The sequence below is a fragment of the Lytechinus pictus genome, chromosome 13 (assembly GCF_037042905.1).
Source record: "Lytechinus pictus isolate F3 Inbred chromosome 13, Lp3.0, whole genome shotgun sequence".
Lineage (NCBI taxonomy): Eukaryota > Metazoa > Echinodermata > Echinoidea > Temnopleuroida > Toxopneustidae > Lytechinus > Lytechinus pictus.
In genome coordinates, this window is record NC_087257.1 from 16,414,309 (window position 1) to 16,551,839 (window position 137,531).

The 137,531-nt window shown below is 36.6% G+C and overlaps 6 protein-coding genes across 9 annotated transcripts in view; 2 read left to right on the forward strand and 4 right to left on the reverse strand.

Moving 5' to 3' along the window:
* LOC129274102 (aladin-like) overlaps positions 1 to 2,893 on the forward strand; it is a 19,332-nt gene extending 16,439 nt beyond the window's left edge. The window contains exon 12 of the mRNA XM_064108972.1: positions 238 to 2,893. Coding sequence (XP_063965042.1) covers positions 238 to 387 — 150 coding nt within the window. The 3' untranslated portion in view covers positions 388 to 2,893. The remainder of the gene's footprint in view (positions 1 to 237) is intronic.
* A 5,621-nt stretch (positions 2,894 to 8,514) lies between these two features.
* On the reverse strand, positions 8,515 to 15,806 carry LOC129274577 (aquaporin-11-like). The gene is made up of 3 exons (XM_054911365.2): positions 15,157 to 15,806; positions 14,532 to 14,667; positions 8,515 to 13,124 (listed from the first exon to the last, which is right to left on the reverse strand). Exons 1-3 carry the CDS (start codon positions 15,610 to 15,612, stop codon positions 12,868 to 12,870), a joined length of 849 nt encoding a protein of 282 aa, XP_054767340.2. The 5' UTR covers positions 15,613 to 15,806; the 3' UTR covers positions 8,515 to 12,867.
* Positions 15,807 to 40,460: 24,654 nt separating this feature from the next.
* On the reverse strand, positions 40,461 to 63,741 carry LOC129274099 (adhesion G protein-coupled receptor A2-like). The gene is made up of 15 exons (XM_064108124.1): positions 62,410 to 63,741; positions 57,601 to 57,911; positions 56,564 to 56,844; positions 53,957 to 54,177; positions 53,196 to 53,366; positions 51,427 to 51,572; positions 50,535 to 50,622; positions 48,743 to 48,867; positions 48,023 to 48,061; positions 47,397 to 47,497; positions 46,526 to 46,788; positions 45,214 to 45,295; positions 44,021 to 44,142; positions 43,220 to 43,371; positions 40,461 to 42,743 (listed from the first exon to the last, which is right to left on the reverse strand). The coding sequence occupies exons 1-15, from the start codon at positions 62,828 to 62,830 to the stop codon at positions 42,546 to 42,548; spliced, it is 2,721 nt and encodes a 906-aa protein (XP_063964194.1). The 5' UTR covers positions 62,831 to 63,741; the 3' UTR covers positions 40,461 to 42,545.
* A 687-nt stretch (positions 63,742 to 64,428) lies between these two features.
* Positions 64,429 to 89,712, reverse strand: LOC129275068 (GATOR2 complex protein WDR24-like). 2 transcript variants are annotated; one of them, XM_064108125.1, is made up of 19 exons: positions 89,469 to 89,577; positions 86,965 to 86,979; positions 82,607 to 82,711; positions 81,833 to 81,946; positions 80,760 to 80,944; positions 80,198 to 80,323; positions 78,773 to 78,904; positions 77,261 to 77,471; positions 75,687 to 75,790; positions 74,898 to 75,098; positions 74,240 to 74,350; positions 73,690 to 73,819; positions 72,187 to 72,562; positions 71,675 to 71,728; positions 71,147 to 71,306; positions 70,278 to 70,380; positions 69,775 to 69,860; positions 68,566 to 68,678; positions 64,429 to 67,090 (listed from the first exon to the last, which is right to left on the reverse strand). In XM_064108125.1, exons 1-19 carry the CDS (start codon positions 89,491 to 89,493, stop codon positions 66,955 to 66,957), a joined length of 2,487 nt encoding a protein of 828 aa, XP_063964195.1. In that variant the 5' UTR covers positions 89,494 to 89,577; the 3' UTR covers positions 64,429 to 66,954. The 2 variants fall into 2 exon arrangements, with proteins under 2 accessions (XP_063964195.1, XP_063964196.1); XM_064108126.1 differs by lacking the exon at positions 86,965 to 86,979 and having other exon boundaries at positions 89,469 to 89,712.
* A 2,543-nt stretch (positions 89,713 to 92,255) lies between these two features.
* On the reverse strand, positions 92,256 to 100,287 carry LOC129276234 (putative nuclease HARBI1). Of its 2 annotated transcripts, XM_064108129.1 has the most exons (6): positions 100,213 to 100,287; positions 98,279 to 98,356; positions 97,797 to 98,013; positions 95,501 to 95,787; positions 94,781 to 94,935; positions 94,214 to 94,303 (listed from the first exon to the last, which is right to left on the reverse strand). In XM_064108129.1, the coding sequence occupies exons 2-5, from the start codon at positions 98,321 to 98,323 to the stop codon at positions 94,828 to 94,830; spliced, it is 657 nt and encodes a 218-aa protein (XP_063964199.1). In that variant the 5' UTR covers positions 98,324 to 98,356; positions 100,213 to 100,287; the 3' UTR covers positions 94,214 to 94,303; positions 94,781 to 94,827. The 2 variants fall into 2 exon arrangements, with proteins under 2 accessions (XP_063964198.1, XP_063964199.1); XM_064108128.1 differs by having other exon boundaries at positions 92,256 to 94,935.
* An 18,930-nt stretch (positions 100,288 to 119,217) lies between these two features.
* On the forward strand, positions 119,218 to 130,634 carry LOC129275069 (cyclin-dependent kinase 12-like). 2 transcript variants are annotated; one of them, XM_054911845.2, is made up of 7 exons: positions 119,218 to 119,941; positions 120,392 to 121,302; positions 121,734 to 121,904; positions 122,224 to 122,414; positions 124,927 to 125,282; positions 126,064 to 126,195; positions 126,850 to 130,634. In XM_054911845.2, exons 1-7 carry the CDS (start codon positions 119,286 to 119,288, stop codon positions 128,222 to 128,224), a joined length of 3,792 nt encoding a protein of 1,263 aa, XP_054767820.2. In that variant the 5' UTR covers positions 119,218 to 119,285; the 3' UTR covers positions 128,225 to 130,634. The 2 variants fall into 2 exon arrangements, with proteins under 2 accessions (XP_054767820.2, XP_054767821.2); XM_054911846.2 differs by having other exon boundaries at positions 120,410 to 121,302.
* Positions 130,635 to 137,531: the final 6,897 nt, after the last annotated feature.

Below are 137,531 nucleotides of genomic sequence, written 5' to 3' on the forward strand. Positions count from 1 at the left end.
AAAATATTTTGAACAAACATGCATAATAGATGTTGACGTTGCTGGCCGTCCATAGTTGTGATTGATCGGATCAATCACAACTCTTTGTAAGACGGGGCACTGTAGTTTTTGAAAAGTTTTTTATTGGAATGTTTCATCACTCAGGTCCTGGATCATAAGAGACTTGTTTCTTTTACTTCAGATTTCTGTAGTTACTTCATCTCATTCACAATCTTTCCTCATTTATATTTCTCACAGTGCTGGCATAGTGGCAAGGTGACCTTCGTCCCGCTGCTCTTCATACCCTCATCTACCATGGCCGAGAATGGAGCAATCCCGGCCCACTTTACACAGAAGAGCACCCCACTTCCCCAAGAACTGTTCTCAGTGTCAAACTCAAATAAGTGAAACTGATTAGCTCGGTCGTATGTGATTTAGCGAGCAATGCAATGCTAGTCTTCCCAGATCAAAGCCAGAGGTACTGTGTATGGAGTATGCATTCTTTCATGATGGACAAGCGACAGAAGTCAACTGTGGCAGTCAGTGTGTCTCCACGAAGGACCATAGGATTTAAAACAACATCTGCGCCAGAGTGAACTTCGTAGTTAATATACATTAGGTTTGGAGGAAAACCCAATAAAATTGGGCAACTGAACCTGTATATTGCTTTATCATGCTGTGTACTACACTTGAAAAATGAGGGGAAAAAAAGTTTTACCATATTGTACCAAATGTTGTACCAAAACATACTTGGGCGATTCCATACGTTTCGTACGGGACATTTTGACAACATTTTCTAGTTTCCTAGCAGAATGCTTGGGCAATAAAATATTGTTTTTTGTCAAAGATAAAGGTATAGTGGGTAGTCATGTGAAAAACTAATAACCAACACAAACAAATTGATTATGGGTAAATTATAGGTGAAAATGTTGTGTGTCGTACGGGACGCAGAAATGTCCCGTACGACACGCAACATTTTAAGCTCTAATTCACCTATGGACAACATATTTTTGTTGGTTGTCAGTTTTTTGCATGTCTACCCAGCAGTACTTTGATATTACCACAAAGCAAATTGAAGTTCTTCATTCGTTTGGACAGCAGGTTGAAAAATGTTGTGAAAATGGCTGATTTTTCTAGCATGGAATCGCCCACTTGATGTCAATGTTATTTGCTGCATCATATTGCCCCCCTCCCCATTAATCATGAAATTAAATGTTTCCATGACAAGCACCTTATGTCACAAGTGTAGGTAAATATGGTGCGATATGCACCCACTTTTGAAAAAAAAAACAGAAATTGTTACACATGTACTGTCCTTTTAGTTAGGTACATGTATTTAACTATAATGCGAACAAGATTTTTTTTTTAGAGTTTTGATGCTTGAACCTGTTTCATAAAACTTGTAATCAATTTACTATTGTAAGTTAACTGAAATCGTGATAGTTTGATTGGCTGAACATATATTTGGCATAGACTTTGAAATTATTCATCACTCAAGGTTTTATGTCACAAGATCCATGTTCGCGGTCCCATATCACAAAAAATTACATTAACGATTCATTGTTACCGAGTTGTAGTATTTGATTGCTGAAGGGGGGTTTCTTCAAACAAATTGCTGCATTTATTAATATCTTAGAAATGTTATAAAATTGGATACAAGTTTTGTTCTTCAGGTAATACGTAACAAGAGACATGGGCCACAACCACTACATTGACAAATTTGGTTTTTGGATTCTGTGATTTGAAACCATGGATTATGTAGACTTTGTGCATGTAGTTACACTCAATTAACTGCATATGTTAAATGAGTCCAGGGCCCCGTCTTACAAAGAGTTACGATCGATCCAATCAATCGTAACTCTATGGAAATCCATCAGTGTCATAATTTTTTCTACAGGATATTGGCAAAATGTCCTTTGTAAACAAAGGAAAACACACCAAATTGTCAAAAAATCAATGACTTTATGGATTTACATTCAAATCTATAATTTTTTTTTAACAAACATGCATTTCATATGTTGACTTTGCTTGCTTTCCATAGTTGCGATTGATCGGATCAATCGTAACTCTTTGTAAGACGGGCCCCAGTTATGTAGGAAAAGTATGCTTTTGTGAAAGCTTGCTAAATTCTTGGTGTTTACTGAGGTTACAGTATTCATAAGGCCGCTGTTCATCTACATGAACATTTGGCTCAGTATTGCAAAAACATTGTAACAAGCATGAATTGAAGATAAAGAAAAGTAGTTACAGTAAAACCAATTTTAAAGAAATCTAGATCAGGGGCCCCGTCTTACGAAGAGTTGCGATTAATCCAATCAATCGCAACTATGGATGGCCCAGCAACGTCAACATCTATTATGCATGTTTATTCAAAATATTTTCTAGCTATGATGTATATTCATGCATTGTTTTCTTGAAATTTCACTGTGCTTCTTTTTGTTTACAAAGGACATTGTGCAAATTTCCTGTAGAAAAAGTTATGACACTGATGGATTTCCATAGAGTTACGATTAATTGGATTGATTGTAACTCTATGTAGACGGGACCCTGGTACAGTAACATAAACAGAACTCTAGGTAATCATGAAATCTAAACTGAAAAAATGATAAATACCCATCTTGCTCAAATTTCATGCTTGTTTTGCTCATTTTTCAGGAGTTATTTCGGGTATGTCTCGATTTTCACTTAACATGGGTTATGGGAAGTGGATGATTCCTGAACAAGGCCTATGGGAATATGAGAACATGAGTAATCAAATGTAATACAATGCCTTTGTTTGTATTGTCATTGTTATTGTTTTCATGGTGTATATTTCTGTATTTGTTCACTTTTTGTCAGAGAGACGAAAAACATCTGTTAACTTACATCAGTTTATAGATGAATCTTTTCAATAAAGTAAACAATGAAAAACTTAAAGAATTGGTTTATGGTTGATTTGGATTGTGAAATTCTTTATTCTATGAAAACCCATACAATCATATCTGATGCACCAGCACTTGGCTGACTTTTTTGTGATAATATCAATTATTCCTGTCATATTTATGTCGACTTGCTGCCCCACCCTCCAATCCCTCCCCCCTGTCATATTAAGGTTGCCTTGCTGCCCCACCACCCCCCCCCCCACCCCCCGTTAAAATACCCTTGTGCTACCCATGTGCCTAAAACAGATGCTACCAGTGTGGTCTAATAGCCATATTGGTCAAGTTATCTACTGGCAAAGATTTCCACCAGTTTGATAATGTTGGGGTTGTGGGGGGATGACACAACACTCCTACATGTACATGTAATTTCAATAACTTTCTTCTCTATTTATTCTTTTAAACAATGAGGTGGTACCTATTGAGATCCCTTGTGAGGGGTGGGTGAGGTCTTGAAAAAAAAAATGTGTTAGAAAATTTTATATTTTACATGGCAACTGTCTAATTATATGTAATATAATTCATTATAATTATGATGATCGAGTCTTTACCTGAAGACTGAAATACAGTCAAGATCTGATCAGACAGAAATGCATCCAATAAACCTTTTACATGTAACCCAGGCCAAGGTCTAGTTAGCCTATAATCTGAGCAGGGGATGTAGCTATATCTTTGCCATTGCACCAACGTTAGCAATATGCCTTAACAGTACAGTGATGCTATATTTGTTGTTTTCTTTATATCAACCAGGAAGTGGTGAATGATTTACGTAAGGAAATCAGACATTAATTGATAAAAAGAAAACATAAATTAAAGCAAGATCAGAGTGTATACACGTCGGTTGTGTCTGCTTCGCAGTCACTTGTAGTAGTTTTCCGCATCAGACGCATTGCCGATGTACAAAATGTATCATGTACATGTAAACAGAATCAGACTTGTATAGGGAAAGACAGATACATTCCTCTACCTAGGTTATAGACTAAAGATAGGTTTTACTTTGACGCCACCCTTTTTTTTCAGATATAGATTTCAAACCATTTGGTACAATTCAGAATCATAGATAAACATGTACTTGCATGCAAATTTATTCAACCCCCTCCCTCATTGCATTTTGGATATTCTTGTGAAATGAGTAATGTAACTACAGTGTTGATCATTCATATGGTGAACTCATTGGACTGATCCGATTACAATTAAATCATTTTACTAATCATCCATCCAAAATCACAAATTTCAGTCCAACAGTAGGCTGCACAATTATGTCCCATATGGGAGGGGGTTGAATAATTTTGCACTCATTGAACTGATCTGATTACAATTAATAAATCATCCATCCAAAATCACAAATTTCAGTCCAACAGTACATGTAGGTTGCACAATATTTTATGGCCAATATGGGAGGGCGTTGAATAATTTTGCACTCAATGAACTGGGGTCTGTTTCATAAAGAGTCACAACTGTTGTAATTTTGTCATTATGGCAACTACAATGGCAATAGGGCTCAGCAGCCAATCAAAATCAAGGTTACCATGGTAGTTGCCATAATGGTAAAGTTACAACAGTTAACGTTGTAACTCTTTATGAAACAGACTCCAGATCATTTAACTAATCATCAATTCAAAATCATAAATTTCAGTCCAAAAGTAGGTTGCACAATTATGTCCAATATGGGAGGGGTTGAATAATTTTGCACTCATTGAACTGATCCGATTACAATTTATAAATCATTTAATAAATCATCCATGCAAATTCACAAATTTCAATCCAGAAGTAGGCTGCACAATTAAATCCAATATGGGAGGGGGTCGAATAATTTTGCACACAATTTGTCCATGTACATGTAGTTCACATCACACCAAACATACCACAGGGAGTCTTGCATGTACCATGTATTGCGTTATCTTTAATTCATATTTATTATTAACCAACATACCAAGTACATTCACAGGTGTACAATATAGTATTCAGAATAAGAAAATAAACATTTGAAATATCAGTCATTGTAAATAATTTAAAAAAGGCAAAGGCATTCACATTACTATGAATGTGGCAACAAATAAGAAAAATATATATTATTACAGTTAAAAAATAACATATTGATACATGTAGATTACTAAACAAAGTAAAGATGTTGTTTTCAATGACACTATGAGACGAAACATATATTAAAAAAATAAATATATACTGCTTCATTATACAATGAAAATTTGAGAGGTAATCTGTAGGCAGGTAATGATCGAAATAGGAATCATTTTATTGATAAAGGCAATCTCCTTATTTTATCAACAATGAATACGTGTACATTTAATAACAGATGGAAAAGAGTACATAAAATGTGTATCAATCTTAAAAAGCATGTCAAGCTATAAGCAACATCGTGGTTGGAATGAATAGGGGGGAAATCTTACAAGTATACTGGTCATGTTGTGCAAAAAACACTGTATTGTGATATAATGTATAACTTCATCACACATTCTATTTTTATATGGTTTTATACTTGTTTGATTTTTCTCATTTAATCAAACTCAACCTGTTATAGAGTTGGACACGACCTTTAAATTAAGTTTCAATCACCCTTGTACTGTTAAGTCGAAAGTATAGGTATGTCTACAGATGTACACTGAAATAACTATATTTCTCATCAATTGGTTTATTAGACAATACGAGGTGAACTCTGACTAATGACCATAACATGTATATCAGGCCTGATGTATATTGCATCAATATCCATTGTATTATGACCAGTCTGTTAAATTACAGGCTCATGAAAATTAATACTCAAACATATGCATACAGTAGATTCTATTCTTAGTTCAATATTCTAAAATACAATGAACGTCTATATTAGCATTCTAGAAAATCTTATACAATAAATATAATATATTTTCAAATTGTCAAATTATAGTTTTGAAGTTAGATCTACTCTACAATAATTTATTTTTAAAAAGATGCTTTACTCCACCTAGGAATTCTTTCATAATAAAAATATGTACAAAATGTAGATGTCCTTTTGATTAAAAAAAGCGATATGATTAAAAGTACTTTTTAAAATGAGAAGAAAATAAAGTACATACATGTATGTGATGAAAAAATGCATATCCATGCTTTCATTATTTACAGTCATGGAATGTTGTCAGTCAATCTACCTTCATTAATAATGTCGGCCTTCTTGAATTTGTTACAAAGTCAGTCTGTATGCCCAATTGAGTATATCCACATAGAAGTTGTGCAATATAAATTTAAAATTATACTATGCTGATATGCCAGATTCGATCAACCAGGAATTGTTCTGGTACTATGGTATTTGACCAAGTAATCAGAAATAGCTTTAACAGTATAAAACCGCCATGACTCACACAACTTTCTCTCATGTTCCCCTGAGCATAGGAGAATGAAACTGTATCAGACACAGGGCTTTGTCTGAAGGCTAGTAACTTGTCACAAAAAAGAAAAAAAGGAAAATTATCATTTTAAAAGGACAAAAATACAATACGTCTATATAAGAAGAAAAGAAAAAAAAATGCAGGGAAAAAAATTGAAACAAGAAAAGAAAAAAGAGAACAAAAGAAAAGAAACGGAAAAAAAAGAAAAAGAAAAGAAATAAAAAGAAAAAAGAGAAAAGAATAGAAAAAAAGAGAAAAAAGAAATATAAGAGGAAAAAAGAAAAATAACAAGAGAAGAAAATAAAAAATAATAAGCTATTGAAAATGAACAAAAGCTGTGGCAAAAATAGTCAATCCTGACTCATTGCCAACCAAGGAAAGAAGAAAAAGAAGGACCTTCTTTTATACCCCCCCCCCTCCCAAATTCTCCTTCAACGTATTGAGAAATTGCCTTCAACTCCATATTACCCTCATTTTTAATAAGGTTCACTTTTAAAAGCTCTCAATGCAAATTTGATCCATGATGGGGTCAGTAATTAAATCTTCAGGATAAGCAAAAATTAATTGGAAGCAGAGGTTACACCAATTAGGAGGTTTAATAACCACAATTTCTGACCAATTAAGTGACCATCATCAATATGCAATACATGGAGTTCTCTAGAGACGTACCAATTGAGTATACTATAATTATACGGGTACGGGTATCTGAAAGGGCAAGGCTACATAGACATATAGGTCTACACATATTATTTTTATTCAACATTACTGAAGCATAAAACTTTTAAGCATACCTACCAACTCTTCCTATTGAATATAAATATTTTTATTAAAGGAAAAGGAAAAATTGCCATTTTAAGCTGTGTGTTCCTATTCCTGTACAAACTTTACGTGGTACTGAATAGGAAATTTAAGAATGCTCCTCTTTAACTGCAAAAAAAATTATGTACTTCATAGGAAATGTATTTAAGCAAAGTTCTTAGTACTTTTTTTCATATTTCTTGGCTCTCAGTGTTGACAGATATGTTGAAGTTAAAGAGCTTATACCTTACATACATGTATGTACTGCAAAATTGTTGATGTTGATATTACACCAAACCAGTATCTATATATAGGAAAACACCACAGATTTTTTTTTGTAACAAAATCAATTTAAAATCAAACCAATGTTGTTTGAATACTGACTTGTGTTGTTTATTAACATCCAAGGTTATGAATAGCCTAAAGACTAATTGGTGATACTTCAATACCATATTGGTAGTAACTTAACATTGGTGTTTTTTGCAGTGTAATCATATAGCATATTGCTTTCACTTCTATTGAACAATCCAAAGAGTCATACATGTACTACATGTGCTTTGATTGAAATATCAATTCAATAATATTTAAATGGATGTAGCAGTAATGATACATGAACGAACCAGCGTAGGAAATAACATGAGGGTGACAGGTGATTTTGCCCTCACAGCAGCCTCGCCCCTAACAAATGTAAAATTGGCAAAAGGGAATGCTTTAGGGTGACCTTCTTTTCTTAAAGTTGCTCAAATATCTGCCACAAACAATATATTCAAGTACATTTAGAAAATAAATTTGCTTCATACCGAATGATGAGGTATGCTTTTTACAGCATAACTGCTCGTTGGGCAAAAATGGCCTTGAAATGAAAAAAGAAATAGCCATCCCCCAAAAATGTAAAATTATCTCGCATCCTGACACATCATCGACTACTAATACTACTACTGTATATGTATATGAGCGTTTTCATTAGAATGAAATTGTTAATAAAGTACATGTACATGGAGTATTGTTAGTCAAATCACAAACTGAATTATCAATAAATCCATATTACCTTTGAAATTCAAATTATGAAAATAAAACAAATCACTGTTCAAAAATAAGAATAACAAAAACATACATTTGTTTAGTTCACACATCAGTCACTTAATGAAAAAAAAACAAGGCGGAAGTATTCTTTGGAAGGCTTGAATGAAGTCCAGAAGAAAATATACATGTATGACAAGGAATGACTTTCCAAAAGCAAAAATGGAATGTAATGAATACCAGTAGCCCTGATTTACAAAGACTTAAAACTGTTGTAACTTTGCCATTATCGCAACTACCATGGTAACAGGGCTGAGCAGCCAATCAGAATTAGTGCTTTCAGCCAAGGTAGCTTAACACAATGGCAATGCTATCATATGTAATTTTAAGTCTATCATTATGAAACTGGCCCTCGATATAAATATGGCAGGTCATGCCAAATTGGCAGGAAGCACAAAAGGCATGATAAAGTGAAAATAATGGGGGACCAATTCATAAAGAGTTATCTTTGCTATTATGGCAACTACCGTTGTGATTGGCTGCTGCGCCGCTACCATGGTAGTTGACATAACGGCAGATTTACAATCGTTGTAACTCTTTATGAAACAGGCCTCAGTACACGTTGCCATTTAATTGGAATTGGTCACCATGATACTGAGAGGTCATCCTGAGTTGATAAACTTGATCTAATAATCACTTAATTGATATCTGATGGCCAAACGGGATTGAGGAAGTAAGCTGATAGGTTGCAACAATTTCTGACAGTATCATTTCAAGCACAGAAGTGATACTGAAATATCTCTCTATGAATTCAACGTAATCACTGCATGCATAAATGATAAAATTGACTACAGCTGTATGTTTTAATAAGCAATGCAACTCTGGCTACATACATTAAGTCCACTTCACAATTCACATCAATAAATCTAATATTAATGACTTATTAATGTCAACCTGCTCATGTACACTTTGGGATGCCGTGAACACAAAGGCATGCAAAAAAATAATTATAGCACATGAATGCAAAGCAAGTGAAATGATCTCACTATTCAATTTCATGATACATATAAACTTTATATATTACAAAACTACAAACATGCACACTTCACTGGATACAGCACATCACTATCGTGCAAGATCGATTAACTTTAAATAAGTGTGAGCGCATAAAGTCCACTGTGAAATAAACATGTACTGTAGATGTAATATACATTCAAGTTCAAGGTTTGTAATCCTGATGATTTGAAAGCTTTGTTTTACAATAAATGCAAACAAGGTCTTCAAAGTACTAGTATAGGGGAATACTAGTCTATACTCGGTACATGTATATTGGGGATGCGCCATTCACAGAAGTCAAGGGGCTGCCCCTTAAGTAGTTTGAAATCATCATTAGTCACGATCCAATTAATTAGTCACCTTACAGTCAATCCAATTTATATTCATATCAAAATCTAGAAAACAAGTTATAAATTATTATTATTAAACATTCTCAGTCAGATTTCTGTGATTATAGGAGCTACACAAAGAATATGAGTGGACCTGTCATTTTAAATGCCAGATCACAAATAGATACATGTAGATATCATGGAATGAACATGAGACAAAATGTCCTCACTACATGTGTACATGTACGCAAGGTGTCACATTTGCAAAGGCACCTAACACCAAAAGTGTGTGTCATGATTCATAAGAGAGGGATGCCGCTTTCACTTTGAAATTTGCCGAATAATAATTTATCATGGAATAAAATCAAAGAGAAAACATCCTCAATATAAATCACAAATTACAACAACTTCATTCATGAAATAAACATTATAAAAATCGTACTTACACATACAAGCCAGATCATATAAGCACATGAACCATTGGGAAAAGGTGTAAAACTGGTTAAAACATTAGACCTGAAGGTGACTGGAATTTCTGTTCAAGTCATGTCAAGTGGAGGCATGATTTCATAAAAAATTAAAATCTACATTCTGTAGATTTTGAGTACTGAGCAAAATATCACTAAAAACCTTTCTCTCTCGCACGCACACACACAATTTTCTATCATTATGTCCTCCCTACTCTCTCTCGATTTCTTTTTTTCTCTCCCTCTCTCCTTCTCTCTCCTCTGATTCTCCATAACTTGTGAGCTTTGTTTTCTAATTCTGTCAATGCTGTAACAATATGAGGCAGTTCCGAAGCACATGGATTACTCTTACATACCCGGTACTATGAGATGATAACTAACATCATGGATTCACTCAATTTAAGTATTAAACATCTAAGATATTCAATAATGTTGTCATGTACAGGTCTACACTACATATCATACATGAATTCCAAAAATCTGAATGATGTTCTGTGCCCTGTTTCATAAAGACTTACATTTATGGTAACTTTGATGTTATTGCAACTACCATGGTAACAGGTCTCCACAGCCAAGCAAAATCAAGGTTTCCATGGAACTTTGCTAAAGGCTTGATCCAACTGCACTTACAGATGCAGAGAGGATGTAAAATGGAAAAGAACCTTGGTATCCATTGGAAAACGTTATGTAGCCGTTGTGTATACTCTTTGCATACGTGTCTCATACGCTCTATATCCATCGAGCATCCACTGTGATTTCATTGTTCGCCCATTTTGTTCGTTGTCTGGAGCGTATGAAAAAGGATGAAGCCCCCCCTGAAATTTTGCTTGTCCGGTGTATCCTTTATGAAGACGTTTTGTGTCTGTCAGCCAGTGGGACCTGGGGCCGTTTCATAAAGCTGTTCGTAAGATAAGAGCGACTTTAAGAACGACTGGTGAACCTTTCTTACGCAATAAACCATCGCCAATGAATATACCATTTACCACAAGAAAGGATCACCAGTCGTTCTTAAAGTCGCTCTTAACTTACGAACAGCTTTATGAAACACCCACCAGGCCTTTAACAACGAAGTTATAATAATTGCAAGTGTTTAACGAAATGAGCCCCTGGAATTAATTTGTATTCAAAATGAAAACAATTCAAAATAATGGAGCACTGTTAGATTACCCGTATCAAAGAACACAGTGAATCATGGCATGCTGTTACACAAAATGTCATCATCAATACTAAAACATGTGGCAAGCCATGAGCTATGGAGGGGTGTTTCATATAGAGTTACATGAAAGTGTGACTTAAACCACATACTGCTGACTCAGTGTTTCCACTCTTCCCGAAATTCAGGATTTTTCAGGAAATTTCTACTTTTTCCAAGGTTCGGGAAATGAAAAAAAATTCCAGGAAATCTAAAAATTACAATTAAACATCGCAACTTTTAATATTCATGTTATATTTAAAGAATTGTTTATCATGATACGTACCTCTAAATTTTCTGCTCGATCTCTACGCTCGCATTTTGTAATTTTGAACCAAAAAAAATGTTTAATTCTAAAAAATTTTGACCATAAAATATGTTAAATCCTTGATTTTGGTCACTTGAACCAAATTTAGGCTTGCTGTATTATTGCCTGATTTTTGTTAAAAATCTCACTTGAAAATTCCTGGAAATTTCTATGAATTTCAGAAAATTTGTTTTGGATCTGTGGAAACATTGTGCTGACATGCAGATAATAAAATTTAATCTCATTGATGACCACACAGTATTCCTTGAGCAGGACTTTCACCAATGCAGTGACATGCTTTATAACGCATGCTAATGGGAATTGACGTTAAATTTTTAGTCACTTTGTGAAACAAGCCCCTGCTCTATTGCATTTTGTCTTGATCAACTTGTTTTCTTTTTTGTTCTTTAAAACATAAAATGCTCACACACGAGGCATAATTTCGTCAAGAAAAAAAAAAGTGAAAGATATTTCTTGGTAAGTATTTCAAGAGATTAACATTAAATTATTATATTAGGTAAAAATGAAGATAAATGAATAAATTAAAAAATAAATAAACCCATCAGCGTATTTCAACATAAGTCTAAAAAAAAGCCGCAGATAATAGAAAACCTTGAAACCTAAAAAATATATGTTTCTAAAACATACATATTTCAACTTTTCAAGAATAATAGAGGATAGAGGAAAGATATGGACTGGAAATTAAAATGCACATGATTCCACAATGATATGTTGAAATTGGGGTTCAGTCTGTTGGAAAAGTCCAAAATTGTGAAGTTTGAAAAGTATGTGATAAAATTATAGGAAGCCAAAAATGTTCAATCTTTACATTGAACCTTTTAACTGTTGAACATTTCATTCTAACATTCTTCAATAGTGAGGAAAACCATGATTGTTCCCAGACAATCATTAATGGTTTAAAAGCCACTTCTGATGATAATTTGAATTTGAATTGATAATTTGAATATGTGTCATATTTTGGCTACCCATAATGAAACAACAACTTTAGACCATTTTTAATTAAACCAGAGTTCAGAATAAGGGTGTTGGTCTCTACATATATGTATGTCTCCTGTAGCTGCCAGTAATGTTGTCAAGGCAGCTAGAGAAAACCTCCCATAGACTTTGTATACATGACTCGGGCCAAGGTCGGCAAAATTTGGCCTCAAGAAAGGCCTCCGCTTCATCCCGGGTGGCTACTACAGTATGTATTTTACGCAAGGTTCTACGAGACAACATCCAAGGTTGCACAAATTTACAATTTGTGCATCCCAGACCACAGCACTTATTACGAGAAACAGCACAACGTTTAGACAATCTCTCCAGCAAAAAAGATAGAGCCATAGAGAAGATAAAGATAAAAGGAGGGAATAAAAAGAGGCACGATTGGGTAGTGACATACAAGTCATATAAAACCTTCAATGAATTTTTTCATGATTTCCATTCTGCTCTAGTACTTCGCCATTCCGCTCTCTGGACTTCGCTGCCGATGTTGTCATCGTCCTCTTGCCATCGACATCCATCAGGTTCTCAACGACCCAGTCACCGATGCTGACACCCAGAAAAGGGCCCAACCAGAAGACAAAGAGGTGGGAGGGGACCCAATGATCCTTGCAACCCCACCCCGATGCGAACCCGAGTATGGGGTTCATGGGAGCTCCAGTGTATTCCAAACCTGTAGGAATTAGAAAAGAATTGTTGGAGATATAATGGAGATGTAAAACATACATACAGTTCAGTCAAAGGGGAGGTTAAAACTTACAAAAATCTTTGCTAATTACATATTTCACTGTAGTTTAAACCAGTGACCACATGGTTCATACATGTATTGCAGGCAAAATTATGCTAATTTTCAATTCGTTTCAGGTTTGAAAAAATTTACACAGATCTCCTTGAGGCGAATTTAAAGGACAAGTCCACTCCAACCAAAAGTTGATAGGATTAAAAGAGAAAAATCCAACAAGCATAACACGGAAAATGTAATAAAAATCAATTGTACATGTAAAATAAGAAAGTTATGACATTTTCAAGTTTTGCTTCATTTCACAAAACAGTTATATGCACATCCTGTTCCGTATACAAATGAGGAGACTGATGACGTCATCCACTCACTATTTCTTTTGTATTTTATTGTATGAAATATAAAATTTTCTCATTGTCAGGTGAAACAACAATTAATTCCTCCCAGAACCTGTGGAATTAGCACTGTCATATATGTAAAAATTTAAATACTGTATAATTCAAACAATAAAAAACAAAAGAAATAATGAGTGAGGGACATCATCGACTGTCTCATATCTCATTTGCATGTCACTAAATTGTTTATATCACTGTTTTGTGAAAAATAAGCGAAATTTTAAAATGTCATAATTTTCTTATTTTACATCCGATTTCGATGAAATTTTCAGCATTATGCTATTTTGATTTTTCTGTAATTATTGAAATCAACATTTTTCTGGGGTGGACTTGACCTTAAAGTATGAATTTAGGACCCCCCTTGGAGGAAAAAAAAATAAAGACATTACTTTATAAATACATGAATACTTTTCTATTATAAATTTTATACAATATACAACAGCATCTTTAATACACTATACATCTGGGCCTAAAAAAAAAACATTACCCCCTTTCCAATGCATGTAATAACGGTGCGGTTAGAGAGAGGACACTTTCTCTGGACTTGCTTCTCATAAAATTACCCTCCTTTTTTGTTAATCCTTATCTACCATGGAGTGGGACTTTTGTTTTACATTAATTTTGAAACATTTTATGATCCCTAGCATGCAGGTGGGGGGCAGGGGTCAGAGCACCCTGACATAATTTTGTTGACCCCATTTTTTTTTTGGGTAAGAAAATATTTGATGGGAAAGTGCATAGTGTGCAAATTACTCCTGACAAGATTTTGTAGGAGCCCATTTCACAAAGAGTTACAACTATGGACATTTGTCATTAGGGCAACTTCCATGGAAAGCTTGATTTTGATTGGCTGCTGAGCCCTGTTACCATGGTAGCTGCCATAGTGTCAGTTTGTAAATCCATAGTTGTGAAACAAGCCCTAGGTCACAATCTTCACTATTCCTACCAAATAGAATGATCGCAACCGAAATGACGCCATTGATGATCCTCCAGAACCTCCTGCCTCCGTGGAAGTATCCTGCAACGAGCTTCAAGAACGCAACAGAAGTCATCTCAAAAGCAAAACCGAGCAGTGGGGAAACCTGCAGAGAAAGATGAAAGATCAGAAAATACCATGTTTTACTTTATAAGAAGAGGAATTGCCTGTCAATTATCATGATTAAGTTGTAATTAGCTCTGATACTTGATTACTGAAATTCTCGCATCTGATTCACCAAGATACAATATATTAATAGCACTTTGACCAGATATTTTTTTAAATGCTATGGCCTATGTACCCACTTCTTCACTTAAACCTTTAATTTATAGGCTTATTCTAACAGTAACAAAGATGTTTATAATCCAGACAACACACATCTGATTATATATGCATAAAAAGCGAGAGAGAGATGTTGGATACTGAAGAACATTTGTAAAAAAATATATGTATATTGGCAATGGCAACATCAACAGTTGGCTTTGCTTATTGTAGGATGGGGCAGTGCCAGCCAGTGATGTTATTTATATATTCATATTCTTTTCAACAATAATGGCAATATAAATGAGGTTGGAATTAGATCTGTTAAACTCACATTTAATCCAGTACTGCAATTTTCCGCTAGCATCTCTACTGTCGCTGCCTGGTAATGCCTGGAAGATGGAGCAAAAGTCTTCCACACGAATGTCGTGTATCGGTAGGCAACTATTGCAGCAATCAATTCCAACATCACACGAAAAACACCTGTCAAAAAGCTCACTTTCCTTCTTAAAACATAATCGAGAACAACTGCTGGATTTGCAAAACCCTCAAATAAAAACGCATAAACGATTGATAAGGTGAAAAGGCACACGGCAAAAGGCAGGAGTCCTAATTTTAGCACCATCCCATTTTCGTAAAGGCAGCAAATCATATGAAAAGTGTCGACGAATTCTGCGGCGTACGGATAGGAAGCCCTCGGGAGAAGTCGGCGGAGGAAGAAACGGAGGACGTGGCAAAGTGCAAATGTCGATGCATAGCACAAAAGGGAAATTCCAAACTCTGTAAACATTTTTTCCGGCTTTGATGAGCTTTAAATCGTTAAAGTGTATTCTCACAGCCTGTCGACTGCACTTGCGATCGATGACACTCACAATTAAGCTGTAGTTTACAACTTCACCCTACCGGAGCTACATTTGAGATTCCTCACAAGTCACAACAACACAGCACTTGTTGATTTCTCAATCATTTGCGCTAGCTATATATAGCACGGCGCGCCGGCCGGGCCGGCCGCGTTCGCCTGTATCGGCCAGCCGGGTGTGGGACGCAGCCAAGCCCATGAAATTGAGTATGATGGAATTGGAAATTTATCTCTTGATAGCAGCTGCGATTCTTAAAAAATTGTTTTATGGCTGTCAGATCTACCAGTTTAATTCCAGCTGTTTGGTGGCCCTCTCCCAGTATAGGCCTATGCAGCCCCCAGAAAAGTTTTGAAAAAAAGAAGGAAAAAAGGGGGGGTAATAGGCCTATTAGAGTCTAACGTATCCGATTACGTCCCAACATTTAATTTTTATTTTGAATTACAACAATTTTGGAATCCATTTTTATATATTTATACGGTATAGTGATCCCCGCCCTCAAACTTTACCACTATATATAGCTCACTCGCTGCACCTTCTTGTATGAAGCATATACCCCCCGCTCCCCCCCCCCCCCCCCCCCAGAAAACGAATGCGGGAAGCAAGCAGGCTGAAGCAAAGAGTATGGAAGCTTTATAGTTAAAAGTGCCACCCAGATGTTCATCATCTCGTCATACATCCCGAGTGAGATGATCAGATGACCAGATCTTATAGATCACGCTCGTCATAGAAGAGATGATGCGATGACTATAGATCTCGTCATGTCTACATCTTAGAAAAGAGATGATCGATGGCAAGATCTAGGATCTCGTCATGTCTACACATCCTGTGGAAGAGATGATCAGATGACAAGATCTTGGATCTCGTCATGTCTACATCCTGTGGGAGAGATGATGAGATGACAAGATCTCAGATCCATATCTGATGATAGTACAAGATATATTGTCATCTCATCATTTCTCCAGCAGGATGCAGACATGACGAGATCACAGATCTTGTCATCTCTCCCACAGAATGTAGACATGGCGAGATCTAAGATCTTGTCATCTGATGATCGTACGCGTCTCCCCCACGGGATGTAGACATTGACGATGATTATATGAACATCTGGGTGGCCCTTTTAAGCTTCCATAAAAGAGTGTCTATTTTCTCGCACGCAGAAATAAGGATTTTTTTCTGGGCCCCGTTGCATATGATAACTTTGCCATAATAATGGTAGCGCTGATCAACAGCCAATCAGAATCTAGGATTCAATGCAATATAATTATTACTGTTATTATTTCATGTTTGATGTTTTTTAACAGTTGTAGTGCTACGAATGTAGGCCTAATTTGTACACAATTCAGCTTTTTTGGTCAGTGCAATAATGATAAAACCTTATCAATAATTCAATTCAAGGATGGCAAAGTTTCTATTATGGTAACTGACGGGGTACAGGGAACAATATTTCAATAGGGGGTGCTGATTTTGAAAGGTAAAAATGGCAAGCCAAAAAAAAAAAAATCCACTCAATTCATCTTCATGGCCTTGGGAAGCGGGGTCGCTTTGCTGAAGCACCCCCCCCCCCCCCCGATTTGCCTGGGGAATGCTTATTATATTCAGCATAGGCAGAACCCCCTGGAAAACAAATGCATGCAGTGTATGCTAAAAATTGAAATTTAACAAAATCACCTTCTTTTTGTAGTTTATAGTATAATGATTTTGGTTAACCTTCTAATTTTTAGCATACCTACGTAGGGCCTGTATTTGATTTCCAGGGGGTGCTTCCAACGGTAAATAACACACACAGGAGCTCCCCAGGGGGGTGTTTCAGCCACGGCTTCGCTTCCCACACTGTAAAAAAAAAAAAAATTTACAGAAAAAAGAAGATTTTCAATTCAATTCAATTCAATCTATTTTTCTCAGTATAAAAACAATATAAATAGTACAAACATGAAATAAATCAGACATCGACATAAATAAAGTATTATACTGAAAGGGTAGCAGCCAAAAAGAAGTTAACCTTATGTACGGCCGACCCAAATAAAATAATACATTATTTGAACACTTAAAGTAGAAAAGGGGAAAGAATTACCTAACTAACCCAAACAAACAATCAGAATAATAATTACATAAAGAATGAATAATGATTTGGTATTTACAATTTCTCCTAAAAACATTAAGAGAGCAACTATCCTTAAGTTCCTTTGATAAAGTATTCCAAATTAATGGTCCCCTATAAAAAATTGAGTTTTGAAATAATTTTGGTCTTACTTTAGGTATGTGAAAATCATTATTGCCCCTGGTTGTATAATTATGTACATTACGATTTAAAACAAAATGATTACATATTGACTGAGGTAAAAGATATTTATAACACTTATACATAAAAATTGCAGTCTCATAATTGTAAAAGTCATAAAATTTCAAAATCCTCTAAGACTTAAAAATTGGTTCTGTATGAGCATAAAAAGACGAATGGTTAACAATTCTTATCGCACGTATTTGAAGTTTAAAAATTATATCCAGGTGTGAATAAGAAGCACTGCCCCAGGCAAGAATACCGTAACTCAAAAAAGGTGCAACAAGTGCGTGATAAATATTTCATAAAACAGTAATTGGAAAATTGCGTAATCTGTACAAAATGCCTATGATTTTGGAAATTCTATTACAAATCAAATCAATATGAGGAACCCATAACAATTTACTATCAATTATAATACCAAGAAATTTGACTTGCGATGCCTTTGCTACATTAAAATTTGCTAATTGCACCTGCAGATTGTCAATGCATATTTTTTTATTTGTAAAAACCATATACTGTGTTTTCGAAATATTTACAGATAATTTATTAATGGTCAACCAAGAAGTCACCTTTTTTAATTCATTATTAAATTGCACTTGCAGAACATCAATATTATCATGTGACATAAAAATATTTGTATCGTCGGCAAATAAAATATATTTCAATTTCGAAGATACATTGCACAGATCATTTATATACAAAGTAAATAAAAGGGGCCCAAGGATAGAACCTTGGGGTACTCCACACCTTAAGTCCTTATAATTAGATTGTTGACTATTTAAAGTTACGAATTGTTGTCTATGACTTAAATAATTGTTTAAAAGATCCAAAAATTTTCCCCTTATTCCATATTTGAATAATTTTTTCATGAGTATTCTATGATCAAGTGTGTCAAACGCTTTCTGTAAATCCAAAAATAAGCCAATTGATACACCTTTCTTTTCAATAACGCTAGTAATACTTTGAATAAAATCAAGTAATGCTGGTGATGTGGAATACCCCACCCGAAATCCATGTTGGTTCGGACTAATAATATTGCAGAAAGCAATAACAGAATCATTCTGTAAATTCATAAAACAGGAATTTTTCTGCAATTTAACTGAACATGTCTGTTAAAAAAGGGGGAAAAGGGTGTTTCATTAAAGGAAATTTGTAAGGTTCCATACACCAAATACCAATTTCCTGTAATTTTACATGATCTGGTAAGATTACAGGTGTTCTCGAGACTCTGCTGCAGGAACTTCTTTTATTTTAAGGATAAATTTTCTAACAGTGCAGGGCCATTAAACTTGTGCGTAGATGATTAATGAAGGGTGCATGGGCAGTGACGAAATTAACGTAAATTTATATTGAACTGCTAAAAAACGAGGCACGGGTGACGGCGACTAAAAAACGGTTTCTATCAGCGAGTCTGACGAGTCAAGTTCCCAAGTTTTCCCTCTTTGTCATTATACCGAGTTTCGGAATTACCCCATCTTCGATATAATGTTCGATTAGATTTCATTTACATTTCCCGCTCCAAAATTTCTCGTCTGTACGAATAGTTTTCTCAACTCTGTCTCCATTTTGCATGTTCCAACTTCTCCTCTTAACAATTTCTCCATGTCAGCCTCTTTTATTTATACTCCCACTCTCGTCAGCCCTGAGTTACCCTTCCTGGTGGAGGACTTCAGGGAATGGAACTACAAGGTACAAGGTAAAAAATAAAATAAAATCTGCGGTTATTATGGGCCTTAATGTTTCAACATAAATTGTGGGTAAAAAGGACGGAGGGATAACGAAAATGCAAATTAATTCAGGTAGCTTTCAATTTCTAAAGAAGCACTAAAGAATACGCAGGTACCCTGGAGCCTTTGATGGCGATCCGTGCCACTGATGCTGCCAGTCATCGGAAAACTGAAAAGTGATATGTGTTGAAAGTACATAATTGGAAATATTTCTAATTTTATTTGACAAAAAAAATGTGGATATTAAACTATGACGAAATATATTTCAAAGCCTTATTTCTAAAATTGGGCGAAATAATGAATAATAACAAACAGTTTCAAAATTTGCAAAACCCTTAGAATTTGAAAATTTTTAAATCTTACAAATTTCCACACACTTCCACATTACAAAATTACTTAGATTAATTTGAGGGAACATAGCTGTTTGTGATGACAAGTGTAAGAGTTGCGGTCACATGCGACAGTCGAGTAATTTTAAATCATATTTCAATAAATATTGCAACATTTATCTTTGCCTTCCCCGTCTACTCATAATATCAGACCAGAGGGCAGCCAAAAGTATCGTATAAGCCAGTATGTCTGTGTAAGGTATGAATCTTTTGTCCACAATCTGCAAAAAAAATCCAATAAAGCATATAAGGCTGACGTATTTTTTTTTCCTTGTGGCATCAAAATTACTTTAAATGAAATATGTTGGATGGTTCTCCATCTCTCAAGCTCCTTGGTTTGAAAAATTTACCAAATTAACTTGTTTCTCTCTGAAATATTGTGTCCGTCGGTGCGACAGGAGACAAGGCCGGAGGGGGGTTGATAATCCCCCTGTGATTTGTCAAGGAGTGGGAAAAGGCAGGACGGGGGAGGGAGAATGACCAGAACGAAGGAGAGCGAAGTTGGCTCATCAGTCGGTAACGCGTCTGCCCGTCTAACCAAAGATCGTGGGTTCGAGTCCACCCCGGGCGGATGACTAAAGCCAGTGCGTTGTGTGTAAATGTCTCTCCCATTTTTCATATATGCATGCTTTGTTATAGTGGAAACCACTCCGTCCCTCGGATAGGACGTTAAATGGATGCCCCGTGTTGAGGAGAGTCACCACTTTTGCACGTTAAGAACCCACTGCACTATTCGTATAAGAGTAGGGGGAAACCCCGGTGTAGTGGTCCACCTGCACCCCCCCCCCCCCCCCATCAGTTATATCGGGAGGAGAAACCTGCGGGTCATAGTGATTCAGTTCGCTTTTCGCCTCCCAGGCACAGGTGACGCCAAAACAAATGATAATGAATAATAATAAAAGAAGGAGAGGAGTAGAGTATAACAAGGAGAGTAATATTATTGCAAATTAGTCAAATTTCCCGTCAGTGGATAATAAAGCTCAATTCAACTAATTCAATATACTTCAATTCGTTTCAACTCTATTCTATATCTCAAAAAAATGACGTCACATTTATGCCAACTTGCCCCTCCCCCATCACTCCCTACCAAAATGCCCTTACATCACCCCTGCTTTTCCCCCAAACTTTTACCTCAGTGAATTGGTTTCTTTCACTCTTTCAATATTTTTTAAACATCCATTAATTAAGTTATTTGTTATTTGTTTACTTCTGTGTGTTTTCATTGCCCTGAGAACCCGTCACCACTTCCATGTCCTACAAACAAATTGCTATAAAAGAAAAGAAAGGGGCTTAGAGAAAATGAGGGATTTAAGAGATGGAGAATCGTGCTTGAAATAGTACGCAAATGCGTGAGATACATAATTGACATATTATTGTGGAATAAGAATACATAGAGATAACCAATCGAGGAGCGGAGGGGATAAAGATGAGCCATAGGGATGTATAATATTACATCTCTATATGTGATGAGCGAAGAAAAGGCAGAGTGAGTGGGAATGTGATGAAGGAAAACGGATAAATGACAGAGTGAATGAAGTTAGAAAGAAGGATTAGCGACATGTATGCTGCTGCTGTTCTTGCTTATTCTTCTACTACGAAAACTGCTACTACTCCTACTACTACTACTACTACTACTACTATACTACTACTGCTGCTGCTACAAATGCTACTATACTACTGCTACTGCTACTACTGCTACTACTACTACTACTACTACTAATAATAATAATAATAATAATACTACTACTACTACTACTACTACTACTTCTACTCTACTACTAGTCTACTACTACCCCCTACTACTACTACTTCTACTACTACTACTACTATACTACTACTACTACTTCTTCTTCTTCTTCTACTACTACTACTACTTAGGTCTACTTCTATAGAGGCATGAAATTACTAAACGAATAATATTCTCTATGCTGCATGCATTGACAATAGATTTATCTAAGAAAAAAAAGACGTAGAATGGATTTATCAACATTATAAAAAATGGTTAACATGGGCTTTCGGCACGACAATGATAATCATGATAATAACGATAATAATGATAATGATTTTCTCCACTAATTACACCACAACCTTCAACATTATTCTCATCAACCTCAATGCTTATGCAACCGTTTCTTTATCTTTGAGTAAGGCTTTGTGAATAATATTCCTCCATGTAGGTAATTCGGCTGAAAATGATTATATCTTGATAAAAACAAAAGTAAAGTGCAATGAGCAAAACGCTATAAGGGTCATCGAAATCTTATCACAAAGTTATTGAATTTACAGATTAGCAATATTTTGTAAAAAAATAAAAAATGCACAAGATAGTTGAGCTGATGATGTATTGTCCCCATTTTCAATTTTCTTATACATGAAATTATTTCATATTTTCATACACATGTGTATGTAACTCTTATAGCAAAATATGTTGCGCCATTGATTATATTACACATTGAATCGGTACTCAATCCAACTTTAGTCATTTGAATATATATATATACACATTATAATTTCATATATATACAAAAGAATAAGTGTGGATGTGACATCATCAGATTGCTCATTGTATATTAATAAAGACATGCGCAGTTAATAACTGTTTCACCCCCAAGAAATGCAATACTTTGAAATCTCGTACTATTCCTTGTCCAATTTTGATGAATTCTCCTGTGTTTTGTTGCTTGTTTGATTTTGCTCTATCTATTCAAATTGTATTATTTCCAGCCAGGAGAACCCTTTGATGTCAACAAGAGCGGGGCATATATATATACGGAGGAATATATCAGAAAAAAAATAGTCTCATGAATAATGTCGTCCATAGAGCTTCATTTTTGAATGCGGGATAGGGATAATAGATATCCTTGCCAAGCATGCGAAGATAAATCCCTGAATACCAATTAATGTATAATAAATTCATTAACATCCTACAGAACCCATAACGATTTGTGAACAATATGACTTGTTTTGCATTCATTGTCCGTTTTAACAGCAAATGAAGACTTACTAAAGTTTAATGTATATAATTAATGACCCCCAAATCCCGACCAAACCTTAATATTTCTATTTTTTTAAAGTAACCGAAGTTACTATCAGCTATAGATTTATTTTTCCATAGGTTAGGATGGGTTCCAATGAAAGAGAGATGGAAATTCTATGTAATCAAAATAAGTCAAAAATATCTTACAGACTAAAATATTATAAGTTATAAACTTCGGTTTCAAGTACTGCCCCCCCCCCCTCCTAGCTATCTTAGATATTATAGGCTTGGAGGCCATAGACCCCTCCCCCAAAATATATAAATATATATATATTAATTAATTAATCAACACAGATAAAAAGAAATAATGTTATATTAAAATATGACACTAAATTAGATTTTTGTATGAAAAATGTTAACATTTGTGCTCGCTTGCTTCGCTCTCTCACAGCTTCAATTTTATACTTTATACCATGTCTGGCTCACACACACAACACGTTACGCCACTGACCCCCCCCCCCCCCCTCCCCCCTCCTAAACAAAAAAAAGAGAAATCTCTCACAAAGAACAATTGTTGTCAGTCATCCGCCCCAACCATGAACACCGATCCTCACCTATGCTTGGTGCCTCCCTTTTAAGTAGTGAGTTCACTTCTTTTTTTTTCCCACTGCGACGCAACCCTTTCTCTCGGTGATCTTCAATTCGAGTGGGTGCCGGCAATTAGAACGGAGCTTTGCTAAATCAGTTCAGCTTTGGCGAGCCATGGATGCAACAACAATTAGCATACTTGTGTTTTTTATTCTGGTGTTTCTCTTAGGTGTGCCCGGGAATATCCTGACGATTCGAATAAAGACGAAGCGCCGTCGGAAAACCAGTACCCAGACCTTCATCATCATCCTGGCTTGCGCTGATCTGTTCCTCTGCGTCTTCGCTTCGACAGCCGTCGTCGGCCTATCAATCACCGACGAGCTCTTCTCGGCCAAAGCTTGCAGAGGAGTGTACACTATTTGCGTTGCCTCGGTAGTGCAGTCGCTGTTGATGATGACGTCCATAGCTGCGGATCGGTGTGCCATCATGTGCTTTCCACATCGGAAGAGACTTGACACAAAGTATACGTGTTTGGTTGCCGGGGGATGTCTTGTGATATCGACGATGTTTGCAATTACCATAGGACTCAACACAACAGTTCAGAGTTACGGCGGCCTTGTGCACCGTTGTTATGTGGTTTCCGGCAGCTGGGGGATGCCTTTCCAGAAGGCCATGGCCGGATTGGCGGCCTTCTGTGTCATCGTCATCATTCTTCTTTATGCGAAGGTCTACTGCGCACTGAGGAAACACCGCCGTGTCCAAGTGGCTCTCGGACCTAACTTGTCTCAAGACAATATATCTATCGCCAATAAGCAGTGTTCTCTAGTTCACCAATGTCAGATGGAGCCATGTAGTGGTAGCAAATCAGATACAGGTACATTCGATCAGAGGAAGGCACCGAATTTCGGTGGCTATGTCGCTACTGTTTCAAGTAAAGTACACAACCAATGCCATGACGAAAGGGTAGTGAGGGAGGCATGCTTTAACGATCAAGAGGAATCTTCAAACGTTCTAGTGCCCGAAAGACCTGAAAGAAATCAGACCCTTGCCTACAGGGAGCAAGGTGGACAACATGGAAACAACATACCCGGTACGTTAGCCCAACACCACGCACATACTTCGAAGGACACTGACGGAACTCACCCTTGGCATGGAGCCAGCAGAGAACGCATGAGAAACGAGTCAGAAGGGATCCGAATGAAACGACTCTGTCGCTCGGAAAGGCAAGCCACCAAAATGATGTTGGTGGTGACAATCATTCTCATAGTATCGTGGTGTCCTTCAGTTGCTTCTTTTGTTGCACCTGTACAGGACATGGTCCACATCGCCAAGAACAAGCCCGCCCTCTACGTCTTGTTATATCTTCTGAAGTTCACGGTGTTCATCTCCAACGCCACAAACCCGCTCGTGTATACGTTAATGAATAAACGGTTTAGAGACGAGGGTTGGCAGGAAATAAGACGATTCTGTTGTTTTTTGAACTGTAGATAAAACTTTTTCAGTTCAAACACTTTAATGTATATTGAAATTATGGTAAATCAACCAATAGGTCCCAGACCCATGGTTCTATGTTTGTTGTACCGTGGCGTCGCCTTTAAGAGCATCGTGACCTTACGATCAAATATAAAAATCTTAGATTTCAAATGTTGGCTAACTGAAATCTATTATTTTAATTGTTTAAACGAACATCCTTTCCTTCATATCTCTTGCCCCAAAAATTGTATTGGCAAGAGATCTACATGTTTATATCCTATAGGGCTACACCATAACCAGATTAAATGGATTAATAATTATCCCACGTGAACTTTTGATAGATATAAGAAAAGCATAATCCACAAAATGCATTCGTGAAATACAATCAATTATATCGAAGGAAAGTTATTTCATTTTACGTTCAAGAATGAGATTGATATGACTGATCTGTAAATGGAACACTGACAGTCACTTATCATCCACAGTTTATTTGAAATATATTGTAATGATTTTTGTGGGGCGCGTTTCGCCTGAAGTATTAAGTATATTATAATTAATGGTCAAGGTATGGTAATGGAATGGTAATGATACTCCGCGGTTGGGGAGTCGTAAAGTGCGTCCTAGAAAAGAAATTCGATATGTATTTGATTTTTATATCAATCAAATCAACTATTAAAAATAAATGACACGTATTCGCCGAGCCTATTTTTTCCTCCCTTTATTAATCTATTTCAATTTTCAGTTTCTTTCTGCCATTTTACGATTTATGCTTCAGCAAAGAACAAGATGAAGGAAGGAAATCAAAAGGTCGGTTAAGCTAACGATATCTGAATTTCGAAGAAATACAATACATCTAAAAATACATTTTTTGCCCGTCTTCGTCTAGTCTATTCATTACCATCATCACGACGAAGGCAACCAGGTTTAAATGAAGAATGTTTTATTAAAGGCTGTTATGGTTAAACTAAAAATCCCTTAACTTACACACTTAAAATGTTGGGCAACATTGCCCGAATACACAAAGGTGGTGTCCTTTAAAACTACGGTTTTTGTAAAACCCACGTTTGAAACCACCTCAAACAGTTGACTGAAAATCATGCCGAAAAACCTCCGGAAAAAACATGGTTTCATTTGAAACCACCTTTGTGAATCGCAAAATCAGTAAAACCCACGGTTTAAACCATGTTTTTGCAAAAACCACCTTTGTGAATTTGGGCCATAGTGTCCACTGTTTTGGGTAATGTATGTTGGTAAAAATATATATAAATTCTGGGCAATTGTTATTTAATTGAACAAATTTATTACCAAATCATTAGTTTTTATACCCAATTCGGACACACAATATTTTAACCAATATTGTGTGGACAGTATGTTGCCCAGCGATTGTTAAATATTGGGCCTTTTTGGCCCAACCTTTGCAATGCTGGTAGCGACAACGAGATTTCATGCGGAGGTTTTTCTTAATCAAGGGTCGGTAGATGTTGGTTCAGGGCCTTAGCCATAGGATGCACGACTGCCTCATCTCCTCTTTGATTTTTGACGTATATACAGTACAAGAATTTTTTAAAAAATGAAGAAAAGGGAAAAGGGGAATTTATTTATTTATTTATTTATTTATTCATGTTTTATTTATAACAAATGATAAAATAAGGTGGAGGGTAGTTCGGTTCAGTTATAAAACTGCTTTACAACGAAGCCCTCCCCCTTTACAAACATAAAATAGAACATAAACATGATAATATATATAAATACAAGTGAAAATCAATACAAAAAGTTATAATCTATAAAATAAACATAAAAAAGAAAACAAATAAACAAAAAGGAAAGAATACTAGAAGATACTTTGTTATAATAAATGTTTGGCCAATAGGTAACCTCGTTTAAAAGAATTTATAGAATTTGTGGATTGAACTGAAAATGGGAGTTTATTAAATAGGGAGCTTGCTTTATAAGAGAATGACTTTCTTTTGAATTCAGTTTTGGGGAATGGAATGTCGAGGAGAGAATTTAGTGCATAGCGGGTACAATATTTAAAGGTGCGATAAGTGATAAGAGATTTTAAATAGTTAGGGGCTTTTACATTAATTATTTTAAATACTTATAAACAGTAGTGATATTTAAGTCTTTGTTCAACGGATTGCCAATTTAGGGTTGTAAGAAGTGTACACTGCGGTGTGTTATAATCCTTATTTAATATTAATCTTGCATATCTATTTTGTAATTTTTGTAGTTTGGAAAGATTTGTTTTTGAACAACTTCCCCATGCAGTGCAGCAATAATCAATATGTGGTAAAATTAAAGCAAAATATAAGGTTACAAGAGTTTTATGGGGTATTAATTGCTTTATGCGGCGAATACATCCAATTGTACGTGATATTTTATTACATATATATCTTACATGGTCAGACCAGGTCAGTTGCGAGTCGAGTATAACCCCAAGATATTTCATTTTATCAACACACTGCAAGTAGTTATCGTATAATTTGATCTTGAATTGGTGATTATCTAGCTTTCTTTTAGTGCCGAAAGGCATGACCATGGTTTTCTGTGGATGAATATACATCTTATTAATATCAAACCACTTGCATATTAAATTAAAGTCATTTTGTAAATTCAATTGAACTTCAGAAAAGTTATGAGAATTGTTAAAAATAACGGTATCATCTGCATAGAGTGAAATCTTTGAATTTTTATGAATTCTTAAGTTGTTAATATCGTTAATATATAGACAAAAGATCAAGGGGCCAAGGATTGACCCCTGGGGCACCCCTGATTTCATAGTTAAAAACTCACTACAATAATCATCTATATTAACACATTGTTGTCTTCCGACCAAGTACGATTTAAACCATTCACGCACCTTATTATTCATACCATAGAAAATTAGTTTATCAAGTATTATTTCGTGTGGAATTACGTCAAATGCCTTTTTTAGATCATAAAATATAGCTCCCGTAATCTGACCATGATTCATATTTTCAAACAGGTAGTCAGTAATTTCTGTAAGGCACGTGGCTGTGGAATGGAGTGGTCTGAATCCAGATTGACGTTCCGATAATAAACTATTTTGGTTAAGATACGAATACAATTGTTTGTGTACTGCTTTCTCAAGGATTTTTGACATAGAGGGCAGTATTGAAATGGGCCTGAAATTGTCAACACTGAGCGAGCCACCCTTGTGAATTGGCGTGATTTTTGCGACTTTGAAATCAGATGGAAATTGAGAAGTTTTTAGTGATAAGTTAAAAAATTTAGAAAGTGGTTCCGCAATTATATCAGCAGATACTTTTAGTAACTTAGGATGTAGACCGTCCATTCCTATAGCCTTTTTACAATCAATATTGCGTAGTTCGTTTTTGACAAATTCAGATTTGATTTCTTGAAATTCAAAAGAATAATTAGTTTGAGTTAACGTGTGTAAATCGTTAAAAGCACCGTCTACTGTGTTGGAACTTGAGCTTGTTTGTAGGTTTGAGCCTACTTTATTAAAAGCTTCATTCAGTAAACCTGCCACCTTTACTTTGTCAGATATCATTTCTTCATCAATCAGGATTGTGTTGTTTATTTCCTGTTTCTTTGATGGTAAAAGCCCTTTGAGAACTTTCCAATTTTTATTCAAATCATTTCCACATTCTGAAAACTTATTCCGGTAATATTCTTTTTTAAGATATTTATTCAAATTATTTGCTCTGTTTCGATAGTACTTAAATTTTTTCCAATAATAATCACTTTTCGTTTTTTTTGAACTTTTTCTTAAAGAAATCACGGTCACGTGCCAAATTTATGTATTCATTTGTAATCCAAGGTATTCCATTTCTTTTTCTTCTGACAGAAATAAAAGGTGCATGTTTATCACTTACAGTAGTAAACAAAGATTTGAAATGTGACCACAGTTCGTCAACTTGAACGTTTTCGTTATTGAAATCATTCCAGTTTTGATTTTTCAAGTCATCTCGAAATCTGTTTTCATCAAAGTTGCGAAAAGACCTAAATTTACTTATTTTAGAATGAAACATTGTGTGCTTGCCTTTCACTACTACAAAAGTCAAACAGTGGTCACTAAAACCAATAGAGATTACACCCGACTTAACACTTTCAATCGAATTTGAGGTAAGTATTAAATCGATGATTGTGCTACTGTGAGGTGTAACTCGTGTGGGGTCATTAATTAACTGGTTAAGCTGATAAGTATGACAAATATCCTTAATTGTTTTAGACAATGCATTATTATTACTCATGTTGCAATTGAAATCACCCATCAAAATGATATTATTTGATAATGATATTACTTTTTCAACATTTGCTTCTAGGGTGGTAAAATAGGTATTTGCTGAGGAAGGCCTCCTGTATAAAATACCAACAAAAATCGAACTGCAATTTTTTCTTTTAATCTCCAGCCACATAACCTCAAGATCTTTGGTTTCCAGATCTATTCTTCTCATGTAATTAAATTTCTCACTGATGTAACATCCTACACCCCCACCAGAACTTTCCCTGTCTCTCCTTTCAATCTTATAACCATCAATGGATATTATATGGTTTGAACAATCATCGTTCAACCATGTTTCTGATAGTCCTAAAATATCAAAAGGATTTGACATAAGAAATTGTTGCACATCTGTAATTTTATTTCTCAAACTTCTGATGTTTAGATGAGCTAACTTAATGCCTTTATCATTTGGAAAATCAGTAAGTATATTGTATGCATGATCTTCAACTTGGGTATTATTTGGAAAATGAGAACAATTCATAGCGTAATTTTCTACAGACGGAATACATTCCTGATCCCAAAAGGGAAATTGTTTAAAAATACACACGGTACACTGCCAGTTTTCGAAAGTTTCGTTTAAATCATCATATTTGGATTTGGGAATTCCCTCGCACACTATATGTGCCCATTTTTCACATGAGGTACATAAAAGGGCCTTTTGGTTACTCTTTACTGGTTTATTACATTTACTACACGGATACTTGACCATAAAGAGGTGATACAAACTCAAAAGTTGTTGATAAAAAAAGTAATACCATGTAAACATAAATTACACAAAAAATACACACAAACAATCTTAAAAGATTGTATATAATAAAATTTGATGAATCAAACAATCAAAGAAAGTCTTCCTAACAGAAAATAGGCGGTCCATATTATCAATGAAGGAGCTGAAAAACAAAACATAGGAGTTCCGCTTATTTGTCAGCTATATAATGAAATGATGATAATTCATTTTATGTCATTTAAATGTTTATGAGAATCGGAGGTCAATTTCGTTACGGATTACTTTATTCATCGGTTTGCCATAAAATGTCATACGAGTACTTAATTGCTTACTTAGCGATTACGGAAACGTGGGCAGTAAGTAGTTCATGCCACATATCTGTCTAATTCATGCAGTGTTCAGTCCTCTGCCATTTTTCCCTTTGCCATTTTTACCTCTGCCATTTTTACCTCTGCCATTTTTACCTCTGCCATTTTTACCTCTGTCATTTTTACCTCTGTCATTTTTACCTCTGCCATTTTTACCTCTGCCATTTTTACCTCTGCCATTTTTACCTCTGTCATTTTTACCTCTGCCATTTTTACCTCTGCCATTTTTACCTCTGCCATTTTTACCTCTGCCATTTTTACCTCTGACATTTTACCTTTGGCGGTGCTACAGGGAGCGGGGAAGGGGGGGTGGGCGATCCCCTTCAAGTCGTATAATCGAAGGAAAATTGATAGTGAATCAAACTTGAATAGGTGAAATAAATGGGGACATATCATTAATGATAATTATAATAATAATAATGATAATGATAAAAATAATGATAATATAATAATGATGATGATTTTGACAAAAATTGTCATTCTTAAAAAATACCGAAGAATGTTAACGAGGATTATTTCTTACTATAACAATACAAACAGAAGAAAATTACTTCACATGCAGATTAAACTTTCTCTTTAACTTTTAATGATGGTAAGGATGATGATGACGACGATGATGATGATGATAAAGATAACAATAATGATAATGATAGTAACACAAATTAAAGTTATAATAAATTATCAACAACAACAATGATTCTGATGAAAATAATAAATATATATGCGCCAAAGCCATTCGGCAGAATTCTCATTATAAAACTGAAGGATGTACTGTACTAAATGATTTTCTGATGTATCTGAATAGATAAGAGTCTTAATTTGAAATTTGATTTAAGGGTATAAAACAAGATCGTTGAAAATTAAAAAGAATGGAAAGAAACGCAATTATTAGCAAACTATAGGCCTACATGTACGTCAAAATGGGTAGATAGGCCTACAAAACAACACAGATTAAAAAATAACAGGTAGTCCGGGTTATAATTGAGCAAGGTGCCACAAGAAAAAGGAGAAATTTTCATATAGTGCTTCTAGACCAGTTTTTTACGCTGAATATGAATATATGAGGTAACCAGGCTGTATCCTGAAAATTAACCCGTGAGGGCGCTTTTTTCAAAATGGCCGCCAAATTTTCAGAACATTTGAATTTTCGCACATAGATTTTGACATAAATATTCCATTGCCACAAAATTAGTGTCATATGAAAGACAAATAAATTTTCTACAATTTGGTACTATTTATAGGGGATAAGTAGGTCATTTGGCTGAGATTTTAAGTAGAAAACTGCATTTTTTGTCATTTTTTCCCAAAAATTGAAAATTTTGCAAATACATGATTTTACATAATTCTAAGAAAAATGAATGAATTACCTTGAAATGTTCCAGAAAACTTTATTGATATACTATTATCATGTGGATGAAATTCCAACTCTGTATCATTCTTCTTAGCAAATTTATAAGGTATCAAACTTGAATACTTCAATTTCAGAAATGTCGCTTTTTGTATGCATTTCCATAGACTAATACGTATAACATGTACTGTACATGTATAATGTATAGTTTAAAATAGTTTAAAATTTAAATGCAATTATCTCCGCTTTTTAACCACTTGGAGAGTTAAGAGTAGGCTTTTCTCTATCAGCTACATAAAACAAAATGTTGGCACATCAAGGCCTGACCCTCTCATGGGGTGGGGGTGTCGAAGTCACCCCCCCCCCCCTTGCCCTTGGCTATATCATGTTGTTGTATATTGCCTATTTGTTGGAAAAATCTGTTTTTTGGAGCACCCATTGAAGCAAAAACAGGCATTTCTGCTATACAGTACAGTCACTTTGATTGCTTTGAAACCACTTGGAGAGGAAAGAGTATATAGGCTTTGTTCTACCAGCTTCATACAAAGTGGCACATCGAAGCCTACCCCTCTCGGGGGGGGGGGTTTGCTTAATATTGCCAATTTATTTGAAAATTCACAATTTTGGACCCAACATTGAGGCCAAAAATCGTTCGTGCTTTGTTGTACACCCCATTTTATTGATTTGAAACCACTTAGAGAGGAAAGAGTAAAGTTTGTTCTACCAGCTACATATAAATAAGCACTAGCACATTGAACCCTAGCCCTCTCATGGGCTGTCTAAGTCACCCCCCCCCCCCCCCTCTATATCATGTATATTGCCGATTTATTGGATATTTCACCATTTTGGATCACCCATTCAGGCAAAAGCGCGTTCCTACTATATAGTACAGCCAATTTTATTTTCTTGCAATGACTTGGAGAGGAAAGATTAGGCTTTGCTCTATCAGCTACATATCAAGAAGTGTTGGCAAATCAAAGCCTATCCCCTTCAGAATGTTCAGGGGGGCTGTAGAATTTACCCCACCAATTTTCGGTAATTGACTATCTATTGGACAGTCACAATTTGCATCACCCATTGAGGCAAAGGGCGTTTCTACTACATAGCACAGCAAATTTCTTTTCTAGCAATGACTTGGAGAGGAAAGAGTAGGCTTTGCTCTATCAGCTACATATAAAGAAGTGTTGGCAAATCAAAGCGTATCTCCTTCAAGCGGCTGTAGAAGTTACCCCACTAATTTTCGGTTTTTGGCTATTTGTTGAAAATTCACCATTTTGGAGCCCCCATTGAAGCAAAAAGGCGTCTCTGATATATAGTTCTGCCACTTTTATTGCCTTGAAACCACTTAGAGAGGAAAGAATAGGCTTTGCTCTATCAGCTACACAATTTTGTGCTGGCAAATAAAAGCCTACCCCCTTCTGGGGGCTGTCAAAATCACCCCCTCACCCCTTTGCGTTATTACCTATTTATTGGAAATTCACCTTTTTTGAGCCCCCATTGAGGTAAAAAGACATCTCTGATATAAAGTTCTGCCACTTTTACTGCCTTGAAACCAATCAAGGAGGAAAGAATATGCTTTGCTCTACAAAGAAGTGCTGGCACATTGAAGCTTACCTATCTTGGCGGCTGTCAAATCACCCCACCCCTCTTGCATTATTGCCTAATTATTTGAAAATTCACAATTTTTGAGCCCCCATTGAGGCGATATGCACTTCTGCTGTATAAAACACCCAATTTCATTTTCTTGAAACCACTTGGAGAGGAAAGAGTAGGTTCCCATCTTTCAGCTATATATAACGAATTGCTGCCATATCGAAACCTGACCCACTTCAGGGGACTATATAGATGTTACCCCACCTTTTTTACGATTTTTTCCAATTCATTGGAAAACTCGCCATTTTGGAGCCCCATTGAGGCAAAAAAGTGTTTCTGGTATATAGTAGAGCCACTTCTTTATATGTAGCTGTTAGAGGAAAGCCTACTCTTTCCTCTCCAAGTAGTTTCAAGGCGGTAATAGTGGTAGAACTATATATCAGAACCGCCTTTTTGCCTCAATGGGGGCTCCAAAATGGTGAATTTTCCAATAAGTAAGCAATAATGAAAAAGGGGTGGGGTGATTTCAACAGCCCTCTGATGGGGATAGGCTTTTATTTGCGAGCATGTCTTTATATGTAGCTGTTAAAGCAAAGCCTATTTTTTCTCTCCAAGAGTTTTCAAGGGTGAAAAAAGGCAGAAACATAATCAGAAATGACTATCTGCCCCAATGGGGGCTCCAAAGTGGTGATTTTTTTCAATAAATAGGCAATAATGCTAAAGGGATGGGTGATTTCGACAGCCTCCTGCTGTTTGCCTGCACTTCTTTATATGTGGCTGATAAAGCAAAACCTATTCTTTCCTCCCTAAGTGGTTTCAAGGATTTAAAAGTGGCAGAACTATATATCAGAAACGCCTTTTTTCCTCAATGGAGGCTCCAAAATGGTGAATTTCAAGGGGGAGGGGGTAATTTCGACAGTCCCCTAAAGGGAGTAGGCTTTTATTTGCCAGTACATCTTTTTATGTAGCTGATAAAGCAAAACCTATTATTTACTCCCGAAGTGGTTTCAAGGCAGTAATAGTGGCAGAACTATATCAGAAATGCCTTTTTGCCTAAATGGGGGCTCCAAAATGGTGAATTTTCCAATAAATAGGCAATAATGCAAAAGGGGTGGGGTGATTTCAACAGCCTCCCGGAGGGGGTAGGCTTTTATTTGCCAGCACTTCTTTATATGTGGCTGATAAAGCAAATACTATTCTTTCCTCCCTAAGTGGTTTCAAGGCAGTAAAAGTGGCAGAACTATATCAGAAACGCCTTTTTTCCTAAATGGGGGCTCCAAAATGGTGGATTTTTCAATAAATATGCTATAATGCAAAAGGGATGGGGTGATTTCAACAGCATCCCGGAAGGGGTAGGCTTTTCTTTGCCAGCACTTGTTTATATGCAGCTGCGCTGATAGAGCAAAGCTTACTCTTTCCTCTCCAAGTCATTGCAAGAAAATGAAATTGGCTATATAGTAGAAACGCACTTTTGCCTCAATGGGTGATTCAAAATGGTGTAATTTCCAATAAATAGGCAATATACATGATATAGAGGGGGAGGGGTTGACTTAGACAGCCCCTGAGAGGGATATTTTTCGATGTGCCAGCGCTTCTTAATAGTTTGTAGCTGATAGAGCAAAGCCTACGCTTTTCTCTCAAAGTAATTGCAAGAAAATAAAATTGGCTGTATGATATAGAAACGCCCTTATGCCTCAATGGGTGATCCAAAATGGTGAAATTTCCAATAAATAGGCAACATACATGATATAGAGGAGGGGGTGACTTAGACAGCCCCTGAGAGGGCTAGGGTTCGATGTGCTAGCGCTTATTTATGTAGCTGGTAGAACAAACTCTACTCTCTCAAAATTAATAAAATACTATTAAGCACAAACGCTTTTTTGCCTCAATGTTGGGTCCAAAATGGTGAATTTCCAAATACATTGGCAATAAGCAAAAGGGGGAGGGGTGACTTTCCCAGCGCCCTCCCCCCCCCCCCCCCGAGAGGGGTTGGCTTCGATGTACGTGCCACTTCTTTTGATATAGCTGGTAGAACAAACATGACAAAGCTTACTCTTTTCCTCTCCAAGTGGTTTCAAAGTAATTAAAGTGGCTGTACTGTATAGCAGAAATGCCTTTTGCCTCGATGGGTGCTTCAAAAAATAGTGATTTTCCAATAAATAGGCAATATACAACAACATGATATAGCCAAAGGGGGTGGGGGGGGGGGCTTTGACACCCCCACCCCATGAGAGTGTTAGGCCTCGATGTGCCAACATTTTGTTTTATGTAGCTGATAGAGAAAAGCCTACTCTTAACTCTCCAAGTGGTTAAAAAGCGGAGATAATTGCATTTAAATTTTATTAAACTATACATTATACATATTATACATGTACAGTACATGTTATACGTATTAGTCTATGGAAATGCATACCAAAAGCGACATTTCTGAAATTGAAGTATTCAAGTTTGATACCTTATAAATTTGCTAAGAAGAATGATACAGAGTTGGAATTTCATCCACATGATAATAGTATGTCAATAAAGTTTTCTGGAACATTTCAAGGTAATTCATTCATTTTTCTCAGAATTATGTAAAATCATGTATTTGCAAAATTTTCAATTTTTGGGAAAAAATGACAAAAAATGCAGTTTTCTACTTAAAATCTCAGCCAAATGACCTACTTATCCCCTATAAATAGTACCAAATTGTAGAAAATTTATTTGTCTTTCATATGACACTAATTTTGTGGCAATGGAATACTTATGTCAAAATCTATGTACGAAAATTCAAATGTTCTGAAAATTTGGCGGCCATTTTGAAAAAAGCGCCCTCACGGGTTAATTTTCAGGATACAGCCTGGTTACCTCATATATTCATATTCAGCGTAAAAAACTGGTCTAGAAGCACTATATGAAAATTTCTCCTTTTTCTTGTGGCACCTTGCTCAATTATAACCCGGACTAAGGAGGAATTTCATCTATTCAACAATACTCTCTCTATATAGTAAGGTCTCGAGAAAAAAAAGAGAGAAAGTTTACTCAGTTATAATTGATAAATAACACATATTAGTAAAACGTATAGATCCCCTTTTTTTTTATTTGTATCCGCATATAAAAATGGCACATAGAAACAGCGGCGTAACAGGGGTCGGTGGCCAGGGGGGGCAAGAGCCCAAAATTTCCCGGTCATATCATGGTATGAACAGGTGTAATGGTGTAATGAGGCGACTATTTTGAGAAGGCCAGATATTGCGTATCAGGCAGAATTTATCTTTTAAAAAAAGTTGCGAGCGAGCGAAGCGAGCGAACAAAAAATTTGACCTTTTTAATACAAAAATCCAATTTTGTGATAGATTTTGACATGATATCCAGAGAATAATATATTTCACTCTTCTCTCTTTAGATTCCTTTTTTTGTGGTCTGTACGCCACTGTGAACAGGATTCTGTGCGGCAGTAGCATGAAGAGCAAAAAAAAAAAACCGAAGGGCGCATTATAGCACATGTGCTAAAAAGCTGCTTTATATAAGTCCCGAGCGAGCGAAGCGAGCGAGAAAAAATCACCTTTTCCTGAGAATCTAACTTTGAGCGATTTTTTTTCAGTAAATAAAATCATATCCTACACTTTTCCTTTGCTTTTCTTTCCTCCTTTTTTTGTTGTTCTTGTTTGTAGAACTTTTTGAAGCCATGGCCCAACCCTTCCATACGCTGTGCTGTGCGGTTGGGGTCCGGGGCGGAGCCCCCGGAACTTCTTGATATCAAAGCCATTTAAACCTCGCAGATTGCCGCTATTTTAATCAAATCGCGGGCATATACAGAATATAGCTTAATTTTACACAACACATTTATTCAACCCAGTTGCGTAATGAACCAAATATTTTGCGGGAGCAAAACATTGCAATGTGGGAAAAATTTGTAAAAAGTCACCAGCGTGCAAAGCGAGCTGGAAAAAAAAAGCCTATTGAAATTAAATTCTAATTATGTGACATATTTTTCACTTATATTCAGCAAATAACACCTTTTATTGTTTCCATTCATTTCATTATACGTTGTCTCCTATAATTTATTTTATTTCCTCTTGGGTGTTGAACCAAGACCCCCCCCCCCCCCCCCCGCCTGTCTGCAGTGATTGAAGCCATTTGGAGGTTATAAATGAAGAGCCCCTACTGCGTACATGGGGTCTGGGGCAAAGCCCCGGTAGCTTATTTGCATACAATTTAGCCCCGCATTTAGCAAGCTTAAAGCACAATGTTGTATGCAGTCCATTAGCTTTTGACTAATTACATTCTACCTTCGTTTCCCGCAATTTGCCATTTTGTCATCTTTTGATTTATTTCCCACTGTGCTATATTGCATTACATAGGCCTATTTCGGAATGATTTGCTCTTTCTCAGATGTTCTTCTTTCGTACATTTTCCCACTTTCCTTCCTTTTCCATTAAAAAAAAGTTTTTTCTTCGTTTTCTTTTCACTTTTCCCTTTCCTTTTCCTCCTTTCCTTTTCCCCTTTCCTTCCCCTTTCCCTTTCTTTCTCCCTCTTTTTTTTTCCCGTTTTTCTTTTATTTTCCCGGTGAAATCCGCCAGGGGGGGCAACTTGCCCCCCCTGCCCCCCCGCCTGTTACGCCACTGCATAGAAAGTACATATATCATATACAAAAAAATAATATCCGTCAGGAATTTGAAGTGTATAAGGAAGACAGAATAAGTGAAACATACTGCTGGTAACTCCTAATTCCATTTGATGCGATAGCTTGTGATTCATTTGTACACAAAAAATGAACGAGTGAAATAAAACAATAACATAATTAATATCAGGCCTATCAGAAATTCGTTATATAAAACTATATCATTTTCTGTGTTACCTTGAAGGTCAGAAAAAACGCTTTCCAGATTTTTTTTTTTTTTCATTTTATCTTCAGATGCCTCGAAAAGAATGAGTATAAGATACACTCTCTTCATATTTTTATTCCTTTTTACCTATTTTTTTTAACCTATGATATATATTTTTATTTCCTGGAACATACTGTATGAAATCGTTGCAACAATATTATTGTTGGCACGATGGCTAAATCTGTAGATGAAACTGTAATCTCTCATGAATAAACTGTCCCAAAAGGACAATAACATGATGAGCGCTATTCTTCATTTGGCCATCAAGCGTGCGATGTAAACGCCGAAGAAGGCGCTTGCAATCTTATTGATTGTTAGTGATAGAAGCAAAAGTTGATGGGTTTTTTTAAAAGAGATTATTTCTAGTTGCCTATTATTATTTCATCTTATTATACATATGACCTTTCGGGTATTATGAAGAATAAAGACAAGAAATATAATCAGCTGCGATGTGTCTTTTTAGATCGGTGTAAAGGCGGAATAGAAGGTCTGTGTTTAGGGCAGATCGAGGGTTTCAGGAATTGGGGGTGTAGTGGTAAAAAGAACACGGTGCCCCGCAGTATGTTTGTGCCACACAGTCACCAACAGTGTGTCGCAGTGTGTTCACAGTGTGTTAATTCACAGTGTGTTCACAGTGTGTTCTCTGTGTGTTCGCAGTGTGTTTATAGTGTGTTTGCAGTGTTTGCACAGGGTGTTCGCAGTGTGTTCACAGTGTGTTCGCAGTGTGTTCTCGATGTGGAACTCAGTGTGGAATGCAGTATGGAACACATTGTGAAAGAGTGTCTTACAGCAGTGTGGAACACAGTTTCACACAGTGCGTTCACAGTATGTTCACAGTGCGAGAGAAAATGTAAAATTTTCTTCACACTAAAAAAAAATCGAGCATTTTGACTGAATGAATCGCATTTTAACATGGTCCGCTATGAGAACATCTTGTGTGTGGTTGAACTTTGAATCTATTACTTCAGACTGGGGCGGTAGGTCGATGTTTGAACTTTCTGCGTGCGACGGTACTTTTCCCAACAGGGTTAAATGCATTAATATCTTTTAAAATTATATATTAAAAGGTAAAACAAAAACCAACATATCTCCCATTATAATAGTAAATATCTAAAATAATATACAGGGTAATCGTTTGAAAAATAATCGGTAGGGATTGGGGGCTGCACGGGCACACTAGACCTTTTTAGGCAACAAGACATTATCTTTTGCACGCCCCTCCCCCCCCCCCACACACACACATAAACACACCTCTGCCTCCGGGCCTGTGTGGAAATCTTGAATACGTGTTTAAAGAGAGAGAGAAGGGGGGGGAGAAAAAAGAGCAAAGGAAAAGCAATGAGAGAGAAGAATAATGAAAAGAAGTGAAAAAAAAAATTTAAAGGTCATGAAGCTCCAACACGCTTCACTCCACATTATCTATAGGATATCCGCCGATATTGATAATATTGAGTATTGTCCTATTACACACAAAAAAGGTCCTTGATCTGATTTTAGACCTTCGTTTTTTTTTACAAGTTATTGTTGATTCTCGATTAAATGATGCAAGGGATTGAGCAGAAAGTTGACCTGAACATGCTGAAAGTAATCTCACGGCCTGTGATCAGTATTACATTATATTCATACCATGCATATTGCACAAATTATGAGATTATAGTGTGTTGTGCTCAATGCATATGGAAATAAAAAGAAATGAGAATTAAAAACCTGTTTTCAGTATTGATTTTCTGTAGTTGCATGATCCAGGGGCATCCAGCCCCCCCCCCCCCACGCACACACACACACATATAAAACTTTGCTGTTGACCCGAGTATATACATCAAACACCACACCGGGCATTTCACTCTGGTGTTGAATTTGATGTATTAGTTCAACAACATTCGGTGTTACTCTTTCACTCTTTGGCATGTTTGATGTTATGCTCAATTTCCAGGGTGTAATCTTAACACCTCAGGGTGCAGTATACTCTTTGTACACCAACTGGGGTCAGTTTTAACATCCAAGTTGTTACTGTGCACACTCCCGTCCCCACCCTACACCATTTTCCATTCCGTCACCCCCCCCCCCCCTCCCTTCCCGTAACTTTGACTTACATAATAGTCCAGGAATCTCCCACTCTCTGCATAGTCTACACAATCCACATACACACAAAAAAAACCAAGGCGTTGATTGAATTGCATTGAAAACTGGGTTTTTTCAGTAGACATCAGTGTTTCAAATAATAGCACATGTATCAAAATGATTATCATACAAAAACATATAACAGATAAAAACCTTAAATACTATATACATATTTTTTTTAAGATGGCAAACACGCTAAAAGCATGGAAATAATCGTTGCATGAATTTAATTGTTGAACATTATGGACTCTTCTCAAGGAAGTTTCCTTAAGATACTCACCACTCTAAAGATGACGAGTTCCCTTTTGATAAAGTTCATTGTATTTTCTTACATTGCAGTTTCATACAATATAGTAGAAATGTTAACCTAGTAATTACAAATAAAGTTATTGAATATTTTTCAGAAAAATAGAATATTCATTCCAACCTTTCAACAATTTATCAAATAAAATTATTCAAATAGATTTTTTTTTCTATTCTCCATTTGAGATTAAAACACGCTGAAAGCATAAAATGATCCCTCTCTGATAGACTCTCTTCCCAAAACAGTTACCTAAACATGAATCACCATTCTAAAGATGACAATATCTCTTCTTGATAAAGTTCAGGGTATATTTTCTTTAATTTCATTTTATCCAATAAAACTGAGTTGTAAACCTAACTTGCATTTCAAATAAAGTTATCAAATCATTTTCCAGGAAAAAAGTTGAATATCATCTTAACATTTCGACATTATCATGATTATTATTATTCATAGAAGATAGTTATTTTCTGCACTCTCCATTTGCTTTTAGTTATTGTGACAGGCTTACATGAGATAATGAAAATACTTGGAGGAATGTTAAAAGTATGAATGCGGTCAAATGCTATTTTTTAGTCTTTTAATATTTAAAGTTGAATGTGGAATGATAAACTTGATATTTTAATCAAACACTTGATGATTTCAGGCACATCCTACGATTTAGTCGAAAGTATAACATCTTATCTTGATTAACAAGTTTGCGGTCAGCAACACGTTCAAATAATAGCACACATAGATTGGGAAGAGACAAAGTGAACAAAAAATAGCAATAAATATTGCTTGCAACATGACAAAAGTAATTGTTTTCAGATCCAGCATATACTCAAGAAGATATACACAAAACTTGCATTTTCCTTTGATGTTTAAAGCTATGGTCATACGATCTTAGGTCATTCCTTAATCTGTTTTTGCCGATGAGATTTAATAAGATGCATGCTTACCTATTCCACAGTTATTGAACATAGTTTTGTGAAGGGAGTCAAATCATTGAATGGCGCTGGAAAATCTGTTTAGTTTGCTTGAGCTTTTGTCTTTAATAGAAGAAGTTAGATACACTGCTTCTGAAAAAGTCTGTTTAAAAAGACGAAAGTTCAAGCAAAGGTATCTTCTACACAGTATAAGTGCCATGGTTCCATCACAATGAGAATAAAATATCACACAATTCTTTTTCCTTGCACAAAATAAAAGCCTGGTGTTGTGGTAGGCCCCTTAACGACGATGGGTAGGCCTACTTCATCCATATCACTTTACGATTGTTCTACTCCGAGATAATGGCGGCAAAAAGGTGATATTTCATTCGCGGCATCTCATCACATTCAATAGCACAAAGGTTTACAGCGTCCTGTTCGCCTGTAACATACAGTGTTCCTATGATTTTTTTTTTTTTACCATATGACAATACTTACTCCTAAAAGACTGACGCGTCTTTCTCCTCTAAAACATTTTGTCAAAAGTCAGAGCCCCGTCTTGATTACAGCATGCAGGGATCCCGCGGGAATCCCGTGAGCGGCTGTTCATTACAATCGTCACATTTCTCCGGGAATGCCGCTAAAGAAAAGACGCGTATAGATTATCGCATCCATGTTACATACGAGATGGCCTGTCCGACCAAGTCCGCGATTGGCCGCATGAAATGACTGCATTCTATCATTACCGTATCCCGATGTTACCGCATCTTTTAATGTTACCGCAGCCAGAGGTTACTCCATTCAGCAGGTACCGCGTCTCGAATTTACCGCATCCCGATGTTACCGGATCCTGAGTTTAACGCATCCATAGGTCACCGCATTCCTTGGTTACATATACTGTTCCTGCTTTATCCGCAGTTCCTGCTATATCCGCGTATCCTGCAAACCGTCAATCCCTGACCCGGTAGAAACGGTTGGAATGCAACTCGATTTCCGCTTCTGTCTTCTGAATCTCTTCGGGGTTAGACTCGTTTTCCATTGGTGCCTAACATCCGAGAACCTTGCACAATGGAAGATGAAAATAAAGAAGCCCTGGAAAGCAACGCTGATTGCAAAGAGAGCCTGGAAACGAAAACAAACACTGTAATGAATTTGGGGAAACGGCATTTTTTTTTGGGGGGGTTATACGCTAAAGATTTTCGATAGATAGGATGATGCTGAGAAAAGTTATTTTATATCAATCGCACCATCCAAAATATCGATTTTGATACATGATTAATGAAATAGGCCGACACTCTAAAACATTTTGAGTAAATTGTTTTCTAATGTTGGCTAAAAATGAACATGCATGTTTATTAAATTTAAAAAATCGAATACTATGTTCAAAAGTGCCAATGAAAGCATATATTTTACACAACACGAGACCAAATTTTACCCAACATCCGTGCTCCATATTTACAGTCCCAACATCCAGCATTTGTGTTTTCTCAACCTCTTTATAATAAATATATATATATATTAATGAGATCATAAGTAAATGAATAAGCGAGAGAGAGGGGGCAGTATTTATGTTATGTTACACAATGACACCTACTAACCTGAAAAGTATTCGCAGTAGCTTGGGGTTCGTATCCCGACGGGACGATCTGAAAGTTGACCGCAGCAGCCGCGCCGAAGATCCATGAGATACCAAGAAGAGCTAGAAGGGCAACGGCACCTTTGAGCTGATTCAATGGTGTCTTTTTACCATCTGTGGAAGAAAATGAGTTGAAAGAAAGAATAATAAAAAGATCGTATTCAGAGAAAATCTATGAAACAGACTCCTTTCCGTAAAAAAGATCTTTTTTGTTTATCCACCAACAATTCGACCTACACTCTAGATTCATTTGGTCACACCCATGTCTCCTTTCCGTTTGGTCTCATACTGAATGGACTATTCCCAGCTCGCCTACAACCCGTTCGTCTACTTAGCTTTCTCACTAATTTTCACTTAGCCCATTGTCATTTCGTCCAATTTACAGTTAGGCTATACACCTTTCGCGTAATATCCACTTGGTCTAATATCACTTATACTATACATGATTACATGAACCGTTTATAAACCATATACATGTGGCAAATGGCAAAAGGCAAATAAGTAATAAGACAAAGTTGAAATTAGACTATCTGGGTATTAGACTAAATGGCAGTAAGCCCAAATGAGCATTAGACCAAGTAATGGTTATCGTTGGACCAAATGGCCTATTGGGCCAAACTGATAGTATATATCAAGTGGGTTTAGCCATGATCGTGTGTAGGCCTATAATCTGAGAATTGGACCATCTGCTAGGCAACCTTGTGGATAGAAACCCATCGCCTTTTCTTCTCTGTCCACAGTACAGACCGTGGCCATTGCTTACCAGTTTTATATATTTTTCTAATGACACGGAGGACGAGCCCGAAGACGATGCTGTTGAAGAGGACGATGATGAGCATTGGCGTAAGGAACAAGCAGTAGAAGGCAGCAGTACTCAAACGACAACTGTTTAAAGATAAACAAATATAATAAAAAATAATAATATAGGCGCTCCTATATTACCCCGGCTAAGCTAGTCTACCGATTCCGGTGCGCACAGCTTTTTGAGGAATTACTTCCTGCCGGTACCCATTTACCTCACCTGGGTTGAGTGCAGCACAATGTGGATAAATTTCTTGCTGAAGGAAAACACGCCATGGCTTGGAATCGATCCCACGTCCTTCAGATTGAAAGACGAGAATCTTAACCACTAGACCACGACGCCCATAATGTTGGTACAGGAGGTCAAAACGAGTAACGTCGAAACGAGTAACGTCAAAACGAGTAACGTCAAAACGTGTAACGTCAAAATGAATAATGTCAAAATGATTAACGTCAAAACGAGTAACGTCGAAACGATTGACAATACGAGTAACGTCAAAACAAGTGACGTCAAAAAAGGTAACGTCAAATCGAGTAACGTCAAAACGAGTAACGTGAGAGCTATTAACATAAGAACGAACAAACTTCGAACAAAATAAACGACTATCAAGTACAAAAGAGGAGAAAGGGAAAGCAAAATATACACTTGTTATTATTTCTTCATTCTAAAGTAATCTTCAAAGGATTTCTGCAGCCTATCTAGAAAATGAAACTCAACTTTCATGCAATTATGAGGAGTGGGGGATAGTTTATCAATAGTTTCTAAGAAGATTCTGAAAACTGTCAAGCGAAACTTGGTTGATGACTAGATTCGGTTTCTTGAGAAGCTTATAGGCATACATAATATGGCTACTCCAAGCTCCACCTCCTTCGTTACCATTGCAACATTACTCACAAAGAAGTAATCTGATTTTATTCTAAAATCTAATTTCGATGTAAAGTCTCCCCATCGACCTAGTTGAAATCAACAAGCTTTTTTTAATATAACAACAATAGAAAAAAAATGATAAACTGCTACTCTTCACATTTAAAAGTGGGAAAGTCTGATCAAAGTCGCAACGATTCCCATGAATCCATGGCAACGTGTCTGGATCAATAGGCCTTAATGATTGCTCATATTTATATATATATATATAATTCTTTATTTATATATACCTGAATGTACAGTTGATCAGTACCCCGTCGTAAATCTCAATGTTAACTGCAGCAGCGATGAGCACTACAAACAGGGGTAAACCTGAAGATTAAAGAAAAATATTTGAACAAATGAGACAATGAGGGGAACTTAGCATCTTAAATATTTAACATGTTCGTAGCATCAAGTTATGACTGCAGCGAGTTCTTTGTTAAAGTGTCCCTTCAGCGTTAAATGGAATCAAAAATCCATTCCGTTGAAAGATAGTTTTATGGCGGTTATGTTTAGAATATTCTACCATAAGGACTACTACTACTTATACTACTACAACAACTACTACTTCTTCTTCTATCTACTACTACTACTACTTTTACTACTACTACTACTACTACTACTACTACTACTACTACTACTACTACTACTACTACTACTACTACTACTACTACTACTACTTCTACTACTAATACTACTACTACTGCTAGTATTACTACTATTACTACTACTACTACTACTACCACCACTACTACTTCTACTACTACTATTACTACTACTACTACCACCATTACTATCACTTCAGTGCGACGAGTCCTGTATCTTAAAATTTAGTATTAACTAAGTATTAATACGAACTTTGTAGATATATCCATACATATGAGGAACCTGAAAGTAATTTACGAGGGATTGCGGAACCCAAATTCCATCAAGATTGTGGATTATGCTTTTCTACAGCTGACTGATCCCCTGCATGAAACTAGGGACAGATCCAGGGGAATCGGGGATATATTCCCCTGCGTTTTATGATTTTGTTCGTGTTTTTTATTTGTCCCTGTTATAAAGCAAATCCCTGATTCGCCCCTACTTCAAACCAAGCCACCAGCCACCCCTGGCTAGAGAACAAACTGAGACGCTTTCAAGTTGAAGACCTTCACGAGAATTATATTACTATATCCTACCACTACTACTACTTCTAAGTTCTACTGCTACTACTACTACTACTTCTACCAATACTACTACTACTACTACTACTACTACTTGTACTACTACGACTACTTGTATTACTATACTACTACTACTACTACTGCTAGTTGCAGTAGTAGTAGTAGTAGTACTTGTACTACTACCACCACATCACCACCTCCTCCACCACCACCACCACTACTACTGCACATACTACTATACTACTACTACTACTACTACTACTACTACTACTACTACTACTACTACTACTACTATTACTACTACTACTACTACTACTACTACTACTCCTCCTCCTCCTACCACTACTACAAAAACTACTACTACTACCGTCACCAACTCCACCACCAAACTTACCCCATGCTACCAAGCCAGCCTTCAGAACGAAGTGAGACGCTTGCGAATTGAAGACCTTCACAAGGGTCATGTACATGTGGACGGCCTCGACACCGTTCCACATAAGCGAGACGAGGATGGTGTAGATACGGAAGATGTTGGCGACCCGGCAGCCGATGTAGTTGCTGCAGAAGGCCACGGAGGAGATGAGGAGGACGAGGAGGAGCAGGATGGCCACGCAGAGGTTGACGTGGATGAGGGTCGGACGACCACGACGGAGCTTCCTATATTCGTGCAGACATAGAAAGATTGATTAGTTAATAATATAAGGAAGAAAGTCATCAATGACTAGCGGGATAGAGGAACGAGTAAATAAATAGATGAATATATTCAGTATATCACACAATGAAACTTTTTTTACCCTTTCCTTACATCATAAATAAATAGGTGAAGATTTCGTAAGCTTATTTTGTGTGTGTGGAAGTGTGTGTATCTAGGGGGGCGTGGCGATCTTCTCCCATAAGCTTCTGTACAAAATTCGAAAATCGAGGGGGGACACGCCGCCCCTGTCCACCCCCCCCCCCCCCCACCCCGGGTCGCCGCCAACGAAAGTAAATGACAGTTATCTTATGAAGATGTTGACATAGTGTTTTAGCAACTTGATCTACAAATTAGACTACTCTTCTTAAGCATGTTAAGGATTGTCAAAGTTTTTGTGAATATTTGTCCTCCAAAACAATGGTCAAAATCAACAGATTACCGAAAGCTTGATCTGGAAACATATTTCGTTATGAGCCCAAACTGAAACCACAAAGGGAGAGAAATAATTGCTTTCTTGCCATTTTCTTGAATTAGAAAAGAAAAATGATAAAGACTGTTACGTCAAACTTACGGAAAGATCGCATAGGTCAGGATTGTGAGAAGTAGACTTATGATTGATATACTATAGCCAATGTAGCTTGTTATTGTCAGACCGAGCGAGTTTGGAATCCCCTGAGAGAAAAATAAGATATGAAATGAAAAGGGCATTTCTGAAGTAAATACGGATTTGTTTGAATCAACACTCTGATGTATGGTCCTATTATAGAAAATCATTATTAACACTGTAGTTTTTTCAATGTGATAGCTTAATCGATGTTTTGAGAAAACCATTTGGCTCTGGCTTTAGTCCCATACACTTAAGGATAATAAGGATATCATTATTATTATTATTATTATTAGTAGGTTCATCATTATTGATTTTATTATTATTATTATCATCATTATTATCATTATTGTAATTATCACTATTATTATCATTATCATCATTATTGTCATTATTATTATTAGAGGATATCAGTGTTTCAGATATTTCAATATTATCATGTCTATAAAGTATACTTCAAAACATATCGTTATGACGATTACACTTCATTAAGGCAGTGAAAATGATGATGAATTTCAAGATTTCAGGTAGTTTTAATCATTCATTAGTTTCAAGTCTCAAACTGTGTTCTTTAAATATGGGCGTCAACTTACAATAAATTCAAGCGGTCCTGGTGCTGTTTCGGGTGTGGTCTGAAAATAACAGAAACAGAGTTTAACATAATCAAATGATTCTTTTCTATCATATTAAAAGGGAATATCATTCTGCTCTTCTGGAAAAAAAAGATGATGATCAGGGTAACCGTTTAGAATTTGCTAATGAAGTCAACAATGTGAGTGACGGTGATTGTAATGGTGCATAGTAGTGATGGCGATGATGACGACGACGATGATGAAGATTAGTGATATTGATAACAATTAAGGATGATAGCGACGATGCAATGATGACAAAGAATAGAATGATGATGATGATGATGACGACGATGACGATGATGATGTTGATGGTGATAATGATGATGATGATAATGATGACGATGATGATGATGATGATAATGATGATGATGATGATGTTGATGGTGATAATGATGACGATGATGATGAAGATGATAATGATGATGATGATGATGATGTTGATGGTGATAATGATGATGATGATAATGATAATGATGATGATGACGATGAAGATGATAATGATGATGATGATGATAAAGATAACGATAACGATGTCGTTAATAATAGTGATATGTACCATAAAGTTAATGGTGGTCATGATGACGATATCGTATGTAGATGGATATGATTATGATCATGATTATGAGGATGACGAAGACGACTACGACGAAAGCGAAGATATTTTCACATGAATACACGTACCGGTTCTTGTGTCGGAAGCTCATCTTTAATCAACCCAATAATATCTAAGATGGTACACATACAGATGGTGTAGTTCTCGTTCGTGAAATTCATCGTGCAATGGGACGAATCCCACTCGAGCTCAACTGTTGAAAGAAAACGGAAAAGAAATCAGAACAAATTTCAACCAAATCAAACTACCTTGAATCATTTGATATTGAAATGATAAAAAATATGAGAACTAAAAAAAGTAATTTCTCTTTATAGTTAATTCTTTCATATCTATATATATTTTAGGTGATGTGGCAAAGTGGATAAGTCTCAGGACTTTGAACCACAAGGTTCCGGGTTCAAGTCTTACCGCAGCATTCGCGTCCATTCGCAAGATGTTACTTTCCAATCCGGGACCTATACATATAGTTTGTTATTTTTTTTTAACGATTGATTTCATTGACTGTAATCATGATAATGTACAATTGATCGTAAAAATCGAGCGTACGATTAATCGCTACCTTTTGTGTATACGGGACCCGGATGTACGAACTGAGAAATAGGGGTTAAAATTTGAACCCGAGGGGTTGGTAAAATAGCAGCACCCCTAATGAGTGCAATTACACTGTAACAAATAAAGTGCTAATTTATCACTTACGGTGCTTGTATAGTGACTGCACTACGAGTGCTGATTTTCTAGTTCAAAGTTAAACTGGAAAATCAGCACTCGTAGTGCAGTCACTATACAAGCACCGTAAGTGCTAAATTATCACTTCATTTTTTACAGTGTATGCTCACTTGTGCACCTCTAACTGGGTGCAAGGATTTCCGTTAATGCTCGAGCACCTGACCAGGAGAAAGCTTGGGTAATAGTATGCAGATAATGCAGCACCTGGGAAAATTGCATTAACCGCTATATAAATCTTGCATATTATTATCATTTATAAGCTTTTACTTGATGGAATTGTCATCTGACAGTGACAATCTAATTCGTCATCTATATAGAATGCACGGAATACCAATTATCCACTCTGGAATAATACACCTTTGTACTCCATTGTAACTGTCAACAGAAGATGAGTACCATATTTTTAGATTAAATTGTGGATTTCCATAATATTACCAGGAACGTTTTTAAAGCACAATTAATACGTGTGTGATCCTCATCCCTAATCGTAGAATTTTCTTCTAAATCTCCCTTCTTTATTCATCCATTTATAAAATAAAAAAAATAATAAAAAAATAAAAGGTCTTCAAGCTCATCAGGGGGGTCAATAAAGGTCTTCAAGCTCGTAAGGGGGGGGTCAAAAAAGGTCTTTTAAGTTCGTCAGGGGGGGCAGGTATATGTCTTTTGTATGGGTTGTGGCTCGTCAGGGGGGGCAGAGTGCCCCCCCTGCCCCCCCCCCCGTAGGTACGCTAGTGCCCCCCCCCCCCCCCGGCCCAGATGGAAGACCAGTTACACTGTTTTTTTTTCAAGTTGTATTTTGTGTAGTTAAATGTTGATTATGCTCATATGAATGTATATTATTTCTTTATGATGAAAACACACAAACATGACAAACGGACGATTGAAAACATTCACTCCCTATATAAATTTATTGTGATTTGGAATGGGAATTTGCATTTCGCCTCATATTTTGTATCAAAGAGATCTTGGTGACCTCTAAACCATACCAAGTACTTCCTTAAAACCGCTCCAAAATTAATGATCCATGACTTGACTAAAAATTCACTACAAATTAATTCAATTAAGAAAATAACACCCTAACAATTTTGTTGAGCATGAGCAGAAAGGCATAGGCCTATAAAAAAACAATCTTACCATGCTGAACGAGATCAGGTACGGGTTCCCTTGAACTAAGGAGCCGAGCTGACCCGCAGGCAAATTCAGCCCAGTCTGGTAGGTCGTCCTGCATGGGAAAAATATCAATATGTGAGAAATAAGTGTTATTTTTAAACACATTACTGCAACATTTATACAATGAAACTAAAATTATTAACATAATATCTTCCATGCAAAATAACATCATAAACTTATTGATAATAATGAGTTTTCATTGCAATTCATGAGAATATAGGCTGTAAGAAATAAAATAATAAGATTAGAGATACTATCATGTCAAATCTTTCTAAAAAATTGTGTAGGTCTAATGGATAAATTAAAGATTCTAGAACATTATTGCTAATCAATTAGGTTGTATACTAAGCAAAGCTTGTGGACAGGATGACCCGAAGATGCATTTCATATATTTAAGAAAATGGGGGTTGGGCTATAAATGCACAATTAAATCATCTATTTCTCTATTGATTCCTACATTTCATTTCCTCTATTTCTTTTTCTTGCTTGAAAAATTCATTATCGACCACCGCCCCCCTTTTTTCTTTAAATGCCGCCTCTTTCTGAATAAAACTTCTGTTCTCTTTCAGAATCATCCAAAAGGATAAACAACTGACTCGCTGTGTCATAATGAGCTAAATAAAAGTACTAAGGCCTAACCCCCCCCCCCCCCAAAAAAAAAAAAAAGGAAGAAGGAAGAAGGAAGGAAAGAAGAAAGAAAGAAAGAAAAACTGATTTGTTCATTTCCCCCTAAATCATTAATACCCAGTCTCATGGGTGAAACCGACTCCAGACCGATCAAATCTTTTCCGTTATTACCAATGGCAGACCACTGGTCGGTTTGGAGTCGGTTTGGTTGGTGTGACTGTGCGATTACCTGGCCATTACTGGTGTGATAGAAAGTGATTGAGAGTGGTTCGGTGATCTCTTCCACGGGGACGCCATCGGCGTATGCCTTGATGTACACGAGCACCGTGTCATCGACAGGGGCTATCTGAGACAACTCACTCACGAAGAACTTGCCTGGGGGGAGAACGGGGATCACTTTGTCAACAAAAATCATCTCATAAGTCTTTGAATAAGTTCATTAGTCAACACCTTGGAAGTATTCTATACAGTGCGTCCCAGAAAAAAACGAAACCGAGATTTATCGATGATTTATCATAACTTAATCACAAATACAATAGACAAGTGACCTACCATTGTAAAGCTTAGAATCTATTCTTTCACCTGAAACTACTTACATTATTATTCATTCACGCATGAATGAGCAAAAACAATTTCAAAAGGGGATACCAAAAAGTCACTTGGCGGGCTGTATCTGGGTTTCGAAAAGAAAACCACATTTTTAAAAAGTTCAATATCTGCTCTTTAATTTGATACTTCAATTACAGAAAATGGTAAAGAAATAACAAAGTTCTGGTTATTTGAAATAAGGCTTGAATTTCAATAATTTCATAAAATGAAGAGGTTTTACAAGCTAGCGTCCAGACTCACTCGACACACCGTTTTGTTGACGATCAGCCATGCATTAACTCTTTTGTTAACCGTGCGATATCTTCTGTGGGAAACCGGTGAAAACACGTTTATTTAATGAAATTATGGAAATACAAGCATTGTTTCAAGGGAACAGAACTTTTTTACTTCTCGACCAATTTCTGTGATTAAGGTATCAAATTAAAAAGCAGATATTGGGCTTTTTAGGCATGTGATTTTCTTTTTGAAATTCAGATACCCCCCGCCAAATGAGTTTTTGGTTTCCTTTCTTCAAATTGTTTTTGCTCACTTATGCGTGAATGAGAATTAATCCAAGTAATTTCAGATGAAAAAGGGGATTCTAAGCTTTACAATGGTAGGTCACTTGTCTATTGTATTTGTGATTAAGTTATGATAAATCATCGATAAATCTAGGTTTCGTTTTTTCTGGGACGCACTGTATAATAGGGCCTAAGCTATCCAAGTGAACTCTTATGGATTGAAGGGCTTCAATAATCATGAATTTTCACTTGTATAAAACTTTTATCATACTTTTCATTTGGTCTACAATAATTATTATCGTATCAATATTTATACACAACATAATCTATCGCAAACTATTAAAAGAGTATTATTTTTTCAATAGAGTTTATAGAAAGCACTTTGATTTCCGATTGAAAGGCGAACTATCATGAGTGATATGACTACGTGTGGGAGGTGGAGGCTGCAGCCCTCCCCCCACCCCCCCCCCCCCCCCCATTTTCTCAAACCGGGTACTGAGGGGTTAAATATATGTATTCATTTATTTCACTTACAACAAAATATAAACGAAGTAAATGCAATCATAACAAGTCAATGTCATAAACAATATATCAAGGTCACTAAATTAACTTAAAATATATATTTTTAAAAAGATACAGACAAAGGATTATAATGATTTATAACTTGCGAAACTGGAGGATCCTATATACTCGAAAGCAAAGCTGGTTTATTACGGGGTCCTCAAAGTATGACAGATTGGAACAATATTTTGATGTAAACAAGTAAGAATAACAAATAACATTCCAACAGGAGACATCATAAAAATAAAACATAAAACAACCAAGATATACCGTGGGTCTTGTCATGAGTGAAAACGAATTTTAAAACGGATATGGTAAACGCATATACCTGTGTAATAAACAATGGCTGTAGCCCTGAGCTTGTATGAAGGCACGGCATATGCCCCCGGATCTCTCCGATCAAACCGGTCATCGAATAAAGTCCGGTTTCTCCTTCTGTCTCGATCTCCATCCCGGATTTTATGCGATCTCCCATCCGTTTGATTCCGACGTTTTACCGCTGACATAAAGAAATGGTCAAGGGTGGTCAAGTTTGTATCTTGGAAAATACGACACATGAGTTGCACTCAAAACGCAAGTTGATTTTAACCAATAAAAACACGTATATGGAACTTAAATAAAGTGCGTAATTATTTGATTGCAATTTTACGCAACAGGTCCCACATTATTATATTAAATTTTGAATTATATACGTACATAAATTATTTCAAATAGTCCAAGAATTCTGATAAATTAATGACAAAAAGACACAACTACATACTGCGGAAATAAATACGAATAAAACAGCAAATGGCAACCTTTTTCATTTGAATGAAAAAGGAGAAAAGTATTGCCGTCCCCCCCCCCTCCCCCCCCCCCCAAAAAAAAAAAAAAACTCGTATCGTAAGGATAATGATGGGTACACGTTCATGTCGGGGGAGTGAGCATAATAAAGAACGTCATCATTTTCTTATCAAGTCGTATATCTTTCTCTTTTTTGATAATCTTTATTTTTGTTTGTATTATCAATTTTAAACAAATGGCTCTTATAGGATTCATTTGCAACAATCAAACAAATGTCCCTCCGTCCCCATCATGATTATATCTCACCTGCAATTTTACCCCATTGAAACTCGATAGATACGACCGGTTCCGATGCCGAGTTTCCCTCATTTTCGGGTACAACTACCCATCTATTCGGCAAATGATCCACGTACTCCGGCGTCGTCTGTTCGACTTCGATGTACAGATTGCGACCGTAGTGCGTGAGTTTGTCGCCGAATATACCCATGATGACGTGCTCGGTGTAGATTTCGAGATTATCTGCAATACTAGGTATGTGTGGATTGAATTGATTTTGTTTAAGTATAAAAATCATGAAGAGCAAACTGAACATTTTTCTCGGGAAATCAGCAATACTAGGTAGGCCTTTGTAGATATTACAAAGAATTATAATTTATAAATTATGAATCGTAAAAGTAATATATTCCTAAGGCGATTTGCAGGACACCCCCCCCCCCCCTCTCCCAATATCATTTTGTAATTCATGAAAATGGTGGATGGAGAACATATTATGACAATATGAAGAAAGAAGGAATGGTTTTTAAACAATAATTGAAAAGCATAATATCCCTAGGGATGGCCTGCACTCTTAAAACAAATCAGTCAAGTTGACTGGACCAGTAGTCAGCTTGGAGCAACTGATATGACAATCATTGAAAGTCACATTTCTGACATATAATCTAGTCAGAAATAACTCTGTTCTTGTAGAATACGACTAGAAAACAGTCAAATATGACTAGAATAATTGATACACTCAGCTGACCCTATTAACTAGTCATTTTTGGCTGATTTTTTTTTTTAGAGTGTATAATCTCACGTAGAAAAATCCCCCCGTCGCATCTTGGTCACCTTGCCCCAACCCCTTTCCAATTAAAATGGTAAACGATGACGATAAATTGACGATGATAATGAGAATGATCTGAACAACAGTTACCACAAAATTGTATGCGGTAAAAACTAGGGCCTACAAAGAGTACCGAAGCGATGACGTCAGTTGCCATGGTGTCATGGCGGCCTGGTTCTAAACAACCGAACCCGGAGCGTGTTTCTCATAGGAAAAAGTGACTGCTAACGAAATTTCATCGTTTGCAACCTCAGAATGATGGTAATTTTTTTTCAGTTACAAATGTGTATAGACGATCGTCAGCTGCGAAACAAGCCGGTTCGTTGTCATGGCAGTGACGTCACACTTCGGTACTCTATAAACGTGATAACTATTAAATTTTCAGCGTTAGTTTCATGATTGAAAATATGACACTAAAACGACGATTTATTATCAAACAAACGCAAAAATTCAGAAACTCTCGAATAATAAAAAGTACCAATCCCACCATGCTTAAGACTTTTTCTCAATTTAGAAGGTCATTTTCGTCGTTTTATTTTGGCAAAACACGTTGGTTTTAGCCCGTGTAAGTTTCCTTTACTGGCCTACAAAATGTGCACTATATTCTACTTCTCTATGAAAAGAAATGAAAATCAAAAAATCATTAATGACTTTAATCAAGGGAAAGACTCTACGGCAACCAAATGAGTAAAGAAAAAAAACGTGACGTGATGTACACAAAATTATGTGAATATTGACACAGTGACTTTGAGACACATATATAGAATCACAAAGATCTCTTTATCCGATCAGTAAATTGGCCGCGAAGGGAGTTTCTTTCAACCCTTATATCTGGGCAGAGATAAAAATATTAGTATTGCCGAGAAGCGCAAAATGATCAAAATACCTATTATCACAAGGCATCTAATCAAACCATTTCGAGCATTGACCGCAAAAAACTGTTTGGACAATATGATGCAAGAGCATTACTCTGAAAAGATGATTATATGATAGTTCGCGGTTATAGGTTTCTATTATTGGCTGCAAATTTGCAATTGAACATTCACAAATACCAGGGACAAAACAATTAAAGTACTGGTTTGATCACGAATAACGTCTTTGTCGATAATATCGAGAAGGCTATATAGGATTTAAAAACAAATACAGGATTCATAATTATGTTGTGCTTGATTACGTAACAACTTGACGAATGTTAAGATTTATGTAGACAATAAGCGCTCTCTAAAATGGTGTGGAATGTATGAGATGTAATGAAATTAGCAAAGTATAATTGTGGGAATGTGCCGCACGCCATTCGAACGTCTTTTGAGAGGTTGCAACAAGGAGTAAAGTTGTAGAGAAGTATTTTTCCGGACATTACCGGAAAATATAGATCTGAAAAGGAAAGCTCGGCATAAATTTGTTTGCGCTTCGAAACCGACTCTTGACCGACCGAAACTATTTCGTTATTATGACATTTTCGCAATCACTATTCAAACGCTTTCTATAACGCAGAGAATCTTTAGTCAGAAGCCCTTCAATGACAAAACAGCCTTTGTCGAAAATCGGTGAATCAAAACAGCAGTGTCCTTCTAAGCCCTGGACAAACGATATATTTGCAACTTTTCGTCCAGTCCGAATCTTCGGACGATCTGCTGTCCCGGTCCACCGACTTCCGACAAAAACCTCTGAGCTGTCCATGGTGCGTTGTAGAAAGTATCTGTGTAGTGATCACGAAAATACGCTATTACCAATGAAAACCACTTCGGTCGGTTTGGAGTCGGTTTCGTTGGTGATGTGACAGTCGCATAACGGCTCCATGTCAGGCATACCTGAGACAAGAACTATGGGCCTTGAGCAAAGTCCAAATATCAAGGTCCAACATCCGGTCCGCGAGCTTGACCACCTCCTGACCGAGATCCGAGGTGACCGCGTAGAGGCCCTCGACGCCGGCGCTGATGGACGTGTCGATCATCGACGCCACGAAGAGGACGTCGACCTCGGTGATGTAATGGGAGGGGACGGAGCTGAGCAAGAGATTGGCCTCGCGGAGGTGGTAGACGACGCGGGTGACGTTGTTGCTGTTGTAGTTGTTGCTTGGTGTGTTGTCGATCTAAAGAGGTTGAAACAGCATTTGGTAAAGTGGTTATTTTATGGTTGCATGGAATTTATAATTTGCCTTGATTGTTTCAGTCGTTCGCTGTTGTTATCTATCGTAAAGCAATAAAGTACCCCCCCCCCACAAACAAAACCTACAACTTAATGAGCATCATACACAAAACTCCTACAAAATATCGTAACTGATAAATGGTAAAAGGAGATAACGATTGGTCATTATAATGGTAGATTACCTCACCTTAAATAGGGCTTATATCTCCCGGCTTTGTAAGATACAGTAAATAGCACATTCTACTTTTCTGATTATCATGAATTCCTTTGCTGACAATACAAGGCTGACCTATTTCATTTTGCAAAACCACACCCTCCCCCCCCCCCAATTCAGCTGGTATATCAGACGACAAGAGATACATCGCCCCCATCCCATCTTTAGAAGAAAATAAATTTAAACCCACCACCCACCGCCCCCCCCCCCCCATTCATCAAATAACCACATGACTTGTAGAATTACTGGGGTGGTCTGTTTTTGTCTTTCCTTAGGCAAATGTTTTGATCAAAAACCACCAGGAGAGTGTTTCACAAGCATTTGTCGTCCGAAAAGTTGTCAGCTTTCTTTGCTTTCGATTGGCTAAGAAAGCATTGTTGCCATGGTAACTATACCAATAAAACAGACTTTGTCGGATAAAACGTCCGACAAGTCCTTACATAACATACTCCTCAGATTTATACATGTATGGGGGCAATGGAATACCATGTCCAATATTTCTTCTCGGATGGCCTGCCGGATGTCATCCAGCATCCACGTCGTCTCAGAACTCCAGCGGCAGATCTCAGTCACCGGCTCGCCCCAGAAAGCCCCCTCGTAGAAGAGTTGCCTCAGCCCCTTCCTCTCCGTGGGTGGGTAGCAGGGGCGGTAGGCCACCATCATGGGAGGGGCGGTGGGGAAGTATTCCTCCAGCCAGCCCCCGTTGGGGCATGGTAAGAAGGCGTACTCTCCCGCAGGGGTGTAGTCCCACTCGAAGGTGCCCTTGAGGTCTGTTATATTCTGTCTCGGGCACAGATCTGTTAAAAAAATTAATAAAGTGAATGATGATGATGATGATAAATTCATAGGTATTAATCTACTTTTTAAGAACCCCGTGTCTCCTAGTGCTTTAGGGATGCGAATTTTGCACTTTCATTAACTCAACGGGGGGGGGGGGGGGGTCAACCAAAGCTCAAGGATCAAATTGCCAGGCGTAATCTCTGTACTTTTTTTCTTCCGTCTTCGCATTTATTGGAGAGTCGCGATGTGTAGATTGACGTTTTGCCAAGGAGTCGAACAGTCCACGGCAACGATGATAATGATGTTAATGACAATGAAGATGATTATGATGATGGTGGTGGTGGCGGTGGTGACGGTGGTGGTGGTGGTGGTGGTGGTGGTGGTGGTGGTGGTGGTGGTGATGATGATGATGATGATGATGGTGATGAGGTGGAGGAGGAGGAGGATGATGATGATGGTGATGATGATGATGATGGTGGTGGTGGTGATGTTAATGATGAAGATGATGGTGGTGGTAATGATGGTGGTGATGCATGATGATAACTAAAAACAAAAATCATACAACAATGATAACAGTTATCAGTGATGGTGAAATATTTCCTTTGTAAATAATAAACCTATCATGAACAAAGCTGCAACATCTATTACGGGCAGTACATGGATGGATCATGCAAGAGACGTAGAAATTGACAAGAAAAAGAAAATAAAACGAAAATCTCAATCACCTTCTCAAACCTATATGTATAGTATGCATCAAAAATACCGTCTTAAATGCAGGAGCGGGTCCAGAGGAGTTGTTTATTTATTTCCAGTTCTTCTTTTGAGAGGTGATAACTTTTTGTAAAAGCCTTTCTTTCTTTTTTGTGTAAACTCATTCGATATAATTCTCATTATCTTAGTAAATGCTCATATTGTTCATATATCCAACCATATACATGCATGATATCCACATGCTCATTATCCTGAACGCTCATTTTTGCAAACTCACCATTAGTACATGATGATACATAATGTTCTACATTCTATAATGTGTTCTTTTTTACTTCATCTTTACCCTGCCTCTTATCTAATCTTTTGTTTACTTGCTTCATGGAATATTGTCACTATCTCGATCGGGCGGCTAAAAATAAAGCATGTTTCTATTTTTTGCCGAACAAAGAAGTATTGCTTGATAGTTTGTTTAGAAGCTTTTGAATCAAAGTCTCGATTGGTCATTAGATTGGCATATGGATCTTTATCTACTTTTAGCCACACATCCAACATTCTTTATAGCGGCCGGTTATGTCATTTTATAAAAAAAAAATATTTTTAATAGTCGGCTTAATTCAGCATTTGCCCCGAATTTGATACAACAATAATAAAAGTTTCTTTTCTTTCAGAGTCTCTGTAAATATACCAGTGTAAACAACATAACTCCTGAAATGAGGAGAAACTTTTAAAATACATGTATATACAAATTCCTAGTTTTTCTAAATTGTTTCCTTGAACATTCATTTTTCCCATTGAATATCCATCAATTAAATATTGTGAGTACCATGAGCGTGCATCACAAGCGTAAAAAAAAAAAAAAAAAAAAAAAAAATCGCGACTATAAGAGAAAAATAGAAAAAGAAAGGGAAATCATAGAAAAGGATGAAATAAGATATTATATTCGAAATATTATATCAACACGATCAACATGTGTCATGAAATTACTTTTAATTTAAAAGGGTCAAAATTTTACCCGATCATGTCTGGCCCCCTCAAAATGTTTGGCTCATTACGCTTCTGGTTGGTATATATATATATATATATATACATGTATATACCTAAATATCAATCACTAGCACCTTCGGCATATACGTCGGTACGGGTGATATAGGGGGACGGCCCCTTGTGATTTTTCAAGACGGTAGGGAGAAGGAAACAGAGAGGAGAAAAAAGAACCAAGAAAATGGAAGGAGAAAGGGGTGGAACGAAGCAAGAAGAGTATATAAATTAGAGGTCTGAGTCGTGTAGCCACTGGCGGATCCAGGGGGCGGGGGCACAGCCGGCCCACCCCCCCCCCCCCTTTAAGAAGCAAAATTAAAATTTGTAATGAAAAAATGCCTTTTTCAAATTGAAAACCTTTTGTTTTTGCTTGTCAATTTTTTTCGGGCACGAAATATCCTTAATTTGTCGTTTAAAACATTTTTGTTATTTTTGTCAAAATTTTATGCCCCCCCCCCCCTTTTTTTTGGAAAATCCTGGATCCGCCCCTGTGTGTAGCTTATGTAGGCTCATAATATTCCATTGAGAAAAAGATGGCGTATCCTTTAGGTCGTCCAGTCAACCCCCCCTCCCCCCCCCCCCTTATCAAACATCCTACAAAATCGTATTCTGAACTCGGGTTTGAATTAAACCCTGGTTTAAAGTTGTGGTTTAACTATGGAGAGCCAACTGTGGCACAAATCACTAACACTAACTATACACATTCAATTATTAACTCATATGATTGTTCACAATTGTCTGGGAAGTATTTTTCTTCATTTTTATAAAACCAAAAGGAAATCAAATAGTAAACAAGAGAAATTTAAAATATAAACAGAACTTTTGAATTTTTGGCTCCCCATAATTTTAGCACAGAGTTAGATCGTGGTCTAAGTTAAACCTGACTTCAGAATACGGGCCATAAAGTCCCACACCCTCCCGTCCTTAGAAATATGAAAGCATGCATCAGGTATGAAAAGAAATAAAAACAAATAATCAGCTGATTTGATTTTTAATAGTAAATCTATGACAGAACTAATTGATAACTTGTAAGAAAAAAAATAAGATATTGGCTCACTCGCTTTGGTCGTTGACAAATTTTATTCTGTGCGCCATTATGCAATTCCATGACAAACGGCATTTCAATTCATTTCGTAATATTATTTTTATTAGTACATAATGATAAGTGTAATCTAGATATTTGTTTATGACAACATACATAGATTCTTCAATAAGGTAAACGTAAATAATACTGACATGTGATTGGTAATCCGTATGCTTTGAATATGCTAACACACGATTAAAAGAAAATTACTAGTAATAGATCATTATTGTTTGTTTTAATACCACTGCCCCCAAACATTCCCCTTATCTCTCCCTCCTTCTCCCCCCCCCCCTCTCTCCCTCTTCCCTCTTTCCTGTCATCTCTCTCTCTCATTTCTTTGAATTGTTGATCGCATTATAGTACCCCCGCAGTCAAAATATGTCAAGGTGGTCTGATTAGCATCAATTAAAACTATTAATAACCTAAATTTAGGCCCATAATACTTTAACTCAACAATCAAACAGATTAACTAGATTAAACCGTTGAAGGTAGGTCTTTAACTCGCGATGTACGTTAAAGACAATGTCAGGTGTAAGGCCTATCTATAAAAGAATTAAGGCAATTCACAAGGCATATCCGCCTTTAGGCTGAGTTATCTTTCATTACGAAGTGGCAAATCTCATCCCATTTATGTGAAATAAGTTGCATTCTAAAATTCCGGGGCCCGTATTTGGAGTTTAATCTTATTTAAACGTTGGTTTAAGGTTGTGGTTAGACTATATCATGTCAAGTTGTGACACAAATCTCAATTAGTTAATGTCTAATTTAATACCTTAAATTACATGTTTCAGAAAAATATTCAATTCAATTCAAATTTATTTCCTGATAAAAATATACATATACGGTATAGAAATCTTTACGGAGATATAATGTGGATAATGTGGATGTGTCAAAGAAAGTACACCTGCTTGAATAAATTGGCCCCATTGTAACAAGCATTAATTTGAACAATAACAGTATAATCATAACATAATTACAAATAAGTCCAAGAGAGAGGGGGGTGAAAATAAGTCATTACAATAAATGAAAAGCCGTGTTTAGAAGTGTTTTGTTTCGGAGACATGCACGTTTTGAAACTGATTTAGAGATTTGGATAATATAACTGAATTAGGTGATGAGTTCCAAAAGAGTGGTCCAAAATAAAATGAAATAAGATTTTCGTTTAAAAAAAAGAACATTATTGCTCGTTACCATTCCTCCATTCGCGTCTTTTTTTAATAAACATTTAGCTCAATTCGATGCACTCGGCCCTCAATGTTTTCGGCTCATTTGGCTCACTCTGATCATAGCCTAAATTAAACCGGATAACAGAAAACGGGCCATCTAGTTTCAATTGAATGTGATGAATCCCTATCAATGATATATTCAGTTTGATCTTGTTAATGAATCTTTTGATGAAGGTCTTTGGTGTTTAACAAGTATATAAATTCATTATCATGATTTATCTCACTACGATCACTATTTTGTAGTTACCATGGCCCAAAAAAAATAAAGCATAGACAATAATTTTCTTTCCCTCAAGATCGTTTCGACTTTGCATCCCTGTAACACACCTTTTCAAACTCAATAGCAGATTTCTGTCAGGGTCCCTCAGGGATCCATCTTCGGACCAATTATTTTCATGCATATGAAAAACCCACAATAACAACAATGGGTGTCGAACTAACAAGTTAACACCTCACCTGATCTGCATTCGTCTGGGAGACCCTCATTCTGCATGGCCAAGTCCGCTATATCCTCCGGGTCACCCAGGGGAGGCAGGTCCTCGCCATACTGGGTAAAATTCGGGAACGTAATTCTCCGCGTAAAATTCAGCCTTTCAAAAAAGCGAGAGCGTTCCGTCACCAGCAGGGCATCTGACGTCCCCGTATCAACCTCCGTTTCTATGGTAACAGCTTTTTCCGATTCTTGTATTGTGTGTTCGTTGTCATGGCAACATTCTGTTGTAGAGTTGCAAGCAACTGCGAATTGGAGCAACAATAGTGAGATGGCCAGTGCGATTGTGATGTTGCCCCATCGGTAGCAAATTTTTGAGGTTGTCCGATTCTGGAGTTCTTTGCAGTTCTCGAAAGCCATACCTTGCACACTGAACATATTTTTCATTCTAGTTTAGGACTAAAAGGTGACAGTTTCGTTTGTGCAAAAAGGGAATTATTTTGACCAATCAGCAAAAGGAAACGGAAAAAACAGGCCAATGTTTATTGTTCAATGAATAACCAACAAGAATATCACTTCATTAGAACTTTGTTAAGTTAAGAATACAATTCAGCCTTTTCTGTAAAATGACACATGGAAGGAGCGGAATGAAAGTAAATATATTACGGAAAAGTTGGATCTGTGGAATATATAGTTGGTTTTCTCTAGGTGTTATTAAGTATCAGTTGAAAACAACAGTGTTAAGCGTCCATGAATATTTATAAATTATGTATATTGTAAATTCCAGCCTTTCCAGTAAGAATGTGAAGGCGGTCGATGATATTAGATCACAATGGAATTGCTTGATATGATTATGGTTCCGCTTCAGTCTCCTATATTAATCCCAAGTCTTGAGAATCACAGCATCGCCTCACTCCGATCAAGAAACTTTTTAAAAAGAGATGAATATGTTGTCTCAGTCGTTCGCCAAACTTCGAGGTTTACTTTTGGGAAAAAAATTGTGCTTCCTCCAACCTTGTCCGCATAAAATAAAGTGTTCTCTCAGTTAACTCTTTGGTCAATAAAAAGGGACTTCGCAGAAATTCTTAATGTATCCAGGCAGGTAAAAATATATTCCGGACAACAACAAAAAAAAGATTTAAAAAATACAAAACAAAACAGTGGCAGTAACGCTGATGATATGAAATGATCTTCAACCAGTCCCTGAGCGGTGCCGCTTGACGAGGTCAAAACTCGAAATCACGTTTTTGCGCCTAGGAAAACTATCAACGGTAAGTGTACTTAGAGTTAATGTTTAGCTGGGCGAAGAGATAATGGGAAAATAGTCTTATTATCTTGTTGATATCCCCTCCAAAAATATCGAGGGGGTAAAACAATGGGAGTTGGAAGGGTGTCTTTATGGTGAAGTGTAAGTGGAATACATGTGGTTTGTTTTCGTATTATTGTTGAGAGGAGCGTTATTAGTGAGGATCGTTAGCTTTGGTCTAATGAGGCCATTAATTGAAGTGGGCGACGCGTGAACGGGGAATAAATATACATGTAATGGAGAACAATTTTTATAGGGATAAAGGATTTGGCATTTTAAAAGTTTGTTGATGCGTCCTACTTCCTTGGGGGGGGGGGGGGTTAAGCGATTACAAAATTAAAAATCTGAATAAAATCTCGGCAGTTGAATGTTATTACAGATGCATTGGTTGGCTTTGTGTAGACATTGTTTTTCTGTCTTTTCTTTCGCCTTCACCACCTATTTTCATTTGTTTTCTCCTTATTTCTCACTTCCTCCTACCCTTTTCATCTTTTTATATCATTCTTCTCCTCTTCCCCTTCTTGGTACTTTTCTTCTTCTTCTCCAATATGTGATGTAATTCTACTTTTTCCCCCAGTGCTTCCACCTCCTCTTCCTTCTCCTCCTCCTTCTTCTTCTTCTTCTCCTTCTTCTCCTCCCATTCATATATCGTTACATATTAAATCAATTATCAAATCCCAGTGCCATGATTACGCACACACACATGAATTACTCGGTCAGTAGGCCTACTTTTTTCTTTGAATTTCAAAATAAAATATATATTTTAAATTTGCATGTACACATAATACAATATAAGATATAAAGTACATAATTATGTAATGCGATACACCACAGGGCACAAAATGGCGGATTTCTAGTACAGCTATGATTCATTAAAGGCATGAAATGACTGGTCAAAAAGAGAAAATGTGCTCCTGATGGAATGAGGAATATCTCTTAATAGTGGATAATCAATATCAAAACTTTTTAGAAAAATGGAAGTCACTCACAATTTTTTATTTGAAAGGTGACAAATAATCACAGATTCGCCATACACCATGCCCGAGAGCACCCACCAAACAGACTGCATGTGTGGTCCAACGCAGCAGCATGCATTTCACAGATACTATTCCTGTGCAAAAACTTCTAATATTACATATGAAGGGTTTGGTTGCAAAAGGGGTTAGGTCCACTTTGGACCATTCCGAGAAAAGTCATGTTTTTTATTCTCTCTTATTGCAATATTCTCATGAGAAACTAAATTGTCATGATGTACTACCCTATCATGTGAACATAAAATTGGGTGTAAAAAATCTACCCATCTTCAATTTTTTTTTCTATATTTTTTTTCAAAAATTATCACTGTGGACCTAACCCCTTTGGGGAAAAAAGTAATTTTTCTTTGCCATTTTTGTTCAATTTTTAATAGGAATTTCAACTTTTCTTTAGTATCATCTTATAGAGCTACTAAAAATCTATACATTGAGACAAAAATCAAATTTGATGAAAAATGGACCTAACCCCTTTTGCAACTGAGCTCTTCATATGCATTCAGCGTATCAACAGGGAATATTTCAGTTTCAGTATCTTGCTATTAATTTTTTTTTAAACATGGGGGCTAATTGCATATGGGGTGCAACTACACATCAAATAGAAAATACATCTGATTGGATACAAATTGAGTGGCATTCGTGGGGGGGGGGGCGTCGCGGTTTAATGGTTACGACTCTTGTCTTTCAAAATCAGTGGGACATGGATTTCAAATCCATACCATGGCGTGTTTTCTTTCAGTGAGAAATTTACCCACATTGTGCTGCACTCAACCCAGGTGAGGTGAATGGGTACCCTGCAGGGTTAATTCCTTGAATGCACTGAGTGCTGCAAGGCAGCTTGAGCTAAAGCCAGGGTAATGATAATAATAATAATGTCCCTTGTTATAAATTGTTTCTAGATAGATGGCGCTGTATAAATGCTGATTGTTATTATTAGTATTTGACTTTCAACCAATCAGATGGCAATAGGAAAATGTCTTTGATTTTTTGCAATCTACATTTCATCACAATGCTCATGAGGTGATGCAAGAAAATGTTTGCAATCAATTGCAAATTTATGTTACAATTTTACAATTGATAGGTCAATTTTAAACGTAGCAAAACAATTTGCACTCTTCGTTACTAGAAGCAGATCAGCAATCAAACGCAAATTTTCAATTAATTGCATGACATATGATTAGTTTGGGAACCCCTAAATATATTTCCAATTGATCGCAAGTTTCATGCACGCCACATTAGTGAAACAGCTCTCCAATACCAGTATTGAGTTTGTCGATGAGCTCTTTGGGAGGAATGCTGCACTCTTCTATCAAAACAATAGAATAAACTATGTCAGTATAACATTTTATTCAGGTCAAGCAGGTAATGAAAAATTCAAAATGCTTCCATGGAAACATCATCACCATTGCACTAAGCCATTGCTTATCATAATATCATGAAATATATTGATTATGTCATAGGGTCAGCTAATAATAAAAATAATAGTCAGTTCTTGTCTAGCGTATAATACATTATGAATAACGTCTCTATGCGCTTCCGAAGGACCTGGATATTATTACCCGGCTTTAGCTGGGCTACCTAGGCGCTCAAGCATTCAAGGAATTTCTTCCTACCGGGTACCCATTCACCTTACCTGGGTTGAGTGCAGCACAATGTGGATAAATTTCTTGCTGAAGGAAATTACGCCATGGCTGGGATTCGAATCCACGTCCCTCTGTTTCAAAGTCAGAAGACTAATTCACTGGGCCACAACGCTCCACAATTACAAGGCTTGTCCCTTCTTGCTGTTCCTCTCATCACATCACATCAGAATACAGAATAGGATTTCTCCTGTAGATATCCAGTCTTAGCGACATGGTATGGTTGATTGCTACTACATACTTCATCCAATGGGCACTTTGCTGTTGTTTTTGTGAATTTTAATCTTTGTACATATGTAGTGTATTTTATGGATTTTTATGAGAAAATATATTAAAATGAAATTGAAAGTTGAATTTCTATTTTATGTTGTGTTCACATTATCGTCCATACTTTCAGCGGGTAACGTTGATACCTCTGTGTAAACAAGTAGATCTATACCACACATTATCACTTCAACTGTTGTCCAGTGTATTGGGTGTATTCACACTGGTGTCTGCAGCCTGTAGGGCAATGTTGGTTTGAACGTTAATACCTCCATGCAAATAGGAACAACGCTGCGGTTATACTATCACTTGAAATGATTGTCCAATGTATTAGGTGTATTCACACTGGTGTCCGCAGCCTGTAGGGCAATACTGGTTTGTCTTGAGCCACTCTCGAATGTGTTCTAAATGTCCTCCATGTGAACACCCCTGGCACCACGCATATAGACCTTTCACTGGTAAATGGCTGTTATAGGTTAAGAGGGTAGAGAGAGAGAGAGAAAGAGTAAGGAGATGGGGGAGAGAACAAGAAAAAATTGATTTATTGGAAAATAATGCTCACTCCATTTTCACCCTTTGTTTCATTTGATGTGAATGTACAAATCATTCATACAATAATTTCAATCATTTCATTTATTTCATTCATTTAACACATTCAATTCATTCATTCATTCAACGGGCACGTCGTGGTCTAGTGGTTCTGACTCTCGCCTTTCAAACAGAGGGTCGTAGGTTCGAATCCTAACAATGGCATGTTTTCCTTCAGCAAGAAATTTATCCGCACTGTGCTGCACTCGACCCAGGTGAGGTGAATGGGTACCCGGCATGATTAATTCCTTGCATGCACTGAGCGCCGGTGATGGTAGCTCGAGCTAAAGCCGGGGTAATAATAGCAGCGCTTTGTATCCTCAGGCAAAAGGCGCTTTATAAATACAGCTATTATTATTATTATTATTATTTAATCAATTCACTCATTCATTCATTTATTAATTCATTAATCCATCCACCCACCCACCCATCCACCCATCCATCCATCCATTCATTCATTATGTAATATACATATATCTGCACCAATAATTTCTATGATACAATTGAAGTAAACAATAATTTAATGAGGTTGAAGAAAGAATAACTATTTCATTACATAACATGTACATGTAAGCAACTGCAAGGTATCAGCACCCGCAGGGTCATTCGAATTTACATGTACATGGGTGTACTCTTGTCATTGAATTACATAAATGTACTTTTGTCATTGAATATCCTATCATTATGTAAATAAAAGCCAACCTTGCTGTATATATTTTTGAGTTTACACAGATGCAAACATGTGTACATGTGTATCTTACAGAGCTGGTTTTTGCTTCTAATTTTATTTATACGCATACTTATGTATATCCATCCATCTACATGTAACATTCTTTCTATCCATCAATGTAATTATTTATTTAAATCTCTCTTTCTCCATCCATCCTTCAATCTATCTATCTTTCTAGGAATATATCTATCTATCCATTCATCTATCTATACATATATCTATCCATTCATCCATCCATCTATCTATCTATCTATCCATCTATATATCCATCCATCCATCTATCCAACTATCTATCCATCCATCCATCCATCTATCCAACTATCTATCTATCCATCCAACTATCTATCCATCCATCTATCTATCTATCCATCTATATATCCATCCATCCATCTATCTATCTATCTCTATCTATATATCTATCTATCTATCCATCAATCCAGCACATCCATCTATCTTTCAATCTATCTATCCTATTTCCCTCTTTAAAGTGTCTTTATCCCCTTTTCCCTTTCAAAAATTTCAAAGATTATATATCACAATTATTAAATATAATATATATCTGCAAATATTGAGATTGACTTTCCGAAATATGAATTGAGATATAGGTACAAACACATCCTTACCATATACTGCATGGATTTGTGAAGCTTTGGCGATTCTTTTGAAAGCACACCCAGGATAGCTTCTCCAAGGTCTGATTGCACCTATTGCACTTTGTGTAGACTGTTGTGGATTGCTGCAAACCATGAATAATTCAAGATATTTAATCATAATTAAGAAAATAGCAAGAACACGAAGAAAATAATTTATAATCATGAAAGTTCATCTGTGTTGGTAGAAGATATCTAGAAACTCGACTTATTATCTCACCAATACCCAATTATTTGGCAATCTTTAAACGTATCAGAACATCTATGCAAAATTGCTTTAAGATCCACAAGAAATTTGAGGGGGGTCAAATCGATCTCTTCCCCCCCCCCCCCCAAAAAAAAGCCTGATAAACCCATTTAAAATAACATTAATGGCGGCTCTAAACAATGACTACAATTAGTAAATGGTGTGCTCAGCTCAGCAACACTTGTGTACAAAGTCAATGGGGGTAGGATGCCATGTTCTCTGCCCAAGAAACATTTTGCTGTCCAACCAGATTCTATAAAAATTAGGAAAAACAAACTTTGTAAAAATAACTACAGGTTGCACTGTCAAACCCATGACATCATGGGTCAGGCACTAATAAGGTTCTTTTCCTTTTTGGTTGCTACCCTCTCAGTACACATACTATAAAGTATTTCTATTATTTCATTGATGTGTTTCATGTTTGTACAGTATTATACTATATTGTTTGTTTCATGCTGAGAAGAATATATTGAACAGAAATAGAAATTGAAAATTGATATAACGTGGCTCATGACTTCACATTGATACCATAATGTTGTCACGAGTTTGTCAGCGCAAATTTAGTCAATGTTTAAGGTTTGAAGCATGAATTACATGTACATGCTCATTTATACCTCAGTCACAAATGCTCTACGGCGGCTGTACAACGAGTCAAAAACAGCCGTTTTATTCATTTTTATCAAAACCACCTTAATGTAGCTATTACAAGAAAAGTTAAAACGGCTGTTTTTTACTCGCCGTAGAGCAAATGTGACTGAGGTATGGTGAGGCATCTTGTCTTCCTACGTCTGAACACTGAAAAACGTTGCCAAACTTGGTATCTATCTGAACAGGACTTTAAGGGTTGTTGTCAAACTTTATCAGATCAAATGCTCAAAATGGAAGGTAAAATGGCCTAATAGGGAATTATTTGTGACCTTTGTCCAAGTAAATACCTGATTTAAGCTCTCGACAGCAGGGTGTTTACTGAGCTTGATAACTTGGTTGGACACACACCACAGCTTGAACCGACTCAGAAGTTCTACAAAAACAAAAACAACAAATGATCAGATATAATTGTAAGGATGTCCAGGCGCGGATGCAACCGGATTAAACGAGGAGTGCAATATAAAGGTTTTAAATATTTCATTGGTCAGTTGAACCCATGGTTTATGCAGATTTAATGTATAAAGTATGCTTACTAACCGCGTCAATTAATGTCCAATTCTGATGTGCGCTTTTGTCACAGTGCGCGAAATTGACACCTGTTGCCATGGTTGAGTATGCTATTTTATTCATGAGTCTGCTATTTTTAATTAATGACTACACTGTTCAAAACAGTGGACTCATGAATAATAAAATAGCAATAATAAAAATTAATATATGCATCAATAATTCAATAATTTCAATGATTTCATTTCACCAATCAGAGTAATTCTTAAAGAGAAAATGTAGATACCTATGTAAGACATGAACCATTGTTCCTGTATTTCAGAGGCTATTTCATTGCGTATCTTGTTGTCAAGGACGATAAATGCTGATACTGCCATTTGAACATCACCCTAAAAAAAGAGAAAGATTCCATAAAATATAAATAAGATGGATGTACTTTAAAATCAATGTTTGTGAATTGTTTCTGTAGATACCACCACCAAAAAAGAAAAAGATTTAATAGATAGGGATAAGAGCTGGGGAAATAATGTCTACGGCATCAATGCAAATGCCATGTCATTATCCGTCTATTCACTGTTGTCTTCATCACTGTCACCATAAGCAATACTATAAATATCTTTGAAAACATTGCGATCATTACCAACATCATCATCATCATCATCATCAACATCACAACCATTATTTACTTTCATTGATTGATAGATTGATTTTATTTTATTGAAAAGAAACAAAATGAAAAATATGAAACTGGGCCCCACCACACGGTCCTCCCTCACTATTCTGTGATCATCAGCATCTTTTGCATCAACTTCAACGAATATCATAATCATCTTTCACCACAACCACTGCCACTGCCACCACCACCACCATCATCATCACCATCATCATGATCATGATCACCATCATCAACATCATCATCACCATCATCATGATCATGATCACCATCATCAACATCATCCTTATCAATTTTGTCATCATCATCATCACCACCACCACAATATCAATATCATCATCATCATCCTCCTCCCTATCATCATCATCACCATCACCATTAAGATGATGATCATCATCCTCCTTATCATCACCATCACCATTAAGATTATCATCATCATCACCACCACCATAAATTCCTGCCACCTTCCTATAATGACATACCTGTTCAGCATAATCAGACAGCATATTAACCACAATAGGAGTGAATTTAATGGAGAGTTGTAGCTCAGGTAGCTGCTTAGAAGGAGTCTGGTTCAGAGACCGTGCCGAGGGGAAGAGTTGAGAGTTCACGGTAATAGCAGGTTCTAGATCCAGTAGCGGCCTGGAAAGTGAAAATATTTCATCTTTTAGAGTTGGATATATTTAAGTTCAAGTTCTTAAAAGAGGTTTGGCCGATTTAAAATGCCACATTGAGAATAACAATAATCACACATCAACACCAACAAAGTCCAAACCAATTAACTATTGGCTGTTGGTACCGTGTTTTGATTAAAAGACATCTAAATGATGCCTGATAAAAAATTGCTATACAAATTTAAAACTCTACAAGCAAAGTGATGATCCTAAGAAAATCAATCTATTTTCTGTTCAAAATCTCTTTTTTGCGTCTCAGCTCTCATTATCATCATCATTTTGAAACAAATCATACAACACTCATTTTCTTTAAAAACTGAAATAGAATTGACTCACACAACAGGAGACTCGGGCCGTATCCTGTCCTGCAACATGTCTGGAGAGGGAGGTCTTCAAAAGAAACAACAAAAAATGTCCAATCATAAAAAATAATTGTAAATCGGAAATGAGTTCATATTGCAACATACATTTATTACACTCTATCATTATGAGAAAAAAGAACAAAAGTGGAAAAAAAAGGAAGAGTGTAAAGAGACAGATGTTGGATGCGCAACTCTATATGACCCCTATTTCTCAAATGAGAACAAAATGTTATCTTCAAGTTGTCTAGGCAACTGGAGGGCATTCCATGAAAGCAAAGATGTGACATGGAATTTTAGCAAATTTGAGGGAAGGGGTTTTTATGCTAGTTAACCCTAGCTGCCAATTTAGAAAATAAACGTTTCCAAAATAAATGAAATAACTCAAGCCTAATCTCTTAATATTCTTGTTATAACTTCATCTTGTGAATGCGAAAGTACCTTGAGCAGAATGTACCAAAAATAAATAGCAAGTACTGAACAATTTACCTGTCTTGGATCTCATGTCTTTGCCCAAATGCTTCCGTTGGTAGACCGACATAGTCATTCCATTCCTGCAACTCGTCACCATAGCGACCGAACACACCCCCTTCCTCTTCTTCCTCCTCCTCTTCCTCCTCCCCCTCACCGAGTGGAAAATAAAAATCTACCGCACCTAGGGCGCCATCTTGTGAGCAGTGACGTCGCTTGCCGCGGGTTGGTGCTCCGGAGTGCGCGTGGTCGTGCTCACTGTCGCTGATGACGGAATCGTTGTCGTCGGTGACGCCGGTAGCGGAGTCAATGGCGCTGGATGCGGTAGGGTTTAAGTTCAGGAAGTCATGATGAGAAGGAAGGTGATTGAGACCAAACTGAGGAGCTGAAATATCTATAAAAAAAATCAGAATTCTAATATGAATTTGCTGTTCTACACAAGACAAAAAAGGTTATTATTAAAGGGGGGAGTGAACTGTGTGTGGTCTCTCATTGACTTTGTGTTATAAATACAGTCTTAAAATATACTTTTACAGATATATGTACTAATACTACAGAGAATAAATTGACCTATAATTGTATTTGTATAGAGAAACTAAAATATTTTGAGAGGAAAAGTAATTGTTTTACTACTTGGTAACATAATTATTGCGGTACAAATGTATTGAGTAGTTAATTAGCATGTTATCATTCAAGTGGGTCTATATTACTAGACTACACTAGCACTATGGGTCAGGAAACTGGCCAGGTATGAGTAGTTGAATACTCGAGATGGCACTATTGGTTCGTATCTGCTTTAAAAGCTAGTTTTTTGCTCAGTGATCTACGGGGCTTTCAGCAACATGGGAGTATGACAAGCCCTTATGACATTAATTCCCAAAATATGAAGAAATACAATTCATGATATCAAGAATTATATTTCTTTACATCAAGAAATATGAATAAATCTTAAAAGGACTTGCCATATATTTACGCCCACGTTAATGAGCAAAAACTTGCTATTACCACTACCACCATCCACTATTAACAACATCATCATCATCACCATTCATCATTAGAATCATCATCATCACTATCATCATCATTATCATCATCTTCACCATCATCATAATCACCATCATCATCCTCATCATAATTATCAGCACAAGCACCACCACTACCGCAGCCACTACCACCACCATCATCATCAACATCACCATCATCATCATCGACAACAGCACCAACATCACCACCACCATCATCATCACCATCATCATCATCATCTACTTGAGAAGTCACCTTTATCTAAATCATTGGTGAATGGTGCTGCTTCTGTTGAGGGAATCCCCTTGTTAATATAGACAGGGGGCATGGCCCTTGTAGCATCTGTGATCACCACCACCACCACAACCATCATCATCTTTGTCACAACGACCACCACCATCATTAACTCATTGTTATCATCTTTATCACTACCGCCACCACTATCATCATCATCATCAACATCATCCTCATGATCTTTATCACTGACTGAGAATTTACCTTTATCTGAATCATTGGTGAATGAAGCTGCTTCTGTTGGGGGAATCCCCTTGTTGGTATAGACAGGGGGCGTGGCACTGGTGGTATCTGTGCAGTAGAATAATCTCAACATCCTCCATGTCTGAGCAATCTGACAAAAATACAAAAGATGGATTAACACATGAATGCAACTGAAAATACCATGGAGAGTGTGTACAAAAACAAATAAATGGGCAGGAACCGCAGTCAAGTTCGATTCAAGGAGTAGCTTTTGTTCATGATCTATTCCCCTTTCAGACTACAATTATTTTCCTTAGTCCTCTCTGATTTCAAGACAACCTTTTAACAAAGTGGCATTTAGAGAAACAATCTGAAACAAAAACAGATAGTTAGATTCAAGAATAGTCCGCGATATCAAAAGGAACTATAGTCTGAAAAGCATATGAAATACAATTAAATATTGTAAATGCCATGAAATGCTATGTTGGGTCAAATAAAGAGAGCTCCTCGAGAATTAAACCAAGTTGTAAAGACAAAACACGCATAATCTAAATAATCTAAATTCACTAACCTGATACCTGCCAAGGTCCATTGCAACCTGTGCATTGTGTTCACACAGCTCAGTGAAAGGCTTTCCAGTCAAGAGATACCGCCTGGCACTTTGGATGAAGGACTCTGAAAACTGAGAAAAGTAAAAAAAATAAATAGATTTCTCAATTATCGGGGAGGAGTGCCTCCATCGATGTTCGACGCCTGCAATGCACAAAGGCAATCACATGAAATTTCTTAATTATATTTATCAAGCCATACATATGTTTAGATACCAAAATTTGTGATACCCACGTAAATGCTTCCAAAGTTATATGATATATTCAGTACTTACAGGTCTGAGGAAAGATTTGGTCTAAAAGGTTATTTCATTAAAAATGTTGTACTTTTAAAGATTAGCATTAATCATTTTTATGCTGGTTGTGATAAAAATACTCTCATCAATGAATATCTTACTAAAATAAAATATACATAAAATATATTTTTGTAAAAACCAAAACAAAATACAAACATTTTTTTAGTTCAATATCCTACAAAGATTACGTAGACCACTACGCAGCTTTGGAGATTTATTTAATTCATTTATTATCCAGGAGATTTTCTTTCTCTTATTTTTCTTTTTCAATCACAATAAGTGATATTAAGTACCGAATTGGCCTTTAACTATAGCCATAACTTACTGTGGCCTCTTTGCGTTCATGGACCAGTAAGCTGCTTTCATAGCGCTCGTAATGCTCAGACACGTCTGGAGTCCGCCGGAATCTCATGGGAAAGTTGGTCGAGGCATAGTTCTGCTGTGCTTGCATGTTGGTTCTCGCACTGCTCTTGTTAAAAGCATGACAGACGTCATCGTAGATGCTCATAGATACGCCAACTGGATTCTGTAATTGAGTGATATGTTTATTGGTTTAAAACTGCTTCTCTTAGGATGATTATAATACCCCTTTCAACCCAGGAACCCAAGAAAGTGGGACTCATGGGGAGACAAAGGGTGAAAATATTGATATTGTAGAGTTTCCTAAAATAGTACCGGTACATGCAGAAATTACCCTCTGACACAGGATAATGATAATTCAAATTTGAGATTATTCATCAGATATGAAGGCTTTTTATTTCTGAGCAACATCCAATAATGCGACACCAAATAACATAATGTAAAATTGAATATGCATCATGTTATTCATGTATTAATTTTTCTCCTCTTTTTTGTTTAATAAGTGAAGCCTTAAATTAGCCTGAATTAAAACAAAGTTTTGTTTTTCAAAAATTTGGTTATCTTTTCAGGACTGCCCTTGCAAATATCTCCTACATGTATATCTCATGTCTATTGCATCAATCATACATACATTCTATTATTTCATACGTAACAATTAGCATTGTGAATGTGAATATACCATTTGTAGACTGAAGTCTTTATTTGTATGTGTGCTTAACTGGCTTAAGTGGGAGTAACTGTGAATCCAACTTACAGCACTTTCAGCTGGTCGCTTTGCATCTTTGAATTTATGTTGAAAGAGCATGGAATCCTTGCTACCACTGAGAAACACATGAGGGTCTTGTCTCCAAGCAATACCTTAAAAAACAAAAATAATTGACAAGTAAAGTGATGTATGAAACAATTGAAAAGATTAGTGTCACCACAATTTTTATTTTTGTTCATTTATTTATTCAGCCTGGACAGTTAACAATGAAAGTTGATTATTCATGGTGTGAATAGGATCTACATATACAAATAGCACAATCAAATTCTAGTATGTGCACTTAAAAAAAGAACAAATCCATTTATAATATGTACTGTACATGAATAACAGAATAAGAACAAGGCGAAAATGTCAAATTGGAAATAAAGAAGGAATAAGACAGAAATTCAAAGAAGTATAAACAAGTGGAACGCCTCTGGCAGTCTTGCCTGTATTACGCAATGCAATATAGCAGCAGTGCTTCCTTTGAAAATAGCTAATGAATATTATTCACAGAAGAAAACACTAATATGATAATAAAATATTATGTCCATTGACCCAAAATGACCTTTGACCATGATCATGTGACCTAAGACATATGTGCAAAACAATCATTCATACTTGATTATCCTTATGTCGATGTTTCATGAGCTAGATCCATAAACTTCCTTAGTTATGATGCCGATTCAACACAAACTCTCAACACAGCCAGAGTTCATTGACCTTTAGATGACCTTTGATCTTGGCTATGTTCCTGAAATGCACACAGGGTATTCAGGGATACATTGCTGCTCTTATGTCCAAGTTTCATGAACTAGATCCATAAACTTTTAAAGTTATGATGACAATTCCTCAAATAATCCTAACATGGCCAAAGTTTGTTGACCGTAAGTGACCTTTGACCTTAATCATGTGACCTGAAACTGTGGCAGGATCTTCAGTGATACACTATTACCCTTATGTCTACGTTTTATGAACTAGGTCCATATACTTTCGAAGTTATGACAACATTTCAAAAACTTAACCTTGGCTAAGATTTCGATATTGATTTCCCCAACATAGTCTAAGGTCATTGACCCTAAATGACATTTGACCTTGGTCATGTGACCTGAAACTCAGGCAGGATGTTCAGTAATACTTGATTGCCCTTATGTCCAAGTTTCATGAACTAGGTCCATATACTTTCTAAGTTATGATGACATTTCAAAAACTTAACCTTGGCTAAGATTTCAATGTTGACGACGCTGCCGCCGTTGGAAATGCGGCGCCTATAGTCTCCCTCTGCTATGCAGGCGAGACAATAAAACTTAGGAAGAGGAATAAATACAAAGAAACTAGTGAAGGGCATGGAAGAGAAAAAGGGGTACATAGATTCAGGCGCAGATCTAACCAGATTAGACACAATAGTTTTGAGAAGCAGAGTGGTGTGCAAAAAAATATGGCCCTGAAATGGTACTGTGTTTAACCTGGCTAGATTTTACACTGCATACATGTAGGTTATTAAATAAAGACTATCTTATGATACATGATATCATTATCCTGCACCAACATCGAACTCGACATCAGCCATTTTGAGTGCTTACCTGTGACCACATCCTTGTGTTCCTCAAAGACGGCAAAAGGCATGTAGGAGCGCCGGACGTCCCAGACACAGATGGTGTGGTCAACGACCCCGCTGCAGCTGGCTATGTGGTGCTTCTTCTCTGGACGCCACTTGATGTGGTTGACCGAAGCAATGGCGTAGATGGTGTACTCTGGCTCCAGGACGTTGCCGTGCCCTTCCCATCGCCAAATCTACAAGAGACAAAATCATAATAATAATACTAATAATATAGGATTTGTATAGCGCACGTATCCACCTTGCTAGGTGCTCAAGGCACTCCTACTGTATATTACCCCGGCTAAGCTAGTCTACCGATTCTGGTGCGCACAGCTTTTTGAGGAATTACTTCCTGCCAAACCCATTCACCTCACCTGGGATCGAGTGCAGCAGTGTGGATAAATTTCTAGCTTAAGCAAAACATGCCATGACTAGGATTTGAACCCACGACCCTCTGTTTGAAAGGCGAGAGCCAGAACCACAAGACCACGACGCGCCCATACTATAATAATATCTGCTATTCAATAAGAAAGAATAATAATATTATGCTTCTACAAAAGTCAAGTGGCCATACGTAATGAGACCAAATATTTCATGGGCCTCACTTTTCAATAGGATACAAGAACATGTGAAAATTGTAGGAAAGTCTAGAAGTCAGCAATTTTGAATGAATAATCAATTGTTATCATAGTATTGGCATGGACATTATTCTAATAGGTCAAAAACTAAAGTAGATTTTATTATAATTATGACACTGAAAAAAAAACATGACACTAAGAAGTAAGTTTACCCTGAAACAAGATGGCATTACTTTTTAAACTGAAAGATTTTAAATGAATGTTAATCAGTTTAGATTTTAATACTGATACAAACCAATCCAACTCCGAAAATGGGAGTCCACAGTTGATTAAATACTATCAATAGTTCTGGTAAATCCCCCCAAAATTATATGTCACTATTCCCATTCATTAATAGATTATATGAATGCGTAAGCCACAAAACAGGTATGATGTGAATGATACAAAATAAAAATGTACTTAATTTAATAAATTTAGTTATTTTACATCAAGAGTTTTTTTCGTTATGACCAGGGAAATAAGCTTTTCATATCACACTCTAATTTGACAATGTGACATGAAAAAAATATCACTATTTAACAATGCAAATTGGCAATTTTTCTTTAAACTTTTGCTTAAGTCATTCATTCCTGCCCATGTTATATCCATCTGTATTTGTTCAGAGTATGAAAACTATTAATATTGATATTAGAAAAGCTGTGTTTCTCTACGGGGTTGAGGAACTGGCCCAGGTGGGTGTTTCATAAAGCTGTTTGTAAGCTATGACCAACTCTCCGAATGACTGGTATCCTTCCTTCGGAACTGAATCATCAGCAATGAAAATATAGTGTTAATAGTATACTACAAGAAAGGATCACCAGTTGACTTTTATGAAACACCCACCTGGACCACTGGACAGAGGGACAGTAGAAACATACCTTAATGATCTTGTCTCTGCCGCAGGTTGCAATTAATTTACTCTCCTCAGGATGCCAATCTAAGTTGAATGCTGGTCCGTTGTGGCCGGGGAAATCCAATAGCACCTTGTCAGGGCATCTGTAATCCCAGAACTAGACAGGAAAGGAATTTATATGGGTAAATTAATTTCAACCTGGGCTACATTTCATAAAAAGTTGAACGATAGCAACTCTTGCTGGAATGTCAACTTAATTGGAAGAGCCATTCAGGAGGCAGAATTTTCACTGTTGTCATGGTAGTCGACATTCCAGCGAGTTGGTATCATTGCAACTTTTTTATGAAATGGGGCCCAGGTCTACACCTGCTTCATCTACTGACCATTTGGTCTAATTCCCCTTTAGCCCACTTTCCATTTTGTCATATTTCCAGTAAGACTACTACAGGGTTCCCATCTTTTCAAGAAAACAAAATTCCCTGATTTTTCCCTGATAAAGTTTTAAAATTCCCTGATAATTATTTAAACCAATTCCCAGTTTTGCATGTTTTCTGAGTTGTTGCAGTGAATTACATGTCTTTTCAGTATAAAAACAATGATGGATGTTGTTTTGATACACAACAAAATATAATAGAGTTTGACTGACTACCATGCTTTCGACTTTTGGGCTGATCAAAATTCCCTGATTTTTCCCTCATTTGAGGCATTATTCCCTGATTTGAGGTATTTGTTATCACATTCCCTGATTTTTCCCTGACTGGAAAAAAGTAAAATAATTTTCCCTGATGGGCTGGGAATCCTGTACTAATTTCACTTAATATCCATTTGGTCTAACACCACTTAGACGACACTATTACTGAATCAAACTTCTATTTGACAAAGTACAAAATAATTGGTAGATGAATTAGTAGCAACGAGACCATCTGGGCATTATCATGCCACTGCCCGGTCACATTCCCACCAGGAATGATGATAACTTCCACCATCATCATCAGGAAATGTCATTATTTGTATAGGAATGATGAACAGAATAAGTGTTATCTTCAAATATATATGTACACACTAGGCCTGTCATTCAAACGCCAATTTATATGAATGACATCACATTTAAAAAGACGAGAGAGGCATGTTATTTTAAACAAAAAGATGCATGTGATTTGAAACAGATAAGGCATATAAATGACCTGGCAGTTGCAACTGCTCAGAAATAACAAATTGCAGAAATTTCAAACAAAATATCAAGGGCAGTACAACATCCCTCATTCCTCAATCCAAATATTAAAGGTTAACAGAAAAAGGATGATTCAAATGAACTATTTGAATGTTGAGGTAGACTCTCTCATAAAGGTGGTAGGATCTCTCACAAAAGAATGAAACTAGAATGCTCCTGGAAATTATATCCTACAAAATCAAAGGTACACTCATAAACAGACAGAAATTGGGGTCATACCTGTATATGGCCATTGTCCAGTGTGGCTGCCAGTATGAAGTACTGGTGTGGACTGCACTGGACATCACGGATGCATTCCGACTGACCGTTTCCGTACGTCGTCTCACATTTGTTTGTTCTGAGGTCCTACAAGAACAACAGATGAATATAAGGCTCCATTAGTTAACATCTACTAACAAACAAACAATTTAACAAATCAGATTGTTCTTTCATTATGGATCTTTTATAATTGTATTCATAACTTAGGAACCAATACAATATGGAGTGCTAAAACATCAACTTGAATCTTTTCCTGATGTCATACATCCATCATTGGAGTTGCTGAAGAGCATATATACTGCTCCCTAGGCTGGAATGACACTTCATGACCTATTCTCTTGTGACCAAACATATTTTTACTTCATTTTGTTGGTTTTACCGCTCACTGGGGTGGGAGATGTTTTGTGAACTGTATGCTTTTTAATCAATATTTGTTATCATCAATGCTATTTCTTTCTGTCCTTTAAGTTCTAACCTTGCGAAACTTGATTGAGTATTTATCAACTACTTCTATCGAACTTACAAAGAATTTCATAGAGCCATCGTTGGAGCCGCTGAAGAGCATATACCACTCCCTGGGGTGGAAAGATACTTTGTGGACTGTTCTCTTGTGATCATTGAAGACCTGGTCCATCTTGTTCCCCTGGGCTTTGTTCAGGTCCCATGTGATGACCGCTCCGTTGGTAGCCCCAGTGGCGATCAACTCATCTTAAACAAAAAGAAAACAGGAAAACCAGAATTTAATTAAAGGGGTGCAAAGTATTTTTATCAATATGCCATTGACTGTGAACCCCATCAAGAAGGCCCCTTCCATATACCAACCATAAATGCACCCTAAAATCTGTTTGGAGATATTTCTCTCCATTCAGTGCAGATCAGTGAGCTATTTGTGATACTAGTTTGAAAATTCAAAGTCCTCTATACAGCATCAAATGATATGGAACCTCTTTTGCTAAGATATCGAAAACATAAGCAATTTTTTAAAGTAAAGGGAGGAGGTGCAACATGCTAATCTTGTTCCTCATTTCTTTACGGATCGCTCGGAAATCACTTATATATTATTCATGAATGTTTCAATAATTGTTGAGAATATGAAAATCTATGATTTTTTTATCGATGCTCCCATCCTAATTCCTCTCTTAACATAATTCCTTTGATAAGTCTTCTTTACTAGGTTTCCATGCAACATCATTCCAGCTGTAGTTGAGATTCATACCTGCCCCTCCTTACCCCCCTCACCCAAGTCCCATCTAATGCACAGATGCCCCCATTCTCTCTAAATATCGTCTCTCGCTGCAACTGAAGTATAGGATCATACATACCCCCCGTCCCATATCATGCTTATTCCTCTCTAATCATCTCTTCAATAACTCTTACCTTTACTAGGTTTCCATGCAACATCATTCCAGCTGTAGTTGAGATTCATACCTACCCCTCCTTTCCCCCTCACCCAAGTCCCATCTAATGCACAGATGCCCCCATTCTCTCTAAATATCGTCTCTCGCTGCAACTGAAGTATAGGATCATACATACCCCCCCCCCCCCCGTCCCATATCATGCTTATTCCTCTCTAATCATCTCTTCAATAACTCTTACCTTTACTAGGGTGCCATGCGACATCATTGCAGCTGTAGTTGAGGTTCATGCGCCCCACCCTCAGGTCTATCCGCTCTCGAAATCCCATCTCTTCAATGTGAAAGATCTTGAAAACTGGAAAAGATGAACCATACAGAATGTAAGACTCAGAATTGCCAGCCATAAGAAGAACAAATTAGTGTATCCAATAGCTAAAAATTAATAATTTTGAGGTAAAATTAGTATCAAATATATGTTTTGTAAATTCATGAAAAAGAAATGGGGCACCAGGCCATGTTCCAAAAAGCCAAACATGAATACCAGTATGTAAATGATGAAATTACAGATGTAAATGATGAAATTACAGATGTAAATGATGAAATTACAGATGTAAATGATGAAATTACAGATGTAAATTATGAAATTACAGATGTAAATGATAAAATTACAGATGTAAATGATGAAATTACAGATGTAAATGATGAAATTACAGATGTAAATGAACAGATAAAGCATGCGTGTTATGAAATGTGTCATTTGGCATAAAGCAATACCCCCATTAAGAAAATATATAATGTTTACCCTGGAAAAAAAAAACCTGAGCCCATTGCAGAGAAAGTTGCATTTAAATGCAAAAAAAAAAAAAAAAGTTCCTAACAAGCACTTCTGATTGGTTGATAATCAAGCATTGAATCGCAGAGTTGCGTGTGATTGTAACTCTTTCTCCAACCACCCTGGGCAATGGACAAAGTGGGATAAGACCAAGCGGCAAACCACCACTATGATTAGAATTACCCTGTCGACCAGCTGCTACTACTTGTGTAGAGTCCTTGTTGAGACTGATGGCATTGATCCCGCCATCGAGTTTGATCCCCATCGTCTTGCTCACATTGCTCCGGACTGCAAGAGATATTAAAAGAGACATTTGATTTTTCAATTATAGATATTATAATTGGTATAATTTTCTTTTTATATTCTCAATTGATAATATTAATGCCTCAAACTTGAATTTCCTTCGCTTGCCCACATTGCTCTGGACTGGTAGATATCAACAAATCAATTGATATTTTAATGAAAAAATGATTTTATCTATTGCCATTAACTTTCCTTTTTAAATCATTTTTTGGAATAAATCAATAATATTGTATCTTTTCATGTCCATTTGTATCTGTTTACTCTCTTGTTTTATCTTACATTTTCTTGCCTTATCATTGTTCTAAATTGTGTTTTATTCTAAACATTGTATTTATTTTTATTGGAATGAAATAAAACATTGAATTGAATTGAATAACACTGAACTTATCAAAGTTTTAATTTCCTGTTTGCTAATCTTGCAAGATATGTACATGACAGAGTTTAATTAAATTTGTTTTCATAAATCCTTAGCATCCATCATCCATCTTATAATCATTGATTAATTTTAACAAAATCCCTTGAAACATTTAAAAAGTATCAAAAATCCAATCGTTTTATCATATTTTTATGGAATACTGTTAGCTAATTTTGTGTATTCATGTACCCACACATCATCATACATTATCTGTAATTCTTTACTCCTGTAACTTTGTTATCCCTCTGCTTCTCAGAACAGTTTACTAGACAAACGGTGCGTAATAAATGCTGTGTTCATAAATATAATTATTATCATACTTGTAGGCCTAAATTGAATATATCTACTGATGGCCTCAGAACACACATACCTGTACACTAATGAAAAAGAAAAATTGCAAGGCAAGAAAGCCTGTAAGGTCAAGGTCAAGGACGAGAAAACTGTGGTCGAGGACAAGGCCAAAGTTAATGTCCTCTATGCCAGCCTCAATTAGAGCAACAATGACATAATTTAATGCCCTCTATCCTCTATCCCATCTAATTGAATCGTTAATTGTAACACTTAGGATTACACTGAACCCATGATGTCCCATGACGACTTAAAACCTGGATTAGAAAAGTTAACCCGTATTAATGACTTTGCGCCAAGGCCTAAATACTTGTGGTATTACTTGCCCCCCAGTACCACTGTTAGTAAATAAGCATTTTCAGTAAAAGTGTCGTGACTAACTACTTGTAGGCCTATACAATCTACCCACTATCTCCTTGACTATGCAGTACATTAATTTCTACTAGACCTCTTGCATATGCCTGTAGTTCAACGTCACACTACATGTACATTGTAGCCAGAATCACATGTACATGTACAACTGTACTTGGTTCAAAATAAATGTTTTGGTAAATAAGGAATACTGTCAAATCACTTGATACATGAAATAGCAGGCGGTTTTACAGCATGCCATGTCCAAGCTATCTGTTCCCAAGGAGGTCAATTTTTTTTCAATTTGGTTTTTACATGTACTTGTGATCTACAGTATGTACCAAATTAAACATTGGATTTTTGTTACCTGAACAAAATATATACAGAGACTGTGCTTAATGATTAAATTTGCATAAATTATTACTCAACAATGTAATTAACTTTGATTAACATATTAATAATCACTATATTAAAGGAGAATGAAACTCTTGGAGCAAGTTAGCTTTTGTGAAAGCAGAAAAATCAAAGAATAAGATCAACAAAACTTTGAGTAAAATAAGACTAGCAATAAAAGAGTTATGAGCATTTGAATGTCGAGATCACTAATGCTATGGAGATCCTCCCATTGGCAATGCGACCAAGATCTGTGATGTCACACACGTACAACTCTCCCATTCGGACACTGAAAATATACCCCAAAACATCTCTTTTTGCTCATTCTAATCAAATGACAAACGATTCATCAATGATATAATGTTGTGAAACCTCTGTACTTGTCATCTCATAAAGAAAACACCTAACCTTGTGATAGACTCTATAAAAGTGAGAATATAAGTGAAATAAGTACTAAAGTAATGAGGGAGTTGTACGTGTGTGATATCACAGATCTTGGTCGCATTGCCGATGGGAGGATCTACATGGCACTAGTGATCTCAATATTCAAATGCTCATAACTTTCTTATTATTCATTCAATCTTCCTCAAACTTTCAACAATATGTTTCTTTGATTTTTCTCTTTGATATGGATTCAGCTAGTTTCAAGGGTTTCATTCTCCTTTAACATATTAATATGTTAGGCATTTAAACATACTAACTTGTCAATGGAATTAAATAAAATTTCATTGCAGCATGCAATGTAAAGCTTATCTCTGTAAAAACTCTCTAAGTATTTTGTAAAACAAACCAAGAACTGAAAAAAATTGCCTTTCACCAACACTAGTCTATGTCATGCTGGTTTAATTCTGTTTGTCAGATGGATTTAAACAGCATAATAAACAAAGGGGGGGGGGAATGTGTATTCTACTGAAAATATATGGTCTGACATGCACTTACATAATGTTGCGTAATTTCGGAACCGTAGACCCGGGTGACGCAAAACTGGTCTCAAAAGTTGCGCAAGATTTGAAAGTAAGAAGTCAGCGAGCGGCGCGGTCAAAATCTTTCGCGCGGCAAAAATATTGCGCGAATCGTTGAGGGGGGCCTCCCCCCCCCCCCCGGCCTGGATAGGGTTAAACTTTTGTGGTGTTGAAGCTATGAGTGACAGCCTGGATTTGACTTCCGACATCAACATCAAACTGGAAATCATCCAATGGTAGTCACATTCTCATTAACAATTAGTACATAATTCTGATTATGAATTTCTTACAAGGTCACGTTAATGTATTTAAATTGGCACCTTAATACCTCCACAGTTTACTACAATCACTCATCGGCCATTTAAAACTTCATTTTAGTGAAGACACTTCGATCTTAATACCCTTTCCAGGAGTTAATTCAACAAGGTGGTTCGTGAACCACGAGTCTCACCTGATTTCGCAATCAATATAATCGTTTGACCCCTAGATGACCTTTGACCTTTTCATACTCATGAACATACCTGTGGTATTGCCCAATGATCATACAAACACGATTGATCTAGAAATAAAGAAATGCGAGCAAGTTGAACAAAACCTTGACCTTAGGACTCCTAGATGACCTTTGACCCCATCATCCTCATGTGCACTCAATGTGGTAATACTCAAGGATCATATGTACCAAGTATGAACACATAACTGGTGCAGAAATAAAGAACATTTTTGTAACAGACCAACAGACTATTACATTTAAACAGGAAAAGTGATCACTCAGTCTCTGCTGAAGTTGGTTCAGGCGAGACAATAAGGGGGAAGCTACTTGCAGCTTTGATGTTTGTGGTCCCAACTTGTGGAACAGTTTGCCAGCCCATTTACTTTCTAATGGAATCAAAATTAAAAGACATCTCTATCGATTTTAGTTGTAATATAGATATGTAAAGTGTATAGAGCAGTTTTAATTGATTATGCGCTAAAAAAGAATTAGTTAATCATTATTATTCTTCTCTTACTTCTATCATAAAAGAATGGCATGTTTACATAGACCATTATTAGAAACTAGAAAGCAGCAATAACATTTAAAATTGGTGAAAAATACTGCAGTAAACTTGAATAGAATAAGTGATGCACTCCTCAATGCTGAAACTGATGTTTGGGACATTGGATTACCTCTAGAATTTTTTGATTAGCTTTTACTTTTTGAATTGGCAATTAACTAATGGCAACAATTTTACCTTCAGACATTTATTTCTCCAAAAAAAATTGATAAAAGCTACATGTAATAAAAGAATTTCTTGAAATGTTATTATAAAAATCCAGCAAATTTGCACACTGCAATATTATGTCTCAATAGCATTGCCAATTTTACAAATTAAGTCATTTTTTAAAAACGTTTCTGGCAATGAATGAAAGCACAGTTCTGCTGTACTAAAAATGAGTCTAGTTTATGTAGATTTTGTTCTCTCCTCCCCCCTCCCTCTGATTTGCAGTTTAATAAATCAATCTGGCCAAAACACAAATTGTGGCCTGGCCCCGTTGTCAGGTATGTTGATAATAGAAATGGAAAAAATAAACTTGAACTTGAGGTATGATTATTTTTCATTTTTCTTATAAAGAGCAATCAAGATCTTATATCAAATTGGCAACACTCTAAGTAATGCAAAGATAAACTTGGAAAATGATCAGTCCTAGCCATGCCTCCTATTATGTTACCATGCCATTTGAATATATATGCAAACACCCAGCGAAACCTCCACCAAAAATTACATACTCACCCTTAAAAGCTCTTCCTATTTACAAAAATAGAAGTAAACATGTTAAAAAGTATAAACAAAAAATAATAAAGACAATGTATATCTACATAAACAACTTATTGTGTTGTATTAACAAATTTAGTCCTTAAAATATGGTACTCCAAGTCTCAACTTTTCGGTTGATTAAGGTCATTGATGAAAAACACCTTTTTGCTGATCTTTTAATTTGAAGTCTAACGTTAGGCCTATACCTGAACGGAATGAATTGTCATAGAATAAATTAATTAAAAATCATCAAGAAAAAATAAAACTGGGGCAGGTACCCCTGCGAGCCTTCTCCATGTTCAGATAGGATAGTCAGTATTAGTTGCAGTTGCAAGAACTTGTCTTGGCTGTCAAGCTTTGCTGCATCATGCATGCCAGGCCAAAGCCATGCTGGCAATAAAAATTGACAGGTCTTTTGCTCTACAGACTACAAATATGGCAGTGAGTCCAACTTTGCACGTGTCCATACTTTGCGGACGATCATTATCTCAAAAACTATTTAATATCTTTAAAATCTGACATCATCAACATGCATGCATGAAAAGCAACTTAAAATTACCCTTCAGCATAACTTAGGATAAATTCATTAAAATATTGACAAAAGATTGGAAAATTTGTAACCGTTAGTGACCTTTCCGAAAAAATCTGAACTTCTGTCAAGTTATACAAGCATCAGTCCATCACGATATCAATTTCTTTTTAATCATCATTTTGCAAGCAGGTATCAACTGACCATGCTGACCGATTCTATTTTGACTTCCATCTGAAATATCTCACCTTAGTTTTGAGCTCGAGTTTTTGTTTAAATCTCCTCAAAACTTTGGTCCACGATGTTAGGTCACACTTTTTTAGAATGTATTTCCTGCACAGCGCGCATTCGTCGATCGGATTCGGAATAGAAATAAATTTTGACTATTACCGGCGAAATCTAGACTCTAACTTTACTTCACATTTTCGTCAATCATTTTAGGTTATGGTCTTGCCGTCAATTTGTATTTCTTCTTCTTCTGGAAACAGTAGTACAGTCCACCGTCTGGTGTATTGTCGTACTGGTGAAGTGCAGCGTGCAAGTGTATGTACATTATTCGATAAAAAATTGCTTATAGTTATAATTACAGCTTACCTAGACCAAAAGCTTCGGTCTCTGTTATGTTGGTTGTTCAGCTGAACTCCGTTGGCTTCACTCACCAAATACAGAGACCGAAGTTCTAGCGCGATCTGTACAGGGGACTCAATGGCCATATGTTTATGTACATAAGATCGGATAAAACGGGGAAGTGAATTTGCGCGACAGCCGAGGTAAGTCACTGTTTTTGTTCCTTTTAACTTGATTTTTCTCGGTTTTTTGGCAATTGATGCCAAGAGGGAATATTAATTTGCATTTTGGTCGCGTGAATTTTCAAAATTTTTACTCATTAAAGACAAAAATTGAAGAGCCCCGACGGGGAGATTTTGCATTGCAAGTCCCCTAATGGTGGCTGCACGCTAGCGAGCCGTCTGTGTATGAGGAGAAATTTAAATTTAAAAAATGTTAAAAAACTCCTCGAAACAGACGGCTGCCAGCTGTCTACACTCTACAGCTTACCTAACCCAGAGAGCTCCCGCCCGCGCAGCGGGCGGGAGCCCAGAAGCTTACCGTGTATTTTACCATTGTCACCGGACTAGGGTGATTTATGGTCTAAATATTTCTCCAAATGAATTGTGAAAACAGAAAGTATACAATTACCACGATTATATGGATGAAGGTCTAACGAGTGGCAGATTCCTGACATCTGGGCACAGTCTGGAACCTCAAAAAAACGAAAAGTTCTCTCCTTCTACCCCGTCTCGATCGGCCATTTTTGTTAAAAATCGTAACAAAATGGCCGATCGAGACTGGGTAGAAGGAGAGAACTTTTCGTTTTTTTGAGGTTCCAGACTGTGCCCAGATGTCAGGAATCTGCCACTCGTTAGACCTTCATCCATATAATCGTGGTAATTGTATACTTTCCGTTTTCACAATTCATTTGGAGAAATATTTAGACCATAAATCACCCTAGTCCGGTGACAATGGTAAAATACACGGTAAGCTTCTGGGCTCCCGCCCGCTACGCGGGCGGGAGCTCTCTGGGTTACAGCTTACCAAGCTTATTTGGTAGGCCTAGCTATTTTTATTGATTTTGAATAAATTGTGAATATATTGTGAACGAATTAACTTATTTAGCCTGATGAACAGGCAATCTGCCCGGTTAAATCCCATTGTGGGGCGTTGGGCAGTATACCCAAAGAAGAAGATGAATATTTTTTAAATGTCCGCGAATTTTGGACACCCCATTATACTAACACGTATTTCAACGCATGGGACTAAACTTAGAAATTTAACCCAACTAAAAATAGATCTAACTTCTAAGACTCTAACGTTAGGTCCAGCACACACAATCATCATCATCAATATTTTCCCGATCAAAGTCAAAACTCAAATCCTTTCTAAAAGACGTTACCTCTTTCTTGAGTCCCTCGTGACATGTTTGTATACTAAGTCGGATTATTAAAATAATAAACTAAAAGTTCAGCTAAAATATCAGCACTTGATCTAAGCTACTCGAGTCTGAGAAAAATAGACTATTCGATGATTTCGAGGTATCGCTATCGCGAAAATGAAGAGTAACTGAAGAAAACTCATTAAAATAAAAGAGAGAAAAAATATATCATATAGGCCGAGAAGAGAAAGAAAGGGAGAAAAGTAGGCCGAAAGTAGGAATTAGGAAGGGAAAATTAAGAAGGAGAAAGAGATGAAAAGAAGGAAAAGAAATGAAAGACTAGATCGAGAAAAGAAAACGAATGGGAAAATTAAGAGAGACAAAAGGGAAGGAAAGGGGCGGCGGAGTGAAGTGAAATGGGGGCACAGGAAAAATTAAGGGGCATGCACCTTTTCTTTCGAAAAGGGCACTATCTTGAAACATAGAAAATACGACTTATCTACAGTGGTGTAATGACCAAAAAAAATTGAGGGGGCTAGAATAAAGGACCTATATCGTATCATGTAAATTAGGCAGCGAGAGATAAACAAAATTGACATTTTTCAAACGAATATCACATTTTGTGATATATTTTGACATAATATTCAGAAAATAATATCATATTTTTATTACCCTTTCCTCTTTCCTTTTCCTTTTTTTTCATTGCAGTAAATTAAAGCCCGCAGGCCCCCAATATATGTAAACCACTGCTTATCTACCCACCAAAATGTTTTTTTCCTTCACTAAAGTATAACGTCTAAAAATGAGAACATAGGCCTATTGTTTTCAAAGGGCACTCGATTGTTATAACACATAAAATGGGTGAAAGGGGCACAGCTCCCAAAGCTAGAGAGTACGTTCGTGCATGAGCCCGGGGCACTGTCGTTGTTAAAAGCTAGGGCACTTTTCTTTGTTAAAAAAGGGCACTGATAAGAGAAAGGGCACCTATAAGAAGGCAATTAAAGGGGCACAGAGCCCGGCGGCACAGAGCACGTTCGTGAGGGGCAGTTTTCTTGGGTAAAGGGGCACTAGATGAGAAAGGGCACCTTTGAGAACTTTCTAACAGCATAAAACGGGTGTGAAAGGGGCGCAGAACAAGTTCGTACATGGGGCACTGATTCGAGAAACGGCACTTGCAAGGGGGCAAATGCATGCTCACATGCATATAAAACGGGCCCTTCTCGATCAGGTGAAAGGGGCACAGAACACGTTCGAGAGGGGGCATTTTGGGGTTATAAGAATTGGCACTTATAATAAGTGGCACTTAATTGGTAACACCTAACAAAGGTCCTCCTCAGGTAAAAGGGGCACAGTACACGTTCGTGAGGGGGCAATTTTCTTGCGTAACAAAGGGCACTTTTTCAGTGCTTCAAAAGGTGGAGGCACTGTGCCCCCCCCCCCCCCGGCCCCAGGATCACTGACCCTGGAAGGAAAAGAAAGTAAAGGGAGAGAGGAAGAAATAAAGAAAAGAGAGATCAAATAATGAGAGAAGGAAAAGGGATCGGGAGAGAAAAGAAAGGAACTGAAGGGAAAGATACTGAGAAAAAATTAAAAGATTAGAAATTAAGAGAATGGGAGAAGAAAGAAAAGGGGAAGGGAAAATACATATAGAATGAGAAGCAAAAGAATGAAAACTGAAGGGAAGAAGAAAAAAGGGGAAGAGAAGTTAACCTTGGTCATAACCTCTGCCTATTAAGGGGGTCATAACCAGTATCGAGATGTCTAGCATTTTGAGCAATGTTATCAGGAAAAAAAACAATTTTTTAATCGATATTTATTTTCCTTTTCTGATAATGGAACAAAAAATAATAGAATCACGTAGAGAGGCCTATAATTATTTGAATCGGGGACTGTCTGTGTCGGACTCCTTGGTAGAGCCAGCCACAGAACATAGTGAATCTAGTCTCACTACTCAGACTCTGCATTATGCACTATGCGAATTGCGAAAACCAAGGGTCTGCACCACTATGACCCCCCCCCCCCCCGACACAATCAAAGGAAGCTATAGGGAAGTAAAAGAGAAATTACACTGTTAGAAAAATTTCCGTTTTTTAACGGAAAAAGTCCGGCAGCAGAATTTCCGGACTTTTTTTTTTTTTCCGTAAATTTACAGAAAGTGGTAATTTATGGAAAAGTTCTGTAAAATATACAAGATTCCGTAAATTACAATTCTTGAAAATACGGACTTTATTTACGGAAACTTTACAGAAAATTTACATAAATTAACATGATTCCGTATAAATAATTAACGGAAAAAAAAAATTTGTCCGGAAATTTTGCTGCCGGAATTTTTTTTTTTTGTCCGTAATTTTACGGATTCCTTTTCCGTAAAATTACCGTACTTTTACAGATTCCCATGAAAAATACGGATTTTATGTACGGAAATTTTACAGAAAATTTACGTGAATTAACATGATTCCGTATAAATAATTAACGGAAAAAAAAAATTTGTCCGGAAATTTTGCTGCCGGAATTTTTTTTTTTTGTCCGTAATTTTACGGATTCCTTTTCCGTAAAATTACCGTACTTTTACAAATTCCCATGTAAAATATGGATATTATTTACGGAAATTTTACAGAAAATTTACGTGAATTAACATGATTCCGTATAAATAATTAACGGGAAAAAAAAATTTGTCCGGAAATTTTGCTGCCGGAATTTTTTTTTTTAATCCGTAATTTTACGGATTCCTTTTCCGTAAAATTACCGTACTTTTACAAAATTCCCATGTAAATTTACACATTTCCGTAAAAAAACAAGTTTACAGAATTCTTAAATTTTTTACAGATATTTTTTAATCAGTAGATACCTTACAATAGGAACGCTGATTTGCTATTTAAACATGTACTCCCAAACACATGGTAGATTGTATGAATGCATTCACTTAAGGCCTGAACAAACATTGTGTTGCCCTTTTCTGACCTGGACAAATCGGGCCAGCTTTTTTCAATTATTTTTTTCATACTATTACTAAGCTTACTATTTCTAGAATAAAACATGGCAACAGTGATTGTGTCTCGCCCACTCATGAAAATAACCAGAAATATCGTGATTTGCGAGGGCACACAACATAATTGTATTGAAACTTCATTGTGAAATGACTGGGATGGAATAACACTTGTCATAAGAGCCTTGCACATAAACTTTAATGTTGACCTGTAAATTCAATTCAATTCAAAATGGTTTATTAAAAATCCTTTCTTTGCGGCAAAAGCCGAATTGCGAAAATTTACATTTCAAACAAAATCATCAATAACAAGGTAAAAAAAACTTATAGTACTACGAACAAATTTCAATATAGACATATGTAACAAAGTATATCATAAATAAATTTAAATTGATACTCACTGATCAATAAAAAAAAATGAAAAATATTCAAAATACATGTAAATATGAGTGGATAGAGGAAATGAATTGGAAAGCAGAAAGGAATAGAAATAGTGGAAGAGAGAAGAGAGGCAGAGAAAGAGAGAGAGAAGAGAAGAAATTGATGGTGGAAGGGAAACAGAGAGAAAAGGGCGAAGAAGCAATTCAATTCAATTCAATTCAATTCATTTATTTTCTCTTTCAATCTTTTTACATTTACAATGATAGTTCAATATACATATTTACAAAATATAACATTTAAATCATTTTTTATAATACAATAATACCATGAAATCGAAAGGGAAGGAGACCAACTAAAAAGCAGAGCTTGCAGGGTGAAGGCCCCCTTTTATAAGTAAATTTTATGAATAAAAAATAAGATTAAATTAAGAAATAAACAATATATATCAAATGAATAAAAAATAAACAAATAAAAATAAAAATAAATAAATAATAATAAAAATAAATGATTCAGTATACACTGTATACAGAAATCATAAAACGATTAAACATATATACAAAGAGAAATTAATAAACACATTTACATATTAAGTTCTGAATTACATTACTTTGGGAAAAAACGATAATCTAATATGCTGCAATAATACATATTTTGGCAATTTTTATGACTTCAATTCAAATATTAAGTTTACGACTAGATATCAGTGAATAATTGCTCATATATGAAAGAAAAATATTTTGATTAACAAAGTAAAATGAAATGAAATGAAACTTGAGTTCGCCAACATAAAGAGAACTCAACATTAGAATTAGTATGTAATCTGCATTTTATAAAAAACAATCTTTTAATGATATCACATTTTAAGAGTCCAATGAATGATGAGTTCTTTAATTCTCAGCCATTCGTAGTTTGATATTATTATACATGTAACGATAGGGGAAGATATATACAAAAAAAACTACTCCTTGTAATCAATTCTTTTAGAGTTAAAGGTAAATGCTAGTTTTGGTAACGATATCAAAATGAGTTCGTACAGAATCCAATGAAATGACCACCAAAGTGTCTGTTTGTATAAATAAAACATATGTGCCAAAGGATTCTGGAAGAAATTGTGTAATTGCTGAGAAATCAGCAAATAAGCACAGGATTCGGGTAGAGCGTCGGGCCCGACATTCGAAGCAATAATTATACACTGTCCCACGTGCGCTTATCTGTGTTGGGGATCTTCAGCCTGAACATTTTTCAGCGTAGATTTCAAGATTTCACAAAGTTCAGTTTATGTAACTGTACCAGATCTAGATCCTCGATGATTAATGACAATTAAGCCTTGTTTTACAGACTTTCTCATGAAAACAGTGTTTACTGCAACTACTGGAATTTCTCTTTAAGGTGCCGAATCAACGAGGGCAAGGGGCTATTTCTATATCGTGAAGTTCGACATCGCATCTCTACTGTTCCGGCCAAGCTTCTAGTCTGATATTGACAAGTCCTATTTTGAGGTAGAAGGTGATACAGTTTAGACGTGGGGATTTGCATAGACTTCGCAAACGCAAGACAAAGAGTTTGATCCATCTATCTTCAAGAGACATCAGTTCTGACTGGAGTAAAGCATGCTCATATGAAGAATATGCTGCTCCAAAAATGATTCTAAGGGCACGTTTCTGAATACGTTCGATGACTTGTACTTGTTGTTTTGTTAGTGCTCCTGACCATACAGGTACAGCATATTCAACAACTGGTCTCACGAAACTAGTATATACAACTATAAGGTCCTGAAATTACAGACTATGATATTTCAAAGTGCGAAGAACATATAAACGACTATTTGCGCGCTTGACCATATATTCAACATGTGTAGACCATTTCAAATCCGACTGGATTGCTACGATGCAGTGACACATCATGGAGTGAGAGCACCGTCGGGTTTGGTACATTTCTACAAAAACTTTGAACACTTTGACCTTACCATGTGACCTCCGACTGCAGCATAATATGCAGGTCGCCTAAGTACATCTACCATCCAAGTTTGGTTGAAAAGTGACTTACGGTTGCGGAGTTAGGTGTGCTGCCAGGCCATCTGGCAACGATGCTTGTTATTTTCCCAGCCTGATCACAAACAACCTAGCAGAAGACAAAAGAGGAATATCAAATCTTACATTCATAACTGTCTCTATATCGTTCTGGGCACTTAATTTTCAATTTTCTTTGGGACATCCAATGGGAGCACACAACAATTGAGTTTTGCAAGTTTATCACATATTTGGAATGCAATTTTAACATGCATGCACATAAAAATTATTGGTGTGCTTTCCATGTTAGGTTGATTTATCCAACAATCACCCCACCCTTCCACTGCTTCAATTGCTCAGTACTTGCACACACAAAAAAAAAAATATATATGCTACAGAATTAACTACTCATTTTAAAAATTGCCCAATCAAATACGAATCGAATAATGACTATAAATGAAACTGAAGTGATAGGAAATCCTAGGAAAGAAAATTAATAACTTTATACAAAATAGTACATTGTTCTAGTTATAGTAATTTAAGTGGCTTTCACATTTGCTTGTATTAGCAATTGCAATCATTTGATCACAATATATGTCGCACACAATCACAAAGGTTGCAAGCAGTCTCAGCACTAATTGTGAAAAGGGCCTAAGAAAGGGTATAATTAATCTAACCTGAACATTGATCGAGTATCTATTCTTCCTGTTGAGGAAGTATATTGCCTGATCCCCACCAGGGCTCCTGATGTAGACATGTGTCCCATCAATTGCACCTATCACTCCTGGAAATCTGCAGTACTGGAAGAACTGTCGCTGAGTTGCTTCAACTTCTTCTCTTGTCGAAGGAAACTTCATGTATTGCCTTTTCCTTCTTGCTATAGCTTCTGACACATCTTTGATGATTCGACACATTGATGACTGTGATATTGCTGCCTCATCACCATGCATCTTTTGAAATGATCCTGTAAAATCAAACAAACCATATGGTTGATAGGTCATTGTTTCGAGGTAATTTTAAAACATTTCATTACACATACAGATGATACTTCTGATGACAAAAAAATTAAGCACATATTTCATAAGAATATTCATCTTTTACAAATATCTGACAATTTTCTGCAATTCATTTTAACAAGTGGAAGGCCTCTTGCAGTGTCGCCATCATACGCGATTCGATATAGCAGCAGTACTGACTTCAAAAACAGCTATTGAATAATGTTTATTTTCTGCCCCGTGCTTTTGACTTTTTACCTTGATGTTTTTGCACATCTATTGATAAAAAATCAAAAAAATTGGTCAGTACCCCCAAAGTGTACCACTATATAACATGGCATACATGGTATTTCCCATACATAGTAGATGTCTATGTGTGATCATTCACATGATTATAATTCAAATAAAAAAACATTTCTAAATATTCATTTGGAACTTATGATAATCATGTGGAAACCAACTCGCATATCTAATGAGCTGTGACCTTTGACCTGCGGACTCCGAATTCGAACTGAGCCTGTATTTTGGTGTCCTATACCTACACACCAAACTTTTTTTATCCATTACATATTTTTTTACTTATTGCGCGGAAACCAAGTGGGGGGCGGACGGACAGGGGCAATGCATGACCATCCAGGCGCCATTTTGTAAATTTCTAGTCCATTTGCATACTATTCCTAATCCCATCCTTACTCTCTTATCCTGCATGCTACACACTTCTAACAAATTGCTGTAGATTGTTTAAGAGTTGCTCTTCATATGAAAATATGACTTGCCCTTGAAAATGCCGTCTTCATGCCCTAAATTCAAATCCGAAATAGTCTACATTAAAAAAAAATCATATTTATTGAAATGTAAAGTAGGAAAATCATAAAATGGCCGTAACTTCCTTGTTTTTATTTATTTTGGTCTGATTTGGGAACATGCTTCCTTATTCATCTGTTTTTACGCATCAGTGACCATTACCTTTAGAAATAGCGCCCTCTATTGCAAAGTGGAATAATAGTAAAATGGCCATCACTTACTTGTTTTCATTTATTTCAGTTTCATATTTTCAGGGTTGACTTACGATAGTCCAAATTCAATTGTTTTTTTTTTTCATTTTACACATCAATGACCATTATCTTAAAAAATAGCGCCCTCTATTGCAAACTAAAGAAATATTATAATGGCCATGACGATAAGTTCCTAGTTTTCATTTATTTCGGTCTCATATTTTCAGGGTATGCTTATGGCATCATCCCTCATAATCCATGTTTTTTTACGCACATCAGTGACCATTACCTTTAAGAAATAGCGCTCTCTATTAAAAAGTTGGAAAACAGTAAAATGGCCATCACTTCCTTGTTTCCATTTATCTTGGTATCACTTTTTTAGGGTTTGCTAATGGCATCATCCCTCATATGCAAAATGTTTTTTTTACGCATCAGTGACCATTGCCTATAAAAATAGCGCCCTCTTAATATTTTGAAAATGTATATCCTCAGGAGTTTTCTCTTTATCTCCTTCTGTTTCTTGCCCTCCATAAAATCACAGGCGTCAATGCATGCACATTGTTCTGATACAATTGCAGCTCTAGTTTTTTGTGTGTATGTTCATCTCGAGTTGTTATCTATGTGCCAAATTTCATAGCTTTTCATCGCAACACAGCCAAGTTTCGGGGGGGGGGTGGGGGTGATCTGCCAATTTAGAGTTAATGACGAATTTATAACTCTAACCTGACATAACAGTTCTAACAGCAGAAACAGCAGAGCTTCACTCCTGCTGTGGTAGTTTTGGAATTTTTAAGCATGCAATTCATAGGTACTTGACTGTTTGCTTAAATGATACTCTTACTTATGTGATCCCTCTCTGATTTCTAGATATTGTCATCATCATCAACTTTGTCTGGAGTCCTAAAATTAATAGAAACAACCTCAGTCAAATAGATTTAACAGTGCCCAGAAACATTCAATAATCATTTAATTCAATTACTCACCCACTGCATGAAAACGGAGAGCCGTCAACACCTGCAAATAAACGGGAAGTGGATCATTCCTCTGTGTGTCCCTCTTCAATTCGGCTTCCAGCATGTTGATGATGTAAATGACGGTTTCTTTTGACAGTCGATACCGATCTCGAAATGGCCCATCCTCATACGATTCCGATGGATTTCTAGCATCCCGTAGCCCACGACGTGGTCTTGGCAAAGGTAGCTGTACATGTATGCAGAAGAGTTGAATATTATTTTTAATTCTTTTATTTTGTGATCTTTATAAACGTTCCAAACAGTGAACATGTGCATGTAGATTTGATTACACATCTACCAACATAATAACTGCAATCTTAATTGTCTTCCCAAGATTAACAAAAATTACATTCAAAATGTTATTTCAAGTTTTCATTTGTTATCTCATCAAATCATTTCAATAATACTTTTAAACAAATTAAAACAATGTAAACCAAATTTATCAATCATACCTCTCTTAGCAATTCAAGGTTGTGAAGGTGATGGAGATAATCCATGGGTATAGGTAGATGTCAACCGACGACGTAATTCTGTGAAACAATTGTCAAATAACAACACAAACATTATTTTTTAATAAATACCGGTAGGCAAATAATTTGAAACATATACATATAAAAATAATTCATTGGTTTATCACTTTATACAGATCTCATAGTGAATGATAAATAAAACAAAAACATTGTAATCATTTGTGCGAGATGCCTTTAAAAATTAAAGTTTTTTTTTTTGGGGGGGGGCGCTATATTTTCTCTATTTGCAAGTGATATGAAAAAGATTTTAGAACGAAATTTAAGTAATCAACTCTTTAATATTTCAGCCTCTAAAAATTGGCCTGTGCCGAAAGCAAAAGAAAGGTATATTTTTAAATGCAATTTAGGCAAATTGAAAAAATCGGCCATGAATAGTGACGTGTGAGGAAATAGATACTGGCTCAAAATCAACAATTTAGAGGATAACCAGAGGATGGACACGGAGTGAAATACGGGTGAAGAGTAAGAAATTAAGCTATTTTTCTTTCTCTTTATATTTTTTGTTACGATTTTTACAATAAATAACATTTCCATCGGCCACCCCACCTTTGTCACTCGGAATATCCGATCGAGTTCACCGTCCCGAAGTTTGGGTAGGTGGAGTGTAGTGTAGCGGTAGTGAAGTGGAGTGGAGCCTGCGCGAACTTCGCTTGAGGTATTACTAGATCTAACTAACTGTAGTTGACATTGGGTGATTTCAAGTTCGGTGTTGGTGTTGAGAGCGTAAAAAGGCCGCTGAACCGAGCTCCAACACCGAGCTGGGACTGGGTTCAGAGGAATGATACCAATGGCGTTATCGATAGCACATGACGTCACGCCTCTGCGCTGCGCTGCTAAATCATCTCAACTTCACGCGAGAAGTCTCGACGACGAAAATGAAATCGGAAAGAAATGCATTAAATTCTCATCGTACAGAATACATGTACCAATGTTTTAATTAATTCAAGAATTCAAAAGAGTGAACATTATTCTTTATCAAAATATATACAGCTCAAATGATTTGTTCTACTACGTACTACTAGCTCATCTTAACTGTAAAAGCTAATTTTACGGGGATGTTTCATCGTGTTTGCCGCCTGTTCACGAGCTTGAGATTGCCAACACCAACACCGAACTTGAAACCATGATTTTCCCAATCCCTGGGGGTTGGTGTTGGTGAATGGGGAAATTGCACGTAGATCGTCAACACCAGCCGCAGTGCTGGGTTCAGCAGACGACATTCAACACGAACTGCCGGAAATACGTCATATTTTCCGAGGTCAATCCCAATTAACACCAGCCTGATTTCAAGTACGGTGTTGTGGCTGGTGTTGTCACAACACCAACACCAGATTTCAACACTGTACTTGAGTTGAAATCACCCATTCAATGCCATTGTCATTGACATTGTCATTGATTTGATTTAGAATTAGATCATCTAGGCTACCGGCTAGGCCCTAATCTAATCTAGGCCTACCCCAAGTTTAAATAAGTTTAATTGCACAAATTTAATATTTTGAGGTTTATATTTTCATCTTGACATTTACAAATGAAGATACAAATGAATATATAAATGGCATCATAATATAAAATATCCTTGTGAAGCTCATATAACAAGCTTGGCCCACGGCTTCGCACCTTCGATTCAATTCGTTCAACCACAGTGTCAAAATATCCAACACTCAAATGCACCAATGGGACTGTAGCAGCGCGTACGCGACGATACATTGCATCGTCTGGACTCGTCAATGCCAAAACCTTGTTCGTAATCATGAAAACCAACACTATTAATTTCATATAACTGCATAAAACGTATCAATATATTCCAGAGAGGCACAGCAGAAATTTCTTTTACGAATTCAAAGCAAAATACTTACGAATTTCTGATCAAGAAGATCACTTGACACATCCAAGACCGGAAGGAAAATTCTCATTGCTTCGCGGGCTTTTCACAAACTTCTCAAGTGCGCATGCTCGAAAAAGAAAACTTATCATTAACTTGATTTTTCTGTAAATTTTACAAAGTTTCCGTAGAAATTGCACTTTCCACATATTACGAATTAATCTGTTAAATCGTGTCTGTAAACTTACATCTACTTTACAGTAAATTTACAAAGATGTATCGTAAACGTCTCGATCCTTACGTCAGTAAATTTACCATTATAACCTGATTTTTCTGTAAATTTTACAAATTTTCTGAAGAAATTGCACTTTACACATATTACAAATTAATCTGTTAAATCTTGTCCATAAACTTACATCTACTTTACAGTAAATTTACAAGATGTATCGTAAACGTCTCCTTTCAATAATGATCTTCACTACAATTACGGGCAGGGGCGTAGACAACGGGGGGGATGAGGGGGATGCATCCCCCCCACCTCACAAGGTGGGGGGGATGGCATGTACAATCATCCCCCCCAGGTTTTGGGGAATGATATTTGGTTACTTAATAAGTCATAATGATGATAATAATAGTAATAATAATAATGATAACAATTATAATATTAATAATAATAATAATTATGATGATGATAATAATAATCCTCATCATTATTGTAATTGTGTTTATTGTTATTAGCCGCATTCACACGGTGAAAGCCAATTCAGACGGTAAAAAAAAAGAAAATCTTACAAGTATTTACTGGGCAGGAACGAAAAGAGGCGCAAGATATTTGGTTTCTAAGACACAAATTTGCAAGACTACAAAAGTAAAACTGACTAAGAGACCGATATGTTTGTTTGTTGAGCCATGAATGCTCCTTAAGTAAGTTTACCAACTTACCGCATGTCTCTATTATCTGATTAGCAACTGTTAATCAAGCTGTTTTTGGTATGGGAATGAAGCAACAACTTTTTTCTTTTCATCGAGACTACTTTTCAGGCACGAACCGAGTACTAGCAATACCTTCTCATATATGATATGTATCATATTTATTTATTTATTTATTGGTTTATATCAGATTATATTACAGGTATATGATATTTATACATATATATATACATTATATGCATTTATTTATTTATTTATCTATATATTTATATACACGTTATTTTCTCAAGTCGGTTTTTATTGAAATACATGTGTGGTCTGGCCCACTCGTGTTATAGGCATTATACATTGTGTGCAAAATGCATCAGCGCAATCTAAAACAGAATAGAAAATGAATGTGATACAACAGTATACATGATAATTCGTGACAGAGAGTACCATACTACTATCTTTATAACAAGTATTATTCAAACAAACATATATAATTATGTATAATCATGAATTGTTCAACTTCATGCTCCCACTATATGACTATTGTTACACTAATACTGATATCAGGACTGACTGGTATACATTAGTTTGTTGTTAAGCTTGCAGCAGCTACATCTTTTCTGTATTGTTAACTATTTATTTATTTTTGTTTTATTTAAGATGCACTTTGTTTTGTATTCATTTAAAGTATGTTGATTGATGCATGAAGACATAAGTTTGAAATGTTTAAAGAAGTTTGTTTCATGTAAAGCGCAGTGTGAATTTACCCTGTCTTGAAATGCGAGATAAAAGGAACCTATTAGTATTAGCATTATTATTTGTATTAGTATTATTTTTTATTTGTATTATTATTATTATTATTATTATTATTATTATTATTATTATTATTATTATTATTATTATTATTATTATTATTATTATTATTATTATTACTATTATAAGACTGAGATCAAATAGAAGTAAATAATGCCCTAATTTGAAACGATGCAATGCCGTTATGGTTCCGATTTCTTCACAAACTTACAGAGCAGTATTGTTACTCCATGGATCATAGTGATACTGTTTATGTTTTTTGTATCTGTATGTTAATGAGCCGCCAGCCAATATCCATCTATGGATACTATGCCTGTTTCTTTGAGGTAAAAAAAAGCATAGTATGTACGTACTCATTATGCTTTATAATGAACAGACATATTGTTATTTGTTTGTTGTTTATGTGTTCTATTCACAAATGGCCACAGAGGCTGTTTTCATTCATAACCACATACCCATATCAAGACAACAAAGACTATACCTGCGTGTACACAGTTGACATTGGTTTTTTTTCTGAAGAGGTGTAACAGCAAAATTCACAGAGATAAATAAATACGTAGTGTGGTTCAATATGCAATACTATGTGTCAGTCCATTCTGTATTCGTATGCCACGGTGTGTAGATCTTGTCGATGTATGTCTGTCCATTCAAGGCGTAGTATGTGTGTGGTGCGCGCACCCGTGTGTGTGTGTGTGGGGGGGGTGAGTGTGTGTGTGTGTGCGTGCGCGCTTGTGTGTGTTATTTTACCTCATTCAGTATGCATCAGATTGCACGATTTCAAGTTCAAAATTGCAAAAGCTCCCTACCGTCGGAGGGGGGACACCCCCCTCCCACACCCTCCCCCCGCTCGGTCGCTTCGCTCCCTCGCTCGGGCGCTTCGCGCCCTCACTAGCGTTGGCAGCCCAGTCATCCCCCCCAGGTGTACGAACCTGTCTACGCCACTGATTACGGACAATGTCAGTAAATTTATCATTAACCTGATTTTTCTGTAAATTCTACAAAGTTTCCGTAGAAATTGCCATTTCTGTTAAATCTTGTCCGTAAATTTACAGCTACCTTTCTAGTAAATTTACAAAGATTTGTACCGTAAACCACTAAACGTCTCATTTCTGAGATTAATTTTTAATATATATATGTAAAGTGGAATTTCTACGGAAAATTTGTAAACTTTACAGAAAAATCAGGTTATATGATAAATTTTCTGACGTTGTCCGTAAACTTACATCTACTTTACAGTAAATTTACAAGATGTACCGTAAACGTCTCCTTTCAATAATGATCTTCTGTACAATTACGGATCAAAACGTTTGTAAAATTGATCATTTACCTGATTTTTATGTAATTTTTAAAAATTTTCCGTAGTTTGTATAGTACAAATTAATCTGTTAAATCTTGTCCGTAAACTTACAGCTACTTTCTAGTAAATTTACAAAGATTTGTACCGTAAACCACCAAACGTCTCCTTTCAAGAATGATCTTCACTACAATTACGGACAACGTCAGAAAATGTATCATTAACCTGATTTTTCTGTAAATTTTACAAAATTTTCCGTAAAAAATGCACTTTACACATGTTACAAATTAATATGTTAAATCTTATCCGTAAACTTACATCTACTGACAGTAAATTTACAAGATGTATCGTAAACGCCTCCTTTCAATAATGATCTTCTGTACAATTACAGAAAACGTCCGTAAAATTGATCATTTACCTAATTATTATGTAATTTTTACGGGTTTTCTGTAGAAATCCGTAAATTTACAATTTTTTTCCGTATTTTATCGTTTACGGACGATTTCTGTTAAAATTTGTCCGTAAAATTACGGCAATTTTTAACAGTGTAATAAAGAGGTCACTGTAAGAAAGCGGACAAAAGAAAAATGAATTACATAGACTGTCGATCCAGGGGCAGATCGAGGGATGATGGATATATCCAGGGATTCCAGGCCGCTTCATTTTCAATTGGTCTAATGCCAATTCGTCCAATTACCAACTTGTCTACTATCATTTGGTCTACTATCAGTTCGTCCACTTTCCACATGGTGTAATTGCCTTTTCGTCCACTCAACCAGTTGACCCATTAGCCATTTACCATTTGATCAAAACAACGTCTAATACGATAAGTTTTAATTGGGCGAAATGAAATAATGGATATTAGACCAACTGGTTATGAGACGAAATGGTCATAGACGAACTGGTGATTAGACGAAGTGATGATTGGACCAAATGGTTGTTAGACAATAATTCACTGTTAATCATAATATGTATGATGAATCATATTAAGTATGAACATGATGATTAAGGATTGAGTACTTAGATGATCATAATCATCATGATGGTCGTATTAATAAATTGTCCTATACAGTGCGTCCCCCCAAAAAACTATACACTTTTGAAATGGCTGCCAAATAGAAAGTATATCTTTTGGGGGGAAAGACTTATATATATATGGAAAGCCAATAAAGTCATCTTTCAAATGACACCAAAATATTGGAAATCTATTCATGCTTGCGTGAGCACTACCCACTTAAACAAAGGGTATGAAAATTAGGGTTCGCTCATTTGGTTTACGTAGCTAGCAGACGATGCTAGCCTGCTAGTATAGTATACTCACGCAGACCCTATTGCAAATCAAAATCAATTCCGGACTCGATATTTGCTTCCTCAAACTGTAGCTATATTATAAATATCAGTATATAGGCAAAGCTTTAAAGTACAAGAAATTTTTAATATATTTTTTATCATGAAAATCAATAATTCGAGCGCAAAGCGCGAGCTGAAAATATTTGATATTTTAAAGGGGTCAATTTAAGAACTAATTCAAGAACTGTGTAGGAAAATTGAGAAGTGGATAGATATCATGGATCGCCCTTAATAAACGATGCAAGCACGAAAAGTAAGCTGATATTTTTTAAATTATTGTTTTGACCTAGGACCGGGAGATTCTAAAGACATTTTGTCATCATATGAAAATGATGACTATCTTTCTTTTTCTCTTCTTAAGCGCGAGATATTTCATTCTGAAAAAGGGACAATTTAATTATAAGGAATTCATGAAAATGTTATTGTATTTACTAATTTGATTAGCCTAATGGCAGCTCGAAATGTGTTAAGACCTGAAAACTGGACATTTTAATTGTAATTGTGAATAGGATGCATGGATCGCATAATGTGAGCGCGCAGCGCTAGTTGAAAGTGTTGATACTGAGAAAACAAAACGGAAATTTTACAGAGCACTTTTTGAAAATCAAACAAAATAATGAAAGCTCGATGTCGGAGCTGAAATATGTTTTGTATATATTGACATCAAAACTTGATATTCAAGCTCCATATCAGCCTATTGTCGAGCAAGAATCTTATGTATCTCTTCAAACATGCATGCAATGCGAGCGCGAGCGAAAAGACATGAAATATTATTTTTATTTTGTATTCCAAGTCTCCCCCTCACTTTTTTTTTATATATTCGTCTTCCTCCTCTTGTTTTTCCTTTTCTCTTTCCCCTTCTTTTTATTTTTTCTCCCCTTTTTTATGCTCCGCCAGTAGGGGGCCCGGGCCCCCTGGATCCGCCTATGTAAATTTGACAAGCCCCAAAAAAAGTTTCACTGCAAAATGAAGGTCGTTTTGGTGCCAAAAAAAAATTGACAAGCCAAAAAATAAAGGTTTCAACCCAAGGTCATTTTCCATACATTTCTCCTTTGTGACACACCTACCAGAATTCCAGGGGGTGGTGCCTATGGAAAATAATGCACGCAGTACCCCGGCTTCCCAAGGCCATGATTAAAGTGTATAGGGCATCTAATTAGAGGTTAAAAGGGATGAATTACATTATAAAAAGAAAAAGAACGGTAGCGAAAGGGGCGAATCATATCTTGAAAGGATTCTTGCCTACATGGGCGGAAATCCCAGGGGGGACAGGGGAGGTGTCCCCCTACTCAAAATAGTAGGGGGACACAATATTAAATGTCCCCCTATTATTTTTGGTCTTTTATGATGGTAAGAAATACATCATTCAAAATCGAAATGAAACATGTATTTAGGGCGAGATGACCTCACTATTGGGATGATAACTTTTTTTTTGCTGGTCAAATTTTCCAGCCCCTTGTCCCCCCTACCTTTTGGGCAAGATTTCCGCCCCTGCTTGCCAATACTTGCAAAAGGAAGCAGAACGCTAAATAAAGAAATCGGGCATGAAAAGAGTGTTTTTTTAAGGACAAATATCTGATATGAAGAACAGGCACCTATGAGAAGGCAACACTTGTTGAGTTAGCACATAAAACAGGAACTTCTTAGGTGAAAAGGGCCTCGGGAAAGGGGCACGTACACACGTTCGTGAGGGGCACTTTTCTTGGGTTAAGGGGCACTGATATGAGAAAGGCATAGGGACACATGCTAACAGCATAAAATGGGTCCTCCTCAGGTGAAATGGGCACAGAATACGTTCGAGATGGGACTTTTTTTTTGTAAAATTGCTTATACACGAGGAAGGGCAATTGGTAACACCTAAAACGGATGGGCCTCCTCTCAAAGGGGCACGTTCGTGAGGAGGCATTTTTCTTGAGTAAAAAGGGCACTTTCAGTGCTTCAAACGTGGGAGGCTCTGTGCCCCCTGCCCCCCCCCCCCCTGGATCGCCGCCCCTGATCATATAAATATGTTAAAATCTATAACAAAATTAGATGTATGTATGTATGCTTGCGTGTGTGTATGATGTTTGTATAAAAAAAAGGTCAGAATTTTGCTTGTTTGCTTTGCTCGCTCGCAGCTTTCTATAAAAATCTTGCCCTTTACACCATGTCAGGCCCCTTACAAATAGATTTGTTACTCCACACCTGACCGATAGACACACCCAGTCCCCAATATTATCAAACAAACCAATATTAATCCCCACCCACCCCCCCCCCCCCTAGGCCCTCCGCCCGTGACAAGTACGTATCACGATTAACGGGGATCGTGCGCGCGTGACGTAGCGCTATCGTTACAACGAGAAATCAAAGATGTCTGAAATCTGAGGAAACGATTGAAAAAAGTACTAAACAATATCCGTGCAAATCTTCCGTATGCTCAAGAATATCACGATTTAATAATTAATTTCTGAACGTTCTGAAATTCATGCTACAACTGACATCAATATTTATCTACCAAAGAGTTAAGGTCGACAGTTTTTTTACCAACAAACGGCACGGATAATTGACTACATTTGCCAAAAGGGTACACGTAGTGCTACATGCAGTGCATGCAGTACGTATGCAATGCGATGCAGGCAGACAGTATATACAGTGAATACTGTGCATGTACTGTGAATAATGGCTCCTCGTCTAGCCGGATTTTTGAATTGTGAATCTATGACTGAGACTGAGTGAAACGGCCATGAATTTTGTGCTTGGACTCGGAGCCGCTTACACCATGTGAACTGAAGTTCTTGGACAGTTGACTAATTCATATTCGTCTCCTCATTCGACATCGCTGCTTGTTTGGACATTTTGCTTGCAATTTCAACTGGCCGTTGGCTACTTTTGTCGATAAGGGAACAGACGGGGAAGATACGCCACGCATATCGCATGCAGCGCAGTGCTTGTCGAGTGGCGACCATACGGAGCGGTTTTTGCCTGGGCCTCTGAGCCCGGCGCGTTTCCGTGATGGTGTACCGTTCGACAAAGCCCGCTGCCGTGATCTGAGTAGTGCTGGCCAGCTTTACCGTCAACGAACACATGACGAACAAATCGAACGCAATTGCTGGACTGTGTGTACGTGTGATTTCTTCCCGAGTGCTTCACTTTCACATTTGAATGAAACTCATGCTTTTCAAATATTTTTTTTGTGTAAGTAATTTTCTAAGCAATTAAGAGTGAGTTGATGCAAAAACGATCACAATCACCTCTCTTCAAAATCAGCAAATGCAGATGTGTTTTGCAGACCTTGATTGAGTTGATTCATCATGATTTTTTTCTTCCAATTTGTTTTTTTTTATTTTGCTGATGGTCCTGTTTTTTAAGGCTTAATAAGCCAGGATGGTGTGATGGGTGGATGCATTATTACTGTTTTTAATTTTAGATTTGATTTTAGACCTCGACTCTTGACTATTTTTCCCCCATTTTTAAACATGCTGAGAGTGAGACCTCTATATTTTTTGTCAAAAACTTGTTCACCTCAACACAGCTTTGCCTTTAGGCTTTAATTTGAGTACTTAAGTAGGAAAAATCCAGTCGAACATTGCCATTGGCACCATTGGACTTCAAATATTTGTGATGAGAATGAGCGAGGGAATCGGGGAAATGCAGAAAAAAAGTAGTTGAGATGAGACCTGTAAGTGTAACTTATCTATGTTCCTCAAGACCTCTGTGTCTTCATTTTTTATTTTGCCCACTTGTTGATGTACATGTACAGTATCATTCAGTGCCTCTGGCTATACTCAGTAAAACAGTATGCAAATAATGCATGCAGCCGAGAGCGTTAGTGGATATGCAGAGCACGCAAGGTTTCTTTAGATAGGTGCCGCACTGTGCACGAGCTGCTGGCGGCGAGTGCCCAGTGTGCACCATCTGAAGAAACCGAGCTTTCTCTGCATTTACTTTTACGCACAACAGCAAGTGCAATATTTGTCTTATAAAATAGCAACACAGAAACAAATTCTTAACTATTTAAGAATTTGTTTCTGTGTTGCTATTTAATAAAACAAATACAGTTTTGTTGGACTTCTACCGCACTGGACTGGTCTGCTCGAGTGTGCAATGTCAATTTTCATTGCACACCTTTTTGCACGGTAGTGCAATGTCACAAAAAAAGTTGAATGCCAATCGCGATGCTTAAAATAATACATCTATTTTTTTATAATCTGTTAATCAAGCAAAGCTGATACACTTGTATCAAGCTGTGTAGAACTGCATGTTTTAATGATCACTGCTTTGATCAAATCATTCTTTCCTAGTAATCGCTTTGTATGCACAAAGTTACATACATGTAGTTTAATACAGACATAAGAAAATATTTAATTTTCAACGAAAACAGTCAAATGAAACCAATATTATTTGTAGTTGGATACCATGTTCTAATTCATATGGATAAAAAAAATCTGTTAGAAATACTCCTTCGATCTTGATGTACCCGAAACAAGTATCCTGTAAAGGGCTTTTATGAATAAATACAGGACAATCAGCGGGCAAAACTGAAATAGGGACCAGGGGCGGTAGTCTGAAAGCACAATTAGCATTTTGGTGTCCCTTTCCTTAATTGGCAGGGGTGCGTTGCGCGCACTTGCAATAGTAAACGTTATGACCGTGCAATGACTTTGAGCAGTTACGACTAACGAGACTTGGTATTCTGAAAAGTCTCATAGCGCTCAATTAGCGGACGTTCCAATGGGGAAAAATAATGGTGATAAAAAGTCCTTTGAGTTGTCTCTTGCTAATTGTGGCTTTCATTTCTTGTAAATATGAATTCGGTTTACGACATGTATATTGTGACTAAATGAAGGGGGATGGAAGAGAATTGAGAAAGGTATAAGGGAATAGATAAAACAATAGAAGGTAGTATATATATCGAAACAAGTAAAATAAGGAATAGGAAATTTGGTAAGAGGGAAAAAGGAAACGGACATTGTGTGAATAGAGGAAATATGACTACTATTTTTCTATATTTTTTATTATTAGCATTATACAGCATTCATTTTTTTTTACACATTTATCAATAACCATGATATAAGGAGAGTAGGAGACTACCAAACCATGGTGCAGCAATGTTCAGGGATGAATCAAACCTCTTTCCAACAATAATAAACAAGAACAAAATCAGAACACGTTCGAAATTGAAAAAAAAACTGAAAAGCAACCAGGGTACAAGGAAAATGAGAGGGAAAGGGACAAGACAACAGAACTTCAACAAGATGTAACGATCTTCCTAAAATCTCTGATGCAAACACTTAGCTTTTTTTTTCAACAAAAATTCTTTGTATCAAGCCTCGCGCTGTTCAGTGCAGCTGCGCTGCAAGCCAGCAAAAGTGAAGAGACACTGCGCCTAAATTCTATGTTGTAAGAATGCATGCGATTGGCCAATTCTGTTCGGTAGGGGTGTGGTCTTAATTGAGCGCTTGATAGAGTTTTCAGAACATGGATTTCATTTGGAGGTTCATTAGCGCTCCATTAAATTGGGAACTTATGAGGAGACTTACGAGACTTCAGAATTACCTCCCCCCCCCCCCCCCCCCACCCTGAATAGTGTTCACTCAACTGGTGCACTGAGAAACTTTTGTGCTTATATGCATGTGAGACTGTTGCTTGCCATGTTATCTGGTTTCAACTATCTGTACTTTCAACTTTCAAAATGATGTCTAGCCCGGGGGGGGGGGGCAGTCAAATATATTGCTGTACACACACGTGACAAAAAAAAAAATGTTTAAAGGAGTGTTTTTTCAGTTTTGGACGTGGGCCGCACATGCACTCGTTAAGGGTATCAGAAACACTGATTTTTTTTTTAAAGGGGTAGTTTTGAAAGACTGGTCAATGGTCAATCGCAGGGTCAAAGTATTTTTTTTTCCAAAGCTTTTTTTTTAGACGAGCCAAACGTGTTTAGGGTATGTTTTTTTTCCCGGGGTCATATTCTGGCCAGGGATTCTGGCGACAACTTGTTTAGGGGGTGTTTGGAATTAATTTGGCCACGCGTGTGTACAGCATTATATTTGACTGCCCCCCCCCCCTTGTCTTGCAAGCCTAGAAAGTAAATTAAGCACATCTACGTGTACAGTATTACTTATTGCAGGGATTGTCTTTTTTGGGTCGGGTTTCCTTTTAAAAGTAATAAATTTCTTCAGTTACTGAATTTTGGAACAAACCAGGAGGATTTTTTTTTTTTTTTATTAAACAGGAATCAGAGAGCCCTCTGCCAAAGAATGTAAAATTTAGAGATTGATAATGACTTAAGTTTCATGTTATGGGGCCCAAGTGTGCTGAATGCAGTGTGTGCAGGGTTCTTGCAACATATGAAAAAGGCGTGGTGCATTTTTTAGCAACAAATTTCCACACCTTTTCACATTGTGTTCCACTGGCCTGTCCATTTGGCTCCCATTTTATTTGCGATACCTCTATACATGTGGGATATATACTGTACATGTTTGGCAAAAAATGTCTAGTATTAGCAGTACATGTATTGTGAATATGTCCTCATCACTTGCAGTCTGTAACCCTACGGCTGCTGCAACCACCTTCTGTATGTGTCGAGTCCAGGCAAAAAAAAAAGATATTTGTCTTGCCTGCGTAGCAGAGCAAGACTATTATACCGTAATAGGCACCGCTTTTCCAATGGCAAAAGCGACGTTGGCGTCATCAACGTTGAAATCTTAACCAAGGTTAAGTTTTTGAAATGTATCTGGACCTAGTTCATGAAACTTGACTGTAAGGGTTATCTAGTAATAGTGAACATCCTGCCCGAGTTTCAGGTCACATGACCAAGGTCAATGGCCATTTGTAGTCACTGAACTTACATGTAGACCATGTTGGGGAATCAACATCGAAATCTTAACTAAGGTTAAGTTTTTGAAATGTCATAACTTAAAAAAAAAGTATATGGACCGAGTTTATGAAACTTGGGAGATGAGGGTAATCCAGTATTATTGAACATCCTGCCTGAGTTTCTGGTCACATGACCAAGGTCAAAGGACCAAGGTCAAAGGTCATTCATGGTCACACAACTTGTTGGGGGAATCAACATCGAAACCTTTACCAAGGTTAAGTTTTTGAAATGTAACAACTTTGAAAGTTTTTGGATCTAGTTGATGAGACTTGGACATAAGGGTAATGGTATATCACTGAACATTCTGCCTGAGTTTCGGGTCCCATGACCAAGGTCAAAGGTCACTTACATGTAGGGTCAATGAACGTTGGCCTTTTGGGGATATATGTTTAATTTCCATTATAACTTTGAAATTGTATAGATCCTGTTAATGAAACTTGGACATAAGTGGAAACAAGTATCATTGTCTTTCATTGAACATCTTGTGTGAATTTCAGGTCTCATGACCAAGTTCAAATGTCATTTAGGATCAACAAACTGCCCTTGTCATTGGGGGTACATGTATTTATTGAATTGCTATCATAACTTTAAAAAATTATGGATGGAGTTCATGAAACTTAGACAAAAGAGTACTTAATCAAATATCATTAAACATCCTGCATGGGTTTCAAGAGACATGACCAAGGTAAAGATCATTTGAGGTCAATGAACTTTGACTATGTTGGGGGTATCGTTGAATTGATGTACCATTTACCATTATAACTGAAAGTTTATGGATCTACATTTAGTTCATGAAACAAGGACTTACATTGTACATGTAACCCTACATGTATCTTCATGTAGGCCGGGGTATTTTTTGAGATATGGCCGGGGGGGGGGGGGGGGGGGGCAGGCGTGTGATCGCGCCAAAAATTGGCATGCAGGTTGTCTTAGACATAATCTACAAAATTCTATATTGATACATTTCATGCAAATTGCTATTAATTGTGCTAATTTATGCGTAATTAGTATGCAAAATCATAGTTTTTCCTCTACATTTATCTCCCTACATGTAAATAAAGCTCCAAATGTTATAATTTTTAGTGTAGAAACTCTTTGTGGTGTTCTTAGCCAATTGTACCTCAAAATTTGCAATATCAGACCAATTTCTTATGGGTTTCTCTGTTTTTTGGACCTTATGTTTTTCATTGTTTTTTTTTCAATGAACTTTGTCAGGGACTCTTTTGAGATCATAAACAGCATAAAATGAATCCATTTAGACCAGCTAAACTAAAAATAATCATACATGTACATTTATGAATTTTGGTTGAAAACCCAATTTGCATTGACTTTTTACACAAAATCGTGTTTTTGAGCAACTTTTGTAATTTGGGAACCATGTAACCGGGCATCACAAATTTCGTCTCAAAAGATGCGCAAGACTTGAAAGTGAAAATTTTGCAAGGTGAAAATATTGCGCAAATTGTTTAGGGGGGCCCTCCGAGGCCCCCCCCCCCCCCTCGGCCTAGATAGGGTTAAGGGTTATCAAGTATCACCTATTGTCTTGCACAAATCTTACTGTAGGTCACATGATCAAGGTCAAAGTTCAGTTAGGGTCAATAAACATAGTCTTTTATTATCATATGAATGGTGTTTTATGTGAATAATCTCTCACTACAGTACATGTAGTTTTCAAAGTCAGCACTGCTGCTATTGAATCATGTAATACAGGCCAGACTGCTAGAGGCATTCCACTTGTTTAGTTTTGAGAGTGGCTTTGCACTAACTACTGCCTTCATCATATATGCAACATTTTGGATTCGCAAGCTTTAACATTTGCGGTTAATTATGGTTTTCCAGACTCCTTGTTTTCCCAGGGATCTTATGAGCACTTTGGGGGCAAAATCGCTGGAGCCCCAGTGTATTTTTTTCCCTGACAAGTGGAGTCTATATAATATGCATAGTTGCAAAACACAACACACAATTAAAAAAGTCTAGTTTAATTAAAGCATCATTATTGTTACTAATGAACTACTGTTATAACATTCATTCATGATCTAGTCTCATAATTTACATGTAGCTAGGCCTGAGTCATCCTGTTATTTTTTATTTTTTTTGGACCATTGCCTGCCTGAAATTTGCAGCAGAGACCTATGTATTGCCAAAAAAAAAAATTGAAATTCAAAAGAAATACATTGTCACAAAACTCACCAAAGACTGAATATCAACCACTGTTCAGGCCTTTATTTCCTTAATTAGATCTACATATATCGAGACTTGCACATGATACATGTACTATATTTCTAAACTACATAATCAGCCAATTAGAGAGCTCTATAAAAACAATAGTACATGAATGGGATTTCTTGATTTTCTTGCTTGAATTCATCAGCCCGAGTAGTTATAATCCAAGTTGCATACTTATGGGAGCATCCATCTTGTTCTGTTTACGTTGTTTGCACTTTTAGTTACTCCAATGCAGGATTACGGCGATATCGATCAATTTTTGCGACTGCTTACAAGTAAGATTTGTTTCTTTTATTCACATGGTATTGTTGCATTGGGCCAATATACATGTATTTAGAAATTACAAAAATTTTGAGATATGTCATTTTTCACACCATTTCTCACATTTGAAGGTGTTGCTAGTTTCAAAAGGGCAAACGAATAGCAATATGAATGGATTTTTCATCTTGAGTACACAAATCTGAAGTATTCTTTAAAGCTTAATGAAAATTTACATGGATATTGATGGGCTAAAAGAGGTTCAAACTAGGTCCTAAACTCACTGTTGTGATCTCGTAATGTCTAAAAATGACCAATTCCTTTGATTGCATAGTTCTTGAGAACTTACCATTGGGTGAACTTCAAAGCTCGATGGCAAAATATCAAGTTTTCAAAATGATGTTTTAACCCATTAACCCATTAACCCATTTTTTTTGTGTTTTTTTCTGTTGCATATTTTGGAATTAGGTACTTACATGTAAGTAATTATTTAATGCAATATTTGGAGAAATGACATGGATTTCATTTGAACTCTAGAACATCCTTAAACAGAATGCTAATTTGATAAAAATGTTAATTCTGACATTTCTAACAAATATCTCCAAAAAATTGCCAAAACATGATTCTATGAATTTTATTGTTTTGTTTATTTCTTATGTGTTTGTTTAGTAATGAAATTCGTGCACGGTTTGGACTCGTTTTGTGATTATAAACAGCATAAAATACATCAATTTAAACAAGCAAAAAGCAAAAATGATCATGAATGCAAGTATGATTTTGGTTGAAAGCACAATTGTGCATTGACTTTGTTCAGGCCTCTACAAAAAATTTTTTCATCACTTGCCCTGTCGGGCAAGTGATAAAAAAATTTGCTTACCAGATAGAAAAAACTGCCCGATTTATTTTCAAAAATTCTTTTGCTCTTAATTATTTTCTGTCCTGGTTGAACTTGATTTACTGGCGCTGGCCTCGGCATTTCTTTTTCTTGACTCTTGTTCAAGTTGTTCTGGTCGCCGATCGCTACGACAAAAGTCGCCTATTTTAGTCTGACGACTCATTGTTTATTTGGTTTGAAGTTGAGGCCGAGTCGGTCCGAAGCTTGCATGCATCCAGCGCGATCTAGCTCGAGAGTCGGCTGGCTCGCGATCGCTCGTGTACGTAAGTACATGTACTGTAGCGCCGATGTATTAGAGCATGCGCTAAGAGGGCGAGAGAGGGGTTTCCCCAGCTAGCTCCTTCGTCGTTTAGTAGCGCATGCGCACAGTATAGTTTAGAAAGTAAGATGGCAGCCCCCATCGAACGGGACCGTTGGCGATAAATTGTCGGTAAATTGGCGCTTATTTGACATGTTTCCACTGTTTTTTTACTGGTATGACATTTTGTATGAGAGATAATTGGCCGATAATTGCAATTTATCGAAAAATTATTAAAATTTACTGTAATATTGTTTTCATTTTCAAAACAACCACTTGCCCGATAGGGCAATTGAGTTTGAGAAATGCTTGCCCGCACGTCATTTTCACTTGCCCTGGGCAAGCGGTTTTGTCGCGCCCTGCTTTGTACATAAAAAACACATTTTTGAGCAATTCAGGGTTAGACATTCACTTCTACACAAAATTGTGTGTGATATACCATGTGATTCAAAGAAAAAAACACTTGACAGCTCACAAATCCCCAATTTAAGGAAAACGTGTCACGTAATCAATATATTTGGCCGGATACGACTTTTATATATATTATCTATGCTAAAGTTAATTCCATTGAAAAGGGGTTTGCAAATAAGTTTACTAACCCATGTAGGATTATGACACCATAGTCACATGTAGATTCATGTATTGTAGCCATACCTTACTTTGGTGCAAATCAAAATTTACATCACCATACTGTACCTCCCGATTATCCAGACGTTAGCGCATGCCACATAAATATGGTATCAAATTATTTTGGAGAAGATATTCTTCCAGGCCATATAATATGATTACATGTATGTGTTCAGACATATTTTTTCCTTGGGGATAGGGGATTTGTTAGTTGACTTTTTTTTTTTTTTTTTACTCACATGGTAAAATTGCTTACCCAGGCATTGCAAATTTGGTCTGAAGAGATGCTCAGGACTTGAAGTAAAAAGTTGCAAACATTGACTAAAACATTTGTGTGGTGGTATATAATTACAACCATGAGGGCGACATGTGATTTAGCCCTCGTGACAGCCCAAATCGCCCCCAAAATACCCCCCACATGCATTCTTCAGGGCGCCTATTCTTTTGAGAGTCACCCCAAGAGCTGTTCCAAACAATGTGGCAGAAGGATAATATTTGCTTTTACTGCACAATTGTCTCGCCTGCATACATGTAGCAGAGTGAGACTATAGGCGTTGCTTTTGCGTTGTCAGCATTGAAATCTTTACCAAGGTTAAGTTTTTGAAATGTCATTACTTTGATTGTTTATGGATCTAGTTCATGAAACTTTTACATGTCGTGTTTTAAAGAGCAATCAAATATTCCTGAACATTCTATGCGAGTTTCAGGTAACATGACCAAGGTCAACTCAAAGGCCATTTAGGGTCAATGAACTTGGGCCATGTTTGGGATATTTGTTGAAAATTTATGGATCTAGTTTATAAAACATAGACATAAGAGTAATCAAGTATCACTGATTGTTTCGCAAACGTCTTAGGTCACATGATCAAGGTCAAAGGTCATTTTGGGTTAATGAACATACACTGTAGGCTGTTATAAATTGGTACCCGGTAAGAAGCAGTTCCTTGAATGCTTGAGCACCCGGTCATGGTTATAAATGCCTTAAGCGCTTATAAATGTTGCATATTGTTATTTTACTATATAAATGTTTTTTGTGAATAATTATTCAATAGTTGTTTTCAAAGTGAGCACTGCTGCTAAATGTATATATTGAATCACGTAATGCAGGCGAGACTGCCAGAGGCGATCCACTTGTTACCCCTAAAAAGTAGCCCTTTTAAATGAAAGAAGTAGCCCCAAAATTCTGCAATCACCCCAATGTGGAAAAGAAAAATAGCCCCTTAATGATAACAATTATTTCCTACCCTGATCACAACACAAATTTGTCAAGGGGCAGGGGATTAAAATGCACCCCCCCCCCCATTAAAAGGTGTACATGTAGGTGTACTCCAGGCTAAAAATGATATCTAATTGAAAAGAGTAGAATTCAACAAGCGAAACGCTGGAGATTTCATTGAATGTGAAGAAAAATAAGGAAGTTATTGAATTCTAAAGTTGGGCAATATTTTGTGAAAATAGTTTATATATATATATGCATGCTGTCATGAATTTGCAATAGGTGGGCTCACTGGGCTGATGTCATATCTCTACTTTCCTAACACAGAAACACAATATGACTGCAATATGCAGGCGAGACAACGCTTGGCGTTTGCCTTGTTTTTTTTTAGCAGGAGCGCGATATTTTGTAAATGTATTGACCCAGGCCTAGTTTCACCACAGATTAATTAGTAGCTATTGCATTTACAATTTTAAGAAAAATTATAATTTATCATACATGTATTGAATTGATTTGAGCTCCTCAAGTCAAGGAGAGCGATTCTGAGGAGCTCAATTGAGCACCTCGAAAAAATAAGGAGAGCAATTTATTGAGCTCCATGAAATTATAAACGTGAAGGACTGGTACATGTCTATGTAGTCTTGTTTAAACTTTATATGCCATGGGTAACGATTTCAAAATGAGTTCTTACAGAATCCAATAAAATGACCACACAAGTGTCTATAAAACATAGGTTCTAAAGGATTCTGGAAGAAATTATGTAATTGATGAGAACTGCGCTTGACAATTCACCAAAATATTTGGTCTCTTATTTGTAATAAACTGTCTAATATGTGATTATCTGTGTTGGTAATCTCCAGTGTGATCAACTTGTAATTTATGATTTCACAAATTTCATGTAATTGTATAAAAGTACAAAAACTGTAAAAAGTTCATGTAACTGTACAAGATCATCATCTACATGTAGGATGATATTGTGACAATTAACCTTGGACTAACATACTTTCTCATGAAATCAGTTTACTGCAACTTTCATTTTTCTTTTAAGATAAATGAAGTAGTTGCAATAAACATTTATATTATGATTTCATTGATTGCATGTGTTTGTGATCTGCAGCTGGTGCATCTCTGATAATTCTGTTTGAATGTATTATCCTGTGAGGGAAGGTGCAATGAGATTATGATACTAAAGCTTGGTTGACACTTGCCCGCATTGTGGTACAGTGGTTCTCGCATAGCTTTGTGCATGGGCACGCACTCATGCGGGCCAATGCGCGAACTATGCGTGCCAGCTTGCGGATAGGTGTGTGCCATTGCGTGAAATGCGTGCCCAAAATTTTCAACATGTTGAACACGCATTACAAATTTGTGAACTGTTCGTGAACCGGCAACCTAGTCGTGCCGTTGCATACCACTGCGTGGCATCGAAATAGAAATTTCCTGGTGCAAAAAAAGTAGGCACACCCCCCCCCCCCCCCCCTGGTGGTGGCACGCAGTTCACAACGGGGTTGTGCATACTTTGCGCATAGGCTAAGCATAGTTCGCGAATGATATTCTCAAAATTGTAAGTGCAGACCACGTGATCAATGTAAGTCGCCCTAATCAACGAACGAAGAGGGTGTAAACACCAAAACATTGGAATATTTTAATTTGCGCTAGATACGTCACAGAATAGGGTGTCGAGAATATTTGCGGAAAGCACGTCGGGACAGTGCGTGAACTATGCGCAAATATGTCGTGAACGTGTCGGGACAATGCGTGAATTGATATAGCCAAGTCATGCCATAAAGTGTCCCGCACTGGCAGGCACCAATTCGGGGCAATGCAGGCACCACAATGCGTGCAAGTGTCAACCGGGCAATATACATGTAAAAAACATTGACATGTACATGAAGTAGTCCACTTTACATGAAGAACATGTAGCCGTCGCTGTATGTTGCACATTGTTCAAAGCATTTCAATGAACTCATTTTGTTGATTTTCATCTTTGGATCTCGCCCAATGATTGAATTCTTGACAATGATCTATATGCCATAACTTGTTGGCTGTCATGCACCTGGCTTGCATTGCCATAAGTTTTCAAGTTAAACATCAATTCCAGTTGTGTTGATCACAAACAATAGGGACGGAATCCAACAAAATGACTATCCAAATGTAATATAAACAAACAAAAATGTTAAATATATATTTACATATCTACATTCTTCACAGCTTTGTTGTCTTTTGTTTACTTTTGATGGTTAGACTCACCTTCTTTCAAATTTTCATTTTCTCTTCTGCAGGTGAACACAGGATTAAATGTGAATGACTGACTGAAAGGTGAAAAGACGTGTGCCAACACAAAGAATACAATATGCCAAGCAGTCATAAGAATCGGGGTGGAAGCCCCAGTTATTATCATGAACACAGAGATAGCCCTAGCAAGAGGAAACATAGCAAGTCCTCAAAGTCTGGACGACACAAAAGTAAACGCTCGCGGGACAAGGTCAAGGAACAAGTTGTTAAACCTTTGGTAGAGTATGACGATATTAGTAGTGAGGACTATTCTTTGAGCCCCGTACCTTCTCCGCCACCGCAGAAGAGTAGACCGTCCCCCGACCCTCCGAAGAAACGGAGACATGTGTCCCCAGCAACGGCGATTAAAATTTATAAGACTCAACAAGGGAGGGATTCTCCGCATTCTTCAAACTCAAGGAGTTCTTCCTCAAGAAGGCCGCCCTCCCCTGAACCTCATCCTGTGTCGCAGAAGAGTTACTCATCTTCCAGACATGGAAGATCCAGTGAAGCCTCTAGGCCAAGGGCTTATCAAAGCTCTCCCCCTCCTCCAACCAGATACCACAGTCCACCACCCAGGTACTCGGCGTCTCCGAAGCGATCTAAACAATCAAAGAGTAAGCAGAAGTATAGGAAATCGCCTACTAGTAGCAGGAAGAACAGAAGTCCAAGTCCAGACTATTACCAGATGTCCAGGCAAAGCAACAAGTCAAGAAGTAGAAGTCCCTCCTACAGGTAAGTCATTGCAATACAAGGCCAGCTCTGCCCATCTTTTGAGTTCAAACATTATTATGTACATGCTTTTTCAGTATAAGATTGCAAAATACTTGCAAATATTTACTTGTAATGATCTTGCTAACAGTTGTTACATTTAGCCACATAACAGTTTTCTTAAAACAATTAAAACCTTGATCCTTTGGCATTTTTGCATTTGCAATGTTATTCTAGGAAATGAGTAAGTGAGGAGTCGCTAGAAGAGAAATGTGTTGAGCTATGTTGTATGCATTTCAGCAATTATTTTGTGCTCAGACAAATAGAGGAAGATGTGTAAGAAAACAGCATTTGAGAAAGTAGGATACAATGTTAACCAAAAATGTATGAAATGGCTATCCTGTCAGGAGAACAAATTATTATTTATGTTATATCTTGTGTCTAACATGGCATTCTCTCCTGAACTAACAAAAGCAAATCTAAAACTAAAAGCAGGAAGAGGCATCAGAAGGTATCCCGGTCTCCCAGTGGCAGTCCTTACCGAAGACCTAAACATTCTCCGTCCAGATCCCCTTCACCTCCGCCTTATCGTAGCAAGAAACGGGCACGAAGCCCTTCACTTGATTTTCCTGCTACCAAGTATCATTCTTCCATTGGAGGAGAAGTCCTCAAGTACAGGAAGAAAAATATTCAGGCTGTTAAGACCAAGGAAGTCAAGCAGGAGAAGGAACCTTCTCCAGAACCAATGCCAGAACCTGTCAAGGTCAAAATGCCAAAGCCAGAAAGCCCAATGATTTTTACAATTAAGAATGACCTGAAGGAGAAGGAAACTGCCTCACCTCAGCGGACAGTTGTGGAATTGCCAGATAGAGGCCTTGTTATAAAGAAAGAAATAAAGCCAGTTGTGCCGTCTCCTGTCCCAGCACCTGAACCTGAACCAAAAAGGTCCTCTCCTCCCCCAAGGCAAGCTCCAGCAAAACCACCTTTGCCCCTCCCGCCTACGATAGATGCAGTGGACAGTCCTATGAGAGTGGTGAAAGATAAAGGTGATGTTGCAGAGCGGATGCGAAATCTGTCCAGGGATCGAGCAAGATCAAGGACATCAATATCAGATCTTCCACTCCCTCCGATGGCTCCAACTCCTGAAGAATCACCAGTGGACACTCCATCGCCTCAGACGCAGCTACGGTCAAAGAACAAGGAGAAGGAGGCGAAAGAATCTAAGGTTGACCTGGGGAAGCGGGAGATGATCAGACAGCGGAGGGCAAAGTTAGCTGGAAGCTCCTTGGATTGGGGAGAAAGGTGTGTTGATGTCTTCGAGATCATCAACCAGATTGGAGAAGGAACCTATGGCCAAGTGTACAAGGCTCGGGACAAAGATACAGGTGAGACGGGGTGTTGTCTTTAATCAATGTCAAGGAAACAAAACGAAATGCATGTAATATACAGCTCTTCTAGCAATAAAAATATTAACGTGCATAATTTATCTAAAACTGACTTGGCTTTTGTAGTATGATATGTCCACATGAATGGGGTGTCAAAATGAACATTTCCAGTTGCGCGTAATGTCGTGCATAAAATCATTTGTTAATTTATGAGCAGCTTTATGAAACAACCCTTATCTTTTAAAATCAATAAAATACCTGTACTCTTTTTGCATGATTACAAGCCTTTATCATTTTGTCATGAAGGATATTACTTCATAGTTCATTAATGAATGAAAGGCTAATTCCTTTTTTTTTATACTGTCCCAGGGTATAATTTACTAACTGCTTTTCCCATCTCCCCTTTGTCCCTCGTCTCCTCTTGTCCACAGGTGAACTAGTAGCTTTGAAAAAGGTGAGGACAGATAATGAGAAAGAGGGCTTTCCAATCACAGCCGTCAGAGAGATTAAGATCCTGAGGCAGTTGAACCATGACAGTGTAGTCAGGCTCCATGAGATTGTCACAGATAAACAGGATGCACTTGACTTTAAAAAGGACAAAGGTGAGTTCATGTTTTAAGCCAGGGCATGTTTCGCAAAGATTTAAATCTGACCAAAAATCGCATTTAGATATCAGAGGAAAGCTCTAAATAAGCCACTACCACATTTACCTGCTGCAACCGATTTGATTTGTGGTCTTGTTTGATAAAGAATAGATGTGAATTGGACGGTTTTCAAATTTGGGTTACATGGTGATTGCTGTAGAATAAGTAATGACAAAAATTATGCTGAATCGATATCTATTCCTAAGACTACTATTTTCATTGGGCTGTTTCATCTGATCTAACTAAAATAATGACATTTCATTAATGATCTGAACAGGAGCCTTCTACCTGGTATTTGAGTACATGGACCATGATCTGATGGGACTACTAGAATCAGGACTTGTAAACTTCAGCGAGGAACATGTCCGTAGCTTCATGAAGCAACTTCTTGATGGCCTGAACTACTGTCACAAGAGGAACTTCCTGCACAGAGATATTAAATGTTCTAATATCTTACTGAATAACAAGGTAATTCATACAGAGTGTTGTGAAGTATATAGGCCCCTGTTCTGAACTCTGGTTTTGATTTAAAGGTCAAGCAAACCCCAGAAAAATGTTGATTTGAATAAATAGAGAAAAATCAAAACTAGCATAATGCTGAAAATTTCATCAAAATCGGATGTAAACTAAGAAAGTTATGACATTTTAAAGTTTCACTTATTTTTCACAAAACGGTGATATGCACAACTCAGTGACATGCAAATGAGACGGTTAATGATGTCCATCACTCACTATTTCTTTTGTTTTTTATTGTTTGAATTATACAATATTTCATTTTTTACAGATTTGACAATAGGGACCAACTCGACTGAATCATATAGTTTTAAGCAATGCTAGTTCCAACTGTTCATGGAGGAATCAAGCATTGTTTCACTTGACAATGAGGAGAAAATTAAAATATTTCATGTAATAGAATACAAAAGAAATAGTGAGTGGATGACGTCATCAGTCTCCTCATTTCCATACCGACCAGGATGTGCATATAACTGTTTTGTGAAATAAAGCAAAACTTTAAAATGTCATAACTTTCTTATTTTACATCCGATGTTGATGAAGTTTTCAGTGTTTTGCTAGTTGGATTTTTCTCTTTTTATTCAAATCAACTTTTTGTTGGGGTGGACTTGTCCTTTAAACTCTTTGCTCAGGTAATGGTTCGACTATGGAATGCCAATTGTGGCACAGGACACAAAACAGTACAGGATCAAGTTATCAGCTGATTTGACTCTCAAATTCATCCATAACCGTCTTTCAATTGGCAACTAAAATAGTTTTCTTTGCCATTAAAGCATGAGGAAAGAGAACTGAAAACATAAGAAACATACAAAGAAATATTGTTGACAATTTCAGCTTCCCACAATTTTAGCACAAGTTAGACCATGTTAAAAAAGTTGCACTGGACTTCGGAATACAGACCCATGGTATCTGGGCAGCTCCCCATATGCAGGGCTCCACACTAACCCTTTTTTTCTACTGGTCCAGCCTGATTATGTCTGACCAGTAGATACCCAGGTTTTCAATATTTTACTGGTCCGAACCTAAAATGTACTGGTCCCAATAAATAAAAAAGCAAAAAGTTCTTCCCCCCCCCCCCAAAAAAAAAAACAGTACACACACAAACATAATTCATGAGAGCAATTTCTCAATTTTAAAGAGCCATTTTTGTGAGACGCCAGAACCATACTTACAATTTACAAAAGAGAAGGAAATATCATTTGTATCAGATATTTTTACTGGTCATATCTGACTAGTAAATCTGGCTATTTCTGAAAAGTTACTGGCCCGAAAGCAATTTTTACTGGTCTGGGATTTTCGGACCAGTGCCAGTGTCACGCGCTGCCATATGATATTACAAGACTTTTGCTCCTTTCACATTCTTCCACTTCAATATGTTGAACACTCAAGTCTCTCATTGTAAAAGAGCAGTACCAGTTCATTGTAGTTCTACAGTTTCTTTTATGCTCCGGTACTTCAAATAAGTTTGCATGGTATCTAATCAATAAACATCCTTGTCTGTATTCTGAAGTCAGGTTTAAATTAAACCTTGGTTTAAAGTTGTGATTTAACTATGGAGAGCCAATTGGGGCACAAATCCCTAACAATACACATCCAATTTATTAACTCAAATGAAACTCTAATTATCTGGGAATGATAACTGAAGTATATTGAGGTATTGTGGTTCAATATGAAATCAAAAGGAAACAAAATAATAAACATAAGAAATGTACAATATGAAAAGAATTGTCGAATTTTTGGCTCCCCATAATTTTAGCACAGGGTTAGACCATGGTCTAAGTTAAACCTGACTTCAGAATACGGGCCCCTGTCTGTTGAAAGCATTGAATAGAAGGATTAAGTTATTTGCATGAACTTGGTCAAGGTCATGACTTGAGGTTAATGTACATGTACATGTAGGTCCCCTCAAGCAGAGTACATGCACATCGTACCTGAATAATTTTATTAAATAGACTGTGCAGCACCCTGAGCAGAATTATAAAACTGTAACAAAGAAGCTGTATACACTTTACTTAAAAAATGATCATGTGATGTAATAATGTACCGACTTTGTCTGCTTACATGTGCCAGAGATGTATGACCAAAAAAAAACTGCTGTAAAGAATAAATTTTATTGACAAAGTGATGTTGCAATAAGCATTATAGGGTATGATATTGCATACCTACTGGAGTAGAGGATTGTCCAGAGAATCAACTGACACTTATTTTAGATTTTTCCAAAAATGACCACTAACATTAAACTGCTATTTTAAAACACAATATTCTAAGAAAGAACATTGAGAAAAAAAGGAACTCCTAAGTTTGAAATTTATTTTTATTTTGCCAATTTTTGCATTTTTCTCTCCAGTGCCATTGACCCACCGAATGCTCTAGGTAGTGAATTGAATAAAGGAATTAATTTTTATTGATGTCCTTTTTATGTAAGATCCACCATTCATTGAATTTCTCCTACTTTTTTTTCTGACAGGGCCATATCAAGCTGGCTGACTTTGGTCTAGCAAGATTGTACCATGCTGATGACAAGACCAGGCCTTACACCAACAAGGTCATCACCCTCTGGTACCGGCCACCAGAACTCCTCCTCGGAGAAGAGCGTTACGGTCCAGCAGTAGACGTCTGGAGCTGCGGCTGTATCCTTGGGGAGCTCTTCACACAAAGACCCATTTTCCAGGCCAACCAGGAGTTGGCCCAGCTGGAGCTGATCAGCAGGATCTGTGGCACACCTACCCCAGCAGTCTGGCCGGACGTCATTCGCTTACCCCTCTTCAACACCATGAAGCCCAAAAAGATGTATAACCGTAGGCTCAGAGAAGAATTCTCTTTGTAAGTTTACTTATTTAGCAATAACTCCTTGTTCAAAAAGTATTTAAAATTCTTTTTTCTAATGAATTTTTTATATCTTTATACTTATTTTTATAGTCATGTTAGGATTTGATATCTTTCCCTTAATGATCTTTAGTGTCCCACATATTCCTGCTTCCTCCCACCAAAAGTTGGCAGCCAAGGCATGTTTTTTTGGTTGACAATTCACCTGTTTGCCAATGATTTTTATTGACCTCCTGAATATGATTTTTTTTGTGTTACTAGTTGATTTCATTATGCATTCTTCTATTTATGCAATATTTGATTTAATGCGATTTATAATTTCACTCACACTCAGAACTCCTTCATGTAATTAGATCCGTCATAATGAAAATCTTTGTGTAATTTAATCTATTATGTATTGAATGCTTTTTTTATAGTTTATTTACTCTTTGTATAATATCATTGTGCATTCTTATATTTTGTAAACATGTATATTTCATCCACTGGCTGCCAATCATGTATTGCCAATAAACCATTACAATTCTATTCTATGTACATTTACGTATGCGTAGAAGGACAATGCCCCAAATAATTTTGGGTCACCAGGTCAAAGGTCACAGTGATTTTTTAACCAATGTCGAGACAACTTCCTATTACTTTGTCTATGTAATAGATATAGGAGTGAAGATCTTATCAACCTTTAGGGGTTACAAGTTCAAAGGGGTTATTGAATGTGTGAAATCAGTTGTATAGTATTCTATTATTTCTATGGATATGATCTTTTTTCTTTCAACCCAAGGTTACCCAAAGATGCCCTTGATCTATTAGATGGAATGTTAACCCTTGACCCTGATAAACGAACCACTGCTGAAGATGCGCTGAACTGTATCTGGCTGCAGGCTATCAACCAAGGAAAACTGACCCAGCCAGAGTAAGTTCTTTGTTATGTACACCCCACCACAATTGATATAATTATAATTATGTAACATGGTTTTGAGTTTAAAACCGCAGTTAGATGTTAATATTCATTCAGAATTCACTGTGTTACAGACTTTATTTGCATGGGATTTCAGTAAGGTTAGAGTTATCATGACTTTATGAAGCAGGACCAAGAAGATAAACAGTAATAATAATAACAAATGCAGTTTATTAGGTGCCATATCCTTCTCGTAAGAAATGCTCAAGGCGCACAAGTGATGGGGGGGGAGCAAAACAAATTTAAAAAAAAACTATCATTGATAAAATGAGTTATAGAAATATTCTAACAGGCACCTTAAAAGATCAGTGTGTAACCAAAGATAATTTCACTGATCTACAATAACAAAATATTGTCGGTCAATATCTCTGTAAACTGAGAATATTTGCAGTGATAACTAATGAATGATCGTCTAAATTAAAAAAAAAAGTACTTAGGCAGCGTAAAAACGTATGGTATATGAATACATAGGTAATGGTCACTTGTTTCTTATGGAGGATGAAAGGGGAAAAGGTTTTAAAATCCTTTTTCCATGCTGTTTTGTATTTCAATTGTAAATGTATTTCATATATTGATTGGTTTTACACTTTGATTTACTGTAACTTCCAGCTTGCCACATTGGCAGGATTGCCATGAACTGTGGAGTAAGCGCAGACGGCGGCAGGAAAGGCAGCAACAGCAGCAGGCTGCTGCTCAGAATCGAGCAGGCAATGGGCCGGAGCAAAGCCACTCTAAATCCAGTCGCAAAGAGCCCCTGCCTCCTGCAGTAACTGAGGAAGAAGCTACTCATATACCTGGACTTGGGTCAGAAGAGTCAGGAAGCTCAAAGAGAGGAAGCAGAGCCCCAAGTCGGTCCAACACACCCCAAGCCTCCAAAGAGAGCAAGGATTCTTCGGGAGATGGAGGGAAAGGGTCAGGAGAAAAGAAGCTTGCCAAGTTGATAAACCTGCTTCAGGCTCAGCCCCAGCTGGATGTCAACAAACTTGCAGAAACCCTCAATGTGCAAGTTGATGCCTCCACAATCAAGCTCTTGGAGAACCTGAACATGCAGCTTTTAATTGCAGCACATGCAACCAAACAAAAGTCCAAAGAAGATGAGGCGAAGCCAGCGCCGTTGCCTAATAAGGAGGTCACTACAGATTTGCTTGTCAAGGCCTTGGAAGGGTCCAAAGGAACAGGTGGTGCCCTGGAGCAGGTGTTTGGGACTTCATCATCGGAGCAGAAAAAGCATGCTAAGGAAATTGCAACCTCTCTTGCCCAATATGTCTCTGCCCTGTTTGGTAAACCAGTCAATCCTTCAAAAGGGGCATCTGACCCAGCTCCCTCTAGTGCCACGAGTCAGGGTAAAAGTTATGGAAATGCCCAACAAAGCACATCAATGATCACTCCACCCTCAGACTCCCGTAGCTCTTTTCCGGACAATTATGGCAATTCTCAGGGAGGAGAATCTTCCAGTATGTCATATTCCAGGGAAAACTCTAGACCAGATATTGGTGTGTCGGATGACTCGCAACAGAGCTGGAAACCCCCAACTCCTCTGGGGCCACCACCAGAGTCACCAGAAGCGGAAGAGCAGGAGCAGCAACACGCAGAAGACACTAATCTGGTGACTCCCGGTGTAAAGGCTGCCTTGATGCAGATGATTGCTCAGCAGGGTTTATCTGAGCTGGGAATCGATCAGCAGCCTGTGGACCCTAACTTGCCCCCACCGCCGGAACCGGCCCTTCCACCCCCAGACAGTGCACCTCAGGACCCCTTCCTACCTCACTCAAAACCCATCTTTCCCAGTGGACAGTACAGCAAAGATGACCCATCCAAGCCATCAGGAAGTGGAGACAGAGGGAACTTATTCCCTGCAGGGAAGAACAAGGGTAAAGCTTGGGGTCCTCTTCCTTTCAATCGAGGGGGTGGTAGAGGAGGGTTCAAGGGATCACATCGAGGTAATAAGAAGGGTCCCGTAGGGCCAGGGACAGGATGGTCATGATGATTGTGAAAACAAGAGTTACTTTTATTTTTACAGTCTTGTAGACAGCGAGATATATCATGATTTAGGTATGATAACCGTCTTATTTAGATGTTCCCTTGATCTCTCGTTTTGTACTAGAAGGATCAGCTGATGAAAATTTTTTAAAGTGTGACATGACATATTTATCAAAAGTGGATTTGTGCTATGATATAAATATGTCCCAAAATCACCCAATGTAACTGATTATTTGCTTCATGTGTCATAATAAGTTTTCATGTTTTGCACTACAAGATTTAAAAAAAACTAAATTACATGTAGCGGAAGACCTCAACAGAAAACAAAGAATTTTTATTAACTGGCCTTGACAAAATGAAACATGCTTATTTGCCATTTGTATGGAAGACAATGTAAATGTTACAGTTAAGAGTATCGTAAACAAAGTTTTTTCAGAGAAATGACTCCTATCAAGTTTTAGATACATGGCAAGACCACATGGTAGTTTTAGTTCCAGCTCCATTGCATTTGTCTATTTATGAAATTGGCTATCGAAAATAAAATGGGCAGTACAGTGACCATTGTTTGAGATTATTTGAAGATTATAAATTGGGAATGATAAATCTCCATAGTACTTCAGGCGATATTCAGTATTGTCTAGCCCTAATAAGGAGAAAAATTAACAAAATGATTGCAAAATTCTTGTTTGGGAACTATGAAAAATATAATTACAGGATAAATCAAGAGACAATCTTTTTATTTCCTTCTACCAAAAATTCCTATGAAAAATGGACAACACCTTCCCCATTTCTATTTTGTAAATACTTAAATCAGTATCAAATTATATTACTTAAGTTCCCTTTTATCCCATTAATTGAAAATGCATCCAATTTGAAGTGATCAGGATGTTAAGTTTTTGACAGAAGTGGGAAGTTCATCAATTTCCAACATGTTTTTTGATGACTCTACTTTTGTCTGCAGAAGGATCTATTCTAGAGAACTTTCCTTCTTTCTTATCTATTCTTGGCACCCTTAAAGGGGCTGTCATTCCCAGAAATTTAGCCAGCACATGCCAGTGCAATGTTGCAAGCCATTCAATCCTATTTCTTGGTAATCTTATCAAGGTTTAATTTCTCAATAAGAAACAAATTCTCTGTTACAAAGAAGTTGTGATTCTTGATATCATGAGATGGATTAAATTATAACAGCTTAGCATACGCTGGCTAAATGCCCCATAACTTTTTAAAGATTTAACTTCATTTTTGTCACCTATTTTTTTTTGGGTTTGCAGACAAATTCTAATTTTTGTTTCTCATACAATAGATAGATTCTTTAATAGATAATAATCTGTTAAGATATTCATCTATAGCATTGCTCATCTAATGAAATGGAGACCGAATAGAAGAATCTTTATTGGCTGGCCCCCAGAGCAGATGTCTTGGTACAGAGAGAGAGAGATCTTCATATTACAACACTACCTAACCAGCTTTTAAATCGATATCTTTCTGAGGAGGATGATTATATTTGTATTCCAATCTGTTTAATCTATTTAAGTTATTGTATTTAACATTTCTGAATAGATTATGATAAAGATGTTATCGAGGTTTATTAGGCACATTGCGACACAACTTTATGTGATTATTTAGTCATGAAAATAGTCTAATGCAGATGCATACTTTGCCCCCCCCCCCCCATTAAATATACCTGGTCTTGCCTTGGAGAAACTTTAAGAAAAATAAAAAATTGCAGGTAACATGAATTTTAGTTGCAAACCTAAAGGTTCGTTGCAATGTGAGGAAGGAACTAGTTTTCACATACAACTCTGATCAGAGATTTGACTTAATAGTAGGGTAGTAGGATCTTTACTATTGCCAAATGTGAAAGTGTCCAATAATGTCAGATCACCAGCTACACTCTATGTTAATGGTGACAAAGTCACCTTGTTCCTCATTTTTTTTTTTAAAGATGTGTAGTATTTCTTGGTTCATTTAGAAGGAAACCTTTTCATCATGTTTGATTTTTTTATGAAAGAGTTAAATATTATCGAGAGATATATTTGTAGACTTAAGGATTTCTTTGTAGTTAGTTGTAATATAGATCCTGATTTTAGACGAAAGCTAAGAATCTAATGATTTAAACATCCTTGTAAGTTGTAAATTTATGTGTGACTTTGGATGATAGTACTCTGTGTGTGCTTTATGCACTTTGCTTTTTTGATGTCACGCAAGAAGATATTCTTATTATCTGGCCGTATTAAGAGCTGTAATTATAAAGATTTTTTCCTCTAAATATTTTTTAAGCCAGTCAGATGTTAATCAGAGACAAAAGTTACTTTGCAAACCAGTGCAAGTGTAATATGTAAATCTTAAGAAAAATTGAAATTTCTGTGATGTGTTGATAAGCAAAGAAAGAAATTAAAAATATGTAAATTACACTTGTGTTTCGTATTATGTGTGCGTTTTCTCAGTCGGTGACTTAATACGTGCTGTTAAATAGATGGAGGGGTAGTATTTTTTTATTTAAAACATTCTAGTAACTGCATGTTAAATACAAAAATGAGTCGGCATAATGCAGTAATTGGAGTATATATTAGATTTTTGGTTTGAAATACTGAATATCACAATTTACTGTTGAAATAAGGTCCTACATGTGACCATCTCTTTAATTTCTTGATAAGTCACTGGAAGGGTGGAGAATTTTACAAAGAATTTCACAATGCAGCCTAATATCTGTAATCTGAAAAGTATGCAAAATTTAATTTGAAATTATCCTGCAACTTCCCTTTCAAATTTTCTCAAGATCGTATTTCATGAATTATATAATAATGACATTTTTCAAAGGGATTATAAGTGAAGGTCACAAGTAATTCCTTGGTCCGTCTTACAAAGAGTTGCGATTGATCCAATCAACCACAACTATGGAAAGCCAGCAATGTCAACATCTATTATGTATGCTTGTTAAAAATATTTTCCAACTGTAATGTATATTCATACATTCATAGTTTTCTTGGACATTCAGGGTGCTTCTCTTTGTTTACACAGGACATTGTTCAAATTTCCTGTAGATCATATTATGACAATGAATTTCCATAGAATTGAGGTTGATCAGATCAATCCTTCTCTTCGTAAGACGGGACCCTAAATATTTAAATTTTGTTTAATTTATATTTTCAAGTTGATGAGTGTTTATTCTCTACAAATGGAAGAACTGAAAATGTGTTGTAAATCTTTGTGTGCATATCAGTTACATGTACTTGAGGTATGCCGGTTAATTAATATAAAGCCAGTTAAATATAAAATGCCCTGTAAAGTATAAAGTAATGAGGCACCACAAACCACTACAAGGTTTTAACAATGATATCCAATGTCAGCTCACTAGCTAGAGGTGCACAAGTCAAGATTATAAAATTTTCTGTTATGGAATTCCTTCAAAATGGCACTTTGCTGTGGGAATACAAACTAGCTTTGGAATACCTACTCTATTTTGTTTTGTTGGTAGACCTTCATAGTTGTCTGCTGTTTGCAAGTACCAGTAGGCCTATTAATTGCACTGGGCCCTTTAGTACTGGCCTGTATTTGTTTCCCTGTATTACATTCTGTTGGACTGAATATATAAAGTCACAGTATAGAACAGGATGTGCTTAATTTTTGCCCAAAGACAATCCACAAGCTTAACAAAATAAGAGACAATCTCAATAAGGTTCTGATCTACCCTACTATTATACCCCTTTTGTGTTGAGAGTCATTGTCTGAATAGGCTGGTACATTTTTTACACTCAAAATTTTCTATATTGAAATCAGCCTGTATCAGGCACTTATCCTGTCATTATCTAGCTTGTAAATTATCCCATAGAAATGAACCTCATACCCACCCCCTCCCCCTCGCCCCTTCAAAAAGAGATACCTTTTGTGGTTTGTGATGCCTATATAGAAATTCTGTGCACATTTTGGTTTACCAATGATGATATCTTGCTACAAATAGTGTTGGTGTAATTGAATGTGTATGAGGTTGAGTCATAGTTTTAAGAAACCTTTTACAAACTTTTTATCAATCCCAAGCGATTTCAATTGAGTACCAAAAGGGCTTAATTTAAGAATTTAAATTGGCAAGCCATTTTTAACGGGGCACTTTAAATGAAAGGGAATAATGTGCATTCGAGGCCATTAAAGGGCATCAATAGTAAAAGTTACTTTTCATTGGAACACATGCACTAGATTACAACAGGGCACCAAAGCTTTGGGCAAAAAAGGGCTTTTATTTTGCCCTACAATTATTTGGAAGGACATTAAGGCCATTCTGAGGGCACCAGAGGCCATGGCTTTTGATCAATTCAAGCCTTGAATGTTAAACAAATTAGTGCTTCATTACCCAAAATACAATTTGATTTAATTTGAAACTTTGTATAATTAGCCAGTGGATAGGTACAGAGTTACACCAGCGTAACTGACTCGAGACGTCTAGTATGTTATGTTATTACAAATGACATCTTTGGTCAATTTAAGAGACAGCATGACATTGAAAAATTTGATCAAAATCAGATTGGAAATAAAAAAGTTGCTACATTTTACTTTCACTTATTTTCATAAAACGGTAATATGCACATCATGTGTGATATGCAAGTGAGGAACTGGTGATGCCACTCTCTCTTTCGCAAATATATTCATTTTTTACTTACACTGTAAGTAATTTCATAAAATAAAATGCAAAACAATTAGTGTGCAAACATGTCGGCTCCCTCATTTGCATACTGACCAGCGTGTGTATATCAAAATTGTGAAAAAGGTGAAATTTAAAAATGACACAGAGAACTCTTTATTCTACATCCGATTTTGATGAAATTTTCTGTGCTATGCTTGTCAGATTTTCATCTGTCTATTCAAATCAACTTGTTGGGGTGACCTTGACCTTTGATTCTTTTTATATGATGTTATTATTTTATTCCATTGTGAAATTTTCAATGAAATTAATGCATTTAATCGCTTGCAACGTACTTTCTGTTTGTAAAAATTTATGTTCCTCTTTAATGAACAAATGTGCAATTACGGTACTTTAGTATGAAAAGTAAACATAAGTATAAATACTGTATTTTTAATATTTATTCAAATGTAAATATTTGTAACAATGATGTATTGAAACTTATATTATGTAAATATTGTAAATGTATATGTAAAATGTAACAAATAAACAAAATGTTGGTGACTGTGTGTGTGTTAATTGATGAAAATGCACTGTAATCTAGATTCTGCAGACCTGCTTGCAAAGGCCAAAGAGTGGATACGATGGAGTCATCAATGGAGCCATGGAGGTCTGGTCAACTCTGGATATACCAGCCAGTGTTTATCCAATTTTGATGAAAACCGTCACACCGATCATTTGCAGAGAGATGACCCACCAACCAATGAAGAAGGAATGGAAGTATTTTGTCACTTCTATTAAGAAAAAAAATGTATATAATTTAACTCCCACAAGTACATGTATAGGGACAAAGGTCATGATTTTTTTCTTCTTAAGTTCAACCCCCCCCCCCCCCTCGATTCTGAATCATACACTTCTTGATTTTTTTTCTGAATTATCGTCAACCTTTGGTTGGAAAACTACAGAAGATAAGACTTTAATTTGAGATAAAAAATCTTGTTGCAACTCTTCTCATCCCAAAACTCAAAATATTGGACCAAATGTTTAAATTCTAAAAATAATTTTGTTAAGCTAATAGACATTTGGGAAGCTTCAATTCTACCCTATGCCATAAGTTCACAAAAGAAATGACAAAGTAATGCCATTCCTGATTTCATTGACACCAAGGAAGCAGTATGGGATAAATCTGGAGATCAGCAGAGGAATCACCTTGTGACTACTGGCACTAGCATCTTCTGAGGATATCATCATCTGCACAGGATCAACAGTTTCAGGTCTGTCTTCTATTGCGGATCGCCAGTACATCCAGCTCATCTGCTTGTGTGTCCAAACTTTTATGATGTTGTCGAAAGGGAGGGTCAACTTGAAATCATTTCCAGTGCCAGTCATCAACTTGTGCCACCTACGTATCAACACCATCTGCATAGCAGTTCATCAACCCCCTGTACTATCCTTTTTTTCCCCTACTGGACATCCAGTTTACCAGCATCAGTCATCAATTTGTGCCACTTGTACAACTTGATCTGCTCAGTAGTTCAGCGACCCTCGTTCTATCCTTTTTCCCTTCGCCACTGGACATCACTGATCGCCACAGATATTGTACTAGAAAGAATTGTGCAGGATGAGGAACTCCACCAATCCTCTCAGTCTCAAGTATTTCATCACACATTTGACCAGTTCCTTTGGTGGTCTAGAATGGAAAGGTAGGCTGTAGATAAGTGAGGGAAATGTCTTGTGGAATATGTTGGTGCCGATGTGTGTATTTGTGTGAGAGAGAGAGATTGAGAGTAAAGTACAGAGGTGAAAGAATGGGGGGGGGGGCTGAGAATTGACTGAACGAGAAAGGAGTTAGTTATTTTCATCTGTGAAATTGATAACTTTTTTACAGGATTTCATGTCTACCAGTTCGTAGTCATTTTGTTTTAAATCATGTTTTGTCCCCATTCCTTGTGGTGGCTGGATCCACCACCCCCCCTCTACTTTTCATTACTTTGTAGTTGAGGAAATTTTCAAAATTGAGAAAAGATAGGTGAATTAGTGTTTTGTTTCCAGTTTATTTCCATCTGTCCTGTTTTTATTCTCAAGACCACAACATTAAACTTCTAAATTGGCTTGTGTATTAAAAAAAAATGGTGCTGATGAAAGTCAAAGGACATAGAGGTCATTTTATACCCGAGAAGGCTTGTTGAAATTAAAACCAATGGATCAATTTCAAACGTAGTTTCATAAATGTGTCCATATATAAAAGGAAAAGGATCCGATTAGTTTTTTAGTTTGTATGGTCAGAGGTATACCTGGAAAATGGTTTGTTCTCACGCAGTAACTTTGCTCACTTTGCTATATTGTAAGGGAAATTATTTATTTAGACGGTGTGGGGTCAAAAAGTAAAATTTAAGTCGAAAGAGATCATTAAACCTGAAACTGGCCTGTTCTGGCTCTAACTAAATAATTTTTCAATGAATCGATTTTAAAATTGGTTCATGTGGGATTGTTGTAGATCTAGTGTTTATTCAATCATTCAGTTCAAAAGTTATATGAATTTTGGAGGGAAGGGTTTAAAAATAATTCTGCACGTTGGTGGGACTCGAAATGAAATTCTACTTGGTGAAGTAAACTACAGTTAGCAATGTTCATGGATGAAAATAGCCAACTTTCAGTATGGTAAAGTCAGAAAATAGAGTTTGAGAGTGAAGATGGAAATTTGAAAATGTGTTGCTAATTCTATTTCCTGATTTGTTCAACAACAATAACATATGAATATATTAATTTTATGTTTTTTCATTTTTTTTTTCTTACTACCCCTCCATCTTATTTTTACGATATGTAGCATATTTTGTGTATTTTTGTTGTGTACTGGCAGCAATAGTATTGTACTTAGCATTTCTACTGAGAGAAGTTATTGTGGAGTGTTTGATACTATTTGGAGAGGAGTAGAAACTCTGTATAAAAGGTATTCAATACCTTTGGAACCATCAAAATTAACCTTGCAAGATTAAAGGTACAATATTGATTTTTTTTATTTTTTATTTATTTATCGAGGACAATGTCCTAATCTTGTCTGTAGGAACAGACCCTGATTGAAACTTTGATCAACAAGTGGGTCTCCATGCAGACTAGCACAGACAAATCTTGCTGTTTCAACAGGGCCTTCAGTACACAAGGCATTACTAGGCTGCACATTCAGACCTTTAACTTGACTGAAGGGTTTGCCCAGCAGACTAATCCTATACAGAGTTTCTACTGCAGAGGGCATAGTGTAAAGAGGTGATGTGGGTTTAAAAATTTATCTTCATGTATTTGAGACAGAGAAAGCGATTTACAAATTTTGAATGAATAATAATTACCAAGTCCAACCTCCCCCAAAAAAAATATTTAAAAAATTGATAAAAGTAATATAAATTAAATAAAGTAAATAAATAAATATATATAAATAAATAAATAAATAGATATATTAATAAATTTGTAAAAATAGTGAGGAAAGGGCACACACATTCAAAAAATAAAATAAAATGAAAATGAAGTATATAAGTAAAGTAAAAACAGTAAAATGGATGAAATTGTGATAATAGAAAATAAGAAAAAATAAAAGGAGTATTAATAGAAATAAGTTATAATGAAAGAAGAAATATAGCAATGATAAATCATTTAAAGATATGAAATACCAAACGCAACAAAATAAACAATGACATGCATAGGAGAAAAGTGAAAATTCATGATAATTCAATGCACATCATAAGGGATAGTAACTTTTCACGATATACTATTAAAAACAAAATTGGCAAATTAAGATTTTCATAGTATTGGAGATTCAGATGGCCATAACTTTCTTTATATATGCCTTTTCAAAATTCTTTCAAACTTCCATTATTATTTTTTTCTTTTCCTCTCACACAAATGATTTCTAGGCTTCGCTTATTTTCACAAACGGTTAATGTAAACAACATGATATGCAAAAAAGAGATACACTTTTGTGGTCTATTATCATATGAAATATATATATTTTTGCAGGTTTGACTACAAGTTGGCTTTCATTGAATAACAAAAGGTTGCAGCCATGGCAATTACTCATGTTCAGGGGGGGGGGGGGGGGGGTGATCCTCGGTTTACATAATCATGAAAAAAAAAATTATATTGTAGATGATAGGGCACAAAGAAATATTTGCATACCAACGAGGGTGTGCATATAACTTATAAGGTAAAACTGGGCAAGTGTGTAACTTTCTTATTTTATCTGATTTTGATGAAACTTGAAGCTGTATGCTTATTTGTCTTGTTTGTTTTTCTCTTTCTTTGATTATAAAAAAAGTTTACTGTGGTGTCCTTGAATTTTAGGTACCGTACCTCACAACTTTTTTTAAAGATAAACATTTGGTGAAAAGAAAATTAAAGATAAAAGAATTCACTAAAAACTAAAACCTTTTGGTTTTAATATCTCGGCTGGTCCTATTAGTGTGAATGCAAAGAATATATTAAGGGGAAGGTTTATATCTCTAAAAATATTACTTTGGGTAATGCAAGGGGTACCGGGTAACTGTCTGAAATATGATAAACACTCCCACACCACAAAGAGTGATAGCCCACAGTATTCCCTCAAACACTTTAGATAATTTTTCATCCCATAGAGGTACAGAGCTACCACCAGGTCAAGAGTAATCTTCTTTTGCTCAAATTGGCTACAATGGATATTTTCTTTCTT

Coding starts and splice junctions, on each gene's coding strand:
- LOC129274099 (XM_064108124.1), bottom strand. CDS start 62,830: ATGAAAAATATGTTCAGTGTGCAAGGTATGGCTTTCGAGAACTGCAAA. Junction 48,868..50,534: donor ACCTGATCTCGTTCAGCATG/GTAAGATTGTTT, acceptor TTCTTTCAACAG/TTGAGCTCGAGTGGGATTCG. Junction 48,062..48,742: donor AGCTTCCGACACAAGAACCG/GTACGTGTATTC, acceptor TGTTATTTTCAG/ACCACACCCGAAACAGCACC.
- LOC129275069 (XM_054911845.2), top strand. CDS start 119,286: ATGCCAAGCAGTCATAAGAATCGGGGTGGAAGCCCCAGTTATTATCAT. Junction 122,415..124,926: donor ATATCTTACTGAATAACAAG/GTAATTCATACA, acceptor TTTTTCTGACAG/GGCCATATCAAGCTGGCTGA. Junction 126,196..126,849: donor GGAAAACTGACCCAGCCAGA/GTAAGTTCTTTG, acceptor TGTAACTTCCAG/CTTGCCACATTGGCAGGATT.
- LOC129275068 (XM_064108125.1), bottom strand. CDS start 89,493: ATGTCACGAGGGACTCAAGAAAGAG. Junction 77,472..78,772: donor GCAGAGACAAGATCATTAAG/GTATGTTTCTAC, acceptor TGTCTCTTGTAG/ATTTGGCGATGGGAAGGGCA. Junction 71,307..71,674: donor CGGCCCGAGTCTCCTGTTGT/GTGAGTCAATTC, acceptor TTCACTTTCCAG/GCCGCTACTGGATCTAGAAC.
- LOC129274577 (XM_054911365.2), bottom strand. CDS start 15,612: ATGTTTACAGAGTTTGGAATTTCCCTTTTGTGCTATGCATCGACATTT. Junction 14,668..15,156: donor ATTGCAGTACTGGATTAAAT/GTGAGTTTAACA, acceptor CTTTCTCTGCAG/GTTTCCCCACTGCTCGGTTT. Junction 13,125..14,531: donor GGTTGCGATCATTCTATTTG/GTAGGAATAGTG, acceptor TAATTCCTACAG/GTTTGGAATACACTGGAGCT.
- LOC129276234 (XM_064108128.1), bottom strand. CDS start 98,323: ATGGATTATCTCCATCACCTTCACAACCTTGAATTGCTAAGAGAG. Junction 98,014..98,278: donor ACCTTGAATTGCTAAGAGAG/GTATGATTGATA, acceptor ATACATGTACAG/CTACCTTTGCCAAGACCACG. Junction 94,936..95,500: donor GATACTCGATCAATGTTCAG/GTTAGATTAATT, acceptor GTCTTCTGCTAG/GTTGTTTGTGATCAGGCTGG.